Source organism: Vigna unguiculata, chromosome 1, assembly GCF_004118075.2.
Source record: "Vigna unguiculata cultivar IT97K-499-35 chromosome 1, ASM411807v1, whole genome shotgun sequence".
NCBI lineage: Eukaryota > Viridiplantae > Streptophyta > Magnoliopsida > Fabales > Fabaceae > Vigna > Vigna unguiculata.
In genome coordinates, this window is record NC_040279.1 from 37258876 (window position 1) to 37378033 (window position 119158).

Here is a 119158-nt window from a genome sequence, read left to right on the forward strand (position 1 = left end):
AAAATATTATTTTTCTAATTTATTCAATTACTTCAAATTTCTGGTTAATTGTCTAATTATTTTTTTAATTTTATATATAATTACAGTCACTTTAGTGTGTAACTTTTCTAATTATTTAATAATAAACATCCAAGAAAAATCAATGACGCTATAAATCTAAATTTTGTTTCATAAACACGTATAATAAATGATTTAAGTGGTGATTATACTGATTGTATCATATTACTCATCATTTAAAAACTATATTAAAATACTTTATCAAAGGTACAGGGAGATTAGCATGCCATTATTGATCCGAAGGTCTATTTGTATGATTGTTTTTCAGTTTGAAAAGACTTTCATAGCAAAAGATTCTCAGAAGTCCTCGCCCCGAAGAGCCCTCAGAACCCTCGAATGAGGTGCATCAGGGTCACCACGCATGGCCCGTTGCCGCCACATCTCCGCGGCCCTCAGCAGTGTCTCCTCCGCCGACTCCATCTGCTCCGGCAGCCACCCGATCACATCTATCCCTCTTCCAGAATCTGCGGTCTTATCAGAGGCTCGAGATATCGGCTTCCGTGAATCCACGAACTCTATCTCCGACAAGGGCGATGCTTTATGGTGCTTATAGTAATCTTTATCGTCCTCTTTCCCTTTGTTTTCATCCTCCGGCCACGGACTTCCATCAAGCCCAGCACAACTCACCTCTTCTAAACCTTTCCACGTATGCTCCCGTTTTTGCTGAATCATTGGGTCCAATCGCTGGTTCACCCCCGCGCTCTTCAGTTTCGGGGAAGGTTCACACGGAGATTTCGGAGTCTTCAACATCTCGTGTGCTTTGCTTGCTCTGCGTTCTGTTTCAGCAATCTCCTCATTCTTAGCCTTATCATTTGTACTTATACCCTGCAACACTCAAAGACCCAAAGTTAACATATATATATATATATGAAGATTCAAAAGCCTATATATAGAGTGATGATGAAGGTCAACACTTACTTGGGGTTGTCCCCTGTGAACTCTGGGACCAGCTTCTTGTTCCCCTGAATGAATTTCAGGGTCTGCAGTTCGACTTCGAGTGCCGGAGCAAAATTCACGTTTTAGACTCAAACGAGTAGTTGAAGATAATGCACAAGAGGCTCTTCTTGTTGCTTCCGACAGTCTTGACTGCATCTTAACGTTGTTGCTTTGTTTCTATGCCTTGTTTTTGTTTTTGGACTTCTAATGTTTGAAACACCATGAGATCAACTTCAGATTAAATGGGATTGACATAGCGAGAAAGAGAAAAAGAATGTTAGGGACGTTCTGGAATTTCTGCAACACGTGTTTTTATTTTGACGTGTCAACGTCATCTTTTGCCACGTGTAACGTGCGTATTGGAAAGAGAATTAGGAGCTACTCTAGAAAGAAGCATATTTTTCTAGAATGCTCCATTTTTTTTAAATTGACACTACTAAGAAAATGGTATCCGTTGTTGGTTCAAATAGGTTGAAAACTGATGTTGAAGGGACTAATTTCTGTACTGTTTATTGGGTTATCTAACAGTTTTATGCCGGCCCAAACCTGTTTATTCGAAATGAATTTTGTGTTTAAATCAGCCCATTAGAAATAAACAGCACACATACAGAATGAAAAAAGTTAAAATTTTGCTCACTGCTGTGTTGTTCTACAATTCTAATAGAACTATTATGCATCAAGAGAAAGAAAAAATGGCAGTGTCACCAAGAAGGTTTAACTGTTACTTTTTTCTCATTTGATGATGTCACGGTTTTTGAAATTATTTGTTGGTGATCTATTTCTTTCAGTTTAGATATGATACGTCCTAAGTTTAGAGCAATATGGATGAAGAGTTGAGGTCGTTTTAGAATTTAATATCGATACTCTAAGAATTTTTGGTTGACTTATTAGTAATAATAATGTTTATAAGAAAAGCACACAATTTGGAAATGCATATACTCCAAAGTGAAAACATTAACTATTATCAAGAAAAAAGAGAGTAACAATTTGAATAATAGAACAACTCTTAACATAACTAAATGGGAATCAGTTAGGCACAAAGTAAAGTCTAAATCGTGATTGACTCTTCTTAATCACCTAAGGGTAAAAGTCAAATAAAAATGCTATAAATAGATAACTACATAAACTAGATTTTACCTCTCCAAGAATGATTACCCCTCCAAGAATGAGATATTGATATAATATTATTTGAGTTAGAGAGTCTACTTATAGAGGGAACTGTGACTTGTTACTTCTCTCGGATCTATTAAACACACATAATGGATTAAAATAAAATAATGCAAATGCATTATGTACTCATAGACTTGAAGAAACCTCTCGTAGATCAAAGAGTTTGGTCTAGTCATGGGGAGAAGTGGTCCCATTTAAAGTATAATCCAGATGCACCAACCATATTCGCGATAAAATGTGATACAATAAAAGAAAATAAAAGTTTCCTTTGTTTCAAATAAATCATATATTATTTCAAGCATCCAATTTAAACTCTATTATTTATTTAATATCTACTAAATGGTATCAACTTCACTCTCTATTCTGAATTCTAATCATTCTCATGACAGAACATTTTCTCGCTCAACTCAAGCATCGAAATTTCTTTTCGTCATCGTCAATGATACCAATCAAATTTCGGTAAGAACATAAAAAAGATATACAAAATTAAATATTGAATCAAGATTATGAATTTTCCTAAAATGAAGAAAATATATATATTTAAATTGTGGTTGTCCACTCTTAAACAATATTTAACTATTAAACCCACAGGAACAACTATTAATCCGAAAGGTTGAATCTAGAGAAACAAGGGGCATATGTTTCTTACGTTACACGATACAAATCACATGAATTGCGGGTGTTGGGTTTGACTCCAACTGGAACAACAACCAGGAACACACTTCCAACTGTAAAGGATAAACCGCTGCCAACCTTATCTCTTGTCTTGGACTCGTGAACCTCTGAGAAAGACGAGGTACAAAATAAACATTTCTAAAACCCATGACCACAAATTATTATATACTAGTAACACTTGAGAAAATAATTATTACTCCTCACGGTTCAGAAACGTCTCGGACGATCCAAAATGGCTCAAAGACGCTAGACCATTGCACTAGTCGAGTATTGCTTCTTAGAGTTCGAGACCAGAAGTTTATTAATCACTCAATCACTGCGTATCACTATGTAACATCTTTCGATATAATAAACAATCTTAAACCCTACCTATGGACAATCTTAAACCCTACCTGGACAACAAATATATTGTTCTGTCACGTGGAATTATTTAACTACTTAAATCGTGGCCTTGGAATATATGAACGATCCTGCTATCATCTCGGGACAAAAATGTGGCCACCACTGTGTCCAACAATGCAACTAGATGGAAGTATAAAAGCAGCCAATAGCATGCATAGTTGACCTTAGATTTGAAATCTTATCTATGTATTAAAAGGTCTTCCTGCTTCATCATTTGTGTCCATGGTGGCCTTTTCTTCCCTCCTTCGAACTCAAAAGGGGAATAGCCCTGTGGGCCATGTGCCAGGATTTTGCAATCTTCATCATCCATGTGCTCCATAAAATAATTCCATTTTCTGTTTCATCCCAACATCACACACCAGTACTGTTTTGGACTCTTCCAGGAATAACCAACCCTCCACAAATTGTTTACTCTAATTTTACTTTATTGCTCATTCTTTTTCGTTTATGTCATCTGTCTAATTAAGTTCATTATCAGCTTGCCTTCAAATTAGTTTCATTGATCATGGTATATTAGATATAAATGGTTGAAAAAAAACATGGACAGATTCTTTCGCGTAACATTATGAAAAAACATGTTACTACGTTCGCATAATCATTACAAGATACCAAAACACCATAATGCCCTGGAAGAGTTAGAGACGGTACAAAAGTAAAAGATAATGATAATGAAAAGAAATTTGCATTTGTGCGGATGTCTGGGTTAAGCTTTAAGGTAGGTAAGTTATTCTATATATATATATATATATATTTTTTTTTTTACGTAATGATGATTTTATAATATGATGACAATTATTAACGTAAATCTGTATATATTGTTGTTATTATTTTTTAATGCCATTTTCGAACAGCATTAGGTTATGTGGATTATTATTAATTAATGATTTAAAGAGTATATTGGCCACGGTTTATTGTTATAAATAAATTGACGTTGAAAATGATTGAGTATAGATTATTATAATTGTGAAGAAATGAGGGCAGAAAGAGATCTGTCAGACTCAAATGCATACATTATTGGGTTTGGGTTGAGTCTTTCAGGGAGAAGACAAGCCGTGATTAACAACGAAGATTTTGTGAAAATTGTCGAAAAAGTAAAAACGCAAAAGAGAAAGACCGAACTGGGAAAAAAAAAGTGGTGGGCCATTTGCTGTACTTGGTGCTGCACTCTGTATTTCAAAGCATATACCACAATCCAAGGAAAACTTTTTTGTAAAGACACCATCAGAGAATACAAGGTTTATATACTGGGGTGTGCAAGTCTGAATACATTGATAAGATATTTATATGAGAAAAATAAGCATAATTGTAGTGCATGCATTTCATTTGTAATTTGAAAGAGTGTAGAGGCATGAACCTATTAGCACTGAATTCAGCATGGTTTGGTCTATCTAAGGGAATCGAAAACATGGAGGGAAACCAAGATTTGACAGCATTAGAGAGTGGTGGGGGACTGAACCAAGTAGCTGGCTCTGGCTTCTTGAAATGCATCTGAATTCTGAAATTCTCTTGCTAAAGTAGGGAAGTACACATAAGAAACAGAAACTGCACATGGACTTATACGAACGCTGTCTTGTGAAATGATTCAAGTTAAGGGGTGATGAGAATGGGGCCCTTTCGATAAATAATTTTGGGTATTTGGTTGTTTCAAAAGGTGCTGCTGCAAAAGTGCAAAACTAAGTATAGTTTTGTTGTGACGAAGACGTAGATATGCTTCAAGCGTTTCTCACACAACTTGTTAAGATTCTTCACAAAGCAAGGGTCAATCGAAGCAGGGTTATGGGAGACACTGTGATCAACCGATCAAACCCAATTGTGGAGTCAAGACTGCGATCAAAGAACACGCGCGTTCTAGTGGCCGACATCAATCTCGTCTTCTTTTCGATATACATAGTAAAACTCAAACACGTGTCGAGCTCTCCACACACTACCAATGAGCCAAGTACATACAATAAATCCTACTTTATTATTTACTATTATAAATAAATAAATAAACAAATATTAATGATTACAGCTGAAAGTTAAAATTAATATTTCAAAATAGTGAAACTTTTGAGAAGTTAATCTCCTTGACATGAATTTTAAAAACAAATTCTTAATCGTGCCTGAACATCGTCAATATTTGTTAATTTTATATTATTACTCTGCGTCACTAATTGTTTTAAGATGCAAATTCAGTAAACTGATAAAACAGATAGGCATCTTCAAAGTAAAAACTACTTATATAGCCAACAGTAAAAGTTAGTTTAGGGGTGGACATATAGATTCACAGTTTTTGTAATATTGGAAAACCATCGATTCATAGAGTTTTTTTTTTTAAACAACTGTAAATAAATATTATATTTAGAAGATAATAATCAATATAAATAAAATTTTAAAATATAATAATTATATATTATTTCGTTCATTTCACACATATTTCTGATACGGTTTTTTTTTAAATAATTGTATAATTATAAATAATTTGTAGATATGTTAAATTACTATATTTAACATATCTACAAATTGATAGATTTTTTATTCTTTTGGATTATTGTTTAGGCTTGCTTATGAATATATAGTGGTAGGGTTTGGAAAACATGTCACTCAATCAAATGAATTTTGCATCTTTTATTGTACTCCATCTGAACAGTTGATTTTTTTTTTTTTTTTTACTGAACTTGATTGAGTTTGATAAATTGAGCGAAAGAATTTAAGTTCTTTTAATTAAAATCTGTAATTTCTAATTTTTTTTTCAAAAAATAGGCTATATTTTTTAAGATTTAAATAATTAAAAATATTTTAATTAATAGATTAAATTAAATTGAATAATATTTTTAATATTAATATTAGTATTTTTTAATAATTTTTATTTGGGTTGAGTTAGGTCGAGAGTTTAGCATATGAAATCTGTTAGTCAACCCGTAAGAAAGTGAGTTGGTTGAATTTGGTCTAACTGCACAAAGAACTTAATTCAATAATACACAAAATTTAGATTTAATTGGATTAGATTGAATTTAGTTGAAGAGTTATTCGGTAAAAACCTCGAGGTCTGGAAATTGATAGTTATCCATAAATTTACAAGTATAGAGAAAAAAAAAAGACCATTTATTTCACAAGCTAAAATTATTCCCATAAACGGAACAAGCACTTACTCAGACTTTTTGACTTTAATCATTCAAATACGAACTCTATTTATAATTTATTACGAAAAATTAAGATTTGATTTAACTCTTAACAAAACAAATTTGAGTGTTTAGGCAACGTTAAATCCAATAATTTAATGCAGAGTTTGTAGTTAAAAAATTGAAAAGCAATGGTGTAGTTTAGAGGGGAGGCAAAGGTATAGGTATCTAAGCTAAATCCTTATCGTGGCTTCCCATCTCCACGCCCTATGAATAAGCCAAAAGATCCATCACATCACAACCGGGTTTGTCTCATACCTACACATACACAACACAAACCTATACAATACGACGGAGAAGCATGTTTGTTTTACATACATCTGCCTCGCCTTAAGGAAGATATGTCATCGCATACATTGAATTCAACCCTCACCGATTCATGTATGTGTTTTATCAATTAACCAAAACTATTCAGAGAAACGTGGGTTTACCACGCAGCAGATAGTAGCAATATATTTAGGCACTACACACCCACGCCTAGTCCTTTCAATTGAACCAATGCATCATTAAAGCAAATTCGACAGACAAAAAGCAACTGACTAAAACTACATAGGTTTTTCCATTAACATGTAACGTCACCCTTTTTCAACCGCATCCTTATCATTTCAACAAATACATATATGCCTATCGTATTGAACTACATTTAACAACGGCAACTCCAGAATCCGGACAAGTGGATCAAAATAATCTGTTGAAGGGAAAATGGGAGAATGACAAAACAGATTCAAGATAAGTGTGTATGTCGTGCTAGTAACTTTTTTTTTTTTTTTTTTAACTTTCACACGTTCAATGGCCTGTGTCCTGTTGTACTCTGTCGCACGATCTCTCTCCGGGTCCCTTTTTATCGATACATGAATCTTATCAGAAGCTAAAAACCATTAACTGCATATTCAAGGCTTTTGTCACATGTCGTTTTGATAGCCATTCATGTACTACATCAGTACGTATATTTTTTGTTTTTTGCTGCTATCTTATATATTATTCTCACTGTCGTAATAATCAGTTAAATAACACCTCACGGTAAAGCGCAAAACAAGAACACGTTACCTTTAAAAAATATATTACTTTTGTTTTTCAAAAAGATTTAGAATTTCTATATTGAAAAAAAAAATACAGTATATTGGTAGAGGTTAAATGTAATTGGTTGATAGTGACTACCAGTGGGTATGGCAAAGAAGATAATCCCAAGAATTAATGTGTGTGTGTGTGTATATATAGGGCAGCAGAGATAAGGAGAGTTTGAATGCATTGAGAGAGAAAAGAAACATGTCTGATAATCACAAGACTCGGAGTTCGGCACCGAAACTGTTTGGTTTCCCACTAACAGAGCAAGAGGAATTTGCAGAAAGGAAATACGATGTCGGAGAGGACAGAAAATTCAGGTGTCACTACTGCAAGCGGGTTTTCGCGAACTCCCAGGCCTTAGGGGGACACCAAAACGCTCACAAGAAAGAGCGTCAGAGAGCCAGGCGATTCCAAATCCACAGCCACAGACGCTCCTCCGTGCCACCATCATCACCTCTTTCAGTTACGCCTCTTACCTTTCTCACTTCCCATGCAATAATACGATCGGTGCCACTCTCGGTTACACTGCCACCCATTTACCTTTCATCTCCTTCTCCTTCTACTTCTACCTCTGCAAAGCACTTCCCCTCGCGCCCCGTTTTCGTTCCTTCCTCCACCCACCTCACTGCTACTGCTACCACTACAACTCCATGTTTTCCTCTTCAGCTTTATGCCTCACCCTCTGTACTGCAATCTGCCTCTACTGTCCTTGATTTTGCTGCAGACAGGGAAGTTGATGTCCATCTCAAATTGTAGTTCTGTCATGTCAGATTGCAGGTTAAATATATATATATATAATTAACTTTTATCTTCCTGCTTCACCTTCTTCTTTGCTACACATCTTTTCTTTTTTCACCCCTCCCCTTAAGATTATGAACTTGCTTTACTAATGGAAGAAGCTAATGCTTGTGATGGAATCAGGGATATAGAAATTGTTTCATAACCGTAATTAATCTCAGCCGCAAGTTGCAATTTTTTTTTTTCAGTTCACAATGTCATTGCAGATGTAACTGTGTCTAAATAAATCTTAGCTGAAATCAAAGTGGTGTAGAAGGCATATTAATTAATGTCGTAGCCTGCATATTATTTAGTTAGTTGTGAATTATACTAATTTTAAAACAAGAATTGATGTAGTTTTTTTGTTTTTTTAAAATTGAAATAGTATAATGTATTATTTCAGGACACCTATTAAGTACAAGTACTTCTCATCTCTTAATATAACTTTGTTTTTCTGATAAAACTCCATTAATTATGTTAATTACATATTTCTCATCTTTTCTTATCTCTTCAGACAAACATCTGGCTAAATTACACTTTTCCATGGTTACATGCAATTATTTACTGTACCATGAAACAGTTTTGTTGTAAAAAGCGTTTACGGATTGTGGCCCGGTATTTATTTGGGCCTAACAGTACTTTATCTTTGTATGGACCATGTCAAAGAGTTTAAGGGAGGCCCAAGTTCCTCCGAACCTTAGTAGAAAAGACAAATATTTCTGCAATACCTGCACATTGCCACAGATGTTTTTGTATTATATAATAAGGATCCAGAAGTGTATACAGAAAAATTTGGTATTATTCACTATTGGTTAGGTCTTTCACGTTGTTGAAGTCGTAGAAAATAACACATACCAAACATTAAAATAACGCAAGTCACTATCTAGACACCAGGTTTATCATGGAAGTATAATCCCCTTAGTGTTCTAAATTACATCAAGTGTAGCTAGGGTAGAACAGAATCTACAGTAGCAGTTTTCATCCGAATCATTGCTGTGAAGAGTTTCTTCTTTGAGTGTTGATGACTGATCACATCTTTCCTCAAAATAATCATAACATTGGGATTTGAGGACCACGTCAAATCTGGTGGGCACTGGAAATGACGTCGTATCTTATGCAAAAAGAATCATCACACATGGTAACACCACCAAAATGGACAAAGTCATTGGTTTTACTGCAACCCAGGTTTCTCACACTATACCACTCCGAAGTTGTCATATTTTTTTTCTCTCTATATTTAAATAAACCAAAAAAGCAGTTTTTAAAAAAGAGACTTCATTTTTTCTTTAATCACGCAAAGTACATCCCAGATTCCGAGCGAGCACAAAGGCCACTTTTCAAAGATCAGAACATTGCTCATTCCTCGCCACAGCACACGTTTCTGTGCTTCATTATATCGTCTTCCCAATATACCCTTTCTCGAAACTTCCAAACCCTAACAAAAGCCCCTGCGCTCTCTTCCCTCCTCCCGCGGCTGGACATGGAGAGTTACGGGTCGGGTCACCGGCCTTACAGTGGTGACAGGAGGATGGAGGTGGTGAGCGGTAAAAGCCACGGTTGGAGTGCAGATTCTACTCAGGGGAGTGAAAAAGCTTGGAGATTCAGTGACCCAGAAGCGAAGAGAAAGAAAAGGATAGCGAAGTACAAGGTTTACGGCGTGGAAGGGAAGGTTAAGGCTACGGTCAAGAAAGGACTTCGATGGATCAAGAAAAAATGCTCTCAGATCGCCCATGGCTACTAATGCAGAGACTTGTTGCCACGGTAAGTACTGATATTGCAATTTCTGAACGTTGAGATTGCATTTCGTGATTCTCACCATCACATGCAAAGGTTTTTCCTCCCAATGTTCCGTTCTTCTCAGACCACTTCAAAATATAGAATCTCTTATGCGCGAGGATTATCTTGTTGCTTGTCTGGTTGTCCTGGAATTAGAGCTGTTAACAAAGATTTTCCTAATCCAAATTTTGATGTAAAAGTTGTTTGTTCTGTGTTATGCAGTTTCAGTTACTTATTAAAAATATTAAAAAAAATTTGTAATGTACGGATTTCCTGTTCCTGCATAGATACGAAAGATACATATGAAGCTGAATGGTACTGTCATTTTATTTGGTTTGGGGTAGAGAAAGAAGCACACATATTTTTGTCATTCCATTGGAAATGAAGGAAAGGAAGAGGGAGACAGAAACTGATGAAAAAATAAATAAAAGAAAAAGATAACTTTTGAAAAGGTGATGAATACTTCACCTAAAATATTCTTATCAAATACTTTTTTGGCACTGGAAAAATTTATTCTAAATAAAAATCAAAGTCAAAGTTAACAAGAAGTGAGTCGGATGAAGTGATTTGCAGTAATTTTATAGATAAATTCATTTGGATCTTTGAACAATTAAGTGAGTGATTCTCGACCTTATTTGGATAAGGTGATTTTCATTAATTTGTGTAAAAAAATTCATTTAAATCACTGGACAAGTGAAAAGAATAGAAGAAAAAATCAATGCCATTTATGTTAAATTATAGGATTTGTTTTTTTTTTTTACTTTGTCTTTTTGTTTTTTCACTCTCTAAGCTTGTATTTTAATTTATATGAGCTTTAAATAATAATATTTTAGTTTAAAATAATTTTACCAATTCAAATTATTATTTAATTTATTTAAAGTAATAACCAACATTTTATTTTAATAAATATATACAAAACTTATTTAATTTTAATATAAGTTTGGGATAATTTATTGATAATGTTGGGTTTGTTTGGGATAATTTATTCCAACAGAAGAAAAAAGAAGAAGTCAAAGTAAAAGTTATATAAAAAGCGAGTCAGGATTTGTTTGGATGAAATTATTTGCACTATATTGTAGACAATTTCATATAAGAGAGAGCCAATGTTACATTATATCAATATTTCTTTCCTTTCTTTTACTTTGCCTTTTTGTTTCTCACTCTCCAAGCTTTGAAGTTTCATTTTAATTTATATTAGCTTTAAATAAGAACATGTCGATTTAAAATAATTTTACCAATTCAAATTATTATTTAATTTATTTAAAGTAATATTTTATTTTAACTAATATATACAAAACTTATTTAATTTTAATATAAGTTTTTCAACTTTAATTTTCTATTTTTAATAATAATTCACATTAATTAATTAATAATAATAATAATTTTATTTAAACTAATGATTTAACCACAATTTATTTGAACTTACTTTCTATCCACCACATTTTATTTCAATATAATTTTATGGTTTGAAATTTTTTATTTTAAATAAATACTCACGTTTCATTCTAACATAATTTATATTTATTTTATTTTGTTTTATTTTATTTATGAAGGGTAAAATAATAATCTTTTTATTTGAATAATAAATATTTTTTAATCTATCAAATGATTGTCAAACTTTTATAATTTTTTCTCTAAGACCTCTTAATTTGTTACCATCTTTCCCCTAATTTAAATAACTTCATTTTCATTTATTTTCTTCTCAAATTCACTCCCTTTAAATTCTTTAATCAATTTTTAAATTCATTTTAATGATTATTTTGTTGATTTGATAAATTATTATCTTAATTTGATTATTTTAAAATAAAATTACTTTAATTGGATCATGTGATACTATTTAAAGATATTGCAATATGATTTTTGATTATATAATTCTTCAATCTTGAGAAAAATATTATTTAGAGATATCATAATAAAACATCATTATATAGCCCTTCAATTTTGAGTTAGAACATTTACGGACAAATTAGCACATAATATTATTTTTGGTATGTATGATTTAGTATTTGTATGTGAACTAATATTTTTTATTATGGTGTCAATGAGCCAATTGTACAATTGGCTCATCATGGATTAAGATAAAAAAAAGTCAACTTAACATGACTCATCTTTTCTTTTTTGAGATATAAATTTTGAAACCTTACTTAACTAATTTAGATTTATGATATGTGGATCGATTCATTTCTAAATATTTTAATTTTAAAATTTATTTTATATATTCTTTACTTATAAGTGGATTGACTTGATTTAATATTTTATAATAAAACTTAATTCTCTAATTTTGATTATATAAACAATTAAATAAATTAAACATTCAAATTCTTCAAACATTATTTAATAAAATTCTTATTTAAAAATATCATATTATTAACTTATATAATTAAAAATAGTAAATAATTATAATAAAAAAATTATAAAAGATTATTAAAAGAAAACAATAAAGTGGTGGTGACGATGGATTATACATCTATGCTTAAAAAAAAAAACTAAATTTGTTTCGACCGACTTTCTCAAACCATTGTGAACGGAGTAAACTCGGTATAAGAATCATTCTGTATTATGTTAATGTCTTGTTTTATAGATCACATCAGTATCATAAAATTCCGTTTAATTAATCACAAATGAATTTCTTCATCCTCTCTACGTTCCCATGCCATTTGCATATATATATACATATATATATATATATATATATATATATATAAAAGAAATCCACATCATTACAAACCCAGTGACCTTTGACTTAAGACGATCCACGGTATTCATACGTTGCAGCTTCATTTCTTCGTAGAAGTGAGTAATGAAATCCTCAGCTTTGGAATCAATCATCTCATCGCCATCTCCATCACCGTGTTCCTTGCACTCCACGATGACCTCTTGCTTCTCATTCTCCTCATCATCACTTTCAACCAACTGGTTCAACCCCACAGCCGAAGCGTAACGGCTACTGGGTATGGAAGCTGAGTAACGCCCCTCCTCCTCCGCCACAAAAGCGTTGCCGCCGCATTCCGTTGCCGGCCACTTGGTGGCGGAGTCAGAGACGGAACATGGGGATTGGTTGCTTTGAAGGTGCAAGGAATTCACAATCTTGTTCCACCTGCTCTTGGACCCATCGTCTATTTGACCAACCTGGTGAATCTCCTTTGGCTTTTGGGAACGTCCTCGCATGACGAGGAGCGCCACCCTGAGAAACCGCATGCTGCCGCTCATCTTCTTGTCCTTGAGGGGTTTTGGCTGGTCACTCTGAAGATGGTCTATTTCTATGTCGGGGATGTCGATGATGGTATATTCATAACTTTGTGTTTCCATAATTGATGTAATGAGGATGATCGAGGAGGTTGAAGAAGGAGTTGTCGGCGATATTCTCACCCTGAGAGGAGATTTGAACAGTAGAATTGCACTGAGGAAGAATGTTGTGACGGTGAAGTTTATGTGCGAGAAAGATAGAAACGGAAAAGGACGACCAGCGGAATAGTGTGGTACATTGGTGTAAGGTTTCTGTTGTGGACTATTATTTTTAGAGCAATTTTGTTTATATGTCAAGGTTTTGTACATTTAATGGTGTGCGTGATGATTTTGGAAGTTAATTCATCACAATCAACTTTTTCCACTGTTATTATTGTTACCATTAGTTAAATCTACTTTGTTTGTTTTACCGGTTCAGTATTTAATTTATCATTTTATTATATTTTAACTTTTATTCATTTATTTTACTCCTTGGTGCACTCACATATATATATGCTCAAAAAATGTTAGTGTATTATATTTTAATGCGTTTTAAACCTTTTCTTTTATCTCTATTATTTTCTTGCATACTACACAATAACTTCTTTCTAAATTTCTCTCTTCCATCTTTGTGAGATTATAACTTCAAATTTCATAAATTTCAAAATTAAATCCTATATGGTAAATCCTTGAATCTTTGAATTTCATTATATACTTGGACTTCCTTAGAATTATACACGAGATATCGATGGTCAATTTTGATTGTAGTGATATGAATGTGGATGTAATGAGGCAGATAATTGAATTTGACTATTTTGAATGTTTTGGATGTGTTAGAATTATGGTTTGGTTAAAAAGAAATGGATTGAGCTCTTTTTTAAAATTTGTTGTATAAATCTTTTTCTTAACATTTTCATCCAAGTAAGATTTTTTAATTAAACGAAAAAAGTGAGTGAGGCAAACCTCATACTTAAGGTAGATTTTTCTCATTTAAGTGAAATGTGATAAAAAAAAAAAAAACTTAGGTTTGGTCTATGTTGTCTTTCTTAAGTGACATTTGTTTGCTTAAACAACAATATGGTAAAAAAACATCTTATTGATTATCCCTAAAACAAGTACATTGCTCAAATGACATCTTTTAACTTGAAATTTCACAAGCGAGTTCATTATTTAATGTATGAATGACTTATATGGATTTAATTAAAAATTATGAGAATATTTATGAACATATAATTTTTTTTGTTCTTAATAATGATCGAATAATATATTGTTGTCGATAACTATTAAAAAAATTTCTTTATCATTCAGGAAATTGACAAACAAACATTTTATTAAAGAATTTATTTTTTTATTGTCACGTTTTGTATAAAGTTTTTTTTATGCAATTTTGTTATTTTCAACGAATTTTATTCTGTCAATAATTTCTTTTTTTAGTAAAAATATAAGTTTATGTAATTGAGATCACAAACAGTTGTTTGAATATGTTTTTAATTAGTGAAACTTATTATATTATTAGTTTGTTTTCAGTAGTTTAGACTTTTGGTTGTAGATTGATTTCAAAATCTATATTATGATTATATATAATTGATTAGAGGAAATGAGCCTAGAAGTAATTAATATTATTGGTAAACTTAAAATTTTTAAATATTATAATATTTTCTTTTACGACATAAAGTGAATTTACACCTATAACATGTATTTAAAGATTCAAATTTATGGTGTACTTCTATGATATAGTCCTCTGAACAGGTTTTATTTGGACTGGGCTTGAGGTCTCAGTACTGTACTAACGGTCCAAGAGATAGAATACTAATGATTAGGTCTGCTAAGAAAATAATTATTTGCAGTTCATTTGTTGACAAAAATAGTAATTAAGTAATTATCTAAAAACTAATGAGTTAGAGAAAAATTGGACTCAGATTTAAGTAAATTTTACGGAACATTAATTGGAGTTTAAGTTTACGGTTGATCAATAAGAAAGAAAGATACAATTTGAGATTACTTTAACGAATGTGGGTAAATGAAAATATCTATTCATTAATTAGTGAAAATTAGAGATTGGTAATGTTTTTCAATAAAAAAATTACTCACTTTTTACTATATGCTAGCATTGGTTGTATTTTGGAAAGAGGGGTATAAATATAAAAAATAAAAGATCTATTAATAAAAATAGATATTATTACATGAATGCATGAAATATAGTAATACAGAAAATTGTCTTCTTTTAATTAGCAAAAAAGAAGTGTAAATACTAAAACATACCCTTATTTCTTAGTTATTTATGTGACATTTTTTATATTTGATTAATAAGCACAAGTAATCGTGCAAGAATCATGATTAATGGACATTGAACACATTCATTTATTTCAGTTGTACACTAGAAGTACTATGTATTCACATTTTAAGCTAACACAAAAGATTCCCTAGAATGTCTACAGATTTTACATCCGAAAAAGAAAGGGAAGGAAGAAGAAAAAAAAAGGCAAGAAGAAACACATGGTCTTTGTTAAGGTCCAAAACTAAAGTGGCGAGGAGATGCAAGAAGAGGTTGGTCTCAAGAGAGAAACCAATCAACCATGTCCTTTTGTTTCTGAGGATCAATCTCACCAACGCTCTGCAAATCCTTGTCCCAGTCTTCATCTTCGCAAAGCCAAGAGAGGAGATTCTGATGCCGCTCCCATGACAAAGACTCGTCCTTATGATCCAGCACCACCGAAGAAGAACAAAAGCACTGCTTTTCCCGACCACTCGACATAACGGTGTGGTCACAAGTTTTATTCCCAACCACTTCACTGCTCTCTCTGCAACCTTCATCAGAAATGGTCCAACACCCACTTGCTTGTGGGCAGTAAGTGTCGAAGATGTCGTTGAAAGATTCAAAACTCAACACCTGATCCCCCTCTCCCCCATTAATAACTTCCTTCTCATAGGGTCCCCATATGTCACCCTCATTCTTCGTTATTTCTTTCTCACCCTCTACCCACATTCCATTAGTGCCTACATTTTCTTCTTCTTGGGTATGATTAGTATTTTCATGGGTGGAGGAATGTTTCTCGGCCTCTAGTGGCGGTGTTGGTGGGAGAGGAACTGCTGCTAAGGGAGGTGCTGTTTTGGTTTTGTTCTTCTTCATGGCCCAGCGACTGGTCCTACCACGTTTCCGCTTGGGAGGTAGAGTGAGAGTGATCGTGTCTGGTTTGGTAGTGGTTGTGCCTCGGAAAGTGTAAATTTTTCTGCTTAGGTGAGAGTTCCAGTAATTTTTTATCTCGTTGTCGGTTCTTCCAGGCAAGTGACTTGCTATCAAGGACCACCTGAAGTTTACCAACTCATACACCTATTACTATTTATCTCTTTCTATTATATGCAGCTTAGTCAAACTCACATGGAAAATATGATAAAATAAATAAGAAAAATATATATACATGTTGATAGATGAAATTTCCAGAATGTGAGATGCTAACACATCTCTTGATATTTTTTGTGCAATGAAGTTGACTAAATATATAATGCAACTAATAAGATTTAACTATATCTATATCTATTGTTTATAAATCTGTATGTTTCAATGAACTTTAAGTGGCTAACAGTAGAGAACATTTGCTAATATTTCTCTCATACAAATTAAAGGCTGGATTAAGTTTCAAATTTATGATAAAATATTAATTTTTGGATATTTTAATTAAGATTCTATTAAATTTGTTAGTATATTAAGTATTTAAAAATTTATGATATGTTTGTTAATGTATTCTTACTGACTTGTATTGTAATAAATAAATTATGAAATTTTGTTGTTAATATTAATACTATTGTAGTTAACAAAAAAAAGCAAATTAATTTTATTGTTTTTATTCAAAATACTTTGGATAACAAAGTCATGTTTCTTTGTTTATATTTAACCGCAATCTCATATTTTATGGTACATGGAGACAATTAAAATAGATGAGGAAATAAGGAAACAATCACGATACATAATTAACGAAAACATTAAAAACTTAAATGAAATATATATATATATATATATATATATATATATATATATATATATATATATATATATATATAAATTTATAAATACTCATTAGACTAAAAAATTTAAAAGAAAATCAAGTAAAAATACATAAATTTATGATTAACATGACACTTATTTAAACTTATATTAAAATATAACTTAAAATGTTAGTTGAATTAAGTAATTTCAATCATTTCATACTTAAAGAAAAAATATTAAAATTAATGTTTTAAATTAGTACCACAAAAAAAAAAGAGTGAATCTCAAGACTAAAAGAATATGGCGATACATTGACAATATAAAATTAATATTTTTAAGAAAAAAAATATTTCTTTACTATTATTTTTATAATAATACTTCGGTCCATAATAGGTACGATTTAAATTTTTTACATACAGAATAAAAGCAAACAGTTAATGTATTACAAATAAAAGTTTATCTGGGGATAAATCACAGATAAAATAAATAATTCTACTTTCAAAAAAATGGGAACATCAATCAATTTTGATTGAAAATAAATAAAAATGTAGTCGAGGCTGAGACAATAGTTCATAAATTGTTATTGAAAAGTGATAAAAATATTGAAATATAAAAAATAATCGTACATTATTTTTCTAAATTAAGAATGTTTTCTTAAAAAATATTAACGCTTTATAAATATTATAAAGTATTTTATACAGACTGTCATGTTATTAGTAACTGATCCATAAACATAAAAAGGAGAGGATAATGGTCAACATTGAATGAATTATTTATTCACTATTTCATTGGTTAAATACAAAGAAATTCACACTATATTCCATTACTCCTTTTTTTATCCTTTTAATTTGCTCATCTATATATGTCCTAAATATAACAAGAAAAATTGAATTAATTTATTATTAAAAAAATGATAACTGAATATGCTTCTTTGACATTATATTATACACTTCATAGATTTTCTTCTTTTATTAAATGATAAATTGTTTTATTCACTTCTTTCGTCTTTGCGTTAAATATTTTTTTTCTATTTTTCTTGGTAAATCAAACAAAGTACATGCACTATATTATTTATCTATATTTAGTATTTAGTGCAAGAGATGCAAGATTTTTTTCCAAACATTCTTTTTTTAAATTACACAAATAAACTTTTCTAAATTTTATTTTCGTAAATAGATAAGTTTGTTATATTCAGCATTGTTTACGTAAAAATGTTGTTCAGACGTCAGAAATCGATTTCCCAACATTCGAAGAATTTATTTATGTATTTTATTTAAATTAGTTCATTTAGGAACAAAAGTCTAAGATGCTTGTGTCGTTGTCGAACTGCATCTTCCTTTTTACTTTAGGGTTGGAAAACGGAAAAAGATAAAAAGGAGAAGTTTTAAACACACACAAAAAAAAAAACTGAAAGAAATTGTAGAGTTCTCTACTCTCTTTTACACAAAAGTGTAACATTTTTTTTTCTGGTTTCCTTCATTTATTAATCAAACAAAAATATTATTATCTATATTTTCATGTCTCTATTTTCTCTTATATTATCCAAACATACCATTAGTTTTTTTTTTTTCTTTTAACATAACTTTACAAGAATTGTTATCCAAGTTTTTTTTTTCTTCTATCTCTTTCCATTTAAACCAAAAATTAATGGGTTAATTAGGTAAATTGTTTTAAATAAAGTTTGCCTAAATTAAACAAATGAAAACAACTTTTACAATAATGGCTATCACGGTCTCTTCCTCTCTTTTGTCTCATTTCATATTAACAAGACATGAATTCTTAAAAAAAAAAACAAACAAGACAGTAACCGGTTGATCCAGTCAATTTGTTTTCTAATAAAGTTTGTCTAACTTAAGCTGAATGAAAACAACTTCTACAAAAACTGTGGTCACAGTCTCTTCCTCACTATTCTCTTTTCAACGAAGACGCTATTTGATTAATTTAGTAAATTTGTTTAAAATAAAGTCTGTGTAAGACTGACATGCATTAGTTCGAGATGCTTTTGTTCTTAAAGATACATTTTGTCTATTGAATGGCTCATAGTTATGTTAATTTTGAAACATTTATAAAGCTGATACTGAATTCATGTTTATTTGTTTAATTGTTGAGAAATTGAAAGGATGCAACTGAAGAATGATCTGGAAACTAACCTGTTGCCTAACGAAGCATGCAACTTAACAATGGTGTTTTCTTCTTCGACAGAAATGTCCCCTCTCTTTAGATCAGCTCTCAAATAGTTAATCCACCTTAACCTGCAACTCTTGCCACATCTTAACAATCCTTCACAACCCAAAAGTGTAAATGGGAGTCAGAGAAAAAGTGATTGGATCCTTCTACACTAATTATAGCTGGAAGGTCACACTCAACAAAAAGGTACCCAGCAAAGAAGACTATATATGGCTAGTAATAGTTGCGACATTAATTAGTTATTGTACCTGCATTTTTTGGCAGCGTCCTCCAAGAACCTTCTCCATTGGCCTGAATGTACTTGGTCAAGATTCCATCCTCCTCCGCTGTCCACCTCCCCTTCTTCAATCCCACTTTCTCACAACAAGGAGCCCTCCCCATGTCTCTCACTTCTGCAACTTCCTCACTCTCTGCCTCTACATAAATACACGGTGGTGCAATAATGCTGATTTGAAAGACGCTACCTCTTTCACTTCATTTGAATTGTGCTGGCACTGCTAGGGCCTGCGTGTATGCATGTTTGAGTTTATTTATGTGCCACCTTATTGTGGCGGTTCTGTGATAATAGCAAATGCCGCAGTTAGCAGCACCAGTTATTAATAAAGGGTAGGGTAGGGTAGCAGACAGCAGGCAGGACAAGGGTGAGCCCGGACCAAAATAGAAAGAGAAAAAACATACATCATTTCGTATTCATAATTCTTCTAAGGTTTTTATTTAAATTTAAAGTTTTTATTTAGTATATATTTGTTTGGGGAAAGTGGGGGTGTAGAAAGAGATTTATATCAGTGGTGGAAGAGGAACCACGTTGAGTGTATCTGAATGGCACAGTCGTGGCTTTCCCACCGTCGAGGGACATGAGCCTCGACTGACGGAGCATTCCATCTTCCTCATTAATGTGTCCTTGCATTCACTTATAGCCGTATAGCCCCTTCATTTACTTTTTAATTTATTGTGCTACTAACCTCTGATTTTGCTTCTACTCCCTTCTACAATGCCACTATTTTAAATTTGGGTTTGGAAATTACTCAGAAGTGCTTTTTAAGTGTAATGAATATATTGGATTCAAATTTTATAAAGAGTTAAATATGTTTTTTTTGTCAGGTTTCAGGAAATTTTAGAATTTGTATCTTTTTTTAAAATTTAATACTAATTTAGTTTTTTACTTTTAAAAATGTGTGATTTTAGTTTTTTTTATTAAATTTGGTTAGTTTATTTGACATTTTAAACGCATTTTATAAAAATACTTGAGTTAACATTGAAGTAAAAATGTGTAAACAATTCAAATACTATCATGAAATGCGCTTGAAACGTCAGATAAACTTAACAAAATTTGGTTAAAAAGACTAAATTCATGCATTTTTAAATATGAAGGACTAAATTAATCAAAATTTTTAAAAATAGATTAATTCTAAGTTTCACTAAAACTTGAAGGACAGAAACATATTTAAGTCTTTTATAAATGTGTATAATTAATTATTATATATTCATAAATAATATATGATTCTAATTAATAATTTATTTGATACATATTTATAAAAAATTATATTTTAATATTATTAAAAGTTAAAATATAATTAAACGTCGAAAGAGTCATAAAATTTTTTTGTTTTCACAAAAATTAAATACGATAACTTTTAAACATTTCAAGCTTTCACCGTGAGACTCTTCAAATATTATAAAGATTCTTCTTTGTTTTGTAGTTTAGCATAGACTTTATAAATTTTAATGTGTTTATTTTTGTGTGAAAGAAATTATTTAAAAATTCTAGAGAACATTTTATCTTTATAAATTTATATTATTTTTATTAATAAAATTAATTATTTTAGTTTTTAATATTAAATTAATAAAATAAAATTCTTTTATTATATCTTAATCAAGTGCCCTTAGATTACAGTTATGAAATATAACGTTATATTTTCCTTCGAATGAGGTAACAAATGTCTCCATCAATTTCTAATCATATGTTGTTATTAGTTTTTGGATTAAGTTTTTTCTATTCACCTGTTTAGATTAGTTTAGGTGTCCTTTTAAGCAATATTTCACCAGCATTCATTACTTCAAAATCATTGTTTAATAGTGTTATTCCGAAATAGTGATGAGAGATAGTTGTCAGATGACGAAATCTTTTAAATTGACGTGATGAATACGAGAAAACGAATGTCGTCATATTTATGTTGTACTAGAGCAAGTTGCAAAGAGGTTCTCTTTGTTTTCTTCTCTTATCTACATGCTGCCGTTGTCGTTGAGCCACAAACATTTTCCTGTGCTGTTTTGTAACGTTGTTACGGTTGTGTCGTGTGACATCTTTGCCTCCCCTTTCGTTTGCTCCATTCCCGTTTGGTTCTCACTTCTTTCTTTGCATCGTGTCGCGTTGTTCTCTTTTTTAAGCACTGTTCATTCTTTCCTTTCCTCGATTTGATCGTCTCCGTCTAGGTAAGTGTGCTATTTATGGTCTCCACTTCATTAAAATTTTAAATTTAGTTGACATTGTGCTTTTACATTTTATTCTCGATAATCTCCTAATATATTTTGATTGTATTTAAATTATCTGTGATGATTATTATTGAATATATTGGCATTGGGTCTAATTTAAATAAATTACATAGTTTTTATTTTCTAAAGTTTAGAGTTTGATAACCATGTGTGTAATTTTAATCTTTATTGTAAGTTTTCTAACCTTTATTGTAAGTTTTCTCTCTTTTTCAAAAAATACTTATTTTAATTTTAAATAAAGTGTTCCAATATCTTTCTCCCTATATGTATTCGCAGTTATAAAAAATTAAATATGTGAACAACTAATGGACCTTCCTTCTGGTTTTGTAAAAATGAAACATTTAATTTTATTTGAATGAAAGTGGTGTGTGATGGATTTGTTACTCTAATTTTTAAGTATGATTTTATAAATACGTGAATATGATATTAACAATGATATCAAAGTTCACAATCATACTTAACATAATCTTATTTGGATTATGAAATGTTTATTTTGGAATCTAATAATATTCTTAATGATTGAAATCAATTTTTTCGTGAAGTTTTGGTGTTTATGAATAAAAGAAAGTGTACGAGAGAATTGTTGAAATACTATATGTATTTATATAGTTGATGAACTTACGAGGATGTTGTAAAAATTGTTAATATAAAGAGAATATTGAATAATATTAACATATGTAACAACATATTATCAAGTGAGTCATCAATTTATATTATTAGGTCAAAATTGATTTAATTAAAAAATAAATAAAAGAGGTATTTTTTATGAGCTCATGATCCATTATGCAATTTAAATATGCAACAATCCTTTCATCAAGTTATTACGATGATAAATAGAGTGAGAAACCAGAGTTATGAATGCCTCTGGTGAGAAACCATCAAAGAGACAAAATAAGAAGAAAACAACAATCAGTTTATCCTATGCAAGTTTGTGCAGAGAAGTTACGAAAAAAAAGTTTTATTCCTCTCCTCATATATTAGGGTTCTTTCTATTGTTTATTTAATTTGTTATTCACCTTGTTGGTCAGGAGATTTGTATTTTATTTATGATTTCTTCACATTAAAAGTTTTGGTATTTGTTGATTTTTTTTTCTTTGTGTTATGCATTTTATTATTTTATATATTATTTATTTAGAAAAAATTTTATATAGATTTTCCTTCCACTTGGTTATATGTTATTTTTTGGTTATATGTTATTTTTGAGATCTTCCCAACATACATGTTAAATTATACGAATAATGCTAATAATGCAATATTTTACCTGATTAACTATACATTGAGTTGATATATAATATTAAAAGATATTATAATGTAATCAAATTACAAAAATTTAGTCACATGTTCGGATAATATATGATTATAATTACACAAAAAAAAATATCTTACAATATTATTTAATCCATCAATAATACTAAATAAACCTTGCTGGATCATGCTATATTTAGTATATTTTGTGGACTTGGTACCTACATTAATTATGTTAATGTAAAAATGATCAACTTCAAGACAATATCCACTATCTATTTTTACCTTATTTCAATTTTAGTTTAAGAAAATCTTAAGTAAATTTAAATGACTAAAAATGTAATTCAAATCCACTTCTACAATTTTGATTCAATTTATGTGTTTAAATAAATTCGTTCAAGTCAATTATTTCCTGCACGCCATCATTTCTGGAATTTATTTTCTATAACAAACAATTTTGGATTTTTTTTTTTCTGAAAATCAAACATCTCTTTTACTGAAAGCATTTTTCAGAAGTTTTTGACGAGGTGGAAGAAGAAATTTGATGAGGTAGAGGAAACAATTATCGTCGTTCAAGTATGTATGTAAAGGTCTACCTCACATAAAAGTCACATAAAATAAAATAAGGGTGGTGTAAAGAGAATGGTATAGTGTGATAATCGAGCCCGTTTAGTAGCCTTTAATTGGGCCAATAGCACAGCAATAAAACAGCCCAAAAAGCCGAATGGCAATTTTGTGAATTTCCAATTTACGGGAGTTTCCTGGACGTTAGGAAGGGAATGAAACGCGTGAATGGGAAAACCGACGTGGAGAGCTATGATTGGTGGGAACAACTAAAGGCTCACGGTGATTGGTCAGTTTTGAAACGAACACGTTGCAAAGCAAAGCGTATTGTCGACTCCATACTCCGTAGTCAAGTCTTGGCGGAATCACTTTCAGGTTCGCCACTGCAAGATAGAAGCACCACCCACATACACGATACATACGCAACGCATTACAAGCGCAATAATCCTTAAACACCAATTCCCAGACCCTAACCCTCAATTTTTATTCCGATTCCAACGAGATCCGAGGGACCATTGCAGAGCCCTAAAATTAAAATTCCCTTTCGGAGAGATCCAAATCTCTTCATGGCGCATCGAAGAGTCAAGCTCTTGTTCCTTCTGTGCGCTCTCTGCTATTCTCTCAGTGCCATTGCTGGGTACCTCTCTCTCCCTCCCCTTTAAACGCCAACGTACACTTAATTTGTTCTGCATTGCACTTTGCTTATATATGCGTATTTTGTTTCAACGTGGTTGCAGGAAGAGCTATTACGATATACTTCAAGTGTCGAAGGGTGCATCGGACGATCAGATAAAGAGGGCGTATCGGAAGCTAGCCTTGAAGTATCATCCTGATAAGAATCAGGGCAATGAAGAAGCGAACAGGAAATTTGCTGAGATTAACAATGGTATATTTATACCTTTGGTTGATTTGGTTTTCATGATCTGGTGTTCTATTGCCATCTGTGTTGGTTTTTTAATGTTTTTTTGTTGCTGCTTTTGTTTGTTATTACTGGCAGCGTATGAAGTGCTGTCGGATAGGGAGAAGAGGGGTATTTATGACAGGTATGGTGAGGAGGGTTTGAAGCAGCATGCTGCTGGTGGAGGTGGAGGTGGTGGAATGAATTTCCAGGATATTTTTAGCACGTAAGTCATTATCTATAGCTTTTGTTGGATTAGTTCTTAATCTATCCCTGTCGACATGGTTTTCTTGTGCTATTAGTCACTATTTCTTCATTTGACATCATTGTACTTGAATTAGTATGTGTACATAAAAAAATACAAAGAGTACATGAATGGGCCAACAGAGGCAACTAAGGAAGGATATGCAGGTTTTCTATAATAATCTTATTAGCTCGCTCTAATAATCTAATCAGAGCATTTATATGGTTTTATTGATCTATGTTATAAATCTCAATCTAGCCGTTGATTTCTGGCCTGAGATTATTTTGTGGTGAATAGGCAGACTGCTGTGTTATGGATGCGTGCATGGTCTAAATTGCGGTCCTGGTTGTAGGCTTTGTGGCAGTTACGGTGTGAGATTACTATATATTTGCATCAAAAAGTAAAAATAAAAATTTCACAATTACTCTAATTATTGGTGTATCATTTTACAATTATGCATCAATATATCACGTCTTTTCCGTGTACTACCATGAGGTGCCTTCTGTATTCCGTCAACATTCCACATGACCTCACCCATTCAATTATTGACTATCAGGAATAAAGTAGAAGGTTAAAATCTAAATCTTTGTTACTATTTTGATAAACAAGTGAAATTGAACAATGCTGACGATTTGCTAGACTCAATTGTGTCTATGTTGCGGCCATTTATGTCAAGAAAAATTAAACTGCACCTACGGGCTGTTGTGCTTGCGAGAAGCACCGTTGTGGATAACAATTCTGAACCATGGATGTGTGTTTAGTGTTATAGCATGGGCCCTGAGCTTTGTTTTGTGAGTGACATTGTGAAACTTAATTGTTTGTTTTAGTTTCTTTGGCGGAGGATCAATGGAGGAAGAAGAGAAAATTATAAAAGGAGATGACGTGGTTGTTGAATTGGATGCAACACTTGAAGATTTGTACATGGGGGGTACCTTGAAGGTGAGGCCACGTCTATTTACTGTTCTAACTCTGAATACACATATTAATTCTATATTTCGGATGTGTTTGTGTACCACATGCCATTGTTGAATTTCAGCTACATTTTTTATTCCAAGAATATAATTGGACATGGAAGAGATCCAAGATTTTCTAATTGGTTTTCATGTGAAACATGGTATCGGCAAAGTACATTTTTATTTTGCTACACCTGCTAGTAGAAAATTATGAATAAAGTGAGCTGCAACTAATAGTTGAGAGGTGAAACTTACTTCAAGCTCAGCCTCGTGGATCTAATGGTCATGTCTTGTGACATATTCCATACACATGGCTACTGACATTCTTGTAGATTTTTCTTAATTTGCTTCTCCAATTCATCTTAGATACTTATAGTCTGTCTTATGCGGTTAAATATATTGATTGAGGAGGCACTTTAACCACTTGTCAGGCATAGTTTAAACTGTCACAAAAGATATTATTCAATGGAGAGATCTGATCCGTTACTTAATGACCTAATCATGCAACAGTACTTTAAATAAATATTGAATTTTAAAGTTATTTGGTTCTTATTTCTCTTTTTTATGGCCATTGCATTTCAATTCAGGTTTGGAGGGAAAAGAATGTACTAAAGTCAGCACCTGGGAAAAGACGCTGTAACTGTAGAAATGAGGTTTATCACAAGCAAATTGGGCCTGGGATGTTTCAACAGATGACAGAGCAGGTAAAGAGAGCATCTGAGAATGTTTACAGGAAGACATTTTTCTTTACCCCTGTTATTTTTTAAAGATGCTTATATCAATAACACACCGATTTCGTGTTTCATGACATTTACCGGTGTGATTGTGAAATGTCTACCTGTTGTTCATGTGTTTGGGGTGGGATTGTGCAGGTTTCTCTTAATCCTGTTGCCATATGTGGAAAATTTTAACTCATATTTCTGAATTTGCCTGTGCAGGTTTGTGAGCAATGTCCTAATGTCAAATACGTAAGGGAGGGGTATTTCGTCACTGTTGATATTGAGAAAGGCATGCAAGATGGACAGGTAATATTTTACTGTGTATACACAAAATTTAAGTATGCATACGATGTCATATTACATTTTCATAAAATCTGTCTACTATGAACTATGAAGTATCCAGTCATGAGTACTATATCTAAATTAGGAAGACTAAGGGCATTATAGTTCCAAGTTTAGTCGTTTTAGATTAGCACCTATTTAAAATTGAACATTTTAGCGTGAATTACACACAGTATTTTTAAATTCTCTGTTTTTGTTTCACTTGATATGAAGATATTTTATTGTAATCACTATACCTATTTGTACATTTGTAGTGTTTGAGATAATTTTGAAAATTAAATTATTTTAATGAATAATTGTTGCTGTAATTGATTATAATCAGAGTTAATTTTTGCTCGAGTAAGCTTGCTGAAAAATTAGTTTGAGATAATTAATTTTGTTCGGATGCAATAAAAAAGACAGTTTTTATAGTAAATAAACTACCAAAAGGGGTATGTATGAAGTTGCAAGAGAAAAAGATGTTAGGAAACGAGGGTAATTCGGAGTTAACATGTGTGAGAGAAAAAGAATCTGTTGAAAAATTATCATAAGCTTAAAATCCTAAATACATAAAATCAGCTTTTTCGGTCACCTAGTACATATAATCCTCGCTGACAATATCATCAATGCTTCTAAATTATCGGGGGTACATTCTTTTTTCCTAATTTTTTGGTGTATATATCGGGAACTCAGTGCTACAAAGTCGAAATAAGTGAATTTTAAGATATACAACTCCAACAGCCACAACCTTTTTTCACTACATGGATTTAGCTACTTGAACCAATTGACATTGTTATGCATGAGGGATACTGTAGTACAAAGAGAGAATAAAAATCTGAGAAATTCGAAAGAGGCCGAGTTTCAATTTTAAGGATTTTCTGCTTATCCATCATCAAGTAATCAAAAGCAAAAGCTGTTTATGTTACTCCGCCGACTCTACCCCTTCTCTATTTTCCACTTCTGCTGACTGTACAATAAAAAGGAATGCTAACAATAAACTTCCCAGTTCTTTATTTCCTCTTGTGCTCTACCTGTGTTACGTTGCAATTAAATGATGTATTTTTTTTTTTTGAATTTTTTTTCAAATTTAAAACTGACAATTGAAGACAGTAGATTTACAAGATATTGTCCTTTCACAGGAGGTGCTGTTTTATGAGGATGGTGAGCCCATAATTGATGGAGAATCTGGAGATTTAAGGGTTAGTAACTTGTCACTTTCGGTATCCATTTTATTGGGTGGGTATGCAGGATTTTAACCATTCATATGATTGAACAGTTTCGTATCCGTACCGCGCCACATGATCTCTTTAGAAGAGAAGGCAATGACTTGCACACTACTGTCACTATAACTCTGGTAAGTAATGCCCTTTGGTGATATGCATATCAATTGCTTGAGTTGAAAGTAGTTACTACTGGTTAGCACGGCTTATTCGAAATAAAGACATTGTTGATTTTGCGAACCGGTAACTGCTCTCTCAGATATTGGCATCCTTAAATATTTACTTTGTAATATTAACATGAATCTTCTTCAGGTTCAAGCCCTTGTTGGTTTTGAGAAGACCATTACGCACCTAGATGAGCATCTGGTGGACATAAGCACAAAGGTGAGTAAGAAATATGGTTGCGTCAGATCCTAAATGGTTTTGGTGTGCGTGTGTGAGGAACACAATTGACAGAATTATTTTGACTCCTCAGGAAATCACAAAACCAAAGCAGGTGAGGAAGTTCAAAGGGGAGGGTATGCCATTGCATATGAACAACAAAAAAGGAGATCTTTACGTCACTTTTGAGGTTCTATTCCCCACGTCACTAACGGAGGATCAGAAAACAAAGATAAAATCGATTCTTGGTTAGAGTACAAACAAGATACGTATTATTTCGTCCATCATGTCCTGAATGTGACATGGTTAGGTGGTTATAGTAACGCATACCTAGGGCTTTCCTTCCATGGCCTTTTTTTGTTAGTTGTCAAATAGAACCTTTTCCCCTTCGTAATGATGCGCATTCTGTAATCCATGCCGCCCGGTAAATCAATTGCTTTCTTGGCGGTGCTATTTTGATACAAGGTGCAACACTAGCTGAACAAAATATGCTTCCATTGTTTTGTACCGTGCTGAATTAGTTCATCTTGTGAACTAGATTAGATTGCTATAGAACATTCGGCTTACTGAAATTGGTACATTTGTAGCTGCGGAACTAGATTAGAATGCAGATGATGGACAATAACCACTGTGCGATACGTTTGTACTTGTCCTTAATTCTCAACGGTTATTAAACTTTCATTTCAACAATGTTGGTGATGTCATTTGTTTGTTGGTGCAACCTTTTCCTGTAGATTGTCACGTGACTCGTGTGTATGTCTTATTGCATTACTCATTCTGATTGTTTGGTTTGCTCATCATGATTTCACATAAACATTCTAATGATCGATTTAAATCGATAATCGAAGTAAACCCTGTAACTCATACTGTTATTTCAATGAATGAATGATTAACGCCACCTATTGTGGAACACGTGCAAGAGTAGTTCAACTCATACAGTGAACTAACTTTTTGTGTTTCTCATTTGGATTAGTTCTAAAATTGATATGAACCACGTTGGAGACCAACCAAGATTGAGGTCTTGCTTCCAACCTGAATTAGGTTCGAATTCAATAATTTCAATCTTAACAGTTGACTAATGTTCAATAGGTTCTCCAACAGTTTCCTTAACCATCTCTAGCGTTTTCAAGGAAAGCCTAATTAATCTTTGACTCAGCATTTTCTTTCTTTCCTTTATAGTTAGGTCTGGTACACATCTCTCCTCCTCTAGTTGTTTCCTTCAAGAACCCACCACCAGCATTAAACAACAATGTACTTTTTCTTTAAGTCTGTTATTTATTTATAATATTTTTTTTAGTTGCATTCTTTAATATTAGATAAAATTTTGTCAATGTATATTTATTAATAAAGTTACAAAATATAAAAATAAATATATCAAACATTAAAGACTTACCTGTTATTTTTTTTTAAAGAATCTACGTATTTTTCAAAAACGAAATCGCTCACTTCATTAATTTTATGTTTTAAATTTAGATATATCAGGCAAAAAGAAGAAAAAATAGGTAGGATAATTATATAAAGTAAATAATACACTACTTAAAAAGATTATGTGTAACAATAAAAGAAAATTTAGAAATTTAATTGATTATAAATTCTTTCCAAAATCTATTAGAAATGCTCGAATATTTAGATACTACCCTCCCACAATTTTCTTAAAACTAAGCTTTTATCAAAAACATTATTTCTGGGTGTATCTTAAAGTCCAAAAACTCTGATATATTTTACTAAATGCTTCTAAGTTCTTAAATGGTTTTAATAGTAATATTTCATAACTTTAATTAATAAGTTTAAAACGAGAAGACATTGTTAAAATTTCAATCTTTTAATATTACCATAATGCACATTTCTTTTTATATTAAATTGTTTTGATTTCTTTAGTCATTAATATGTTTATTTTAACATTTATTGTATATGCTTGTAAGTCAAAAGTAAAGCGCTCAAAATGTTTTTTTACAGAAGATAATGTAAAAAAAAAAAATACTATACATTAATATACTTTCAATTATTATTCATTAAACTAATAATTTTTAATAAATTATAGTTTAGTAAAAACAATTACGGTTAAAAATATTTTTGTAAAAAATATATTAGTACAAGAATGCTTTGAATTGATTATTATATAGAATCAAAACTAATTTTTTTCATCTGAGTCTTGTTTAAATAATCGAAAGAAGTATTTATTTTCTGTATGTTCTTCGTGTTTCAAAATTACGATTACATTAATTATTTACAAGAATTTAAAAATATTGTTTTTTCTAATTTTTAATATTCATGTTATCAACATTCTTTCAATAAAATACTTTTATTTATTTATTTTATAACAAATTTTCTTCTTAAATGAACAACAGAACTGTTAAATAAAAAATATACGAATTATATATATATATATATATATATATATATATATATATATATATATATATATATATATATATATATTATGCACACACATATTATATTTATAAAACTCAATTGTCTAATTTAAAAATTTTGTTAACTTATTTAATAACAAAAAAAATGTGCCTTCAATTTATATTATCTTCAAAATTATTATTGTGATTAATAATTTTCCTAATTATTTTTAAGTGTAAGTCCTTTACCTTTTAATCATCAACCAAATATATTTTAATCTAAAAATAAATAATGCAAAGAATGTTATCGATTAAGTTTTATGAGAAAAAAAATCATTTAGAAATAGGATTGGCAGGAGTAATTTTGCATAATAAGTAATATGAATTTTGATTAGACTGTGTCAATTTTCTAGTAAAGGTATTAGGAGAAAGACCTATAATATTATTCAATTAAATAAATTAATTCTATAAATATATTTTAATAATATTGTAAGCTTTTTTTCTTTTATATATATATATATTTATTTTAAATTTTTTCCTAAATATATCTAAATGATATTCATAATATAACTTCATTATATGGTTATTATACTTTTTATTTGACTTATTTTTAGTTTTTATTTATTATTATATCTATAATAAAAGTTAAATATTTTTTTACTATCTGAATTTATATGTAAAATTGAAATTTCTCTTTTTTATATATTTTAATCTCAAAATTTTAAAAATATTAAATATAATCATTTTAATATAAAGAAATTAATTTTGTTGTACTATTTAAACAATATTCCATGTTAATATTTAAGTTGGAATATGTCAAAATAGTACAAATAATTCAAACTTTATTATAAAAGGTATTTGACACAAAAATTAAATACAGTTAAAATATAAGAATTATATATATATATATATATATATATATATATATATATATATATATATATATATATCAATTCATTTTTAAAAGGTTTAAGATTAAAATATATTGAAATTTGATTGAGATGGAAACAAATCTTAATTTTGTATCAAAATTTAGAGACTAAAAACATATTTAACTCGATAATAAATAAGATTATTTAGTTATAATTGTTTTAATATTGGTTTTTCCATAGATTCCATTCTTTTGATGATTTTACTTATATTGAATTTACACTTTTAGAATTTCAAAAGGGATAAGCATGTTATTGTACTCAAACTACCCTACTTTTATCATAGTAACACTAAAATTATGAACTACAAATTAATGTGTTATATGGAAAACTACCTCTGTCATGTATTACAAAATTTAAAAACCTTTTATTATTATTTTTTTTAATTTCACTGCCGTGAGTTTCACATATACCATATATATAACTCATTATTGTGAATTTAAGAAATTTAATTACTATCGGATGGTTAATTCTGAATATCTTTATTTCTTGTAAAAATTATGCAGCCAGGATTTTAAATAAACACTTATTTTATACAAATAAAACTTAACATAAATCTATTTCTAAACATATTTTAAAAAAGTCTATAACAAACAAATATTGTAAACATATAGTTATTTTTAATTATTAATAGTATCTTTTAAAGATATTTAAATTATATTAAAACTATTGTAATTAGATCACGATACAATTTTTTGATTAGATTAATTTTTTAATAAGCGAGATGATATAATTATGTACCGTAACAATTATAATTAGACATCTCATCATCTTTTTAGATTGTGTTTCATCTTTCAGATAAGATAGATAATTATTTTTATTTCCTTACGATATTGTCTTTTATTATTAATTTCTCGGAGTCTTTCATGAGAATATATTCGAAACATACACCTCAAATAATTAAATCAAACGAGTTTAAGAAAATTAATTTTAAATTGTTTTTAAAATAGTTCTTAAAAAACTGTTCGTATATTACAAATTAGAAAACAAAGAATATATTTAGCACGCCATTGTGGTTGAAAAGTTTGACCGTACTACTAATAATGTGTTTAATGTTGGTCGAAACATTATTTTTTTTACGTAAGGTATCTTTTTATTTTCAATATCTAACATAGTCAAAATTAAAGATGAGTGATACTCCCTCGTTATTAGTTTTTATTTATACAATATTAATATTTTTAATTTATTTCCTTTTAATGTCTATTTCATGTACTATATCTTCAAAGGGTGTAATGTAATATCTTCTCTCGACTATTTGAAACTATATCTTTATCTATTCGTATATTTAATATTTTCAATATTTTATTTTTTTATATTATCTTTAAATTATATTTCATAAAATATCAACAGCTAAGAAATTATATCAAATTTTGTATTCTTAAACTCAAAATAAAATTTATACATTTATTTATTATCTATTTCAATTATAGCATAAATCATATATCTAACCGTTTATATAGAAATTAAAGAAGAAAAAGATAAAATTAAAGAAGAAAAAGATAATATTAAAGGGAAAAGTGTTGTAACAGAATTTGATTTTTAGAAAAGGATTTGCATGGATAGCCGACACAGCTAGAAATAGTATATATTGAGAAGGACCAGATTTGGTTAATGCAGCAAATGAGGAATGTGGTGACGTGTGTTGTAGCGAGCGAGTAGAGAAGATACGCTAACACAGGTGCGTGAGGGTGACAATCTTCCCAGAAAGATTGGAACAGGTTTCAGAAGGAAACTGAAGGAAAACACCCATACAAGGACACGTCAGTGACTGTAGCCATGTTGTTCATGTACACTTTATACGACGTGGTACTTCCCTAAAACCACGCGCTTTGCCACGCACTTTCGGATTGAAACGACACAGCTGCAACGAATAAAAGCCAATCACAAGGTTCGAAATTGGAACGACCCCTTAGATTAGCAAATAAAATCTCCTATTTTTGGGTATCCGTTTGGTTCCAACGCTTACTTTCTCTTCTTTCATCTTATTTTGTTCAACACGGATCCAAGGAACCTCAAGAACCTTTGGGTTCCACCTTCTCCTTTTTTTCTTCTTTATCAGCAAAATCAAACCAACCAAGACACATCGTAAGACTGTGTGATCGTAACGTAACATAACATACAATGGATGCTCTGTGTTTACACAGTAGCATCTGTAAGATAACTTCGATTACTGCAACTGCACGTGCCAATGATTACGCGTCGCACTCTCAGGTGAGCGCGCTGGGAGGCTCCTCCTTGTTTTCCAGATTCTCTTTTAGATACCCTTCCACGTCTTTATGTCCACAACAACTCACGGGGAATGCTGCCGGCAACAATGGCATGGCCGTCGACGACGCCGTTTTGGCAGATAATGAAACTGAAGAACGAGAGCGACAAAACGGGAATTGGGTTTTCAAGATGTTTCATGCAAGGTCTGTTCCCAGTGGGGAACAGAGAAACGACGAAAACGATGAAGACAAAGTTGTTGTAAATGTTCTAACGGATAAAGAAAAGGAGGAGGAAGAGTGTGATGGCTGTAGGGTTGATTACGACGACGAAGACAATGAAGACAAAGAACAAGAAGATGAAGAGATTTTGTTCGACAAAGACTCTTTTTCGAGAATGCTTCGGAAGGTGTCATTGACCGAAGCTAAATTATATGCACGCATATCCCACTTGGGCAATTTGGCATACTCTATCCCCAAAATCAAAGTACTTTAAATCCTCTATTTCCTTCTTTGGCATACCTTTTTAGCCAACAATTTTGCATTTTACCTTAAATGAATCAGATTAACAAATTTTCATATACTGGTTTAACTTAAAATTTTCACGATGCCTTTGAATATATCATTCTCAGAAGATTTCTTCAAAGTAATGTAAATGTATAACACGGATATGCTTTTCGAAAAACCCCTCCAGGTTTAATGTGGATGAGGCAGTAATGAACATTTTAGTTATCAAAACTAGGAATTTGGTTATTCAAGAATCACTAATTTATATACGATACTAATTTACATTATGTCTTTTTTAATTTAGCCAGGGATGCTCTTCAAAAACCATGGTCTGCGTTTTGTAACTTCATCCATAGTGAAAAAGAAATTGGCTGTGGCAGCAGAAAAAAACCAGACATCGACTGCAATTCAGAAAGAAGAAACTAACGACGAGGATGATGTGGGAGAAACAAAAGAGAAAAAGAAGGGTGGATACGTGATAGGTGCATGTACTGCATACGAGACTGCTGCTTCTGCAGCCTCTTATCTCCATGCTCAAACAAAGAGCATACTTCCATTCACATCTTCCAATGCCGTGGAAGATGAAGAAGGTTCACATGAAGCAAGCAAAGAAAGCTTTAAAGGAAACAAGATGACAAACACGGAGGAAGAAGCAGCTCTGAAGGCAACTACTGATTCGGTAACAGCAGTTGTTGCTGCAAATGAGGATGTAAAACAGGCTTTTGCAGATGATTTGAGCTCGACAAGCTCTTCACCCTGTGAATGGTTCGCATGCGACGATGACGAGACTGCTACAAGATATTTTGTGATCCAGGTGTGTATCTTAATCAGGGGCTTGAATTTATTTTGTCATAGAACACTTGAACATGACAAAAACATTACTATGATAACGGATAGCTAGTAATGCCTTTTCGAAGTTAACATTTTTATGTCAAATTTGGATTTATATTTACTCTGATATGTCCAATTAATCATTGTTTTAATATGCAGGGTTCCGAGTCATTTGCTTCCTGGAAAGCGAACCTACTATTTGAGCCAGTTAAATTCGAGGTAACTATTATTATTGCAAGCTAAGTTAGCTTAGTTTTTGTTTTTACTGAAATGAGGATTTATTTTTGTCAGGGTTTAGATGTCTATGTGCATAGAGGTATATACGAGGCTGCTAAAGGGACATATCAACAAATGTTACCAGAGATTCGTGCTCACCTAAAATCTCATGATTCCCGTGCAACTTTCCGTTTCACTGGACATTCTCTTGGTGGGAGTTTGGCATTACTCGTAAACCTTATGCTGTTAATAAGAAAAGAAGCACCATTTTCCTCTCTGCTTCCTGTGATAACATTTGGGGCCCCATCCATCATGTGTGGAGGTGATAGTCTTCTCGACAACCTAGGATTGCCACGGAGTCATGTTCAAGCAATCACAATGCACAGAGACATTGTACCACGAGCGTTTTCTTGCAAGTACCCTAACCACATTGCAGAACTGCTAAAGGCTGTTAATGGCAACTTCCGCAATCATCCCTGTCTTAATAACCAGGTAAAATTCCACATTTTTCAACCTAATGAAGCACTTGTTTACAATTTCTCTTGCATTCTTAGCCTCATTGAACTGTTGGTGAATGTTTTACTGCAGAAGCTATTGTATGCACCAATGGGCGAGCTCTTGATCCTACAGCCAGATGAGAAATTTTCGCCAAGTCATCATCTTTTGCCCTCGGGCAGTGGCCTGTATCTTTTGAGTGGTCACTTGTCAGAATCTAGTGACTCATTGAAACAGATCCGGGCAGCGAAGATGGTGTTCTTGAACTCACCACACCCACTTGAGATATTAAGCGACCGATCTGCGTATGGATCTGGGGGAACCATTCAGAGAGATCACGACATGAATTCGTACTTGAGATGTGTGAGAAGCGTGCTTCGCCAAGAACTTCACAAGACTCGCAAGGCAAGGAGAGAGCAACGGCGGCGAAAGGTGTGGTGGCCTCTGGTGCTGCCACGTGGGAGTGAGAGTGCGGCGGTTGGAGGGTCCATGATATCGGTGAATATGATTCACGACGAACCTTCTCTCTTTGGCATGATCGAGAGTGGGAGAGAGTCGTTGAAAAGGTTCGGTAGTGTTGTTGCATCCCAACACATACAATTGTTTGTGGTGCTTTTGCTTCCTGCAAGGTTGTTACTGGTGGGAGCATGTAACTTAATTAGCTTAAGATGAAGAAGACATAACCATTGTTTGTTCTTCCCATGGGACAGTGATAGAGAGGGCACATTGTTGGTGACACAGTTAGAACATTCTTTATTCTTTCATTTCAAAATCAAAATTTATTGTATATCTCTTCAATTTACAAACGATTGAGCATTAGGTTAAATCTTCTTTATTCATTCATGATAGGGCCACTTCAATTCAAACTCCTCCCACCACACCATGTAACGTAGCAAGTACTTTCACGGACAGGGTTATTTTTTATTTTATAAAATTAATTGATTAAATGAGTTTAAAGTGAAGTAAACTTCTATTCATGGTAACTTCTATTCCAAAATTGTCGAACTAAGTGTAAATTTATAACTCAAAAATGATTTTTTTTTTTTATCACACTTCTAATGTCATTTTTAAGAGAAAACTGAATTCAATCTGCTATGAAAAAGAAAGAGGCTGCCCAGTTCTCTAAACGGCGCAGCTTCTGTCTTGTGCATATGTGAAACTGATTCAAACATTGAAATTTAACCATAAGTCACAGGGCAAAAGAATAATCCCCGAGTGCATTTGACGATTTGACCATAAGTCATTAAATTTTTTTAAATGATTTTAAATATATAAAAAAAATTGAAAATCATTCAGAAAATATCATTTTAAATTATAAGAGAAAATTGTTAAAATTTAATTTTAAAAAAATCATTTTCCAATTTTATTATCTCTATAAATCCAACAAAGAACAACACTCTTCACTGTGCGCTCAAATTTCAGTGGTGGAACTCAAAATCTCAAACATACAACCCAGTTTATTTAAATAAAAAAAAAATTAGTCAAGTCTTTACCATTTCACATCACCCCTTTCTTCATCAAACAAACATTTTTTTTTGGGTTCCATTTAAGCACAGAAACCTTAAAAAGGCACTATTGTTTGGTTATCGGCAATTCCTTTCTTTACTTTCCTAAAATTTTATATTTTGAAATTTATTATCTACGGTATACTGGTATACTGTGACGTAATAATACTTAAATTTATAATTTTTATGCAATACTTTATTGATATTTATTAATTAAATATATAATTTATAAAATGATATTACTTTATAATAACAATCATCTATAATTTTTTATTTTAAAAATTTTAATATATATAATTTTAATTTAGATTCACACAATAACAATCATATATTTATCATGTTTTTAAGAATTATAATTTTTAATATACATAAATCGCTATCCTATTAAATAAATGTATCAATATATTAGATGTGTGTGATATATGATATATACATATCATATTCATGCATAAATATATATTATTTTATTTTAAATTATATATGTTGAAATATTATTTTTGTATTTTAAATTATATATTTCAGAATAAAAAATTATATTTTGGATTATATTCTGAAATACAATAAAAAAGTACACTTTATATTATACTGTATATTTCAGAATATAAAATTTAGATATTGAATTGCAGAATCTAAAACACAAAAGTTTATAAAAATGCAAAGAAATTTATGAAGGTGTTGGAAGAAACTACATTATATCGTGAAATGATTTTTGGATTTTAGACGGAAGTTATCTGAGATATTCTAAATAGCCCATTAGTAAGCCCAACAATAAATGAAGCAAGACTCTGGCCTAATACTGTTTACTTGTGCACCTTGAAAACAACTTTTGAATATTTTCTTAATTGTGACATTGATATTCATTATTTATTTCTGAAAATAACAAGAAAATTGTTTTCTTGTCGACGTTATTTATACATCTTATCTTACCTTTTCCAGAGACACATTGTTACCATTTATGTAAAAGAATGCTACTAAAATTTTGAAATTAAAGAACCAGACATCATTTTCATTTATTAAAATTTCAAAGTTTATCAAACCCTTAAACTAACAAAAAAAGCATCTGAAATTTACTGTGAAGGATAATGAAAATATTTTATTTTAATTTATACATAAAAAATATACAAAAAATCATATTTATGTTACATTTGCATCATTTCCGTATAAAAAAAAGATTTCTAAAAAAATTAAGATAATAATATAATAAAAATATACATCATGTAAATACTATAAGTAATAATACTTACATTACATTTATGATTTATCTTTCAACTTATCTACAGAATTTTATTTCTCTTATTTATTTTCTTAAAATGCATATTTTAAATTCTATTAAACTTTCCACGGCTAAAAAGTAGACACTTTATTTACATAGAAATAAATTGGCAAGTGATCTATACATTTTTACTTATAACAAATTTAAAAATTATATTTAAAAAATAGTTAATATTAAACATCATCTACGTCATTGAATTTAACTATTTAGTAAATTTTGGTGTTTGGTGGTAGGTCTAGTTTCGATTGGATCATCGATTTTATTAGTAATATTATAATAAGAAAAGTGAGAGGTAGTGTAATAAAGAAAAAACATTTTAAAAAGATATAAAAGTTAATAAAATGTTTTGAAGGCACTTAAAGCGATGAAAATCTATAAAATATTCAAGGATTAAAATAAAAGAAATAAAGAAGTAAGAAAATAAAGAATGATTCTAGTTAATCAGATTTTATATACGAGAATATAAATGAAATAAACATTCTCATCTTATTTGGTGTCAAATCTTTATACTGAGTTTGTTTTTAAGGATTTACGGTTTAAGATGACGGATGAACCTTATTTGTTTTAATGGATCAAAGTTTATTTGTGTAGAAAAATTTTAAAAAGTATGAAATATTTTCATGAATGAAAGGAGAGGAAAGAAAGACAACTTAACAATATACATCGACCTAAATATTCTTGAATTTTATTAAATCTCAACTTAACAAGTATGCTTTTACTTAATAATAATAATTATAAAAATAGTAGTAATATTAATTATATTAATAATAATAATAAAATTAATAGTAATAATAATAATAATATTAGTAATACTAAAATTAATAGTAATAATAATCATACTAAAACTAATAATAATGTAAAAATTTTATCTATTAAAATATTATTTCATATCTATTACCTTTTTTAAATAGTTGATAAATTTTTACAAACTTTCTTTTTAAATCTTCCATTTTTATCTTTTTCATTCCTCAAACAAATAAGCTCATTTCTCTTTCTACATTCTTTCAAATTCATTTACTCACTCTCCTTCAAATACAACTTTAAAAAACTTTAAGCGATTAAAATAAAAATAAAAACGCAAAAAAGCAATAAAATGAAAAATGCTTTTATTGAATAAGATTTTATACCTTTTGACTCAAACAATCATATTTTGTGTGAGGGTCCTTAGGACAATTACTATAAATTTATGCAATTAAGGGTTCACCCTAAATATTTTGTGCAAAGGAAAATAAACCAAAAATGAAAACATAGAAGAGGTAGGGTTGTTTCAGTTTGGTGTGATTCTTATAGGGGACAGAAGGCTTTGGCTTCATGTAAAGTTTCAAACTGTGGGATCACAAAAGTCTACTTTTTTTGTTCATATTTAAATTTTCAAGTGGAAACACCAGCAATCAACCAAACTATAGTACATAGGAGTACCCAACCCACTCCCTACGACTTTTTCAGGCACACATCAAAAATTACAAACACCCATAATCTAATTCACATGCTCCTCCATTATCATCTTCATGCTCCATACTCTCTTTTCCGTCCACTTTCACCTTCACCTACATTCAAATTTCCATTCACACTACAGTGTCTATCACCAAATACCCCAATCAACCATATTCATAGCATTCGTTATTTTCAGAACCTCTCCTTCAACAAGTAACGTGTTTTCAACAAGTCATTACCATTTTTCATATGTAATTAATACTAAGGTACCGAAATTTAATTCACTGGTTTACATATAGTGACATAAAAACGATTCTATATGAGTTGTAAAGGTTGCTTACTGCAACCTTGGATCTCTATAAAACACTTGTTTCTCTTTTTAGCTCATAATCAAACTCCTTAGACTCCCTAGGTCCCAAACAATAAGAAAAAAACAATTCTTTTTCGGCCCTTTTCTCTTGTAATTATCTGCGTTGTTATAGAGTTAATTAATGAAAATAAATAATATGAAAAATGTTGTCAGAAATTTTGGTCCAGCACATTATGCCACCATGGTTTGACAGAGACCCTAAAGAAAATCTTATACAGTTCATCATTGTTTCGATGGAGAAGCCACATGATAATAGCACATGCTGCCTCTAACATTATAAGTGCCCATCATTTCCTTATCGCTCCCTACATTCAAACATGTGCTGTTCTTTTTTTTCCTTCCCCAAACACCTCTCTTATAATGTTTCTACCTATCTCAACCTTTTGCAAAACATTTTCTTACTCTCACATATTTAAAGGAAATCAAAACTCTTCAGAGTTTAAGATTTACCAACTCTTTGCACTGTTTAAATACAATGTCATTATTGCCTGATAATATGAAAGAGATGTTGTTAATTTGTGATCCTAGACTATCCCTTATTAGTGTCTATAGATTTAACAAAGTGTACAAGTTTAAACCACTCACAAGTCATGAAAGGATCCAAGAGCCACACTAAAACATGCACAAAAGAGGGAAGAAAAAGTCTTCACAACACTGACAACAGAATAAAGTATAGTAAACAAAAGAAGCCCTCGGTAACGTGAGAAGCAACTTTTTTTTTTCCGAAGAAATTGAAACGTGCTTTCAATTCCAAAATACAAGTTGTTTTTTGTTTTCTTTAATTCATCAAGTTTTAAAGTTTGACTTTAAACTAATCTGTCTCAATAGTTAAAGATTATTTTCACCAATAATATCAAACTGTGACAAGAACAAAACAATTCCCTCATTGAGTTCAACCCTTTTCCTCATACGAAAAGGAAAGGTTGATGTAAAAGAATAAAATAATATTCTGTCAGAGGAGTAGTTCGAGAACACTAATTCAACTTGCTTATCATGCTAGGTAGAAGAATTCTTTTGTTGTCTACACAAATGATGCAGATGTGCCGGACATGTTTTTCTCTCTTCCACCCGTACAATTACGTTAGAAATTTAAGTTCGAGTCTAAGTTTTACATTGAGTAGAGATGAGAAAAAAGAACATTATATAAGAATAAAAATCCATAAATTCATTGCTTTAAAATTTTAGGTTGGAGTGGTTTTAATACCTTATATAGTTGGGTTCAGATCTTATTAATGCTTGTTCTTTTCAATCAAACCTCACTTGTAAGTGTAAGAAGTTCATTGTTCTAAATTTACCTTAAATTATACAACTCTTAATTAATATTATTTTATTATATAAATGTAATATGTTATAAATAAATACACGTTTCAATTATAATTCTATGAAAAATAGGAAATTGGTGAAGAGCAATAAAAAAACTTAAAAAACAGTACAGTGTTAGCTGTGTTGCGTTGCGTTGCGAAGTTCACAACACATCCATTTATATATTTATTTCATGTTTCAGAAATTCAACCAAACTCACATTTTAATCCCCACCCTGACCCATAATTTTTAATAATGTTTGGTTGAAGTGAGTTGGGAAGCACTTTTAGTGCAGGTGGCTAACACGATGTAAGGTGGGGAGTTATTATTTTACATGGCCACAATTTAAATTCGTATCCTCTAATACCTATGCCAAACATTGCACTATTATTAATTCGCTTTCCTCTTCAATTATGGGTTCTGATTTAAATTCTGTATTTCATTTTTATTAATAGCTAGAAAGGTTCATAAAATATAGTACAAGATTACTGCTATCAATTAACGAATTATTTGGTAAATGAATGATCTATCAATCCAGAATTGAATGATTGTAGATGACTTAAGACATCTCGATCGATGTAAAATCATTCAAGAGTTTTGTGGTTGAAGGGTGAGAATTGTGAGAGGGTAATAATAGAATAAGGTGGAAGAATAAAGTAGCGTTCTTAAAGGAAAAGGGACGTCAAATCTTTTTCTTTTAATTGTTTATTTTTGCTAAAGGAGAAAAAACATCAAATCACTTGCAAGCAAGAGAAGGAAGAAAATTTTGGGTCTCCCCGGTAAGATAAAAAAGAATGAGACTATTGAACATTTATGACTATTTACGAAGCTTCTAAGTTAGGAAAACAAAAGTTGCATGAAATGGCCGTCAAATAAATGCCTTACAAAAATGGTTAACAATTTACATGTACTGTTGTTACATATTAGTGAGAAACACACCGTTATTGGTTATGGTTCGCCCAATTCCACCTTATTTTATATAGGAAATTTTCAATTAATGTGAGAAGTTTAACATGTACTATGTACTGTATATAATTTTGTAAGATTATATTGTTTTTAAAATATATTTTTAATATGTAAATTTAACATGTACAGTATATAAACAAACAAATATTGTTTCTTGTACAAAATCGAACTGTTCTACAAAATTTAGAATATCCTTATAAGATATCCCTTTATATTATGTAAATAAAAAAAGAGTATAACTACCTACAGATATTCTAACGTTGAAATAAATCAATGTAATCTAAGTAATCTGGTTAAGAAAATTGAATTTTAGATATCTTTACATAAAAGTGATTTAAATCATCTTTATGTATTGTATACTTGTTAATCATATTAGACTATTTCGGAAATATTTGTATTCTTTACTAAATGTTAATGAATGTCTTTCCACAATAACAAAATAACAAATGAGTTTATTACCATATTATCATGTTGATATGAAGTCTTGATCTTTGTAGTCTTCATATAATTGTTATGATTCTAACGAAGATGAACCCATCTTAGATAATGTTGCTATGATCAAGAACGAAATAATCTTTGTAGTCTAAGAACAAATACTCAAATTTTATTTTATAAATTATTTTTGTAAAATTGAACGGGTTTTTTTTTTTTTCTTTATTCTTTGACACAATTTTTTGACTTAGTATTTGCAATTATTTTCAGGGAAAAAGATACGTTTTAAGTTGGTTTCACATTTTGGATTGAACTGAGCGTCTAGTCAGCCGGTGCGTTAAAAAGTTTTGTTTTCTGGCAACAGTTGTATCATTGGTCCAAAGTGACAGCCAGGTTATCACTGTACAAGCACAATAATGCATCTTTTGGTGAGAGCAGAAAAACACAGGCCTTTCCATGAATCAGAAGCCACGCCTCAAATCATTAACCATTATTGTTCTTGGGAGGGTGAAACCCACGTTGATTCAACTACACCCTCTTAATATTGTTCAAACCAAAGGATTCAAAATTTTGATTTTCTCTGCTATTTTACAAAATAGGTGGTACCAATGCAACACCACCACCCACCACCAACCTCCTCAGACTTGCTAACACTAGCTTTCACTCAACCTAAAATATAGTTGTACGGAAAATGTGTACAGAGGCAAATAAAGATAATGACATTTTGTACCTAATCGCTTTGTTTTCTTCTACTGAGTGCAGGATTAGACACCTTGCTCTTTTGTTGTATCCGAATCTGTATGGACCTGAAGGGGAAGGAGAGAAAAATCTGACACTCCTTTTTTCCTGTTCACTTCAAAACTTTTCACCACTACAATATGACCACATGACCACGTTCACGTACCTCAAAAATATAAGCACCAAAAAGAATTACCCAAACAAAAGGTATAATATTTTGAGTTTTATCCACAAACTCAGGGAACAACAAATTTTTGGTAGATACAGAGCAAAAAAATTTAATGAAATGAGTTTTCCTGATAAAAGTAGAAAGCAAGCAGGGAAAGGCGGCAGAAAAAGGAAATCATCTGCAGACTACGATTCCACGCAACTGCCACCGTAGCAAACAGTAAAAACTTATATTTTACTCCACCAAATTAAACAATATCTTAGTAATTTTTTTCCCATGTTCGTTACACTTGAAAATAAAAACGATATCTTTAATAGAAACTATAATACAATACTAATAGAATCACAAACACACATGTGTTGTAATTTTTTATTCTGCAGTCTTTCTTTATATAAGTAAAATATATGCATTATCATTTTTTTTATATGGTTTTATTAATTATATAAAAAAATTAATTAAATATATTATTTATTTTATACAGTATGAAGTTATGTTATAATAATAATAATAATATAATAGAATATTACATTATAAACACTTACACCTTAATTATAGATAGAGGTGACTACTTACCTTTTTTTTTATTTATAGATTCTGTTCCCGTTATTTCTTAATCTCTTTTTTGTTTTTGTTTTTCCTTTTCTTTATTTTTTATATCTTTTACATTATTATCTTTATCATGAATTTTGTATTACTGTGACTTTAAAATATTATTAAGAATAAATAGAAAAATAATTTATGTGTACCAAATTTATATATTGTTATAAATTTAGATTTGTTTTTCATGAATGTTTAAATTTAATTTTTTCTTCGTATACTGATAACCAATTTGCTTTGTTAATTTTTGTTTTTTAACGATGTATTAGTGAATCTACTAGTTTAATAATGAAAATGTCTTGGTGTATTTAAATTATTAAAAACACATTAAATTTCATCAAAATTTATAACAAAATGCACCTTTCAAATGACAAACATAGTTGACATCGTGTTGTTGGGAAACCTCAAAATTTCCATACTTATCTCTGCGTGTAACTTAAATTTACTCTAACGATAATAGAGATAATAGAGACAGTAATTTTATTATGAAAAACTCTTTTAGAGCACGTTATTTTGGATGAGAACAATAATGTAGAAGAACATTAAACCAGCCACTCAATTATGGTTAAACGAAACCGAATCCAAATCCAAATCTAAACCAAAATCAAAATCACTTGTATACAAAATCAGAGGGAGAAATGAGAGAGCAGGGTTGAAGACCAAACATCCCAAAAGAGAATCTGCATTTCAGTACTCATAATCTGTACATCTAATAGAGATAATAGAAAGATAACTAATGAAAGATAAAAATGAAAAGGTAAATTTTCCGGCAATCTAAATATTTTGTTTTTGATTTCCACTGTCCGTACCATCTCCGACATCCCCCACCCAACATTTCCAGTTCATACGCAGTTCAATTCAATCAACAGCTCAATGCTTCATACTTCACCGGCATGGACCGATTAAATCCAGCCTGAGAAAGCAAGTTTCCCACCACCGCAATGTCACGGCAGAAAACGCCCTGAAACATTGCCGGATTCACAGTAGAAGAACAAACCATGGACCTATTTTGAGACATTTGAGCAATATTATTATTGTTATCATTTTTATTATTATTATTAATATTATTATTATCTTTATTATTATTATTATTATTATTTTCCACGCTGCTCCTGGTACACTCAACCTTGCTCACCAACTCAGGTTCATCGGGTTTCTCTTTCTGCACTTGAATAGCAAGCAAAGCAGCCTTCTTTCTCTGCTTCTCAGCAGCTTCCTCATCCATGATGTTACTCATCACAGTAGTGTAACCCCTCTGAACCAATCTATACAACAACAAAGATGACATCTTCGCCCTCTCTTTAACCAACTCAACATCACGCTCATCCGCAAGCTCGCACCTTTCGATGAACCCCGTTGCCTTATCAGGCTTGTGCCGCAAGGAAAGCAACAAGTGAGCCCTTTCCAACTCCGACCGGGAACAACCTCGTCGAACACCAATCAAAGCATAGTAATCGACGTTCCCTGTTTCTCCAGATGCCAGCTTCTGTTTCAGTTCTTGAATTTTATTAGTGAGGGTGCAGAGTTTCCCTGGAATTTCCCTATAACGCACGTTGTGGCGCTTCCACGCAGGACCGGGAAGCTTGCGGTCTCGTAAAATTGAATTGTAGAGGAGCTTCAAGTGTTCGAGGTCGTGAAGAGCATCGGGTAAACAACGAATGTTTTCAAACAGTGAAGCTCTGGTTTCTAGTGCTTCAATGCAAGTGGGGTCCAAAGCAAGGGCGCGGTTACAATCCGCAATTGACTCTGCGATTCTACCGGCGGAACGGTGAGCGGAAGCGCGGAGGATGTAGCATTCGACAAGGAAGCTCTGCGGTGCGCTACGCCGGCCGTCCACAATTTTCGAGAAGTGGCGGATGGCCTCTGAGTAGAGCCCGGCGTCGAGGGCGGCCAGTGCGGCAGCGCGTCGCCGGAGGAGGAACTTTATGTGGCCGAGGAGTTGGGTCACGCTCTCGGAATCCGCCGCAAGAAGAGTTCGCGGTGGAGTTGTGGGTGGCGCATTTGTGGCGTCGCTGGAGAATTGGATGTTCGTAACATTGAAGCTGTCTTGCGACCAGCACACACTCTCGCGCCGGAGTGTAGCGCTTGCAAGACGCTTTCCCGTTTGAAGAAGAACCATTGCATCCTCCATTAGGCCTAGGTGGCAGCATGCTTCACCCAACACCAAGTATCTGTTTGAAAATTCCACGATCAATTAGTTGTTCACGCACTCAAACTATATAATAAATACCAACATATACTCTCGTGGTTATTTATAATTTAGTCATGAGATTAGTTCTTTACATGATATACGGTATATGTTTCAAACCATAATTTCACCATTTGATTTCCTAATTTTGACTATTTTATATGTCAACTCACTTTATTTAAAACATTAAAAATAAAAGAAATATAATAAAATTCTTTATTTTACTTAATATTATCTTAAACTTAGAAAATATAATGAAATTTATATTATATTAAACTTAGAAAATATAATGAAATAGAAAACACATGACACTTAAAAACTCCGAGGAATTGACTAAAGTGGAATAGGGAGTCACGAAACTAGATAAAAAGATGAGAGCATTGGCAAATAACTAAAACAGGTCTACACAACACCAGTAATTTAAGTCACATTATATACGGCAATCGAGATTACACTTTAACGTAAGAAAGCTCTCTATTAGCATGAAATCTTGAAAACATGAAATTCTATCTTTGAATTTTGAAATATAGGTAGGTAAACCCTGAGCGTAAGGGGGAAAATGGAAAGAAAAATAGTGAAAGATAAATATAAACAGATACGATGTCGTAACAGGAACTGCATTCATTTTGTTTTGCTCTGAACGATTAGAAGAAGATTATGGTTTGTGAGATAAGAACAGAGAGAGACCATGTACAATATACAGGTCTGGTTTAGTCATAAATAAGTTAAAGAAAACGTATCAGTGAATATTTTTTTATTGTGCGTTACCACTTTCGTTGGGTGTATGGGTGACAGCAGGGAGCATTTACTCAAACCCGTTTAAAGGAGTTACTTCCATATGATCTCAAACTTAAATAAAAGTCATTAACTAGGATTAATTAATTAATTAAATAAATAAACAAAATGAGTTCCCTTAAACGAAGAAATTCCCTTTTTAAAACCTGCAAAAACTCCACGGCAAAGCAAAACCAATGAAACAAAATAATGCAAGAGTGTCAGTGAGAGAAAATAAAAGGAAATGATGAAATACCTCCATTGCCCTTCCTTCTCGCAGTTTTTACACAGCCCTGCCATGACCTTCTTCTTGAGGTCGGAAACAGAGAAGCACTTGAAGCTCTGATCTCGCACCGGCGACTCACAGGAGGAGAGAAGCTTCACTCCCTCTCTCGAGGTGTCGGAGGAAACAGAGGAGGAGGAGGAAGAAGAGGAGTCATCGTTGATTCTGAGGCTGGGAATGTAGTCCTGAAGCATATCCGCAACCTCCTTGAAGCGGCGCAAACAGAGCAGAGCCCTGGCTCTAAGCTCAAGCGCTTGGTCCAGCCTGGGAGAAATCGCCAGAGCAGCTTCTAGAAGGTTGAGAGCCGAAACAATCTCCCTCTGATCTTGCGTCGCTATGAGACTCCGAGCGTCTTTGATGTATTTCTCAACAATCTTCAAAACGAAAAAAAAAAAAAAATTGCAAACGTGTCATCCAAAAGATTTCCAATGAAACTGAAATTGTAAACAGAAGCCATACCTTACCTTTCGATTGGTAAGCCACCAATGTCTTTTTTCTGTGGAGGATAGAGTGTGAGTAGTGATGGCCATTTTTGAGTTAATCTGATGAATGTTGGAGCATAAAAGCGTTGTCCCTTCTTCTCCCACAAAGGGAGAGAATATGGAGGGGGGGTGTGAGAGAAAGAAGAGAGGAGGGAATAGAAAGGTAGAAGAAGTTTAGGGTTTTTTATATGGGTATTCAGTGAGTGGGTTTCGTGTAGATGTGGTTATAAGGTGAAAGGAGGAGGGGGGTAGGGGGAAAACTCAAAATTTGACAGCTTTGACCCTCGTGGAAAGCTTTCATCCTTCTAATTCATAGCTGGCACACCCTGGATTCTCTCTTTCTCACACCCCCACACACTACTTGACCTATACGTATGAATGTACGTATTTTAAGTGTAAGTAATAAGCTACTAATATTTATGATTTGGTACCTGACTCAACCGGTGAGTGCATGATTGTAACTAGATATACCCGGTCACTCATCACGGGTCCTCGGTTTCAAGTTTCAACCACCGGGGAAAGATAACTGCAGCCAAATGTCCCAAAAGTAAGCAAACCTTCCATGCCCTTGCTATTTATTTCTCCCACCCAACCATTTCAATCACGGATTTACCCTTCCATACGTTGACCTTATGCTACCTCCTTCACTCCTCTTTGCATTCACCATATTTTCTTTTCCTTATCATTCTTTCATACCATCACCCATGATTGACTCCATAAAAATTGTGAACAAAGAGGCCAGAACATAGTACCTCCACATGTGACCTTGGAGGCTAATCAATCCATGAAACAAACAAACCTGTGTGAATTTCTAATGTAAAACAAACCCTGATAGCGGGGGATGGGGACATTCAGTGTCACACATAATCATCAATCAACTCTTTACATTCACATCATTAACAAAATCCTTCTATTTTCAATTATTTTAAAATTCTATATTAAATAGTAATCACTTTATGAATTCATAATATTTTACTCTTAAGACAAGTCTACACTAATGTATAGATATAGATATAGATATACATCCTCTGTTTTTTGTTAGTATTTTTTTTTATACATATATTGTATAAAAAATTTGATATCGTAGCTCAACCCCTGATTAAACAGACCTTTTTTTTTCTCTCTCTGTTTTGCCATTGAATGATCATTATGACTGTGTAACTTTTCAAGCTGCAATTATCACGGTGAGAGAGACAGGCCATCCATAATTTGGCCATTACCATAATTTGACAAGTAGATATCATAGGTACACAGGGGATATCATGATCCAACACCATTTTTTAGTAATTATTAAGATAAATAATAATTTAATTCTTAAATATGTTAGATACTCTCTATTTAGTTCTTAAAATACGAAACATTGATTTTATTTTGTAATTTAAGAAAAAAACTATAATGAAGTTCTATTATTAAAAGTTGTTAAATTATAATGCTTCACTGAATTTATCATTTACTTGGTGTTGCAGGCAATTCTTTTTAAAAAGATGGGTTTGCTGCTGTTGTTTGATGTTTGTTTGGTTGAAGAAGGAGAGGCATGGATGATGGGAGAAAAAGGAGTTAGGGTTAAAAGAAGAAGCGAGGGCAAAATGGTGAGAAAAAAGGAGGAGCATATTTATGGGGAGCGAGAAAGGGACTCTTGTCTCGTAAGACACAGGAATCATGCTTTTTCTTTTGTGAGGGTTGGTTCGCTTTTTATTTCACCCACATTGATTAATGAATGCACATGAACTGGGATTAGATAGCAAGATGGGTTTGTCTTAAAGGCTCTCTAACTTACCTTTCCATTGCCCCCACAATCCCATTATAAATAATGCTGCACTGCCTACAATTTCATCCAGACATTTAAAAGTCTCGTATAAAAATAATAAAATGATTAATATGTAATTCAAAAAGTGTTAATAAATTCAGGTTAAAAATAGTGTCCTGATATCTTATTTACACTTTTCATAACTAATTGATATCAAATTTTCCGTAAAAAAGTCCACCATTTCATATTCCTTGCCATGTCATCCTACACAAGCCACCCTGTCTCCACGTGGCATTTCTCATTTTTCAGGGCCAATACCCCTACCCTACAGCCACTCCTTCTGATATATAATACTCAGCAGATAAAATAAACCTATGTTTTTGGAGCATCTCACTCATTTTGTTTATGTTCTTCTTTCTGGACCAAAACTACCACATTGTGCCACTTTGAGTTTTCCATATAATGATAATCTGTTCTGTTGTAACATGATCAATGATTTCAGCCTGTAGGAACATTTCGGTCTCTCTACATATATAAATATGCATATTCGTTTTCCCAATGATAATGCTGAATTTTTTCTTCAAATAATTGCACTTGGATTTCCTTTATGTCCTGGAAATTCTTTATTCATGTTGAAGCACATGAGTCTGATTTCGGCATGCCAAAACCCGCCACTAACTGATCATGTGATGTGTGACTCTTCCTCCGGAAAGAAAAAAGGGCGATGCTTCACTACCTGTAAATAAATTCCTTAAGAACATTCAATTTTTCAAAGCAAATTATTATTACATAATGTCACAAAGTGAGAGAGTTACGATTAATGTTATCTTTAAACATTGAACATGAGATGTTCTCTAAAACTATTTGAGGTCTGATTTTCTGTTTTTCTTAGATGTTCAGATTTTCTTTCTTGAGTAGCATAAGAAGCTAAGCACCATTTGTATTGGCACTGTTGGAAGCAGGATATATATATATATAAATAATGGGACCATTTGAGCCCTGAAGGTTTAAGGAGAAGAGTGCATAAAGTTTGGTTTGTTCCATACACATGGCTGCCATTGTGCTATACGCTGGAACAGCTTAGGGGCCCTTCATGGTGATGGTGACCATCTGTTTAATTTATTGCTAATTGGGTAGGAATCATCAATGGAAAGAAACTAAGATGTCCCACTTGTTTTATGTGATACACCCCCTTTGAACCCCTTCTAACACAAAAATAATTTCATACACTATTCTTATCACTTTAATTGGTGGGTGCTATTCAATACTTGCTTTCTCTGCATCTCCCCCTGTCCCTCTTCTTCCTCCATTGCATACCCATAGCTTCTTAATTCCATCAAATTTCTTTCTTCGCCCCCAACCAAGTCTCTGTTTCTTTGTTCCTATGTGTGTATGTATGAAAATGGGGTCGTCAATTATTGAAAACACCTTTTTAAAGAACAGGCTAGCAGACATGTCAAGCGCTCATTTATGTTTAACCTCTGCGAACAACACATGCAGTGTCTAAGGTTCCTTATATTAACCAAAAACCTTCTTCTGCAAACACACATCTACATCACTCACTACCCAACACACAACCTAGGCCCTTCTTATTAGACATTGTTTGATTGCTGCGCCCATAATTTATAATTCCACGACTCATCTTCTTTCATTTCGTTATCATTCTCAATTATTATTTCTAGTTCTTTTCCTTCACAATTCCGCAGGAAAGGTAAATGACCCTTTTATTTCGATGCCTCTTCTTATCTGACTTTTCTTTATCACATGTTTTGAAACTGCAATACCAATAGTTGTGTCACATGGTCCTAGCTGATAAGGTATATATGGTTCTAGAATTTGGTCTTTCAACTAATTATCTTCTTTCGTCATTTTTATGACTGGAAAGTGGTTAAAGAAGCGTGGTACAAAGCCAACCCTGTTATACGTGACTGGTTTTGAGTTTCAAGTTCCAACAAACAAACAAGTGTTAACAACAACAAAAAAAAGCCTCGACAAAAACAGGAGTGTAAATTTCAATTAAGAATAACTTAGGGTCTCATAAAACTGTTAATGATTAGATAATATTAGAATTTCTTATTAGATATTTTAATTAAAAGAAAATGTGTATAATAGGTATTTCATTCAATTTCAAATTCCATTTCATACTTAAGTAGTGTATTAGCTTCAAAATACTAATAACTATGAACTATAATTAAGGATTATAATAAAATCCAATAGCAAAATCTATAATGAATATTAAATGAATATTTATGAATAATGAGTACGAGTATGTAATTACTTGCTTGATTATGAGATAATACAAATATTTTGATATGCGACTAGTACATACTACTACATCCTAATTATTATTAATAAATTTTATTTGAATATTTTTTAAAATTTAAGTAATCAAAATAAAAATATTAATCATGACAAAATTATTTAAAATTTAATTTTATATACATTTCTATTTCTTTTATGTACGCCCATCAGAATGAAGTTATTTTTGAAAAAAAATATTATTTAAAATTTAGATTTTTTTTTTACAACTCATTTAAATTTATATTTTAGAAAAATCAAATATATTTATATTATTATTGTATTCAATAATTTAATTTAAATTGAACTTAATAATTAATTTTTCAACTAAATTAATATTTTAAAGATTTTTCACCAATACCGAATTGTAGTAAATTCTTTCAAACTAGACGATAATTCGTAAGTACTCATAAATATTGTTTTATTTGTATCTGATCTAATCTGACCAGACTTATTTTCATTTATGTTAGAATTAAAAAGGAAAGACTATTTTTCTAATTGTATTTTTTTCCTACATTTTCTTTTTAAGTATACACTTTTTTCTACCTGAATATATATATTGGAAACAATACGTTTTATTATTACGCTTTTATTTGTTAAATATAATCCTATCTTAGTACTATTAGACACTATTCGTCAATATATTATATGTTGATATAAAATAATTTTGACCCATATAATTAAGAAAACGTGATTGTTGTAATAGATAAATTAGTTACGAGTTGATAAACTAAGCTAAAAGATTAAAGTGATTGACAAATTAGATTTAAATTGACATAATAAGGTGATAAAATGAATGATAAAGTTTAAGCTAATAATAAGTGAAAGTAAATTAAAGATGTTAAAAATATATTAAAATATAAAAAATATGCCGAAAGAAAATTAGACCAGTTATAAATCAGTTGAAACAATTTATAGCTTTTAAACGGAAAATTTTTAAAACAAATTATTTTTAGATATACTATCAACCATTTTTACAAAACTTAACTAAAGTATAAGTTATTCAAATAAGTTTATAATATGTTTATTGATTTTACCAAACATACTTTATGGGTATTCTTTTTTCTTTTAAAATGTCGTTAAATTATTTTATTTTTTAATTCTTAAAACACCTGCAGTGATTAAATGAATTATAAGACATGTTTTAGTTAAGATAGCTAAAAATATTTTAAAAATTAATTAAGATATATTTTTTATATTTCATTATATTTATCTAGCAATCATGCACAACTTTTTCAGAATAAAATTTATTTATCATATATTTATGTAATCTATATTAATTTTATTAAAGTATAGATGATAGTTTTTTGTTGTATAAGTAGACACAGAAAATTATTAATGATTGATACAAGAATACAACAACAATATTGTCTTCTTTATATATATATATATATATATATATATATATATATATATATATATATATATATATATATATATATATATATATTTGTGTGAGTATATTCCAATGATAATGGGGACCATTTTCTGCTAATAATGGGAATCTAAAATGGTTGTAATACCTAATTGCTGCTATTTTAGTACTATGTAATTAGAATCTCTCGTTACTTCTTCTATGCCATTACATGATTACAGCTAATTCAGTTGTAATTCTAACAATCGCCAAACATTCCTCTTATTAATTAGCTTAACTGAACTACTTAATTATTGCAGGGCTCCACTATAAAAATCTATTAATATTTAATATATATATATATATATATATATATATATATACTACTTTTAAATAAGTAATTTATATATCATATTCCTAATTCTTAAGTAAATTTTAATTCTCGATTAGAATTTAAAAAATATATTTATCTATAAATCTTTCTATAAATGTCATTTAAAGGTTTATTATCGTTTAGTTTTTTTTTTTAAGTAGCGATATTTTAAGTAAAATAAGTTATTGTTATGAAAATTTATATTTTGTGTTTGATTCTCGGTAGGTGGTGGCGTTGGTTGACTCGAAAATCAGTCAAAATGAAATCTAGTGCTTCTGGAATCTTTAAGTGACTTAAAAATTGTCATTTATGATATCTAATTTACATAATTCACGTAAAAAATTGGAAGTGATTTATGTTAAACAATAAAATATCCGATGTAAATATTTTTGTAAAATATTTTTGTTTGTTATTTTATTTTTCATTTTTATTTCTTAACGTGACTTTTCATGAATGTCTTATTTGTTTGTCGTGTTTGGTATTGTAAGAATATCTTGTAATGATAAGAAAACATTTGTAATTCTTTTACTTTCATGACATTTAAAATTTAAATCGAACATTGATTTTCACTTTGGTTCATTTTTATCACCAATAAAAAAAACACAATAAAATGAGTATTTATGAACTTATTTCAATTTGGGGTGTTGTGTATCAAATGAAGGATTTTGATAAAGTTGGATAAGAGATGGTGACTAAAGAAGCCAAACGTAAGACATAGGCTTAGCCACTCGGTGAGGAGATTGAGTTGAAGAGGTTCAAGGGTATCTAGATTTTAAGGGTATGAATATCCTTAAATTTATACAACTACATATTCTTTCCGTGTGACTTAACCTCTATATGAAGTTCAACTTCTCTCTTCACCAACTCTTCTTCCACTTTATCAAAATCTTCCATTTGATATAAAACACGATAAAGTGAAACAAACTCATAAATATTAATTTCATTATAGTTTTTTATTGGTGTCAAAGTTTTTTACATTAGACTTAATAGTACTTGACATAAATTGACGCATGTATGTTGGACCAGTAAGAGTGACCGACATAAATTTATGTTAGACATTACTACAAATATAATATAAATTTACATCGTATATTTTTCATATGACGTAAATTTATACACTGACGTTAGAGAAAAGAACTTCATTGTTAGGATTCTCATCCTTTCATCTCTTTTATTCAAAATTCTTGTTATAGAAATAATTTACATTTTCGTATATTAATATTTCAATCTTTCTGATCCAAAGACACGATAAGAGAATAAGATATTCGCATTAATACTCATTAATCCTAGGATATTAGGATAATGCTCCAAATTCTAATAAACTCCATTTACTCTATACTCTATGTGGTATGATTTAATGGTTTTATGTATCGGTATAATATATGTGTTTTATACACATTAATCTAAAAATCTTATAAAATATTTGTTAAATCCTAGAATACTGTATATCAATATTAAGCCAAAATCGTCAAATTCGTAGCAATTAATTTATCTTCCCTTGCATGTGACAAAACATAGATAAATGCAAGTTGTTGTAAATTAAAGCATAAGTAATGAGTTGGTTTCTCTGAGGGGGAGATATTGGAGAGTTTCAACATCAACAAATCACTATTAAACGCTATAAAAGACTAAAATATTACGTTTAACTTAAAATTTTAAAATAATAAGTTTGTAGGTTTTTTACTATTCATCTTTTTTATTTCTACTCAATATCAAATTCAAATTACACTTGAAATCTTAATCATATACATATTATATTGAAAAAACTTTTAAAGAATTAATTTTATGAAAAAAAAATCAAACTACCATTTATTGTTGTCAAATTAAATATTTTATTTATTTATCTATAATAACAACAATAATAATATATAAATGAATAAATTAGAGTATGAATAAAATTCAGGGTTGATGAGAAATCATGAAAAACAAGTTTTTACACGAGTAGGCTTTGTGACGTGAAGTTCTAAGGATGCTCTAATAAAAAAACCATTGATGGACAATATTGGTTTTCCCTATACTGCACGATGCACAAATGCACACATTCTTTCGTTTGGCGGCACAACACATTTTTCACTATTATTCCCACTTTCTATTTTTAGTTTTTTATCTCACATGCAACGCATTTCATTTCCTTACTGCGCTTGCCACACTTTGCTTAATATTATTATACTAAATTTTGCTCTTGTAATTGGAACACTCACTCTATGGGATGCACGTGTCTCGTGGAAGGAAAATCACGTGGAAATGGTGACCCACCATGCATGTGCACATTTGCCTTTGTGAACCAGTGGTGATGAAGTCCTGTGCAATGACATTAGCTAAAATGTTAGACAGTAATGCATGCATCTCACTCACCAAATTCAAATTCAAATTTCTGACAAAACATGCAAAAAAATTGCTATTTAAATTATTTTTTTGGTCTCAAATCTTATATCTTTCGAACAAACTACTTGAGTATTAAAAAAATTAAATTGTGCTCATAGGTATATACCAAATTATTGACGGAGCTAATCAATGAAATCTATTGGGAAGAGGAGAAAACAATTATTCAAAGGAATGTGACAAACTGGAGAAGAATGAACTCAACCGTTTGGGGCACAATATTCTTATCAAAGGTAATTCCTTCTTGTGTTTACTCTTAAAATAACACGCCCTTCTTTCTAAGATTATAATTATTATTATGCACGTGAATATTACATCTCATTCATTTAATTAGATAACAATATTTTTGTTATTGTATTTTTTATTCTTATTACACTCTATTAGATCAAAAGTGTAAATATTTAAACTTACAGTATTACTCACATTTAAATGCATCATTTTATACACTTTGTCTATACCTATTCATGTGTAGGGTCTTTCTGTTTCTATTTTTGGTTGTGTATTTTGGAGCAGCAGAACAAGTTTGTGGCTACTGCTTTAGTTCTTTGTGCATCTTCTTTAGGGTCTTTTTAATCTTTGATGGATCTTTAGTTACTGACTGTAATGTCTTAAAATGTTTTAATATCAAGCTTTTGCATCTTTTTGTACAGGTTATTGATCTTTTTGTAAAAAGGTTAGAGCACCTCATAAATGTTCTTCTTTAATTTATTCATTTTTTGTTAAAAAAAAATTGAAACTTAACTTTTAATTAACTTTCATTTATTATGAAATTACAATGCGTTTGTTATATTTATTACAATATCACTATTGTGTAGCAAGGGAAGTAAGAAGACTAAAATTTTCAATCCATTAGTTTGCTTAACTCAATTTGTCTGCCAAAAATTAACGAGTCAAATGAATGATTAGATATGTTGAATCGATAAAATTTCTTCTAAATTAAATAGGTTAAAATACTCCCTTGGTCCATGTTTTTGTTGAAAAATCTCAAATAGGTCCTAAGATTTTTTTTAGTATCAATTAGGAACATATTTTTGAAAATGTTTAACAATTAGGCCCATTCCGTTAGCATAGAGTTAACAGTGTTAAGGATATGCCACGTGTCAGCTTCTCATTTTTTTGAATTTTTGAATTTTTTTGAATTTTCTTTTTAAATTTTTTTTTATTTTTTTTAAATTTTTTTAATTTTTTTTGAAAATTACTCATGCCACGTGTCACATCAATATTGTGTCACGTGTCAAGTCAGTAAGGTGACATGTGTCAAGTCATTGTTTGAATTTCAATTTGGTCCATATATTTGTTATTTTAATTATATTTCAGTCCATTTTTTTTAATTTTCAATTTCATCATTTCCAGATTAAGATCAAATTTAACTTTTATATAAATTTTATAATGATATTTTTATTAAACATTTTAATAATATTAAGTTTATTTTATATTTTGTTTTAAAATTTAAAAATATTTATTTTAACTTGTTACAAAATTGTTTTAAATAATTTATATACAAATGTTAGAGTTGGTTTAAAATTAACAATTTTATAAATTTAAATATAAAATTTTAAAAGAATTTTGTAAAAAGTTAAAATAAATATATTTAAATTTTTTTTAAAAAATGGACTGAAATGTAATAAAAATAAGAAATATATGGACCAAATTAAGATTCAGACAATGATTTGACACGTGTCACCTTACTGACTTGACACGTGACACAATACTGACATGACACGTTGCATGAATAATTTTCAAAAAAAAAATCAAAAATTCAAAAAAAAATTTTAAAAAAAATTAATTTTTTTTTAAAAAAATTCAAAAAAATGTGGAACTGACACGTGGCACATCTTTAACACCGTTAACTCTATACTAAGGAATGGGCCTAATTGTTACACATTTTCAAAGATATGGACCTAATTGAGACTAAAAAAAATCTTAGGACCTATTTGAGATTTTTCAACAAAAACATGGACCAAGGGAGTATTTTAACCAACTAAATAATAAATAATTTATAAATTAAAATTTCTGTACTACAATACTTAAATAGTTAATACTTATACATTAAATTTATGTTATTAATTATAATATATTAATTCAATTTATAAAGATAATAATTATTTTAATTTATCCTATAAAAAATTAATTAATCAACTACAAAATTGAAAACATTTATGATTAAATGTGTTTTAATACATTTTAAAAATGAAAATTTTACAAAAAAGAAAAACAAAATTTTAAAAAAGTTGTTCAAATGGATCTTGATTTTTTACCCGTTTCGCTACGATCGACTAGTCAGTCCCATTTTGTTTGTGGCGGTCAACAATGGGTTGGACTAAAATAAGAGGAGTTAACCTATTTTGTCATCTCTACCATATTAAATCCAAATTTCTGGAGTTTTACATAAATAAATAAAATATTAATAATTGATACAAGTTGTCTGGTAGGGAAAAAGTTTTGACAAATGTAAAGATTGTTGGAGATTTATGATGATAAGAAAGTGAGCATTACAAAAATGAAACATATTTTAAGGAGTGTGTAAATAAATTTAAACATGTAAGACAATGTAGAGACAAAGTCAATGTTATTAGGGATACATAGAAAGGGTTTTGGGATTATGTTGGTTTTGGTTTGATGACCGAGAGTGAGGAATTTGAGGTTTAACGATAAATAAGGTAATTTGTAATTGAATGTGAATGACCTTGAACCCAAAACTTGTTTAGTAAGCACTTTCATACGGTGCTAATGAAAGTGGCAAGGGGGTTGGTAAAGAGTTGAAATACATGAATAAAATAAACACAAGTACATCACATAGAAGAGTTACAAAATTGTACGATGTTGATAAACAAAAAAAATTATCTTGTGTAATTAATAGTTAGATTGAAATGAGTCATTTCAAGTCCAAACATTTTCCACGGTACCAAAGAGAAAAGGTAGTCAAAGAAAAAGAAAACAAACATTTAACCAAATAAACTGGAGTTCAATTGGAGCTTATATTCAATAGTCAATTTTGACTAACAAAAGCAAGAGAAGTATGTTTACAATTCTATCCAAATTGAGATAATTTTAGATTTTATTTTTTTTATCACCTCTTGTTTTTCGTCAGTAAGTTTTTTTAAGTCTTCATGTTCATCACTATTCATTATATAAACTAAATCAAAATCAAAACAAGTTATAATTGAAGGTAAAACATAAATAAATAAAAAAATGTTCGTAATCCCGTGAGTATTTGGGACTAAAAAATTACAAGAATCCTAATTATGAATAATTTAACTTAACTCGTTGACTAGGTTCTAATTGACATATATAAATATGATATCAATCATAAAAGATATCAAAAACCCGTTACTTATAGAAGACACAAACAAAATCATCTTCTCCCGTGACCAAATTAAATTACTCAAAATGAATGATATGGCTGTTAGTGACGGTTGAAATTTTTAGGGTTTTTGAAAATATGAGAAATATGAAATATATAAGAGATATATGTGATATATTGTACGGAGAACATGTTTTGGTATTTTATATATCTTATATATAAAGCAAAATATAACAAATATCAAGTATAAAATAATTACAATATCTCACTCTTAATATAAAATAATAACTAATTTTCTAAAACTGAAATATATTTCTGAACCTGAAATATTTTTTAAAAATTAATTTAAATAAAAAATATATTAAGTAATATTTTCAAAGGTGAGTTACTATGTTGATGCATTCTGATTTGAATCATGTGAAAATCTGTAGACTTATTTATATGTTTGAGTTTCACATTAACATATGTAAGAAATAGCATCAGGGAAAATTTTGTCCTCAGATTTATCTGAATCAATAGTTAATTGTAATGAAAAAAAAAGGTTGTTTTTCTCTGACCCATATTTCATATTAAGATAAGAGATGACCCACTTGAACATTTTTCATTTGTGGTCTGCTCCATCTGAAATAACAGAATCACTTTTTCTTTGGGATAGGGTGAGAAAGAAAGGACAGAGTCATCCTTTATCCGTATCTCCCAATAATTGGAAACATGAAGGCCAAAAGTAAGCGTCAACATTTGTAATGCTGTGCTGTGCTGTAATTTGTACACTTCTGCTCTACACATTGCTTTCTTTCTTTCTTTCTTTTTTTAATTTTTATGTTTTTTCTCATTGTCCTTAGAACAGTGTCATGACATGGATCGGAGAGTGAAAAAGCTCTTTCTCACAGATTCCTACTTTGCTTCCTCTTCCCTCCGTTTATTCCTTTTGTTTACCCCAAACAAACATATTCCTACTTAAACCCATTGCCAATGCTATTATTGTGTATAATAGTATGAAATAAAAGTATAATATAAACAAAAATACATTAACAAAGTATATGTGGAGTATTATGATATTAGTATTGTATTTTCAATCAAATTAAAAAGAGTAAAACATTATTGCGTTTATCTTGAAACCAAACAATTATTTTCTTCATTTAGCTGTTTTCTGCGCTGATGCTTCTCGAATTTGAAACATGAATCTGAGATTCACGAATATGAAACATGGGGACGCTGATGCTTTGGTATGGTTGGTTTTGTGAGAGCTCATCAACCATTATTGTTGTGGATGCACAACATTCGATCTAACCATGTCAACATCAATGCCATTTTTCAGTTCTCAAAGCCGTCTTTTGTGTTTTTTTTTTGTTGGCTATGTTTTATTGGCCCAACAGACACCCTCATTCCAGCTTCGCTCATCAAGTGCAACATTATTGTTGCACATGATTTTGCCTTCTTGGCCACTCCCTTTTAATCTCACTCACATAAGAATCTCTTCGGTCTCATAATTATTATACTATTGATAAAAGTGTGAATATGAGAACTACGATTAGTAGAAATAAAAAATTTAGTCATACACTTTTATGTCCCATTTTTTTTTTTGGTTTGTTTAGAAATGATTACGGATTATGAACTCGATCTGATTATTACCAAAGAGGGGGAAATTAGAATTACAAAGAGAAAACTATTCCTATTGATAACACGGTAACACAAAAGTAAAATTCCTAAAAGTGGAGAGTAGAGTTGATTTGCTTAATCTCTCATCAAAATGGAATGAATCCTACGGCGTTATTTGAGTGTGATAGATGAATAATATCTAACACGTACGTATCGTCTTGAGTCCATGTTTATCAACATTTGTCTCTGAATAATGATGGGTCCTTAGAAGGAAGGTTCAATGTATGTACGTGGCATGAAGGGCAGAGATAATCAATGAGGTAAAAAATCAGGACTTGATGATCCCGAGTGCTGCAGCTTGAAGTGAGACGGAATGTTTAACGTCACCGATGTTAAAACTGTGTAGGCCCAACGGGATTCTCCTGATCCCAGACTTATCCACTATACTCAGGAGCTTGCAGACGTGAATATGGACTCCAACTCTGTGTTGAGCCTTCGCAGGAACATGGACTTTGTGGAAGGCCACGAGTTGCTTCTCCAGTGCCCAATGCCCACCAGCTGCAGGTGGAGCAGAGAACACCACCAACGTGTGTGTCCCATCTCTCGACCCCACGTTTTTAACGTCCACCTGAAGGGTGATGAAGAGGTTGTCGCACCGCGCATGCGTCACTCTGATTGCTCTGTTGGAAATGTCGCTGCCATTCGAACGCCGGTGACCGTTCACGGGAACTGACACCACTGTGGGGGCACTTGCCAGTGTGTGAACAAAGTGAGTGTAAGTTAGCCCGTGCCCAAATGGATACACCACTTCACCCTTGTAGAACCTATACGTTCTTCCTGGGTACCCTGCTGATTCACTTCCTCGCATTGCCATCTTCGTCATCGGCAACTTTCTCAGGTATTCTTCTGGGTACCACGTCATCGGAAGCTTTCCCCCTGGGCTAGATGTTCCAAACACTATATCTGCAATGGCGGCACCGCCCGCTTGGCCAGGATAACCGGCCCAGAGGATGCCCACGATCCGAGGGTTGTTTTTCGCAAAAGTGATGTCAACAGGCCCACCAGACATTAGGACCAGAATGGTTGGTCCCTTTGAGGCAGCTGCCACTTTTGAAACGAGGTCTTGTTGACGCCCCGGCAAAAGCAAGCCAGTCCTGTCCACTGTTTCAGCTTCGATGGACTGGTCCAGGCCCATAACTAGAACGGTTGCATCCGCTTGACGGGCTGCGTTTATAGCGGGCCCGAAAAGGTTGTCATTCTTACAAGCTACGTTTTCACAACCCAACTGATGAATAGTCCTGGCATATCTTCCTATTCCTTGTAAGGGGCTGGTGTATCCACAAGCAATACCTATGAGAGCATTCATATTGATATTAGATACATAGCATTTTCTTTTCCTAAAAGTTATGGGAGAAGATGGACTTTACCAGCGTAGTTTCCAATCATTGTAACAGTGGCCTTGGAATTGGGCCCGATGACAGCCACGGTACGATGACGGTGTTGGGAGAGAGGCAAAACGGGGCCAGTGTTTTTAAGAAGGACAATTCCTTGTGTTGCAGCTTCAAGAGCTAGCTGTTGATGGGCCGGTTTGCACACGTCATTTGGGCCCAATTTACCATATTCTTGGGCCGATGGCTCTCCATCAAACATCCCTAACCTCATCTGGACCGTTAGTGTATTAACCAGGGCCCCGTCCACGTCAGCTTCGCTTAGCAAGCCTTTTTTCACAGCATCCTGCGTGTGCACGGCCAGGAAGGGACCACAGTCTAAATCCAAACCTGTGACATGGGGAAAAAACAAAATTGATCTGAATTTTGTGGGTTGCATGAGATGTTTGATGTATATAATATGGGTTGTTAAAGAGAGTGACTGACCTGCTTTAATGGCATCAGCAGCAGCTTCTTCTGGGTGGGTGCATAATGTTGATTACTATAAAACACCCCAACAGAGTCACAGTCTGATACAATGTACCTGGGCACAGAAAAGTAAAGGGTTTTGATGAGATGAATAGTTGAGAGAGTTGAAAGTGAATGAGTATTATTAAGTAGGCTCACCCGTCTAGTTGCCACAGGCCACGAAGTGTGTTCTTGAGGAGGTTGGGGTCCGCACAAGTTGGAACCCCATTCACTTGATTATAAGAACACATCACGCTCGCTACTTTCCCTTCGCTCACACACATCCTGAATGGCACGTCGAATGTATCCTCTATGTCCTGTTTACTTACCTGCAGTATAATTTGTATTTGTTTTGAAGGGGCGGTCCCATGTATGACAGTATTAACTGGATTAAATTTGAACACATAAAACTAATTAAAGATCGGTCACCTGTGCATTGAAGTGGAAGCGATCCATGCCGTTCCAATTATCGAGGTCATAAGCCGTGAAGTGTTTGCAACACGCTGCAACCTTCAACCGGTTAGGGTGGTTTCCCTGTAGTCCTCTAACGTAACTGGCAGCGTAGATACCGGCTAGCACAGGGTCCTCACCGGGAGTTTCCTGTCCGCGGCCCCACCTTGGGTCCCTGAAAATGTTAACATTTGGGCTCCAATAGGTGAGACCTGCTGTTCCACCGTTGTACATGGCCCTTGCCTCATCGGATACAACCTGCGTCGTTAACCCCTACGTTCATATACTCTTTCCTTTTGTTTAAATCAAAATTAATGTGTTTCACTAAGATTTTCTTTTTCTCTTTTTTTATCTTGGGAGTGGCATTATTAGCTGCAAGTGGCTTAGTAAAAGGGGACACTGAACAGCCAAACAGGTCCCTACAGACAAATGATACGCAAGTTGAAGTAAACCCATCACCCATCACTACTATTAAATTCAATCTTTTTCACCAAAACATTTTAACCAATCATTATTTTCTTGGAATCGGATTATTTTATTCTTTACATGGAACACCTTTATATACTCGGTCTAATCACGAATCATAATCATTACTTTTATTTTATTATTATTTATAGAAACTAAATGAAAGTGATGCTCTTTTCTTTTATAAATTTCAATCCATACTATCTTTTATATTTTATTGTCATTACTTAAATTAACTAGTTTTAGTAATTAGCAACTGTGTTTGAAAGAAAGCATTTATTTTGCTTAATATAGTTAAGAAAGCATTTATTTTGCTTAATATAGTTAAATCATTTAATTATTATAAGATGATAAAAACAACCTTATCGTGAGAGTCACTCCATTACATCTTATGTATCCACTAAACTATACATAAGTTTAAAACTAATTTATATTAATAACAAATCCTTCTTACTAGTTAATCTTATAAAAATAAATTTTGCTTAAAATTATTTATTAAAATAGTATCAAAATTTATTTAATTTATCCTGTTACCAATATTAAGAAAATATATTAGAAAAATTGTATCACCCAAAAACTAAACTAATTTACCTAATATAATAGGACAGATCTCATATTATATATCCATTTTATCACAATAAGTTAAACTTAATTTTCCGCCCTAACAATAGGAAGACAATGTAGCAGCCTGCAAAGATTCTCGGGAGTTTCCACATCTAGTCCGTGAGTGAAAAGTGAACATTAATTACATCAATGACTCCCTCACCCTGCACAATGCACGCTGCTGCATAATTCTATTCAAAGGTCCATTCTCCCTTTAATTATTTTAATTTTACATGTTTTATTATGTCACGTTATTTCTAAAATTACTTTTACAAACTAGATTTTAATACAGACATGGTATGATTTATATTCTTATGGTTCTATATTTATATTTTTAATGTAAGTACAATTCTTTTAAAAATAAAAAATATTTATTATGTAGAACAACAAAAATTGTGGGATTTCTCGTGTATAGTAGCTGAATATTAAGTATTTGGCGCGCCCAAGGCAAAGAGAATGAGTAAAGGGTAAAAGTAGCATATGATGGCAACACAACTTGACTGAATCTCAGCAAAAAATTAGAGGAAAAAACAAACCCTGACCAAAAGAAAAGTCAAGCACTTTAAGTGGGATCACATATCAAAATGATCTTAAATGCAATTTATATTGGGACCTAAATTTTTTATTGTCACTTTATTATACACAAACAAGATAGAAGAGACATGTTTGCCAACTAAAAATCCATCACATGTGATAAATTTGTTTGGGTGTGAAATTTTATTGCCTCAGTGTGTAGTGTTGTGTTGGGTGGTGTGATTGCATGCCGATTACATTCATAATTAAAATCGATTTTCTTCTTCAAATTTGTGAATGCTAATTATAGTAATTGTAAAATTTATGGTAAGAAAATCTGACCCGTCCGATTGACTCCCAGAGTGAAACGTTGAAGGAAGCAGCGGTGGTGATGACTTGGGGAAAACTAGTTGAGCCGGGGAATTCTGCATTAAACTTGACTCCAGGACCCACATTTGAAACGCCGTGCAGTGCCTCCGACCACCACTCGTACCCTTTCATCCCCAACCGCGGAACCGCCGCGGCATTGTTCACCAGAAGCCTAACCTTCTCCTCAAGCGTCAACCTCCCGATAAGGTCTTTCACCCTCTCCGATATCGCCACAGAGACCTTGCAAAACGGTAAGTTCTTGGTGGCGGCATTTTTAGGGTCGCAGGCGAATGCTTCACGTGCCTCACACGTGTAGCGGAGAAGAAAGAGGAGGAGAAAGACAGCAACTAGAGGTGAGAAGGTTGAAGACATTTGCAGCAAAGAGGAAATAAAGGTGAGTGTTGAAGATTGGTTAGAACATTATATATACAACAGAGCACAACAGGGGTGTGTGCGCGCGTGAGAGAGAGGAATATGTAAATGACAGTGTAGGATGATAATGACGACGTAATAGTGAGGCCAAGCTAGTAGATGGCTCTTTAAATTTGATGATTGGATTTTCCACTATGTATTTTTTTTACTTACTGGTATTATTATTATTGGCATCAAACAACTTTTGTTTGCGGGTGAGATTCGATAAGAAAACGATATTTTGATTATTAAGAAAACGATATTTTGATTATTAAATTTTGATAATTTTGTGTTATAATATGATGTATTATTTTTAAATAATTTTGAAATATTGAGAATGAAAAAATAAGAAATGAAAAATCACTTACAAAATGTCACCTAAAATTATAAAAAAAAGTTGTTAAAATTTAGTAGTTAAAAAATTATTTTTCATCTCAAAATATATATATATATATATATATATATATCACTCTGTTCATCATTTAACATGTTAACAACCTCACAAATTCACCGCCCGGACAACCATGGTATAAAGGAAAGTGTTCCTTCTATGTCACATACGCATTACAACATCTTTTAGTACTATATTATCATTTCCTTCTCCTTCTTCCTTTAATCGCACCGTTACTTAGTTTAGTTAATGTTGTGGTTCACTATTTTATAATTTTTTGATGAAAGAGAGTATACAAATTTACTGGACAGGTATAATTTATCTCAAGAAAAAAGTAGGTTTAGTTTTGTATGAATAATTTCCTGTTTATAGAATGATTTGATTTGTAACTATATGTTCTGTAGGAATTATTGTTAAGTTTGAATTGATTTTTAATTATTGTAATGGTGTAAATAGGGTTGAAATTGGGTCAACCTTTTTTCATGAGAAGTCTATGACCTATTTCATATATATCATATCTATAGGGTTGGACAAATCGATTGAAGTTAAAGTCATTCGTTGAACAAGTTAAGAATCTTTGAAAAACGAGCTATTTAGTTAAAACATCAAAGATTTAGGTTATGTGAAAACCGTCCAAGTCTATTTAAATAATGACGGTGTAATTGTCACTTTTTATTGTATATATTTTTATTAGTAGGTATGAACTGATATGTGGCAAGTGGGATCTAATATCTTCTTTTTGTAGGTAATGTTTTTCATTGTTTCGTTTTATTGTCACATACCTGGCAAGTACAAATTATTTTGGCTCAGAAAATGATTATCTGATACAATGTCCAAAGATAGATTATGCTTTATGAGTAATGTAAGTACAAAGTGTAGTTGGTCTGGCACAAAAAAAAAATAGAAAAGGAAGCTGCAGTTATCACGTAATGAACAAAGTTTTTCTCTGCCAAATGTCCCATATTCAGAATTAATAATTGACATAGTTGCTGCAACATCAAATGAATCGAAAGAGTGAAAGACACGTAATGTTAAACTTTTTGCCGAGATTCAGTGACTTAATTATGACCCTTTTAAGTTCTAAGATGTTAACCGGTGAAAGACACGTAATGTTAAACATTTTTGCTGAGATTCAGTGACTTAATAGTTAGGACCCTTTTAAGTTTTAAGATGTTAACTTTGCGCAAATCTTTTATAAAAGTGGGTAAGAGTAATTAGTATAACACTAATAAAAAATCCAGACACCGAAAAAGTAGAGTTATCAGTCAAACGTAGTGAAAATTAAGGATGAAGAAAACATAGGTTGGATTAGAAGAAGCTAATAATAGAGATTGTGAACTTAACAGCCTCTATCCACCAGTAATGTTAGAAATATGCAAAAGTTCTTTCATGGTGTTGGAATTAGGTAATTGTGTGGAAGTTGAGGATGAGTGTAAGAGTATTACTGTGGAAGCATGTAGACAGAGGATTTTATATATTAAGAAAATATCCACTTGTGTTGTGTGTTGGTGGTGAGTTGGTGGCAACAGAACATTAATGAGAAGAATGGTTAGGTTTTCTTGGGAAGACCTCCTTAATGTATTACCAAAGTCTTGTCTGGTTCTATCCGTGACTGGACCCATTTTTGTCCTTCTAATTTTTGTTCACAATAATCTTTGTTTTGGATCATGTAAAGTTTGATGTAAAATACAATCCACTCCTGTTTCTGGGTATTAGACTTAACACAACAACAGAAAGAAATAATTAATGATGTCTTTTCCATATTCTTAAGGAAAGATCCATCAATGGACTTGTTAGGAATATCTTGTTTTGATGGAAGTGGTCCATGACTATGACACATTTGAATATGGGTTACATAACACAGACTTTTAGCTAACTCATTGATTCGTCACTCACTGCAGAATCCTGGGGGTCTTCAAAACATAAACAAACAACAAACGGAAGAGAAAAGGAAAAATACAAAGACAATCACGGGAACTGAACCATCATACAATCATAGTTCAGAGTCAGGTTGAAGTCAGGGTGAACTATTGACCTGTTGGACCAACCTTTTCATATCAGATTCAAATGCATATGAATGATGATCTTTTGGGTATACTCTAAAATCCAAAACAGGAATCAAATTAAGCATCATGGTAAATGATTCATAAATACACTTGGGGACTACGTTGTTCTTTGGCGTATACGCAAAATGATATTTGCAATAACTGGGTCCAACTTCTTCTACACATAATCAATCAGTGTTGCTAAGATGGCCCAACACAAAGACAAAGACCTTGGTAGGATTTGTGCAAGGAATTAAACAATGCTGCGCAAAAGAAAAAAAAAAGTTAACGAGGGTATGACGTATACATAAAGTTGCACGAGTTTGATCAAAAAGTTGTATAAACAATATTTGGTACCTTAGACCAAAGATGTAAAAACTGGGTTGATTGCTTTAACTAAAAAAAGTGTAGCTTTAGCTCAAAATGAATCAAGCAAATCAATTTGATAAGTACAATTGATTAAGCGTGGTACGATGCATCTGGAATAGTTTGAAAAGTTCTGGATTCATTGGATGAGATGCGATTTTTTTTCTTTAACTTTATTACATTTAAGTATTTATCTTTTTATTTTTTTACTTTTCTCATGTATTTGTATTAATTTTTTATTTTAGTCACTTTACGTTTTATTTTATTTCCTATACCATTCACTTTGCACATTTTATCTATATGATGTATTGTTTTATTGAAAATATTTAATAATTTATATTTTACATGATATATCTATTTTTAAATATATTTATAAACATTCAATTTATAAAAATCTAACTTTCAAGGACACAAGACATATCATGTAGTGACGGAATACTTAAAAGCTTATTGTGGCTAAAGAAAAGATTTATGAGGGTATCAAAATGCTTTCTACAGAAAGCATCACATCCCTCCTCAATTTGCATTTTTTAGGTTTTATTTAGTTTGGCTTGATGTAGAATGTTTGCAAGTTGACGGTATAAATTAAATGACGGAAATAATTTGATTATTTCATCCAAATTTTGGGTCAATATACATACTCAAACAAAATTCTTCGAAAACCAAACAAAATAAAATGTGTACCAGTGTAAGCATAAGAGAAAAAAATTTAAGAAGCGAACTATCATGGAAAAAGTTAAACATAAACATATATCATGTTTTTTCTTTTATCTCGTTTTCTATCATATTTTCCTTATTACGTCTTCTTATTATTTTTATAATTATCATTTATTATTTTTTTATCTTTTACCTTTTAATTTATTTCTTTTTCTTTACAATTTAACCTTTGTTTAACTCTTTTCTATTTTACAAAGGATCTAAATAAATATACTAAATCCAAATAATATTTTATATATATATATATATATATATATATATATATATATATATTTTGGCTTTGATGTACTTATAAAACTAAAAGATAAAACTATTTTGGTTTTGATGTACTTATAAACTTTGAAAAAGATTTTGATTGTTTTTGTTTTTGATAAAAGACACTTAATTTATTACTAGAAGTCATTGATTCTTCATTGAGTGCAGTTGGTATTAAGTTTTAATGAGATTCTACGGTAGACGCCAATTTGTTCTAATAAAAAATTGAGTATTTTTTTTCGAAAACAAAAACATTTAGAACTTCTTCACTCAAAATTTATGACTACCTTTAAACCAAAATATTTTGGTTCGTTGGTAATGAGAATTAGCATTTTATTGATAGAAAAATACGTTATAGATTTTTTTACTCTCCTATAACACGAGAACAACATAATTACAAGGATAATAACAAAAGATAAAAATTACTTATATATATAGTCTTTGATACTACAAAGATAATAATAATATATAAGATATTTTGTATGTTAATAAAATTTAAACTAAATATAAAATATATATAGAACCATAAAGTTTAGGTCGATTTTTGAATATTTAATATTTATTTTTGAGTATCAATTTAGGTCTCAACCGACATGAACATATATTATCACATTATCTATTCATGCAATAAAGTAATAAGAGAGAGAACACAAATTATTTTACCTCCTTTTTTATTCTAGTTCACTTTTCTAATATTCTATAAATAAAGAATACTATTTTCTAAAAATAAGGATAAATTTTAAAAGTAATTTAAGAAAAAGAAATTTGAATAGCGTGAAGGTAAAAGTATAATATTCGTGTATATATTAACATGAACATTGTATTTGTTTTTAACAAATAACATTAACATCATACTATTGTTAAACAAATGTCATCAACATTATTATATCAAACAAGTAATGCAAAGTGACAAATGCACTAGTTATATGAAATTACGTACGACGTGGTGCGGCATTGCTTGTTGCTTCTAGGAGAAATCGTGAGTTATCCAACTCAATTTTCCTAATTTGACTCACATCTATTTTAATTCGTCTACGCAGTTAAATAATTTGATTAACATTCTTTTACTTGCATTCAATCACCTAAATTAATTTTTGGTAATTTAAAAAAAAAAAAGCAGCAGTTCAATCTATGTTGGTTAATAGTATAAATACATATTCTAACTTAAATTAGAACAAAAATAAACTATTGTATAGAAGATCTGATAGTTTATATGATAGGAGGTCACATTTTGTAAGTCTTGCTAGATTTTGATAACATCTAAACAGAACAGGCTTCATCTCCTTCAAACATCAGTTTTACAAACTAATTCACCGCGAGATATACACATACATAACACAAGCCATGCCCACATAAACCAACACTCACTGAATGTGACAGAATATAATAAAATCTAAATCTTTGCTGCAGTGAAGGTTTTGAGGAACAGTAACCAACGAGATACTTTTGTGTTAACCTTCTTCTCTTTAATGGTGTCCAAACTAGGTTTCCAACCTTTTCCCGACAACTGCCTACTCAAATACTCCGGTCTCCCTTCCGCCATCTCCGGCAAAAACTCACAAAAACCGTACTTTTCTTCGGCGTTCTCCATTTCTTTTTCCTGCAACACTGCAACCCCTCTCTCAGATCGGAACAACCCTGCAAGCCAAGGAAGAAACCCCGAAGAAGAAACAAAAAACTTGGAACACAGAGCAGAGTTAACGATGAAGAGAATGCGGCGACTATCCTCGGTGCTCAACCCCACAGGCTTCCCTTGCTTCACCGGAACCATCACGTAGGTTTTCTTCATCTCGAGCTTTTGGTCTGCCGGAAGCGGCGTTGGCCTTTTCTGGTTGACGGCGGAGTGAAAATCAAGCACAACCTGTTGTGGGTGCTCCATCATGAGCTCCGCCACCGTTAACGATTGGTGAAACTCTTGAACGGAACCATCCCAGTAGATGATTTTGGCGGTGGCATGATCTGTGGCTATTTGGTTTCCCATGAGAGAATATGTGAGAGGGAATGTGAATTGACTTATATTGAGGATTACGTTAGTATGTTTGTTAAACCGCTCCATCTTGTGAAGGATATAATGGTGGACTTGGTAGTTAGATTTTGCTGAGTCGTTGGGCTTGTGAAGAAGTTTTACAAGTACATTTTTGACTTGGAATTGCCCTGTCCCACACTTTTATTAATTAATCTCATAAGAAAAATAAGATGGTTGCTCAAAATGTAGGATGCACCTTCACTAATCAGATTGCTCTTAATTTTGCCTTCTCTGTTTACCAAACAGGAAAATCAATTCAAGGAACCGTTCAACTGCAATTTAGTGAAATAATTTGATTGGCTTATATTATAGTAAAGTTTTTGTATAGTACTTGACGTTGTATAATTTTATTGGCCTCTCTCAAATTTGATTCAACCAATTCTGGGTTGCTTGTCGGTGCTATTTTTCCATAATTTTAACCTCCTGACCTTTTCTTTTCAGTGTCAGCAGTAGCCATTCTAATCAAACTTTTTATAAGTAAATATTCATAATATATATAAACTTATTATAATGAAGATGTATTTAATTTCAATACATTTCTTAAAGAAAGAGAAAACAACAAATGATGAAAAGAAGAAAGATAAGAGAAAAAGTGAATTGTAAAAAATATTGTAAAATTTTATTATAAATAGATGGAGAACAGAAGGTACGTGCATTGTAGCAGGGTACCCTACGTTACTGGGTATCATTAAATAATTTGACGTACCTTAATACGGAATATGTGAATGTGACGAATTAATTTTATCATACTGACTTCATGAAGGTAGCATAGCATGCTATTTGTATGCAAAATTCACTCCCAAAGTTTTGATCAGATTTATCAGTAATGTAGGAAGATGAAACAGGGCGTAAATAAATTATTTATTTTATTTTAAAATGTCTTATTATTTATTATCTTAATTTCCTCTTTTAAATAGAAAGAGAATCAACTAGTAAAAATTCACTTTTTTTATCGGCAAAATTATTTTTGCTCTCCTTTTCATTTTAATTATTTATTAAAAAAATAAAGATTAAATATGTTTTTCATTATCAAACTATTATTAAAAATTGTTTTTAGTTTCTATATTAAATTATAAACTATTTAGTATGTACTTTATGGAAATGAATGTAAAATATTTTTTCAACAAAATGGTATATAATAAAACCTCTTGGTGATAAGAGAAACACATCGATCACATCCTGTTTGTTTGGGAAAAAATGTTTTAGATGGGTAAAAACGGTGAGAATAGAGATGATGTTGTGTACAGAGATGAAGAAGTAGAAGTTGAACGAGAACGGTGAAGATATGGAACTTGATTAAAGTGGAAATGTTTGAGAAACTTCAAAAAATATAAATACAGAAATATAAATTATCAAGGTAGAACAAAAATTGGTAATTTTTTTTTACAAGAGTGGAGACCAAAATTACAACAAATATCATTACTGAATTAGCCATTGTTCTTTTTATGACATTCTCAAACCATTTGTATTATAAATATAATTTGTCATTTTTTTTTTTTGCATATAAACAACCAATTTATATTTTTCCACCATTTTCTAGGAGTTAAGTCAAACTAAATAAAAGAAAATTATATGATTTGCAATAACATCCTAATATCAGTTATATCTCTTAAATTTATATTTTACCGTAGTTACCGTATGTCTCAACTTCTCTATCGATCTCACTTAATCCATCTTTCGATTTAGGGTTAATTATGTTTTTCGTCCCCCTATTATTAGTGTTTTTTGGTTTTAGTCCCCCATCTAACGATTGATCCATTTCAGTCCCTCACCTTTTAAATTGCATGGAATTGGTCCCTGATTTTAAACTCCGTTAGATTGAATTGACACCTGGCTAACGGATGGCCACGTAAGGATCCCGTTTAAGGCTTTCTCTTCAATTACAATATTATGCACGTTTGGGGGTATGTTATGAAACCCTAAAATTGGATAAATTTGAGAAACAGCGGATTGCACGTAGAGGATTGGAAATCGCATCGAACGTGTGTGGGTGTGGGGAGAATAGCGGATTGCACCCTAAAACAGTGATGAATAGCGGAACCAAAGGATTTGATTGTACGCAGAGGAGTAGTGGTTCGAAAATATGGCGAAGTTGTGCGTCCTCTTCAGAAATGGCATCGAAAGTGTGTGGGTGTGGGGAGAAATTGTTGCTTCTAAAGGCAAGTACTGTGAAGAACAAAGGCAGATTATTTTGGAGGTGTAGGAATTGGGCTGTAAGTGAGAAATTCCTTAAGTTATTTTCGACCTTCATTTGCTTTTCTTTGTAATCGTTTCCTTTTCTGTGCAGTCGAATTCCAATTGTAATTATTTTGAATGGGTTAATGAGTCGGAATCAACGTTTGAAGGGAAAGACTCTGAACTGGAATCGAGCGGAGGAAAAACTGTTGAAGAAGACAAAGTTTGTTGCTTAGAAAAGGAGGAAAAGGACAAAGTGATAATGGAGTTGATAAAGAAAAATGACAAGCTGAAGAAGAAATTGCAACAAGAGAAGAACATTGGAAAATTTCTTCAACTTTTATTCGTTTTTTCGTGGGTTGCAACTGTTGTTGTGGTTATTATGGTGTTGTTGAAGGTTAATTGTAATTAGGAATGTATTAGGTATTTGTAGCAGTGATTAGGAATTTATTAAAGTTGGTGGTTAATGTTGTGTTAGGCATGTTTGGTGTATTAAACTTGGAATGTATTAAGCTTGGTGGTTACAATATCAGAATATTACTCCAATTTGTCATGCGTGATGTTATTTGACACTATGACAGTGGGTTTTACCAATTCCTGTTTGCTCAATTTTCCTATTTTCGTGATTAAAAGAATATGAAAGTACGAAACGGTGTCCCCAATTTTCTCCAACTTTGTGTTTTACCAATTCTCATAGTATGACAATTAAATTTGGAATGAATAAACAGTAATCCTACGCGTTTCATTGATCAATAATGGCAGACAAGTGGTCCAAAACAACAAGGACAGTGTTTGCTTTGATTGAATACAATAATGCAAAATAATGCAAAAAGTGGTCCAGGCATGTGGTCCATAACTTTAACTACAATAGCACTTCTCCAAAACAAAATATTGGTCCACTATCACTATGCCCAACGTTATAGCTGTCTTGATTAATTACAGATGCATTTAAAAAAGCAAGAAAAAGTTGGAATCTTCATTCATTTTCACGTGGGTTGTGCACAAGTTGTACTACTACTAGCTTGAGACCCTAATGGTTGTGCTGCCCTGCTCCTTTGTGCTGCCCTGCTCCTTCGTGTGTTCTTGGTGCTCTTTCACCTTCATTCACGTTTGCAGCAACTATGGGTGTGGATGTCCTTCTACTGCAGCTTTGGTTTGATGGTCCAGCAACGTTGGTAGCTGCAGTGGCAGTTGGAGTGCGTTGTGTGTTTCCCTGTCCATTCAGTATGTTTTTAAATTTCAGATCTATAATTTCCAAAACAGAAATCAATAAGAAGTAAAGAACATTACTCAATTACCTTTCTGAATCTCATCCCCCTTCTACAGCTTCTGATATTATGTCCTATTTGGTTGCATCTACTACACTTCATGATCAGATTCTTCTTTGAAAGTTTTGAATGACTCACATTTTCATCTGCTTCCCTTCTTCTAAGTTTTTTTGGCCTGCCAGGTGGTGTTTTGTATATGGGTGGGAACAATTCAGGTTCATTGCTTCTGGGCCATAGTTGTTGTCCATTTATAGGGGTGATTTCTGGGCTATAGCAAGCATGATAAGCTTGTCTTTTGTAGCATGGATGCACGTATGCCTCAGGATTTTCTATCTTATAGTTAATAGCAGCCACAGCATGTCTACAAGGAATACCTACCAAATCCCAAAAGTAACAAGTGCAGCTATGCTTACTTAGATCAACTACAAATTTCTCCATAGTGAACCCCTGAGTGACTTCAAACTTAGAACCCCCTGCCCATACTGGAAGCCAGTTCCCACTTTTTTCCACCTCCCATCAAGTCTTTTTTGAGGCTTAGGCATTACATTACCATTATATGCATTCAGCTTTTCCCTAAGTGTAGCAAATCTACTCATTGTGTATGATCTAATCCATTCCATCATACTAATGATTGGTTTATCTCTAGCCAATAAAATTGTACTGTTGAATGATTCAGACAAGTTATTCATTAAAACATCACATCTAGGGTAAATGCTGAATGCATGTTTACACCATGAACTTCTAGGAATGGCAACTAACCAATTATATGCTTCAGGGTTGATGTTTCTTAACTCACCCATTTTTTTCTCCCAGGCTGCGTAAAAAGTAGCCTTTGCTGCCCCCATCATAAGATCTCTGATTACCACCCCACCACCAAATTTCTTCTTGAAATTGCTGTACAGGTGCCTCAAACAGAAACGGTGCTCTACACCATTCAAAATTTCATCAAACACAGACATAAGTCCCTGCAAAATACAATAGTTATTAATCAGAGGGAAACAGTCAATTAATTGTGTGTGTCTAAAGGAAAATTTTATGTTATCTAAATTACCTTCTGTTGGTCTGAGATGAATACCCAACGATGATCTGCAACATCTCCAATATCCTCCAGCAATAGTGTTAGGAACCATCTCCATGTCTCTTTACATTCATTCTCAACTGCAGCAAACGCTAATGGATAGTATTGGTCGTTGGGGTCCCTGCCCACTGCAACCAAAAGTTGACCACCATATGCTGTTTTCAAGTGGCAACCATCAACACCTATGAAAGGCCTACACCCAGCCAAGAAACCAGTCTTACAGCCAGCTAAGCACATGTAAAAACAGCCAAATCTTGGTGGCAGACTTGGTTGGGGTTGATTGATCTTGATCTTGACAGTTCCAGCCTTGACCCTGACTAATTCAGCAATATAATCATGTAGTCTACCATATTGACGTTGTCCATCCCCCACCAAACAGTCCATTGCAATTTGTTTTGCCTTTCCAGCCCTCCATGGAGTAATGCCTACACTATATGTCTTCTTGATTTCATCAATTATTTGACTCACTGTCATGACACCTACGTTCATGTATCTATCTATTAGAACCTGCGCAATCCAGTCCTTATTTGCATTTTTATTTCCAAACACCCTCCCACACCTGTGACGCCCAACCAATGTCTTAACTTGAAATGTTTCCCTACCTCCAACCTTACTCACCATGATTAAAAAACCACATTTTTTTTACATACAGCCCTGACTCTCCTCTGATCATTCTTCACAAATTGTACTTCTTTCCCATTCAAAACACTATGCTCCATCAATGCTTGTTTAAACTCCTTCAAAGAACGAAATTCCATTCCCAATTTGAACTTGAAGTCTTTAGTCATATCTTCTGCTCTGTACTTCGAAAATTTGGGCCCATCACGAACCATACCATTCTCACTATCCACATCAGACTCTAACTCATCAGTATCGTACTCCTCACTTATGTCATGTACTCCAATTTCAGCATTAGTGACAAATGAACCTTCTCCAACATCCTTTTTAGTCCTCACTGTGCTTGGATTGCGTTTCATTGCTTTCCACCTATCCAAAACAGCTCCAAGTTTTCTCACGGGTGGCTGAATATCTACACCAAATCCATCATCATCATCTGCCACCCTTTCTTCTTCACTATCATCCAGTTTGTCTGCACCAGCCCCTTCATCATTTTCAGACTCAACCTCTTCACATATAACATCCTCCTCACCCCTAACTTCTGCCTCAACCACCCGTTCTGCCACCCCTCCCAATTCTGCCTCAGGATCCACATGAGCCTCATCCTCCATTTGGACCTCAGTCACCACATCACCCTGACCCATCACTTCTGCCTCACCCATCACTTCTGCCTGAACCCCTACAGCTGCCTCACTCACCAAACTAGGCTCACCAGCAACATCAACCTCAACCCCTACAGCTGCCTCACTCACCAAACTAGGCTCACCAGCAACATCAACCTCAACCACTTCAGGTGCCTCATCCACTACAGCTGCATCAGGAACCACATCTTGTTCACCCCCACGTTTGGCTGACTGAATTCTTCATCCAATTCAGGACCAGTTATAAAATGCACCACTTCGGCCTGACAAGGAATGTGTTGAACATATATATCCACCTCTTCGTTCCTTTCCTCTGCATACTTAGCCAAAGCTAATGCCTCCTTATCATCACTCAATAATCTTAGATTGTTTAACAGCTTCTCTTTGGAACCCTTCCACCACAGTTTAACATCGCCAGCGTATTTAAACTCCTTCACGATGCCTAATGCTTCAAAGAAAGACCAAAAATCTGGATCGATCCCTTTCACAACGTGGATTTCACCGCCAACATATTTCAATCCCCTATTCCTTTCAAACCTACCCATATGATGAAATGCCACCGCAAACCCCATTTGCAACCCTACATTTCAAATAAAGCACAAACCCAACAAAAACAACAACAATCGAACTTTAATAACAGCAAAACCAGAGTAAATCGAACAATGAACGAAACAAAATTTGTAAACAATACAACTTAACTTACCTCAGTTCACCAATGTTGATTTCGTCGTTCAAATATCACCACAAAACCACTTTGATTTCGCTCTGTCAATGAAGTTTCTGTATCCTTCGCTGAGTGCAACCCACTTCGACTTCGTCGTTCACCACCTCAAGTTTAGGGTTTTTAGCAAAAAACCCTTTCTAATTTCAAAGGTTATGCTTACTTTCGCAGAATGTTAGCTGAAAACATTACTAACTTAACCATACTTCTTTAATTAATGAACACGTGACTGAAAACATTACTACTATAACAACACTTCTTTAATTAATTAACACATGAGCTGAAAGCATTATTACAGTCTAACCAAAACGTGCATAATATTGTAATTGAAGAGAAAGCCTTAAACGGGATCCTTACGTGGCCATCCGTTAGCCAGGTGTCAATTCAATTTAACGGAGTTTAAAATCGGGGACCAATTCCATGCAATTTAAAAGGTGAGGGACTGAAATGGATCAATCGTTAGATGGGGGACTAAAACCAAAAACCACTAATAGTAGGGGGACGAAAAACATAATTAACCCTTCGATTTAATATAACGAACGTCTCTCTTAATGATATTTTGAATTCTCAATATTTTTATTTCTATTCCTAAACTGACTTATTTCGATTTTTCTTTTTCTTAATCTTGTCCTAAATCTCTTTGTCTTCTGATATACTCACCTCTTTCTTTTTTATGTATATACCCACAGGGCTTAAAACTATTAATGGCAACGCTACAAGCAGTAAAAAAGAAAAAAAGGTGTATATTTTTGGAATCTTAACAAGTTTCTTAATATGCAAATATAGTTTAACATAAGTTGTCGGTGGTGCCCCCACCATTTCAGAGTATATACTGCAATTAGATAAAAAGTATGAATAGATAAAAAGTATAATTTCTTAAAAAGTTGTTGCGTTAGTTGATTAGTAAATATATTGTATAATATAGTAATTTTCTTTTTTGTGGGGGTGGAATAGTATTGGCCCATTGAATACCTTGAGTTAAGAGTGGGGTTAAGGGCATGTTCGTTTGTAGGGATAGTACTGTTAATGTGAATTAGGGAGCGCAGATTGTAAAATTTATCGTGTTCCATTGTATGTATTGAAGCTGATTAGAGAGCGCCGATTTGAGGGATGTGTGCATTTTTCCATCCACCCTTTTATGAGAAGATTAGAGAATAAAGATGGTCATTTTCCCATTTTACCCTCCATTTTGCCCTCGCTGGTTAGTGTGGTGTTGTGTGGAGTAATGGCACCGGTTACGTAACCGGTGCCTTGTGTTTACAAAGGGCGACACCGGTTACGACACCGGTGTCGTTGATTTTTTTTTTTTTTTACCTTTTTTTTAACTTCTTTTGACATTTTTTTTAAAATTTTTTTAACTTTTTTTTACATTCATAAAAATTTAATTTAATTTTATTTTAAAATTTTATATAAATTTAATATTTTTTTAATTCGTATTAATTAATGATAATTATTTTTATAACATCAAATTACAAAATCATTCTTTTTTTTACACAAGGATATTATGGTAACTTAATAAATATATCTATTTTAACATATAATTTTATCTATCACATCAATCAAATCTTTCACTAACTTTCATAAAAATTATCTCCAAATCTACTCACTTTACCCTCTAAATCCACTCAAAAAAACACAAATATCCATCCACCTAAATCTACACAAATCCATCTTCACACTCTCCCCCATATCCATCTACACAAAAGAACCCACCCTAAGTTGGCGACTTCGCTCTGCACAACGATCTAAGGTCAACAACATAATTAATTATTCATTATTTGACTAAAATATTACAAAATGCAACTATTACTATATTCCTAACTTATGTGCTTCAAATATCATAAAATAGGAAGTTTGTTACCCTTGTAAAAAAGGAGATACACGATGTGATGGTGCATATTAATATCCTATTAGTTAGGTTTGCAAACACAAAAAAATGACCACAAACATTGCAAAGTGGGGATCATAATAATAGCATAAGAACATGTCACATGCCCACATTACCTTTTCACTTGTGCTGATATTAATACAATCATTTCACTAATAACACATAAATATTACTTTTCTTTTTTCTTTCTTTTCAAAAATAATGATATTTTGATAAAAAAATTTATTACAAACTTTGACAAAGTTCGTGTGACTCTTAAGTTTTAGATCTCTGTCTCTCCTCTCTCTTCCTTCACTTGCTTATTCCCTTCTTCTATCTAGTATTATCACATCAACTTTATCAACAAAATCTTTGATAAAAAAATATTTTTATTTTTTCAATTCTTATATTTGAATAAAATTATAAGAAGTGAGGAATGGAAAGAAAGAAATATAATTGTAACAGAAAATCAGTCCTTTTGCCAACCGAAATAGATCGGTCTCTCTTTAGATCCAAGTGCGGAAAAGTAAACACACAAAAAAATGTGATAAATTTACATTTATATATATATATATATATATATATATATATATATATATATATATATATATATATATATATATATAATTCAAGAAAATGAATGTCAGTTTCTAATAAATAACAATATAAAATTAATTTACATGATCATTGATTATTTTCTCAAAAGTATCGTGTTTGTCGTTGAAAATGTTTTTCACTTTTTACATTCGTTAATTGTTTTATTTATTATTTTGAAGTTTGTCTAACAGGCATAAATATAAATATTAATAATAATCATTTAATAATGGTAACCTAAAGAAAATAATTATAATATTATTGAAGTTGGATTTCTTTATTCTCTTTCAATTTTATTACAATAAATATTTAATTATAATTATAAAAAATAATATTAAATATCACTAATAATGATATTTTTATCGTAATTATTTTTAGCATTAGAAGGATAATAGTATTGTTAATATTACAATTACTATTACAATTATTATTAAGACTAATAGAAATGCATACACTAGTGTGCTGATATATTTGTATATTTTTTATTTTATTTTATAAAGTTAAACTTTTTTTTAAATTTTACCTATTCAAATAATTTAAAAATAAATTACACTATCATCATTTTAAATTTTCATATGTTTTGAAAAGTTTATTCTAAAAATTTGTTCTTAAGGCAAGGATTTGTTCTTAAGATCTGTTCCAAATTCTATTTTAAAAAGGCTTGTTCGGAAAGAATTTTTTGGAATAAAATAACCTTTACAAAAATTTACAAAAACTAAAACGAAGAAAAAACCTTCAACCTTTCATGGTTGGAACAGGGCTTAGATTTATATGGGCTGTTAGCCTTTAAAACTCTGGGCCGCTAAAGTGATTTCCGGACTGGATTTCTACACTCTAACCCAATACTAGTATTCCGCTCCAGTATATAACTAACTGGAGAATTTTCTTTTTGCAAGAGCAGTTTTGGTAACACTATTTGTAGATGAAATCCCATAGTTACAAATTTTAATTAATTTAAACAAAATGTATCATCAGCATTGCTCCACGTTTTAAGTGTGGACTTGAACATCCTTCGGCGTTGATCCAGTGGTACAAACTACCCAGGTCAGTGTAAAGTTTAACAAAAAAAATTGGAAAAACAATACACCGAACACAAATGTGTGTGAAAGACAAAATTTTAAGAAAATTGTTGGGCAAATCGGTTGAGATCAGAGGGCGAATTATTCGAAGATGGTATCCAAAACGGGATTCCATCGTAATTGATTCCCCAACCTCGGACACACAGGGAAAACGGTAACCTCGTTTTCCGCATCTCTTTCACTTGAACTCGAAACGAGTGAGGGTGAAACCTTGGCCATGTTGATTCCCCTTGTCCTCTTACTCTGTGCCTCTGCAATGGCCATCTCAAATTTTGAAGCCTTGGAATGGACCCTACTAACCGGCAACAGCAGGTAAACCTTCCCCGGTACAAGGTCCTCTTCGGGCAACAAAGCAGAAACCCGTCCCGTTCTACGGAGTTCGTCCAACGGAGTGACGACGTGGCCGAATTCTTCTATCATCAGCTCCCCCGATTTCACCGGTAGCTTGATCTCGCGCGTGTTCCCACCACTCTCCAACAGAATAGCTGTTTTGGTAGGTTTTGTTCTCTTCTTCAAAATTTTCCCAATACTTACACCGTTAGAGATACAAGAAGAAGAAGTGGCGTTCCCCATAGAATAGAAAGAAGAGGGTTGATTTTGTGCGGTGGAAGATGAGAGTGAAGTATATATAGGGTTTAGGTAAGGGGGAATGTTTAGAATTCTGTGGACTTGCGTTTCAGTGAAAGGCGTGGCTGTGGGAGTGACGCGAATTTTGGCTTCTATGGAGAACTGGTGTCTAAAACGCGGAATTAATTTCTTTCTTTTATTACTATTTCTTTCTCGTTGACTCTTTACTTTTCTCCCTTCTTTCCTTTTTAAAACCTTTACACTTCAATAACTATCGTGCTTTTGTAACTCCAAAAAGTCAGTTGTCAGCAACTATAAAATTGGTGAAAGATAGAAAAAACACCAGGCCAACCAGAAAAAAAAACAATTATAAATATATCAGAATTTGATCAAAGTATTACATAAATGAATGAATATTGTAATTTATCAGAAAACAGACTTTATTAAATATGTGTGTGTTTTTATTGTAGTTTGACTTTATTTTCGTCAAAGTTAATTTTTCAAACACGTTAAAGGGAACACATATTGAAGGATAATTTAAATGTTGGAATTTTGAGGATACCAAATTTTGGGTGTAAGAATTGAGAATGACGCAAAAGATTTATGTAATGATGCAGCCTTTTGACATGGGCAGTGTGCTTTACAGTTGTAGGAATCACCGGTCAATTGTTAATATGTAGGAGAGAAAAGTTACATCATATTTTGTTAGACAAATATTATTTGGCTCCAAAAATGTTTATCTTTCTCAAAAATTATTAAGATATGAAACAAATTCCTGAAACTATAATTTATTAGTTATATCAGGCCTCATCGTGAATTCAGTTTGGGATTATTATAATAACTAGATGTTACAAGTTGAATATTTTTTTCTTTTACTAGAGAGACATTAATTTTAATTTAAGACTGAAATAGTAGTTATTTTAATTTTATAGATTCATTTGACATTTTAAATATCATGATAATTGAGAATAAAAAATTCATTAAATATAGTCAACCAAAATCTTATGATGAAAAATTGCTGCCAATAGAGATGCTAAATATAGTATACTAATAATATGGTTATCTCAAAAGACTATTATGACAACTTCTCTCAATTTTCAGAATTTAAATTTTCATTTTATTTTATATGACAAAGAAGAAGTTTAAAATGCAATAAATAGTTTAACAGAAAAACGTATTACATATAATTTTCTAATATACAAGTGGAAAAATAAATAAACAATAAAAATTATAGTATATATTATAAAAATTGTAAAATAATTAAAAGGCGAATACGTCCATTGAATATCAATATTAATATGTTCTATTACGGATTTTTCTCTCTCACGCATGTATGTATATGGAAATTTTGAAAGACTTGTGCTTTTTTATATTAATATATATATAGTTTTATTAAATTTAAGAGAAATTAACTAAAACAAAATTGATACCACATGATATATATATATATATATATATATATATATATATATATATATATATTGGTTTATTGTAATATTTAAGGATTATTATTCTTCGTCGTAATTAATGATTATTGGTCTAGTATATAAGTAATTGTGTCATTCGGTCCACATAGTCTATTACGAAAGCAATAGTGACGGGAAGACAATAATAACGATTGTGAGAAATTATTTGACTTGTGCCATAACTGATATAAAGGTGAGATTGTACATCAAATGTATACTAATATGTTTTATTGGTGTGAATCAATCAGATTGTTTATATATTCGCCCATAAATGCAGGAGCACATCACAACCGGAGGAAGTCGAGGGATATGTGCCTCAAAAGATGCCTCTGATAAACTTGTTCTCCGAAAAAATATGGATAGAAGAGCCTTGTATGAGGCTCTATATAAAGAGTGAATATCCTTATGAAAGACAAGAATTTTAGACGATGAAATAGAGAAAACAAATAGAATAAATTTAGACATAATGAGAAAGTGATTAGTGGTTTTTGTTAAACCCAATGGTTTAAGTAGGAACAAAGTTATATATATATATATATATATATATATATATATATATATATATATATATAATTCAAATTAAAGTTATAAAGTTTTCTGATAACCATAAAATCCAGTTGATGACTTTAAGTTTGTCAAACATAGAACTCACATATAATTCATTTTAGGACATTGAACCTATAAACAATCATAAATCCAATTTGAAGATATAGACCATAAAGCTCATTTGAGGACATTAGATCCATGACAATCATAGTCAATTAAAGAACATAGAGTTCATCAAGAGTTATGATTACATCAATTACGATGTCATAGTTTTTGCATTTGTTACAATGACATATTGCAACCTTCATGGATCGTAGTTATGTTACACCCCACAACACGTCCATTGCTCACTAAACCACATCATAATGTCTTAAGACAACTTAAGTATAATGCATACACTATTGATTTAATATTGTGTCACTTGGAAACGATAAGTGCATCAATCGCACGTAATAAATAATAAATATAGTTATATTTTAAAGGACTTGCGCAATACACGACGACTCTCACATTCAATATTAGATCACAAAGTTCACAAAAAAAACAATATATATTTTTTTATTAAACAGTTGGTGTGCAATAAAAATTTAATATAAAGCATTTACAGTTATTAAAGTTATATTTTACTCACTTCATTCTCGTACTATAAGATGTAAAGATCACTTAAGAGAGACATATAAATTTTGAGTTTTCTAACTTAATTGGTTTTTTCGCATATTTAGACAGAAAAATAAACAAAGGAAAATAATATAATAATTATATTAATTTTAAATTGTAAAATATTAAATTATAAATAAAAAATTATTGAATCATGACTTACTAATAAGAGTATGACGTGAGTTATTTATGAGTGATATGATGTCATTACACTCAAGTTAACAATTTTATTTACAAAACATCCCGGTAGGTCTTTTTCATTAACATAGATGTAAAAAGTCTGAATCAATAAAATGAAAATAAGTGAAAGTACGAAACAATAGCCCAAAGACAACTGGACCAACGGAACTTCGACATTAGCCCATACACTAACGGGAATACACTATTGTTGATCGGTGACAAGAGAAAATGCTTTTATGTCATATTATATCATATTATGGGCCATTTATCCAAAAATATTCCATCTTATCTACTTTTCTTTTTTATCTTATATTATATGAATGATATTATCCATAGAAATGCATGAACTTTGAAGCTAAGACATCGATGATATTCAACAACTAAGGACACCTTTCTAGTTTGCATTTCTTATCAAAAGAGTTAAACTTACATACTCTTTGGGTGACCCATTGCTTTGTCCCTCTTTATTCTGTGCATTAAAGCACATTCTGTAGTTAGTTATATCACAAAAACACTTAGCTTAAACCCAACTCGACAGTGACACCATTAGCTTCATCTAACAGTACGGATCAAACTTCATCCTCAAACCACCACCAAATATCTCCCAACTTTTATATACATAAATTACCCTGGAAGTTTATTTGGAGACCCCATGGGTGTGTTATGGAAATAGGTAATGAGAAAATGTTAGGTGCGAAATTAGAAATTTTATGTTGGATAGATAAGGTCCACTTTTCTCAATGGAAGGTGACTGTCCCCACAGGCGCAACTTAGTGCCGACCACTTGCTTGTGGAAAAGCTCGCATAGGAAAGTGTAAACTGAATCCCTATTACTTGTGATTTGTGTGTTGTGAATCTTCTAAATGACAAGGATTGCTCATAATTGTTGGATAAATCCAGAAATGTTTTTGAGGAAACGATAAGAACGAACAAGAGAAAGGATAAGCACGTGCGTCAGCTTCCTTGCATACAATACGAAACTAATTAAATCGCGTGCCTTTTTTTCTTTTCTTTTCTCACTCAAAGCAGACAAATTTGAAATCAGTTTATGAAAAAAATAATATTAGGATCTCATTTGTTATGTCACACACGTATCTACGTGTCGTTTATATATTTATCCACATATTATTATGAAATACAAGAACATAAATAAATCATTTGATAATTTTGTTATCCATTTGCTACTATTGATTACCTAAAAAACCCAAAGATTCTAAGAGAATAAAGAGCTTGGCGTGTAAAGGAGGAGCAGCATGATGCATTATGGTGGGTGTGGCGTTGGCTTTGGTCTGTGATCACCATAACTAAAAAGAGGGACCCATGATTTCAAATTTCAGTTTGTTTTGAACGTTTGTTACCGTTGGTGAAGAATCATAGGTCCCAGATTTAAACCTGGTTTGGTAATGTTAGTGTCATAAATTTTGGTTCGATAGATGCAATAATTTGCAATGGTGCCCCCTTCCCTCCCAACCAGAGATAAGCAAATAGAAAGGTACAAAGGATGTTTCATTCTCTGTTTTTGTTTTTCTTGTTTTAAAAAACCCTTCATTAAATTGAAACCATACCCATACATTTTGTTTTTTGCTTGGAAGGGATGGGTGTGAATTCAGCATATATTTGGTGTGCATTTAGTTCTATTGAAATAGGACGTGCAACCTAACGTTAAAAAATGTTTACATGTAACACATGCAACCACTTTTTAAGGGATAATGAAATCAGTTAATGGGTAAGAATTTAGACAATCAATTACTCAATATCATGAATTATTAAGTTGGTAATAACAACAACTAAATCTAGGACAATTTTCCATTTGTAACTCTCTACTTTATTGATTGCAACAACGAAATAGAAAGAAAAGGAAAATGATAAAAAGAACATAACATTCTTGAATAGGCAACACTGGTTGGTGCACATTGGGATTTCAGATTTATTGTCAACCCATGCATATCTGACAAAACAGTGGAAGATTGAAAAGATCACCTAATAAATGAAACATAATCTAAAATGTCACTGGGTATATGTGATACTAGCTAGATAGGCTTAAATCTAAATTTAAATAATTTCCATTGGAGAAAACAAAATGGGGTATCTTCTGATATGATAGCCTCTATTTCAATCTTAGATATGCTTTCCTTACTAAAGAGTAGAAAAAATATACATTTCTTTCCTCTTTCTTTTCTTCTTTCCCAATTTGCCACAGATTAAGACAATTTTATTTATTTATTGTAAGCAAGGAATCTGATTAAATGCTTGGTTGTTCAACAATTTTTACTACTTCAAACAAACCAACCTAAAGGAAATTAGAGAATCTTTTTGTTTGATCCTAAGCTACAAGCAAGTCCCTTTTTTGCCAAGTTTTTAAGGTCAAAGCTAGCCTTCGTGGTTTGGTTCTTTTGAAAATTAGGCCATTAGTTTTTTCTTCGAGAATTAAAAACAGGGGTAAAATGGGAAATGTCCTTGTTTTATTGTTCGTATATAAACTCTGAGATTCCTGAGAAGACCGAGAAAGAGAGCGTAGAAAGGAAAACGAAAAAACAGAGTACCCGACAGAATTTGAAAACAAAGGCTGGAATTTGAAGAAACAGAGATCGCTACTGGGTGTGAAATATATGGCAGAGGTTGTTTTGTTAGTCGATGATTTGAAGCTGCTTTCTGGGGTTCCTCGCTGTAGAATTTGTCACGAAGAAGAGTTTGAAAGCATAGAAACCTTGGAAGCACCTTGTGCTTGTTCTGGAACCGTTAAGGTAAATAAAAAATACATAACTTCTTAATCTTAAACACCTGATTTTTTTTGTTAATAGCTTATTATTATGCTTCTTCGCTCGAGTTTTTATTTTAATTCTGATTAATAACTGCGTTTTTCTTGCGCAGTTTGCTCATAGAGATTGCATACAAAGATGGTGTAACGAGAAAGGAAATACAACCTGTGAAATATGTCTCCAGGTATGAACTTTGGTCATTCAATTTTCATTTTTTTATTTTTTAGTTTTGCACTCTGTTCGTAGCGTTAATTTCATCTGGTTTTGGTAAGCTATAACCGAACTTGATTTCTTGATGCCAATCAATTTTTTGTTTAGAGAAAAGAGGGAAGAAAGAGAGTTATCGGAGTGTACCTAATATTTGGTGTCCTTGTTATGGTGATTGGGTGCGCTTCCTTATCTGATTTTGACATAGAAACGATAATAAGTTCCTTTTTTTCTTCCTTTCCCCTTTTGTTTATTTTCAAACCGCAGTTGCTTTTGTTTTTGTCTTTTGCTTAACTTTGCTGAATATTGAAGTCTCTACCCATTAGTATACCATTTCTATATCAACACCTATCTGTTTCTCCAAAGGACGAAGTTTCACTTATTTGTCTTTTTGAATCTTCGATTTCATTTGACATATTGTAGGAAAGTGGGGTTGGAAATTTGTTTTATCATACATTCAATGAAGTGAGACCCATTTATTGCATAATTACTTATTTATCTGAAAAGGGCATTGTGTGATGAGTATGTAGATTGATATTAGTTTTGTTATTGCAGCAATATGAACCCGGATATTCAGCTCCACCCAAGAAGTCTAAGATAAATGATGAAGCAATGTCCATTAGGTAATTTTTCATAATATAATATGTATATTTCCCGCGTCCGATTCAATCAAAGTGATCTTTATAACTAATTATTTAATTAATTAATGAAGAATTGTGATAACACGTGGCTACGTGAGAGGGAGCAAGGAATACAAACTGTTTTATAAGATTAGTATTTATTATTATTAAAATAATTTACCTTTAAAGGGAGGAAGAAGAAGAGTCAAACGAAAGAACAGAGATAACGGTTGAAGGAGTTGCAGTGGAAAGCGATTACTCGGAATGCAGTTCAGGCGGGGACAGAAACGCGTCTTGCTGTCGATCACTTGCAATAGCTGTAAGCATTATCTGATTAGCTTTTTTCTTTTCACGCGTCCTACTTCTGAATCAATATTAGCCATGGCAACAGAAAGGTTGCTTGTGCTGTGCAATAAAAAATAATTAGTTAAGAATAAAATAAAGTTGGGTGAAGTTGTGAAAAGCAACGAGTCAGAGTGGACTCAGACTCCCTTCTGCTATTGCCAACTGCATTGCCACTTGCGTTGAATTGGGTTTCCAACGCATGGCCGCCCAAGAGTTGAAATCAACATTCTCTCTTTCAAACAAACAAACAAAACTTTTCTTCATGTGACTCATTTATTTGTGTAACGCGTAAACATGCTGAAAAATAACCACCTACCTTTTCTATGCAGTTTACGATTGTCTTGCTAGTAAGACATTTTTTCGCAGTGCTTTCAAACGGAACGCAAGATTACCCATTTACACTATTTACTGTAAGTGCTCTCCAATTTTAAGTATAAAATGGAAAAGAAATATTTACAATTTTCGCTTACGGTTAATATACCATTTTTTTATGCAGGTAATTATATTAAAGGCTAGCGGAATTATTATACCTATGTACATAGTTATTAAGATTATTGGAGCCATTCAGAACAGTAGTAAGCAGTATCAAGATTCTGATGATGAAGATGAGATACAGCATAATGTAAATTTAAGACATTCATAGATTATTTGTTTACTGTATAAGAGCATTATGAGATGTTCGTCAAATAACATTTTGCGGCACAATTTAAGATAATGGAATTCAGATCGGAATGCACCTTCCCTTGCCCCCGCCCAACACTAATAAAGTACTAGGTTAGGTACTTTGGGCGTCCGATCCCGTTACATACCATACAAAAAGTTTAATAACATTTATCTTACAGATGTAACTTTTTCAGTTCTTATATTTAGAAATTATTTATTTAAATCTTCAGATGTACCATTTTCAATCTGTTCAAAACTTTAGCATTATTTTAAACTTAAGTTTAAAATATATTAATTATTAATTGTAGAAATTAAAATATAAAACTTATTCAACGACGAATCAAAGGAATAGTAAGTATTAATCACTTGATAGAAGGAAAACCCAAGCTGACATTTGTATTAGATAAAAAAAATTCAATTAGATAGCTGCTAAATATGTACAATGGGTGAGCCTAATTAATCGAACTCGTATCGGACACTCTTCACGTGCAAAAATATATACATGTGCTACACAACAAAACAGAAATGTTAGACCACCAGCATACAAGGCAAAACTTGGCCGTATACTGTCCGGAATGATATTAACGGAGAATACGGCCGTAGAAGTATGCTTACTTCTTCAAAGAATGAACTATCTTGTTAAATAGTTTAACATCGCTGCATCGATTCTCGTGCTTTGTCCTGAAGTTCCCTTAGGGAACTAACGGAAAGGGTTTCCTGGCAACTCAAATTGGTGGCAACTTCGGTCAATTTTCGTATGATAGCTGCTATCTCATCAACCCAGATTTTATTGGGGGAGTTTGTTTCAGAAGACCCCTTTCTGCATTTACCATAACTTGCCTCAAATTCTCTAGACTTGGCAGCAGCTTTCTGAAGCACAGAAGTTGGAAGTCCTGAAATAAAATTAATTTGCTTCATGATAATATGAATTTGTTAATAATTATACATACGACAGAAAATAAAGCATAGCACATTCGTAGCAAATAGTATAATCAACACACTGATTTAACAGTTTTCCAGTACGATCCAAAAGTCATCTACAGACACAACTCATTTTGATAATATATCGAGATAGTCAACCTGATGTTTAAGCTTAAAAGTCGATGAACCAAAAACTAGCGAACTGCAGATGTTGGAGAGAACATGCTCACTACCAATGTCAGGTTAGTCTCCTCTAAATTTAGTGCACTTTATAGGGCAAGTGCAAGGATATAACTGTCGATTGGAAAATTATTGGTTGAAATTGGAAAATACAATTCACGTGTTATAACAACGAGGTTATATTTGGCACTTTACCCTCTGAAAGTATACCCCTCTCTATAGAGGAGCACAATCCATGTTTATTAAACTTCAAAACAACAAAAACGTACCAGCTATCCGAGCAACGTTAACACCATAGCTCTTGGGGCAAGCACCAGGCGTTAGCCTGTAAAGAAAGGTGACTTCGTCTAAACCTGCAATTCCATCACCAACTTGGCATGCCATGTGACTGAGACAGACCTTTTACAAGCACAAAAGCATATTCAGAGATACGATTTTTCATAACTAAAACAGACCAAAAGCAGGTGGAACAGTCTCTACACCACAATGTAAACTTTCTATAGGATACCACATCTAAATATTGTCATGACTTACAATCATTTATGGCCAATTAAGTAAATTAAGAAAATTTAGATAAAAAAAATTCAATTTAACTAACATTGATGATTATTCTGGATAGAAAAAACTAGGAATACCTTGGGATCGTTGATGTAATCTACAGCTAATCGATGGTAATGGGTAGAAAACAATCCGCGACACTGCACCTTCCGCACAAAATGTTCTAATACTGATTCCCTGTCAAATATTTGAAATACAAAAGGCAAAATCTGAGATGGACTCACTAGAAACTATAAACTCAATGAAGAATAATGAAACCATGTGGGACAAAAATATGTCCAACTAATCCCACAATAAACACTTACGCAATGGCTTGTCCATCAGAAGTTGCAGTCCCTCGCCCAAGCTCATCCAGAGCCACCAATGAGTTACGAGTTGCTGATGACTGCACTCACCATCAAAAGTACTTAATTAGAAAGAAACAATGTTTTAACAAGATCAGATTGATCTATATGCATCTGTAATGTGCATAACAAAATAAAAGGGGCATAAAGAGCTTCCTGAATTAAACACAACTAACTAATCTATTGCAGGTGAAACATTAAATTGAGTGAGCTCCAAAGAAGACGAGACAAATGCTTGCTTCCTCAATGCTGTGTCATTGCTTCTTACATTTTAGAGAAAAAAATAACTATCATAAACCACATAGTTTGTTCATATTCAAAGGAAGAAAAGTCCTAGCAATCCACTCTTCCGAAAACACACTATTTACTACAATTTAAATTAATAATTTAGACTCATGAAAAATGCGAACCCCACACCAAAAATTGGTTTTCAATAAATTTTAACCAACAGAAAGAACATGTCGCTAGTACTTATCAAATAAGAAACAATGCTTGAAATATAACCTTCAGTCTTATAAGCAGCCTATTTTTATAAGCATGCTTCACCAAATTAAAAGTAATACAAATTGAATACTCGAAGAGACATCTCACCAGCATCGTTGCAGTTTCTGAAAGCTCAGTTAAGAATGTACTTTGGCCAGCCATTATATTATCTTTGGCCCCCATTCGAACAAAAATCCGATCAACAGGTGACAAATCAAAGCTTTCTGCTGGGACATCAGCTCCTACCTGCATACGAAATTAAAAGTGTACTCCACAGATTAAAAATGGGCTTATTTAAGATGAGTCAAAGGGCAAGACCAACAGTTCTACACCCCCCACCCACATACACACTTACAAAAAAAGCCAATGAATATATAATCTGAAAATGACTTAAAGTTTCACCTGTGCCAAAATCACTGTCAAGCAAACCTGACGAAGAAGAGTTGACTTCCCACCCATGTTAGGACCTGTTAGAAGGATAAAGCTGGCATGATCTGAACCACCAATGGTTATGTCATTGGGAACAAACGCACCCTTGCCTAAGGTATCACTCCTGAGGACAGGGTGTCCCAAACTTTTAGCATGAAGGTAAGGAGCTCCTTTAGTACATAATGTACCAACAAAAGTTGGTGTGCATGTTGGTCCTTCATAGTAGTCACCAGCTATTGCTAAACTGATCAACAAATCCAGTTCTGCAACATGTGAATGTAGTTTAAGCCATACAAAAGAAAAGCTTTTACTTTTCTATTTAAATGCAGCATGGGAAATCCATCTTGTGAAAGGACCACAATATGTACCTGCAGTTGCAGAGACCAACTGCTTCCACTTCGTGTGGTTTTCACAAAAGCGCCCAATCAATCTCTGCAACGTATTTTTCAACAAGGATTCCCTTTCCAATTCAGCTTGGGAGAGTTCTTTTAAATAAATCTTAATATCTGGAGTCCAATACCTAAAGAAGCCCTGCATGTATCATACGAAAAAGATAAGAGAAAAAACCGCTTTATATTGACAGACGTATCTGCAGTGCAGATAATAATGTATCAATGACTAACCAACAATTTCATGGGAATTAATTTTTTTTATCATTGTTGATGCAAGATAATATACTATAATGTACAAAAGATAAATTGGGACAAAAATATGCAGGATTATTTACAAGTAAAGCCAACAAACAACAAAATATTATTTTACACTCAATTACAGAAATCAAATAGATATCTCTGGAATTGAGATGAAATTTTCAGAGCACAGTTTGTCTACTTACTTTTCTGGATGAACGCAATTCATAATCCCGAGGAATATTCCTAGACAAATTTTCTGGGACTTCCAACAGGTACACATCCTTTCCAACTGTGACGTAAACAATCTGAAATAAATATACAAGAACATCAAAAATTTGATTTTATGCAATGTAAAAGATTAAACTCCAATTGTTTCAGGTAGAGTTCTTACTGATGTGTCTCCAAGTAGTTCCCTTTGCCCCTTGAGATGCTTCAACAAATTGGACTCAATCTCTTTAACCGCCTTACAGGCTGAGGCATACTCTGTGTCGACTCCTTCATGAGGTATTATACGCCCAGAGCTATTAGCTTCCACCCAATCAAAAGCATCCTTGAAATGATTAAGTTCCATCAGAACATCAGGAAGACCTTTACCTGCACTTAATAGAATTCAATACATCAACAAGCAGCAACAGAATAATTTAATGACATATATGAGACCAGCATACCTGGTGTTAACAAATGATGAAGTTGTCTAGATTGGACATTATTCAAAATGACACCAAGCGAAGAGCATGCTTCTAGCATCTGTTCACAGCCACAGAGAGCTGCAATGAACTCTTGTACTTGCTTCTTAGCTGCATCTTCATACAGAATAACTTTATTAGCATTCCTTCCACTAGCTTCACTGCATTCAAGAAAACCAAGTTGCATATATACTTCAGTACATTATAAGATGGTGGCAATCAGTATGGTCGATATAAATATCACCCGTGGTTGTTGCACAATAGTTTTTACCTAGAGCAAAATATGCGTGCAAGCAATCGCTCCATGTCAGGTAGCTTGGATAATGCTCTACGAAATTCTAGAGCAGATGGTAGGTTAACTCCCTAAAAAGCAAATCATATATAAAAAATAATCAGTATTATGCAACGGTATTTCATCTGATTATTATCACCGGCTAACCTAGCCACATATATAATCTAGTAGATGTCATCATGCCAACCCCACACACAACATCTAATCTCTATCTACATCACTTCAAAAGCAACATAAATAGAAAAGCACAATTTAAACAAGTTCAAAATACCCCACATATATTATTGAACACAGCAAATCAAGTGAACTGCTAGAGCTGAGGCCTACATAGAACAAGATGGGTATACTTCCCAAGGAAAGAAGAGGTTAGTAATTAATTACACCATAAAAATAAAAAAAGTATAGCAAGTGTGTTGGATTTATTTCAAATGACCACAACATCACATGACTACTGCTAGAAATATTAGTCAAAAAGTGGGGCAAACTGAAAGGCAATACCAACAAAAATATGAACATGAATAAGGTATAGTTAACATAAAACAAAAACCAACAGTTTATAGCCCTTCTTAACTGGATGATGTAGCAACAGCCCCCTTGTAAATATCACTTTTATACTGAAGGACTAACAGAATCAGAGGCAAAATACAAGGTCTACCTACCTTCAAACCTGCAACAGCTTCCTGGCGTTCCTTAATGGACTCCACATGACATAACGGTCTTGCAAGCCATGTCTTTAGCAATCTCTTTCCAAATGCAGTAACACATTGGTTTAGTTGGGCATAGAGTGTGCTACAAGAAGCATCACTATTTCAGTAACATAAACACATAACTTACCCATCTTGTCTAAAACAGAAATGTTACATATAACCACATGATAAACATACCCAGAAGAATCTCCATTCCTGCTATTCTCAAAAATCTCAAGATTCTCCATGGCAGCCACATCAAGAACCATGTAGTGTTTTGAAGCAAGTTCTTCAAAACCAGACTGCGGAAGTAACTCAAACTGTGCAAATCTAAGCAATCTCTCATCTAGAAAAGACTGCTTCAGATAATAGAGAGCACCACCTAGTGCTGAAAGTGCACTTATACTTTTGTCACCTGTTTTCACCAGCTCCTGTAAAACATCTGGCAGGCAGTCTAACCCATTATCTTCAACACTAACATCACTAGCGTTCCCATAAATTTTCTTCAACTGATCCAGTGTTTTGCCAGCATCCCAGAATTCCACACCTGGAACTAATTCATTCACTAAAGGGTTTCTGGTATGCTTCAGCAGAGCTCTCTCCGTTTCAGCACTCAGTAGTTTGGCAGGTTTAACAATTTCAACAGGCCTGATCTCAGACAAGATAGAGCACAATGCACTGCAGTCCAAGTCATCCTTAAACTGCCATTTAGAGAAGTCAACTCTTCTTTTACATAAGTGATAATAAGCAGTTAGTAGATTAATTAGGTCCATGTTAGGTAGCATAAATATAATGTGCACTTTTCACATAAATTCATGAAACTTTAAAATGAAGTAACCAAATAAATTATGAAATTATGAACAAACACATTATAAAGCTACCAGCTTAAAATCCTCAACATATCACCCCCAATCCCCACCCAAATCAATCTATTTCAATTCTAATTTAGGTAGAAGAATTATACAGTTCACAGGTAGATGGCCTTTGCCGATCCCATCCAAGATCTGGAACAATATTATGCATTATAAAATTTAGGCAGAGAATTTAAATGAATGTAGAAATTCATACCTGTCCAAGAATAACTCTACTCGTGGCAACATCAACTATACAAACACCGTAGTTATGATCTGAAATTTCATTTGGAAGTTTCTCATGATGCTCAGTTAGGGACATTAGATATGCAGCTTCGGGGTTTGCTGACAGCAACTCCCCATCCGTTAATGTACCTTTTGTTACCACTGCACATATCTCTCGCCTTACAACCTAGAAAGAAAGATCATCAAAGTTAAGAGACAAATATTCCTCTATCAAAACTGGGGTTAACGAGAAAAGTAACTCTCTAAAACATTTCATCAACACATACTATAAGGAACAATTAAAAAAAAACGAACAAAAACAGTTGCTTCTCTGGTTACGGTAAATCATACCTTATCTTTAGAGCCCTTCTCCTTACGTCGAAGCTCCAGCTGTTCAGGTGTTTCAGTCTGCTCCACAACAAGAACTCGATAACCCTGTCCAACCAAGGTAACGTAGTAAGTTTCTCCCAAGTAGCATGGTGGATCGTTATACATGTTAATTAGTTCAGTAGCAACAATGAAATAAGAAAAAAAGTTGCAAACCTTCCTAGCCAGTTTCTCCACGTTCATTGAGAAGTTCTTCTCTGGAAATCCACAATGAGGTTGGTCTCCCTGAAAGAGTCATATAAATCGGTAAGTGTGCATTATTTAGAGCAAGCAAATAGGTAAGCCACCTCAAGATTCTAAAGAAAATTCACAACTCTAGATATTCACGCACACCTTCATATATTGCAAATCAAGCTCTTTAACTCCTACATGTGCATCCATCTCAAAAAGCTCATAAAATTTACCCATCTGCACCACAAATAGGGAGAGAATATGTTTGATTTGGTTGGAAGGAATGGACTAATGTCATCAACAAACTTAGCCAACTTAACCTTGAAAAACAACACTTTGTCCATATGCCTTGACTTGAACTCCCACCATTGTTTCTGCATTCATCAAATGACCATATTAATTGCATGCGCCTTTGAAATTTGAGAGTTTCACCCAACGGCTTTAGCAGTAATTTACCTGACCCTCTGACAAACTCCTTAAGAAATCCGGAGGTAAGTAGAGAGTTCTTGAATCATAGTTTTCATCCCCTGGTCTTCTTCGCTTGGCATCCCTGCGGTCTCTGTACCAATACCATATACAAAAATAGCATCATGTAGTATAAATCAAAAAGTTAAACGACTGACAAAAATGACGCTGACAGTTGATAAGGTGCAAGCTCATAAACCAGTTGGCATAAAAAACTACTGTATTGGACAGGAAAAGACTTTGGCATGGAAAAACTTGAATTGCTACATCACTAAGGTCAGCACTCACACTTTCAGGAAGCGCAGTTTCTGAGCTTCACGAGATGCAAATCTTTCAGAGGTCTCAGTAAATGAAACATTGTCATCGCCACTAGATGTCTTTTTAACTGCAAAATTCAAAGACACGACTTACATTATAAACTACAAAATATATTAACCCCTGCATTTCAGTTGGCTAGCGACATCATCCAATGAAATAAGTACAAGCATACGAAAAATGCGCCAGTGAAGACAAAAAGGCTTGAATAAAATACTAGCCATTGGAGAAACAGAAACAACTACAAGAGTGACTTCTTGCTTTTTCTTTTGCTTTATTCTTTTTATTAGGAAATCTTTCTCATCACTATGCGTAATTTAACCAACACGTGCTTCTTAATTTTTGCCCATAAATTTGAAAATTGCCATATTTAACGCACACACTCCTAACGACCATACAAAAAAAGGTAACGAAAATGAGGTTGCAAAGGTTCAAAATCTGATCACAGAAGACTCAAACAGTTTCCGTCCTTGAAATCTCCCTTCAAATGATTAATTAAGTCACTTACTCTCCAAATTAGTAGTAGGCTCCATCACTGAGAGCTTGAAACTCCCTTTACAAACTTCCACTCCACTCTTGCTCTTTTTCGCAGGCTCTAGTTTATCCGTTGCACTTAGTTTCCGCTTTTTAGCCTCAACCTTTTTTCCTTTAGCACTCCCGGCTACGTCCTCTTCATCCTCGTCCTCCAAATCCGTATCTTCTTCCCCATCCCCAGCATCCTCCAATGATGCAGCATTCTTCCCCCAATCCTCGTCATTGGAATCATCATCATCGTTAACATTATCTTGTTGTTCTTCTTCTCCTTTGTTGCTTTCTTCTTTTAATTCTTCCTCGTCAATCTCCATCTTCCTAATGTCGGAGAATCCGCGACGCAGGCGTTTAAGTTTCTTCGTAGAGGACTCGTGGAGCCACTCGATTTTCTCCTGGGCTAGGATGAGCGATTCCTCTTCGTCATCTAAGTAACGAACCACGTGCTTGGAGGTGCTTTTATCAAAGGATTTGACGGAACCTTCGTACCAGGCTTTGTCTAAAGGCCAATAAACCTTGACCCTTCGGCCAACGACTTCTTGGCCGTAGAGAGAAGACGAAGCGGAGGGTGGAGAAACGGAAGCGCCAATTACAAGAAGGGATTTGTTCGGCTTGGGATTGAGGGGTGAGGGAGTGAGAGTCGTGGAACTAGGGCTAGGGTTAGAATCTGAATCGTGGTTAGGGTTTGGCTTTTGGTTGGTTTTGGCGAGGGTGGGAGAGGGGGACGGGGTTTTGGTGAAGAACGAAGTGATTTGACGCTGTTGATTGACGAGCGGTGATCGACCATTGCTGTTGCGACGAGAAGGACCCATTGATGTGTTGAGAGTGTTGCAGAGTGCAGTGAGGGAAGGGTTATCGTAACATAAAAGGAGGCGGTGGTGGTGGTAGCGGTGGCGGGAATTGTTTCTCGTGCGTGGCGGGAATTGACGCTATATATAGTCTCAGGCTCTCTCAGTGCTTAGTAATGGTAGTTCGGTTTTCGAGCCCAGTGCGCCCGCTTCAGGTTCTACCGTTTTGGAAAAATAAATATACAGATAATAATTTTTTAGCTATTAAATTTTGAATTTTTTTTTATAATTTTAGGTTTTATTTTTTAGGTGATTTTTAATTTTATATTTTTATATTTTTAATATTTTAAAATTATTTAAAAAATGATACCTCAAATTATAAAAAAAATTGTCATTGGTAGTCAAAATATCATTTTTTTTAATATATACTTAGTTACTAACCGTTATAAAGCATGCATAACTGTGATTTCAGAGAGTTTTGATTTTTATTGGATATAAACTTTTTTCGTTGAATATATTATAATAAAATTTAAATAATTTTCTTAAATTTTAATCTTTAGATATGATTTATAAAAAAAAAACAATCAAAAGTTAAATATGAATTTGTCCATCCCTACGAAAATTGTTTACTTTTTATCTAAAAGAATTTGGCATTGTTTGTTTTAAATAATTTTTATTGGATAAATTATTTTTATTGAATATATTATAATAAAATTTAAATAATTTAGTGATATTTTATTCTTTAGATATGTTTTATAAAGAAAAAACAATTAAAAGTTAATATTATAACGAATAAAGATGTATTATAGAAATAGGGAAAGTTACACTTACATAAAATCATACTAAACTATAAGCATACGTCCTTTAGTATTATAACAGACACTTTTATCATATTTTAATAATATAACACTATTTTGCATGTTTAAATATACTCATTGTGATGTTTTTTAAAGGATGGTAACAGCTAAAGTAACCAGGTATTATTGGATTGGTATTTAACATTTATATATAATTATTATTTGGAAATTTTATCATGAGCTATCTTAAGATGACAAAAACCGATTACGATATAATGACCCGCGCAAAGTTTTTGCCCCCACACGAAATATACAGTAATTAATTAACACTATAAATTGAGCAATACAAATTATAAAAGCATAACGTTTTAATAAAATCCCAGAACAAATATTCTCTCTTCCACCCAAAGATTTTTCTGATCGAATAAAGTTTTCGTTATGGATTTATCGTATCCCTCAACATCTTTGCTGTGTTCTGATTAAAACTTCTTTAGCGACCCAATGACACTTCCAAGTTCCAACAACAAAAACACAATGCAAGGTCAATAGCTTCCTATTATAGCTTTCAAATGTGTCAGACTAAATAAAAATAAACACATTGCATACAAAGTTTATAATGTTCTACATTTTAGGATCAGGAAGCAACTTTATGCAGCTTCAAGTAGGTACTAAATTTGCAATTACTGTACTCAAGTAAAAAATACAAATCTAAACTGTAATAATACAAAAACCTAAATCAAAATAATAAAAACCAAATGACAGAATATGATTGCCCAAGTCTACCAACTACTAGTCCAGCTTCTTGAAACTAGATTGCCACAAATCATGTTAATGGGGAAGAAAAGTGCCTCAAGCATCAATAAATCTAATGTCAAAGGTATGAGGATGTATCTGCCATACATTTAGTGCTGCATACTCTTCCAAGCACTCTTTCAACTGAGCTTCGCTGTAACCCTGTTTCATAGTCGGAAGTTCTGTTGTCAGAATATATTATCGAGAGGGAAACAAAGCAGGTAGTTCATCAAAAACCATGGTCTTGCTCCGGCTTCACACGTCTAAAACAATAATTAATTCCATAGCCATGTCTTGCATTGCCAATAAATAAATCCAGAGAGGATCAATAAACAATTAGTGCAATTACAAAAAGTATTATTTCTTTTGTTCCATAAACTTTTACTTTTGAGCCCTCTTGTTCAAGATTCAAACTTCTCTTCTCAAGTTTGACGCAAAAATCATCTAAAATACTTCATAATAGACAAAATTCAACATTTAGCAATACGTACTAACCTTCCTAGATATCCAGTTCAGCGCATGGGCATAGCTGACATCCACTCGGTTACCTCTAGCTGCTTCATCTCGTACTATGGAATAAATATCAGATATGGCATCAAGACCGGACTTTTGACGGTCATCAGAGTACAAAGAAAATTTTGACATCTGCATTAACCTCAGTGCTTCGTCCACATCACTCTGAGCAACAGTTTCAGAAAAACGGAGTCTTGCTAGTGCCTGTTCAGAAATTAAGAATGGAATACTTTTACTTAGGCCACATACAATTATAAATAATGCTTACTATTATAGATTGTGCTTTTAAAGGCAGAGCCCACCGAGTGACAACTGATCTTTCGAAGCTAAAAGTTATTAGTAAACACCTAAATCAGTTTTAATTTTAAAAAACTGAATTTGAAGTCACGTATGTACATAAGTCATTAACCCCAAAAGGAAAGTCCATATAATCTAAATGCTTAACTTTGCTGATCTCTTTGGGAAAAGATGGAGACTTACAGCTGATATGCGGAGAATACTGAGTAATGTTCTGACAGTAGTGTAGGAATGTGGAGCATTGGACCTTGCTTCTTCTTGACGGATGCTGGAGTATGCAGTAGCAATATACTCTTCCAGTTCCCTGGGGACACTTGGTGACAGTCTTCTTGCAGCTGATATGTATGCACTATATAAAACCAAAACATTTCATTCTGTATTAGTTTCCTTTTACAAGTAAAGAGAAAATTGGTACAATCACCTATATGAAACTAAATGAGAAGTTAGAATAAACATACAACCAGATGAGCAACACATGCACCATACGCAGTTCTAACCATTTAAAATTAAAATCAGATCACTGTACTTCTGCTGTACTCACCGTAGAACAGATGGTTCAAGAGGAGTGAATCCTAGAGCAGGAGACTCCTTATTTTGGTGAACATATACAACATGCCTAGCCATTTCAAGATCATTATCCATATCAGCTCGATCAAGGATTAACCACAGAAGATCAAACCTTGATAGGAGGGCATGTGGAAGATTAATATTTTCAGCTGGAGTTCTTCTGAGATCATATCTTCCCCTTCACAACAAAACATGGATAAAATTAGATTTTGAAAGCACAAGTGTGGATACCTATAAGATTAGGTCTGCATTCAATAAGGTGAAAATAAATAATACCATGCTGGATTAGCAGCAGCAAGAACAGCAGTCCTTGCATTCAGAGATGTCGTGATTCCAGCCTTGGCAATGCTAACAGTCTGTTGTTCCATAACTTCGTGAATAGCTGTACGATCCGATTCATCCATCTTGTCAAATTCATCAATGGCACATATGCCCATATCTGCTAACACCTGAAATTCATAAAGTTCTTCCAGTTATTTTCATCTGATTATTTGCATGTACAGACAACATTTCATATGCGTATTTGACCACAATTTTCTAGTTTCCTCAACCTAAAATATATAAGAACAATATATGGATGGAAGGACTGGTTGCAATTAATTACCAATGCTCCACCTTCAAGAACCATCTCATTTGTCACTGGATCTTTTTGAACAGCAGCAGTTAGACCTACTCCACTGCTTCCTCTGCCAGTGGTGTACACCCCTCTGGGTGCTACATTGATTATGTGTTTAAGAAGCTGACTCTTGGCAACACCAGGATCACCCATCAAACATATATGTAAATCTCCTCTAATCTGCAATTAAATGAAGACTGATATTTAGTGGTTTACTCATGTACATGTAAATGTGCACGTATAGCATAAACACTAGAAAGCACAATGTAGAATAAGCTTCAACCACAGAAAGTAAGACAGGAAAATGACCAATGCCAACAGAGTGAAAGGGAGAGGACAAAACAGTGATTCCATACGTGAAATTTTACCACTAATACAATTTTAATTTTTCCAATGATATTATGCCTTAATCCCAACTAATTCAACTTGATTTTCATACAAAGTTTAAGTAAGCACGTGGTTTTATTTATACCCAGTTTGTGGTTGTTTATACCCAGTTCGTTGTTTTATTCTCATAGTTCCTTACCTTCATTCCATCCTTCAAGGTCCGGTGTGGAGCACCAACAAGGAGAAGAAGCAGTGCTTTTTTAATGTCATCATGTCCAAAAATTTCAGGAGCAAGTGATCGTGATAATTTATTGTAGATGTCACCATCCTCTGCTAATCGTGCAATCTGTTCTTCCTCGTCTCCTCGAAGTTCATATCTATGACAAAACAAATTTGTTAAGCGGCTGTTGTTACGTCCCAAATTAGATAGGTGTATTCATTATGTTCAAGCAAGCCACAATAATATCTGTACTAAGTGGCAGTAAAAAAATGGTGTCAGTATTACTAATTAAGATCTGAAAACTAACTTACTCTTCATATTTTCTCTTGAAATGAGTTACAGACATGGCCTCTAAGTAAGTGTCAGCAACCAAGCCTGCGCGCATTGCTCGAAAACCAGTGTAAGGTATAGGAAGAAAAATCCCAGAGAATTCGACTACATCACCCGGAGCCACCTAACAATTTACAGCAAGCATAAGTTAATAAACAGCAGCAGTTAATTAGCCATTAAATTCCAGCTACAAGACAACATATGAAGTAACTACTAATTTAAAGCCAATAGGCAGGAAATACCAAACCTTTCTGGTTAGTTCTCCTCTTAAATGGACAGTCATTGTTCGTGGAATATGACCTTTGGGAACATGTTCAGCTAATTCTTGAATTTTGGCCTGGAATCATATCATAAATCTATTACCATCTTATTCTAAAGTAAATAATCAATTGTATGGACTACATAGAACAATATGAAAAATGAAAGTGAATGCATATGTTTTGATGACTCAACAAGAGAGCAAACCTCCTGAAATCTCAAAAACTTAGATGCTCTCAGTTGAAGGATAACATTCCCCTTTCTTCTATTTGTATCACAGCGCTTTGATGGACATTCAAATAACGGCATGAAGACTCGAGCCGTTACCTCCTGTTTAGGAAGGGGGAGAATAACAACGTCAAGAACCAACTGGCATGTAAGTACCATAATAGTCTAGCCATAACCCCAGAAAAAGTATAAATTCGTAACAAAAACCTTAAGGGGTTTTAATAGAAAATTATAATCTTTAAAATATTGTTGTTTAAGATCCAGGCAATCAAATCGTTTGGGCAGAGAGAATTTCAAAAAGTGTAATGGACTATTTTGAAATCGTACCAAGCAAATATCAAACAATAGTTCTTTTGTTTACTTTTTTACGGCATAAAATCTAGTGTCTAAAATATGCAGTTCATGCAGTCATTTCATCAATCACCTGATAAATTTCAAATCCACAATCCTCGCACGTGTATACAGCCACTTTCATCAATGGTTTGACATCCGAACAACGTGTCACAATACCAGAGATTCTTACAAGCTGACCAATGTTCGAAGCTTTCACCTCCCTAATTGTAAATGGTCGTCCTTTCGAAGATGCTTTAATATAAAGCTCACTGGAATACAATCACGATGTCATATTACGACCGTCGCATCACAAATAACAAACTTCTGCAATTACAACAATAAAATCGCTATATAAATTCAAAGAAAAGCACAAAACACGGAGGGAATCTCACTAGTAGCGCTTGATTTCAGGAGGCATCTTCTGAAGGGGGTCCGAACCGTCAACACCTTCCCCTCCTTCATCAGTTCTCTGAGTCATCAATATGTCATGATCATCATCCGTGAATGCCTCAGTAGACTCTGGCATGAGTTCGTCAACTGCATTGGAGAAAATTCCAATATACCTTCTAGTATTCTCGGTAACACGCCTAAGAAATTCTTCGTCTAAGTCCTTGTACTGAAATTCCCCAGAGAAAAAAAATTAACAGAACCGTGGGTTTTGAATAAGAAGCACAATAGAGTAACAAGTATTACGTTAATTAAGTCCTCAAGGTCGATCTGAACTGCTTTAGTTTTGTGGTTTGCAACGTCTTGCTGAAACACGAAAAGCAATAAGATAAGAGATCAGAGTTAACATAGTTGTTATCGGAGAGAAATGAAAATTAGAGAAAAATAAAGAACCCACCAGGATATTAAGGTATTTAGCTTCGCCAGTGGCGTCTGCGAAATTGGAAAGGAAGTCCTTCGCCAGAGCTGGAGAAAGAACAATTGAATTAACCGAATCGGAAAAGAAATCAGTGAGAGTGGGTAAAGAAAGGGAGAGATTACAAACCCTAGATTGAAATAAACTTAACAGGGAAGAGGGAAAGAGGAAGAAGGAAGATAAAATTTAGGGTAATAACCCTAATCCAAAGACATAGATCGGAAGAAGAAAAAAGATTTACCTATGTCTGCATTGAAATCAAGATCCTTGGTGGTCATGGTGGTGAAGATTGGTGAACGATTGCTACAGAGGAAGAAAGATAAGAAGGCGGGAAAATATACCTAGGAAATGGTCTGAGAATTGGGCGCCAAAGTATATAAACAAGAAGGCAAGTTTTGGCGGGAAAAGGAACAGCCTTCGGAATATGCTGCGATGGGCTACACAGTAACGTTTATGTTCAAGTATTCGAGTCGTATAAGTGAAGTGTGTAATGTTCCGTAAAATATTATTATAAATTATATTTTTCTTAATTCTTGTTATTAATTTTATATTACAAACTAAAAAAATTAATACTATATTACAAAGTAAAAAATTGTTGGGTTGTCATGTTTTATATTAAAATAATGACAGGATAAAGAATAAATTATGTTTAAATATAAACTACATATAATTTTCTCAAATGTATACCTTTATTTTTCGTAAATTTATAATTTTAACTAAGTAATTTTTTGTTCACGTAGTGTCTTTTCTTAATATTATTAAAAAAGTATAAGATTTTAAAATTATAATCATTATTAATATATTTTATTTAGAAGAAATTAAATAGTGACTAATTAGTTTTTAATATTTTAATTAATAATCATGTATTTTAAATTTACATGTCAAAATCATTACATACGTACTCTAAGATAACATCACGAGCACAAAATTGTATATAATGCATATTTATTTGTATGTGTGTGTAAATTACTCCTTACAACATTATTACATATTATATCTAGACCTTGAATGTATTATACATGATAATATTAGAATCTTATACAGTATGTATGGGTATATATTTAAGGATGAATATAGTTAGAGTACATTAATATTATGTTATTATTTAATGATAAAGTCACGCGTAGATATTATTTACTTTTAATAATCTTTTGCAAAATTACTGTTATATCATTCATAATTAGTTAATGATGTAATTTGTTTATCAATGACCATAGATAAAAAATAAGGATGGGTAAACAAATTAGATCTGACAAACCCAAGTAGTTTCAACAATTTTCATTTTCATGCTATAGTTTATCAAGAAAAGATAAAGTGGTCAAATAAAACTAAGATTTATTTTTTATACTTAATTATATAAAAATAATCATTTACGTTTTCAATACAAAGTTATAATACTATTTAAATATTAAATTCATTTTATAAAAGACTGGTTAAATATTAAATTTATCAAAAAAAGAGTGTAGGGAAAAGCTGGTGTCCTGTTAATAAAACGTCTATGGAGAGATTAAATCGTGATGTTGTGCCAGTTTTGCCTGTATAAGTCTATCCAATATGGGGAGCTCCAAAGGAATTGGATCAAGGCATCGCTCTACAGCGGCAACAATCACCTGTTCACAAATACAGTGAAATAAAATAACATAAATAAATAATGAAATTAAAAGAAAGTAGTTGACCCATTATTTTCTCCAACCTCATCAAGCAAGAAGTCCATTGCAGCCTCATCTTCAACTATTTCTTTCAATGGAGTCCTCAAGAACTGAATATCCAATTGAATTTGCTGGAATCCACTCCGGTTAAAAGTCTGGAGCCTAGCATATTCTTGTAAACTTTTAAGGCACAATTTAACAATGGTCATAACCACTGATTCCTGCAGTTTGCAAGCACAGATTGATAAGAAGTTGTTTGCAACTAATTATTTAAATTTTGCATCACTAACATGATGGTTGTTCAATACCTGTGTATATTCTACTTTTGTGAAAATTTCAACCTTTTGCTTAAACAGCTTCGCTAGGTGCGTTTCCAAAAGCTGTTGGCTCCTTCCCTTCTGAATATTGGAGCGACTCAACTTTTCCTTCTCCTCCCGGAAAGAGTTGCTTCTAGATGAAGCGGAGCTTCCATTACTATCAGCTCTTCGGTGCTTCGTCAAATCTTGAGGCAAAATCTGCTTCACTTCATTACCCGTAATTTTGAGCTGTAACATCAAGATAAATCAAAATATAAGTATTAAACAGTCAGAAAAATTAAAAAAAAAAAATCACTTTTCGAGTACAATCCTCAAACAATTCAAAACAACTTAAAAGACGGAAAAAAAAAAACATTGATTTGAAAGTACCCACCTCTTGTAGAAATAAATCAACGCACATATGAACTTCTCTCGGTTCCTTGTGCTGTGCAAACAAACAAAGCAAAGCAACAACTTCATTTTCAAATTATTTCAAAGATAAAATTGGTATTTTTATTTTTGAAACAAAAAGAAGAACATACGTACCTTAACCCAATTGGGTGTGGCGAACCTCTTCTTCAGGAGAAGTGCTATTCTCTGAGTTCTCATTTTTATGTACTAAAAAGAATAAAATAAAGAATCTGTAACGGCTACTGAACTTGTACATTGCTATTTTAATAGAGGAGACTCTACTAAGAGAAGGAAGAGGGATAAGGGTATAAATATTAAATGTACATACTGCAATAAAAATTATGGAGTTTAAAATATACCAGCTGCAAGAACTTTTCACCAGTTGCCCTAAATTTTTGAGAGATCACTCCAGGAACAAAGGACAGTACATGATCATAACCTCCAACACTTCCATGACAAAAGGAAGCTGCTAAATCCTGAATATATTACAGGAAATTTAACCAAATAATTATTCAATTTCAAGGAATTAAATATCAAATATGAGGCAATCAAGTGAAACCTTGCCTCGGTGATTTTTGGTATGGCAGTTTGTCCAATAAAAGCAGACAGTTGGGCCAACACTAGAGCAAGGCGAGGAAAGGCTTTGTCAACTTGAGCTCCCTCGGTTTGAGTACCTGAAGAAATGTTTCTTCCTAAAAACGAAAGGAACTGAACCTCAAGTTCCCTAAAAAAATCTTGATATCCTTGTTGAACCCAATCAATTATTAACTCTCTTAGTTTATCTACAATCTCTAAGTTGTCATCTAGAATTTTGTGGATATCCTGAAATAATCGAGAGAAAGATTAAACATAAACTAAACAACACAAAACACAACTGATGTGAGTTTTTTAACAACGATATTATGTGTTTATACATGCATAAAGATGATCTTGTTTCTACGTGTCTAGGTACACCAATGTGTTTACCAGCAAAACGTTTCTGCCTCCGTCGAAAACTGCTTTGATGCTAGCATCTAAGGCAACTTCCAATGAGTACTCCTCTGCTCCACCCCGTTTCAGCACTTTTAAGAGGTGATCTACCAAACAGAAGCTAACTCAGATAATGGCTATTACACAAACTGTTTGTTAACTATTTTTGTGGCCAAATAAAATCAGCCAATATATATTAAACTTCAAACTTTATAAGACTAGAATCCCTGGCAACATAGCATTGTCCGTTCTGTGCTTATGATCGTTAACACAAACAGTCTAAGGATTTTATGTCTCCTTTCTCCCATAGTGTGACAATGTAAACATTTCAACTTTTACGCTTAAAATCAGATGTTTCGTATGAACTAACCTGAGATGTCTTGCGTTAGATGAGAAAATGCACTTCTAATATACAGCTTGACAGCATCCTTGGTAGCCTGGAAATGTTTTGGATGAAATTCCTTTTTTGAACTGGAACTTTCATTGGGATTGTATTGTGAAGAGAAAAAGAGAATGCTGACTTGAAAAGCAAAATTTATTGATTAAAATCAAAGTGGAGCTAAAACATTGATAGATGACCTCAAGGGAATGATTAGAGAGAGAGATATCCTCTAAGACTTCAACCAATCGGAGCACGTCATTCCAGATAACTCCTGTTCCCAAGTGAAATTACACATTTGAAGACAACAAAATCAGATCCAAAAACTTTGTTTATATTAATGTTAGCTTTGGAAATATTTCTTGAGAACACAATTATAGCGTTTTAAAAGCATGATATCATAGAAGATATCTCTTTTAATTAATTTGATTTAGCAAATATCTATACAGCTGCAATAAATGGAGATCATGACGAAATTTTCCTTAAAGTCTAATGCTTTATGCAAGATATCATTGAGTATACACTCTGTTGCAATAAATCATCAAATAGAATAGAAAAAACGCATTGCATATGTTGAGTTAAACATGTTGAGATTATTGAGGTTCCTGCTGTACTGTACACACTTTGATGAAGATGTGAAGATTTTATTAATACAACCTTGTAAAAACATGTCTTGTCTTGAAGATTAAAGACTAAAGACTTAGATGTTTAGAGAATTTATCTTGTCTTGAAGATTGAAGAGTAAAGACGGGTTTAGAAAATGTATTTTCATTATAAGTAGTTGCATAGATCAGAGTATATCTTCGCTGGGTTTCACTTTGATGATTTTATCTGATAAATGAATTTATAAAGTCACTTGAAACTACTTTTGAGCTTAATTTGGTAATAAGAAAATTTTAATTGATTAAAGAGATGATTTTAATATATTAAAATGTTCTTATCTATTTGATATAAAACATTTTAATTGATTAAATATTCATTTTGATTTATTAAAATTACTTAGAATCATGATCTGTTCTGAGGAGAAGTTTTTAATATATTAAAACTACTTTTTAGTAGATTAAACTTTTTTGTGCTTTCAAAAGGTTTAGACTAGTCTGTTTTAATTTGTTAAAACATAGTTTTAATGCATTAATTTCACTAGTAAGTGAAATTAACATATAATGAACCGTTTGAATCTATTAACTCTCTTACTCTGACTTATTATGATACAACTTTTGAGCAATTTTTTCTTAAATTCTTTGCAATCTTGAGAGAGAGAGAGAGAGAGAGAGAGAGAGTAATTTAGGGGCAGAAACGAGTTTAAATTAATCATTTTGAAAAAGTAAACTGAGTTCTTCTCACCAGAAACTATGTTGCTATGCACTGGTTTCTGTAATCAAGCAATATTGTTCCTTGTTTTTTGTTTATTGTATGTGTTTTTAGTTGTTTCTGAATAAATTTTTCACTGACAGCTCAGTAACATGGTGTTATTGGTGTCAAGAATAGATTTTGTAGGGTGCAAGAGTGGTGTTCTTGAGTGTGTTCTTGTGTATTAAGTGTTATAAACTTTTTGTTCAATGGAAACCTAGCTAATGTGGCTAGGCAAACTAAATGTAGCTCTGTGAAGAGTGAATTAGTATAAAAAAGTGTGTATGCAATTTTTCTCCTCTACTCAATTTAATTTTGTTTAGTGAACTATCTTATTTCTTCCTGTTTCTGCATTTTAATTGAATCAATCAGTTTTGTGTAACTTTTGTTCACGCATACAATAGCATAACTTGATATTTCTAGTTTGGTGATTAAGCAGCATTAATCTCTGATTTCAAATATCTGGAAAATGATAATCTTAAATCCTCTGGTCAAATTTAGTTTATAAACCTTTTCATTCTAAAATTAAAAGATTTTTAAAATTATGAAGGGAGTTCAATTCATCCCTTTTAAACTTGGCTATCTTTTTTAACAAAACAACTATCATTACACAAAATCAGTCCTACAGGAATCATAATAATTTTTGTATGATGGTTATAAAAAAATTAATAGGAATCGAAAAATGAAAACAAGTTTGTTCAGTTAATGTAAGAAACTACATTAACATATCAATGAGTGACGTAGTAACATAATCACACTACTTACTAAGAACACCAAGTAGATCTTCCGAACAAATCCGTGTCATTACATACGCGTCTATAGTTAGAAAGTACCTGAATAACAATTAAAATGTTAATTTGCATATAATGAAAATTTTATGTAATGTATTAAATTCGACAGTACTTTGCATTGTAACATAAAGATCCTAACTTGGTCAGTAGGTCTTGAGCAAGTTTAACTAATTGTTTTTCTGAATCTGGAAATATTACACGAAATGCGCGAATGGCCTCCACGAACTCGTTAATGGCTGCCTGTGTTAGGAAATAGGGACAGAACCGTACGCTGAATTCATCAGTCATCTAACCATAACTACCAAAGAAGATAATAATAGCATGAAGCAACACCCCTCCTTCACCCGATAATTATTTTTTAACAGACAGATTACAATGACTAAACCTTTGTCTCACTTAATTGCAGGATGGGTGACTCTATGAATTTAGTAAAATTCATCTTATAATAAAAATTACTCTCTACTCCCTTTCAAAATATTTGTCGCTTCAAAAGTTTTAGTTTGTTTTTACTACAAAACCAATAACTTGTTAGTTACTTTTTTGAAGTTTATCATTGTCATTTGGTATCTCAATTAATTGGAATAAGAGAGCAGTAATGGAATTAATACCAGGGTAATACAGTTCAAAGCATTGACCTTTATTTTTATCTTGAAATTGAGAATATTTACTGACATTCTTAAGCAATGTGCGAAGACTAAAATTATAAAAGAATTATTTTCAAACGAAGTTACTAATTCATTATGGCCTAATTTCTTAACAAGTAATTTGACAGCATCAATCCTGGATATTATGTCCTCTACTTAATCATTTTTAGCGACTGATATCCTTTTTCTGCACATGAATCAGCTATATTCCCAAATATTGTGACGAATTATATATTCTACAAGAATTTATTACCCAACATGACTATCTCATATCCCTGTGTCGCTTCACCAAACCATCTATATCTTACCATAGACGCTTTTCTAAAACACATAATCTTAATGTCGTTTGTGTGTTGTCACACCAAGGGGACGGATGACCTAAACAATGACCATTTAATAAGAGCTACATACAAGAGCCGCACACAACGTAGCATTTGAACAAAATCTTAACCGAACAAAGATAATAATAGTATAGCAGATAAAAACATGTATAAGATTTTGAAGAAAAGTGCATTAGACAAAGGATAATACTCTGAACTGCTTACCTCGTGAGCAGAGGGATACTCATTCTTCGTTACTTCAGGGGTAAACTGCACGTCTGTAAGCGAAAGCTCCAACTTCTCTAGTAGCTTTGTCTTCAAATAGTCCACCTGTTAATAAACTGAACTTATCATTCTATGGCCTGAATTAGTAACACATAGGATAACACTAACGAGGTTATTTCTCTCCAGAGAATGGGACAGCAGTATTAGAGAAAACGAGACATGTTCGGTCCCTGCAACTCTCACAAAATGGAAGAAAAAATGGATTTTTACACAAGAATATAATTTTCCCGTTTATTGCAAGTATTGAAAAATAAACAAAACCTCAACAGATAACACGGTACAAAATGTTTTAAGGAAAAGAGAATAGTACAGACAGGAAAATTCAACTGTTTCAAGAGAACTGCAGCCTCGGCTCTCACTTGCATTGATTCAGAATCAGAAAATACTTTTCCCTGGTTAGAGAAAAAAATGTCAAATTATGAAGTAAAACTTCTCAAAACATAATAACCATCAGTTGTTTATTCTATTAAGCATACTATTAGAGACTTTGAGTTCACTGCACTCCTTAGCTCTTAGATCATGTTTAGAAGATTGGTTTAAATAGGAAGGATAAAACAAGCTAATCTAATATAATCTAATCTAACCCAATGTTATCATGAGTTTCTTATTCAAATTCTATCTAACAATGGGCATGTACCAAGCTGAAGATAAAATGTATAAAAATGTAAAAGAACTATACCTGCAAATTTTTTACTATGATAGCCATTGCTTCTTCAGATGCTCGCTTACAATCTTGGAATGATGAATCTCCATAGGCCTAGTAAAGAGGGAAAAAGGAAAAGAAAGATATCTCATCTGAGGCCTATCTTTTACATTATATGAAAATAATCTGTCCGAGTGTGTGAGGTAAAGGTGTATAAAACCGTAGAAGCAGCCAAACAGGTTGAATCATTAATAATATCAGCCAAACAGGACCTTAAAAATTGGCATTGCACCGATGTAGAACCTGACTGCATCTGCATAGGCCTCAGCCTTGATGCACTTGCCTAATCTATCAGGTAGGTCATATATGAACTGCTCATCCACAACGAAGAAAATTGTGTAAAACATAACCTTCGCGAATAAGGAAAAAGTATATGAATTCCATCAAAAACTTTGCGAGGCAGAGTCATAACTTTGATACCTGAATTTTACGAAGAAGATTGCACGTCCGATGCATTTTCTCTATATGCTCCCTATTTTCGCACAGAGAAGTGTTAACGCTGACACTCCTTGATTGTACAGACATTATCTGCACCGGGAAAAAAACGTGGAATACTCATGAATTCTTGTACATCTTTTTTTTTCTTGACAGCAAGAAAGTTCGAGGAGTGAAAAGTGAAAACAATAAATCTCAAAACGGATTAAGGATATGTTTGAATATAATTTAGAAACTCAAAAACTCTTTTAGTTTCATATTCGATCAATCAATCTATTAATAAATTTGTAAATGCTTACCTTCTCAAGAAGCTGTTCCATATTTTCCTCCATCCCTAAAATATTACTCTGCATCCTGTTTGACAAGAAAACTACTCTGGTCTTCTTTTCTCCAAAGTAAATCGTACGTTAAAAAAAAATCACACGCACACATATATATAGCAAGACGAACGTTATAAGATAGAACAAATTTTCACAATACAGTGTAACAAAGACTCTACCTCTTTATAGTATCTGTTGCGCAGATAAACTTATTATAATTCTCGTAGACGAGCATTTGCAAGTCAGTATCTAGATTCTTTATTTCAGCTACCATTTCAACGTGCTTCTGGAGTAGACCTTCCAAATTGCACTTTCGCGCCTTCAAAGCGATTGTTTAAATGTCAACAGATCACAGTCGCATTCATCAGCGTAAACGAGAGTATAATGCCATTCAATCTCGAAAAATAGAAAAGAATAACTACATGTACCATGATTTTCATGTACTGATCAGGTTGGAAGGAAGAGGAATTGATGTCATCTGGTGGAATGTGTTTGGAAAAAGGATTGTTGGAGGACCCTGAAGGGATTGGAGAGTAGAAACTGGCAAGCAGATCTCTCGTTCTTCTTGCTTTCTCGTCCAATAGTGTCTCGTCGATATCCATGGCTTCTTTTTTGTGCCTTGTTGGTAGAATCGGAGTGAGACGGTGAACGCTTCTCCTTCAATCTTCGAATTAATAAGGGAACGACGAATGAAACGTTGTCGTCTTTATCGGAATAGCTGTTCCTTGCATAATTTGCATCCAATGCATGCTGTAGAGACTTTTTCAGTTATGGTTCTGTAACATTATTCACTGCGCCCTCTCCAAACGTCGAGAATTTCAGATTCCCATATGCTGTAGTAATGGATCTTTTTTCCTTGTTTTTTTTTTATATATATATAAACATGATAAAAATATGATTTAAAATTAGAGGATTAAAAATATTGGGCAAGTAAATATTTTGCCTATAATTCCTGGCATGACTTCTAGTCCGATCAATTTGTCTGTCCGTCATACATTTATTTATACGTAATTAAAAGCTCTTAAAAAAAATCTCTAATGTAAAATAATGGTGAATATTTTTTAGGTGTTTTAAAAAAAAAATACAAGCAAGTTTAAGTTTGTTTACGAATAAGAATCAATTAAAAATACGTGATAGTCTATTCAAAACATCCTTTTCATTTTATTTAAATTTTAAATTCTGTACAACTTATTATTTTGAAAAGGTTAAGCAAATATGACAAAAACTAACTGAGGAATGTCTTTTAAATGAGACTTTAAAAAAATTGTAATAAAACAACTATTATTTATTAGGTGAAGTAAAAAGCAGTAAGCAAACGTTTTTTACCATAAACCTAAAAGAATCACACATCTATACAGGGAAAATTATTAATCACTAAATAAATTAAAATATCCCTTACGTTGTGGTCGGATGGAACATTTTAACAATGCTTAGAAATTGAAATGTTTTGTATTTGAATTGCTTGTAATTAAATTTCATTCATTTTTTAAATAATTTGTTTGGATAAGGAAATTAAAATACCTTACATTTCAATTTCTTGTTTGAAAAAAAAAAATTGAATTTATTGTGAGATAAAATTTAATTTTAACAATATTTATTTTACGCTTAATTATGCTTTCAGTACATGATAAATTTGAAAACATGCTTGACAACCCAGATGGGTCGGGCAGACCCAACTACGCAACCGAATTGGTTAGACCTGATGACCCACCCGAGCTGGACCGACTGGGAAGCCCAAACAGGCTGGGTGGCCCGATGATCTAAAGGCCTGACGGCCCATACTACACGATTGTGCCGTCAAGTTCGTCAATATGGCCCGGTCCAACCTGTCTAGGTCATTGGCCTAATGCTCTAGACGGGTCCAACGACCCGAACGAGCCCGACGATCAAGACGGGCCCAACGATTTGGACAGACCGAAGACCTGGACGGGCCCGATGACCTGGATGAGCCCGACAATCCGGACGGGGCCGAATACCTGGATGGGTCCGAATACCCGGATGAGTCCAAATACTCGGACGGGTTTGACGACCCGAACGAGCCCGAAGACCCGAACGAGTCCAACGACTAGGATAGACCCGAGAAATCGGATGGGCCCGACGAATTGCACACGTCTAACGACCCGGACAGGCCCGACAACTCGTACGGGCCATTTCAAACCGTCAGGCCGGTCCGGATAGTCAGGCACGTACGAGTCGTCGGGCCCGTCTGGATCGTCGGGATCGTTCGTGTCATCGGGCCCGTCTAGGTCATCGTTCATGTCCGATTATCGGGCTCGTCTGGGTCGTCAGGCCTATCTGAGTCGTCGGGCCTGTCTAGGTCGTCGCGCCCTTCCAGGTTGTCGCGCCCGTCTGGGTCGTCAGGCCTGTCCGGGTCGTCGGGCTCGTCCGGGTTGTCGGGCCTGTCCGCATCGTCCCGCACTTCCAGATCATCGGGCATGTCTGAGTCGTCGGGCTCGTTTGGGTCGTCGGGCCCGTCCAGGTCGTCGGGCTCGTCCGGGTTGTCTGGCTCGTCTAGGTCGTTAGGCATGTCTGGGTCATCGGGCCTGTCTGGATCGTCAGGCCCGTTTGGGTCGTCATACTTGTTTGGGTCATCGGACCCGTTTGGGTCAACGGGCACGTCCGGGTCGTCGGGCTTGTCCGGGTCGTCGGGCCCGTTCGGGTCGTCAGGCACGTTCGGATCGTCGGGCCCGTTTGGGTCATCAGGCACGTTCGGGTTGTCGGGCCCGTCCGGGTCGTCGGGCATGTCTGCATCGTCGTGCCCATCTAGATCGTCTAGAATGTAAGGTTGAGTGAGAAGAATTTCAAATTTCACCTATTTTGAGGGTATTTGAATTTCTACTAATTTAGCTAATTGAAATCTTTCAAAAAAATGCTTATATTTGAAATGCTTTTTAATTTCTCTATCCAAACAAAGCATTTCATTACATAGAAATCTAAATTCTTCAAAAAAATGAATTGCTTCATTAAAATAGTCTAACCAAACACACTCTTAAGATTGATGTTGAAATATACGAACAAAGATTAAAGAAGAAAACGTTCATCTGAACCAATTTACAAATTCATGTGTATGGATATAAATTTATTTAGATATAAAAAACATAACAATATATATAGACCTAGAATTAATATATAGGTGGGGTTTGCGAATGTACGTGTTTAAAAAACTTAAAATAGAGAATGGTGTTATATTAATAATTCTTTTAAAAATATAAAAAATAAGTTAAAGCATAAAAGAAGGACAAAAATAATTCGAGTGTTCTTTAAAACCTCTTTTCTATTTTCACATGTCAACAAATGGTATACATGTGACAACATCATATAAATAAATATTTATTATGAGAATTATATTTATTTATTAATAAAGTTTAAGGTAAAAATAATTTAAAATTTGAAATAATAACAAAATTAAATTTTATATAAAAAATTTAAAATTTAAAAACATATTATAATTTATTGTAATAGCATGATTTGATTGTATGCGAAGATTAAAATATTTATACAAAAAAATTATTATATTTTAAATCCATTTATTGCAAACTTTTCCGCAAACCTTAGTCCCATAATTTATGTAAGAGTAATACTTCACTTCAAATGACTTATCTAATACGAAATTATTATGGAAAGTCAAAATGGTAATGCTTTTTACATATAAATGCTTTTACATATATTATATATGTATCCCTACAAACAATAATCATCCAATGCAACTGTACTTTTGATTAGCTGTTTCATACCATTATTGAAACATATACTATATAGTAAACAAAATAATTAATGAATTAGTTAACAAAATAATTAATGAATTAGTTATTAAAATAATTAATGAATTAGTTATTGATTTTCAATTCAAGTTGTTGATATCATCCACGACATAAATCAATGTGACACAAATTATTAAAGGCTGAAAAAAAATTCAACCTCTTCCTCCAAATTCACAACAAAGAATTACAAGATAACATTTTTGTTGAGTTAAATATATTTTTAACCATTTATTTTAAACGCAAAATTAGAATAAATATTTGTCTGAAATTTTGATATATCTTGATCTTAAATTTAAAATATAATTCTTTTAGTCAAATAATAGTAATTATTTTTTACATGTAAAATGCATCTCTCATTTAAATTATTTATATCATTCAACATATTATTGTTCAAATACACGTTTGGAAATATGTTTGACACATCAATAAGATTAAACATAATTATATTAAAATCATTATATTCATTTATTTTTAAAATTTGAAAAACTTTGATACAAAGATATATCAATTTGATAAATTAAAAAAATATAAAGACATATTTAACCTTAAAATAAATTTACAAGTCTAAAGCCAATTTATAATTATATTTTTTAATTCCAATCATATGTCTCATCTTTGTCCTTGTTTAGTTTTTTTTATCAAATAGTATAATTTTTTTCTCAAAATTATATATCTAGACATATTTTAAAAATATTACCAAAATAATGAAACATGTCAAGTTAGGTTCAAAGAACAAAATTTAAAACAATAATTCCGTATTCAAAAGATGAGACTTATACTTTTATACAAACTTAATTTGTTATTTTTTTATGTGAAAATGTGACTTATTTTAAAATTTTTAGATAATTTTGTTTTTAAATATTTACAAATTTTATTTTTTTAACAAATAAATATATGTATTTTTAGTTTTAATTTCTTAATAAAATTAAAGAAAAAATTAGGTTATTATTGTTATATGAATTTAACAATAATAACCTAATTAATTTAATTTTTTATTAAAATGAGACTTAATCAAGAAAAAAAATACTTAAACTATTTTAATCAGAATGAAAAGACCAATGTAACCTTTTTATTATTATTTATTTTACATTTTATTAGTTTTATCTTATTTTTCTTCATTTTCTGAAAAAATGGAAAATATGGCAAAAAATTGGTTCCGTTCAACTGAATTTCGATCTGTTTTTCAGGTACCAAGGTGCAAGGTCAGAATTCATCTTTCCCGATGACGAATTTCGACTATAAGGTCTATTTGAATAATATGATTTGTAGGTATATTTTAATAATTTTAAAAAGAAGAAGTTAACGTTAAAAAAGGTTTCCAATATTATAGTATTTTTTAAGAAATTATTGATTTTCGATAAAGTAACGTAGAAATATATATATCAAAGTTTTTGTTTCTTTAGTGAAAGTTGAATTAATACTCACTATTTTTTTAATTTTAAAATTAGAAATTTCTATTTTAAAAAGAAAAGAATCATACAAAAAAGAGAGACTGAAATTGCATTTTAATATTAATTTAACGGTTTAAAAAATTAAAACAGTGTTTTCCAGTAATAAAATTTTAATATACATACTTTAAATTGAAAGTATTACTTATAATACTTGTAAAATTATGAAATTTGGTTTTATTTGTTGTAAATATTCTTTTGA

The 119158-nt window shown here is 32.4% G+C and overlaps 15 protein-coding genes across 16 annotated transcripts; 5 read left to right on the top strand and 10 right to left on the bottom strand.

The window, feature by feature from the left end:
• Nucleotides 1–200: 200 nt before the first annotated feature.
• On the bottom strand, nt 201–1238 carry LOC114180456. Its single transcript, XM_028066772.1, has 2 exons — nt 976–1238; nt 201–882 (listed from the first exon to the last, which is right to left on the bottom strand). The coding sequence occupies exons 1-2, from the start codon at nt 1147–1149 to the stop codon at nt 355–357; spliced, it is 702 nt and encodes a 233-aa protein (XP_027922573.1). The 5' UTR covers nt 1150–1238; the 3' UTR covers nt 201–354.
• A 6189-nt stretch (nt 1239–7427) lies between these two features.
• On the top strand, nt 7428–8459 carry LOC114164827 (zinc finger protein 6-like). Its single transcript, XM_028049604.1, has one exon. The coding sequence runs from the start codon at nt 7668–7670 to the stop codon at nt 8220–8222; it is 555 nt and encodes a 184-aa protein (XP_027905405.1). The 5' UTR covers nt 7428–7667; the 3' UTR covers nt 8223–8459.
• A 623-nt stretch (nt 8460–9082) lies between these two features.
• Nucleotides 9083–10231, top strand: LOC114196017. Its single transcript, XM_028086508.1, has 2 exons — nt 9083–9428; nt 9544–10231. Exons 1-2 carry the CDS (start codon nt 9396–9398, stop codon nt 9982–9984), a joined length of 474 nt encoding a protein of 157 aa, XP_027942309.1. The 5' UTR covers nt 9083–9395; the 3' UTR covers nt 9985–10231.
• Nucleotides 10232–12529: 2298 nt separating this feature from the next.
• Nucleotides 12530–13574, bottom strand: LOC114191055. Its single transcript, XM_028080212.1, has 2 exons — nt 12756–13574; nt 12530–12571 (listed from the first exon to the last, which is right to left on the bottom strand). The coding sequence occupies exons 1-2, from the start codon at nt 13572–13574 to the stop codon at nt 12530–12532; spliced, it is 861 nt and encodes a 286-aa protein (XP_027936013.1).
• Nucleotides 13575–15609: 2035 nt separating this feature from the next.
• Nucleotides 15610–19971, bottom strand: LOC114163641 (transcription factor MYB30-like). The gene is made up of 3 exons (XM_028047942.1): nt 19665–19971; nt 19380–19509; nt 15610–16552 (listed from the first exon to the last, which is right to left on the bottom strand). Exons 1-3 carry the CDS (start codon nt 19795–19797, stop codon nt 15799–15801), a joined length of 1017 nt encoding a protein of 338 aa, XP_027903743.1. The 5' UTR covers nt 19798–19971; the 3' UTR covers nt 15610–15798.
• A 4078-nt stretch (nt 19972–24049) lies between these two features.
• On the top strand, nt 24050–29175 carry LOC114162117 (dnaJ protein ERDJ3B). Its single transcript, XM_028045899.1, has 10 exons — nt 24050–24355; nt 24456–24604; nt 24716–24842; nt 25688–25799; nt 26401–26517; nt 26752–26838; nt 27993–28052; nt 28130–28207; nt 28386–28457; nt 28549–29175. The coding sequence occupies exons 1-10, from the start codon at nt 24285–24287 to the stop codon at nt 28705–28707; spliced, it is 1032 nt and encodes a 343-aa protein (XP_027901700.1). The 5' UTR covers nt 24050–24284; the 3' UTR covers nt 28708–29175.
• Nucleotides 29176–33307: 4132 nt separating this feature from the next.
• Nucleotides 33308–36879, top strand: LOC114182223 (phospholipase A1 PLIP2, chloroplastic-like). Its single transcript, XM_028069043.1, has 5 exons — nt 33308–34425; nt 34750–35259; nt 35436–35495; nt 35568–35984; nt 36081–36879. Exons 1-5 carry the CDS (start codon nt 33856–33858, stop codon nt 36657–36659), a joined length of 2136 nt encoding a protein of 711 aa, XP_027924844.1. The 5' UTR covers nt 33308–33855; the 3' UTR covers nt 36660–36879.
• An 8546-nt stretch (nt 36880–45425) lies between these two features.
• LOC114192524 lies at nt 45426–48744 on the bottom strand. 2 transcript variants are annotated; one of them, XM_028082272.1, is made up of 3 exons: nt 48483–48744; nt 47992–48392; nt 45426–46944 (listed from the first exon to the last, which is right to left on the bottom strand). In XM_028082272.1, the coding sequence occupies exons 1-3, from the start codon at nt 48546–48548 to the stop codon at nt 45636–45638; spliced, it is 1776 nt and encodes a 591-aa protein (XP_027938073.1). In that variant the 5' UTR covers nt 48549–48744; the 3' UTR covers nt 45426–45635. The 2 variants fall into 2 exon arrangements, with proteins under 2 accessions (XP_027938073.1, XP_027938081.1); XM_028082280.1 differs by having other exon boundaries at nt 48478–48710.
• A 12815-nt stretch (nt 48745–61559) lies between these two features.
• LOC114196284 (probable beta-D-xylosidase 2) lies at nt 61560–66341 on the bottom strand. The gene is given in 7 exon segments (XM_028086883.1): nt 61560–62907; nt 62985–63335; nt 63432–63470; nt 63473–63528; nt 63612–63781; nt 63882–64160; nt 65826–66341. Coding segments are annotated over 7 exon segments (2316 nt in total). The 5' UTR covers nt 66225–66341; the 3' UTR covers nt 61560–61885.
• A 4906-nt stretch (nt 66342–71247) lies between these two features.
• LOC114194927 lies at nt 71248–72087 on the bottom strand. Its single transcript, XM_028085332.1, has one exon. The coding sequence runs from the start codon at nt 72016–72018 to the stop codon at nt 71431–71433; it is 588 nt and encodes a 195-aa protein (XP_027941133.1). The 5' UTR covers nt 72019–72087; the 3' UTR covers nt 71248–71430.
• Nucleotides 72088–81735: 9648 nt separating this feature from the next.
• Nucleotides 81736–82784, bottom strand: LOC114176093. The gene has a single exon (XM_028061018.1). It carries the CDS (start codon nt 82675–82677, stop codon nt 82186–82188), a length of 492 nt encoding a protein of 163 aa, XP_027916819.1. The 5' UTR covers nt 82678–82784; the 3' UTR covers nt 81736–82185.
• Nucleotides 82785–86694: 3910 nt separating this feature from the next.
• On the top strand, nt 86695–90299 carry LOC114172685. The gene is made up of 6 exons (XM_028057040.1): nt 86695–88264; nt 88392–88463; nt 89042–89109; nt 89296–89425; nt 89781–89861; nt 89948–90299. Exons 1-6 carry the CDS (start codon nt 88130–88132, stop codon nt 90092–90094), a joined length of 633 nt encoding a protein of 210 aa, XP_027912841.1. The 5' UTR covers nt 86695–88129; the 3' UTR covers nt 90095–90299.
• A 185-nt stretch (nt 90300–90484) lies between these two features.
• On the bottom strand, nt 90485–99265 carry LOC114191536 (DNA mismatch repair protein MSH6). Its single transcript, XM_028080761.1, has 21 exons — nt 98248–99265; nt 97713–97809; nt 97416–97518; nt 97280–97333; nt 97122–97196; nt 96945–97013; nt 96753–96836; nt 96394–96588; nt 95524–96026; nt 95299–95428; nt 94619–94710; nt 94330–94508; nt 94053–94255; nt 93865–93966; nt 93398–93560; nt 93003–93292; nt 92709–92846; nt 92079–92158; nt 91851–91950; nt 91485–91614; nt 90485–91007 (listed from the first exon to the last, which is right to left on the bottom strand). The coding sequence occupies exons 1-21, from the start codon at nt 99077–99079 to the stop codon at nt 90763–90765; spliced, it is 3864 nt and encodes a 1287-aa protein (XP_027936562.1). The 5' UTR covers nt 99080–99265; the 3' UTR covers nt 90485–90762.
• A 1161-nt stretch (nt 99266–100426) lies between these two features.
• Nucleotides 100427–105622, bottom strand: LOC114194973 (DNA replication licensing factor MCM7). Its single transcript, XM_028085389.1, has 15 exons — nt 105437–105622; nt 105178–105245; nt 105027–105086; nt 104726–104949; nt 104425–104602; nt 103980–104102; nt 103762–103851; nt 103496–103638; nt 103164–103341; nt 102626–102817; nt 102298–102470; nt 101996–102199; nt 101638–101803; nt 101140–101361; nt 100427–100806 (listed from the first exon to the last, which is right to left on the bottom strand). Exons 1-15 carry the CDS (start codon nt 105471–105473, stop codon nt 100702–100704), a joined length of 2163 nt encoding a protein of 720 aa, XP_027941190.1. The 5' UTR covers nt 105474–105622; the 3' UTR covers nt 100427–100701.
• A 952-nt stretch (nt 105623–106574) lies between these two features.
• Nucleotides 106575–114569, bottom strand: LOC114162647 (vacuolar protein sorting-associated protein 51 homolog). Its single transcript, XM_028046608.1, has 20 exons — nt 114176–114569; nt 113927–114066; nt 113727–113781; nt 113413–113520; nt 113205–113303; nt 112969–113046; nt 112604–112681; nt 112230–112334; nt 111180–111280; nt 111015–111082; nt 109100–109173; nt 108891–108957; nt 108518–108627; nt 108116–108373; nt 107911–108027; nt 107687–107758; nt 107535–107585; nt 107153–107389; nt 106889–107065; nt 106575–106805 (listed from the first exon to the last, which is right to left on the bottom strand). The coding sequence occupies exons 1-20, from the start codon at nt 114347–114349 to the stop codon at nt 106692–106694; spliced, it is 2283 nt and encodes a 760-aa protein (XP_027902409.1). The 5' UTR covers nt 114350–114569; the 3' UTR covers nt 106575–106691.
• Between the last annotated feature and the right edge of the window lie 4589 nt (nt 114570–119158).

Bases quoted from the DNA above. Each gene is read 5' to 3' on its own strand.
- LOC114180456 (XM_028066772.1), bottom strand. From the start codon at position 1,149: ATGCAGTCAAGACTGTCGGAAGCAACAAGAAGAGCCTCTTGTGCATTA. The intron at 883-975 runs GTAAGTGTTGAC...TGAGTGTTGCAG, and splicing joins TTCACAGGGGACAACCCCAA to GGTATAAGTACAAATGATAA.
- LOC114164827 (XM_028049604.1), top strand. From the start codon at position 7,668: ATGTCTGATAATCACAAGACTCGGAGTTCGGCACCGAAACTGTTTGGT.
- LOC114196017 (XM_028086508.1), top strand. From the start codon at position 9,396: ATGGACAAAGTCATTGGTTTTACTGCAACCCAG. The intron at 9,429-9,543 runs GTTTCTCACACT...AATCACGCAAAG, and splicing joins TTGGTTTTACTGCAACCCAG to TACATCCCAGATTCCGAGCG.
- LOC114191055 (XM_028080212.1), bottom strand. From the start codon at position 13,574: ATGTACAAAACCTTGACATATAAACAAAATTGCTCTAAAAATAATAGT. The intron at 12,572-12,755 runs GTCACTGGGTTT...AACATAATACAG, and splicing joins TGGATCGTCTTAAGTCAAAG to AATGATTCTTATACCGAGTT.
- LOC114163641 (XM_028047942.1), bottom strand. From the start codon at position 19,797: ATGGGGAGGGCTCCTTGTTGTGAGAAAGTGGGATTGAAGAAGGGGAGG. The intron at 19,510-19,664 runs GTACAATAACTA...TGGGTTGTGAAG, and splicing joins GACGCTGCCAAAAAATGCAG to GATTGTTAAGATGTGGCAAG. The intron at 16,553-19,379 runs GTTAGTTTCCAG...GGTAAACTTCAG, and splicing joins CATGCTTCGTTAGGCAACAG to GTGGTCCTTGATAGCAAGTC.
- LOC114162117 (XM_028045899.1), top strand. From the start codon at position 24,285: ATGGCGCATCGAAGAGTCAAGCTCTTGTTCCTTCTGTGCGCTCTCTGC. The intron at 24,356-24,455 runs GTACCTCTCTCT...ACGTGGTTGCAG, and splicing joins TCTCTCAGTGCCATTGCTGG to GAAGAGCTATTACGATATAC. The intron at 26,518-26,751 runs GTAAAGAGAGCA...TTGCCTGTGCAG, and splicing joins TTCAACAGATGACAGAGCAG to GTTTGTGAGCAATGTCCTAA.
- LOC114182223 (XM_028069043.1), top strand. From the start codon at position 33,856: ATGGATGCTCTGTGTTTACACAGTAGCATCTGTAAGATAACTTCGATT. The intron at 34,426-34,749 runs GTACTTTAAATC...TTTTTAATTTAG, and splicing joins ACTCTATCCCCAAAATCAAA to CCAGGGATGCTCTTCAAAAA. The intron at 35,496-35,567 runs GTAACTATTATT...TATTTTTGTCAG, and splicing joins TTGAGCCAGTTAAATTCGAG to GGTTTAGATGTCTATGTGCA.
- LOC114192524 (XM_028082272.1), bottom strand. From the start codon at position 48,548: ATGGCCATCACTACTCACACTCTATCCTCCACAGAAAAAAGACATTGG. The intron at 48,393-48,482 runs GTAAGGTATGGC...TTCGTTTTGAAG, and splicing joins GGTGGCTTACCAATCGAAAG to ATTGTTGAGAAATACATCAA. The intron at 46,945-47,991 runs GTATTTCATCAT...ATTTTCAAACAG, and splicing joins GAGAAGGAAGGGCAATGGAG to ATACTTGGTGTTGGGTGAAG.
- LOC114194927 (XM_028085332.1), bottom strand. From the start codon at position 72,018: ATGGGAAACCAAATAGCCACAGATCATGCCACCGCCAAAATCATCTAC.
- LOC114176093 (XM_028061018.1), bottom strand. From the start codon at position 82,677: ATGGGGAACGCCACTTCTTCTTCTTGTATCTCTAACGGTGTAAGTATT.
- LOC114172685 (XM_028057040.1), top strand. From the start codon at position 88,130: ATGGCAGAGGTTGTTTTGTTAGTCGATGATTTGAAGCTGCTTTCTGGG. The intron at 88,265-88,391 runs GTAAATAAAAAA...TTTCTTGCGCAG, and splicing joins CTTGTTCTGGAACCGTTAAG to TTTGCTCATAGAGATTGCAT. The intron at 89,426-89,780 runs GTAAGCATTATC...TTTTCTATGCAG, and splicing joins GTCGATCACTTGCAATAGCT to TTTACGATTGTCTTGCTAGT.
- LOC114191536 (XM_028080761.1), bottom strand. From the start codon at position 99,079: ATGGGTCCTTCTCGTCGCAACAGCAATGGTCGATCACCGCTCGTCAAT. The intron at 97,334-97,415 runs GTAAATTACTGC...TGATGAATGCAG, and splicing joins GGAGTTTGTCAGAGGGTCAG to AAACAATGGTGGGAGTTCAA. The intron at 93,967-94,052 runs GTAAGAACTCTA...TATTTATTTCAG, and splicing joins AACTACTTGGAGACACATCA to ATTGTTTACGTCACAGTTGG.
- LOC114194973 (XM_028085389.1), bottom strand. From the start codon at position 105,473: ATGACCACCAAGGATCTTGATTTCAATGCAGACATAG. The intron at 103,852-103,979 runs GTTTGCTCTCTT...ATATGATTCCAG, and splicing joins AGTTTTTGAGATTTCAGGAG to GCCAAAATTCAAGAATTAGC. The intron at 102,818-103,163 runs GTAAGGAACTAT...ATTTAATTGCAG, and splicing joins CCTTGAAGGATGGAATGAAG to ATTAGAGGAGATTTACATAT.
- LOC114162647 (XM_028046608.1), bottom strand. From the start codon at position 114,349: ATGGATATCGACGAGACACTATTGGACGAGAAAGCAAGAAGAACGAGA. The intron at 112,682-112,968 runs GTATAGTTCTTT...TTCTCTAACCAG, and splicing joins TCATAGTAAAAAATTTGCAG to GGAAAAGTATTTTCTGATTC. The intron at 108,958-109,099 runs GTCATCTATCAA...AAACATTTCCAG, and splicing joins TCTCTAATCATTCCCTTGAG to GCTACCAAGGATGCTGTCAA.